Consider the following 137,726-nt stretch of genomic DNA (forward strand, 5'->3'; position numbering starts at 1 on the left):
GGGGCTCATTATTCTGTATGGAGGACTATGTGGTGCCCATAATACTGTATGGAGCAATATATGGAGCTCATTATACTGTATGGGGCAATATATGGGGCTCATTATTCTGTATGGAGCAATATATGGGGCTCATTATTCTGTATGGAGCACTATGTGGTGCCCATAATACTATATGGAGCAATATATGGAGCTCATTATACTGTATGGAGCACTATGTGGTGCCCATAATACTGTATGGAGCAATATATGGGGCTCATTATTCTGTATGGAGGACTATGTGGTGCCCATAATACTGTATGGAGCAATATATGGAGCTCATTATACTGTATGGGGCAATATATGGGGCTCATTATTCTGTATGGAGCAATATATGGGGCTCATTATTCTGTATGGGGCAATATATGGGGCTCATTATTCTGTATGGAGCAATATATGGGGCTCATTATTCTGTATGGAGCAATATATGGGGCTCATTATTCTGTATGGGGCAATATATGGGGCTCATTATTCTGTATGGAGCAATATATGGGACTCATTATTCTGTATGGCGCACTATGTGGTGCCCATAATACTATATGGAGCAATATATGGAGCTCATTATACTGTATGGAGCACTATGTGGTGCCCATAATACTGTATGGAGCAATATATGGGGCTCATTATTCTGTATGGAGCAATATATGGGGCTCATTATTCTGTATGGGGCAATATATGGGGCTCATTATTCTGTATGGAGCAATATATGGGGCTCATTATTCTGTATGGGGCAATATATGGGGCTCATTATTCTGTATGGAGCAATATATGGGGCTCATTATTCTGTATGGCGCACTATGTGGTGCCCATAATACTATATGGAGCAATATATGGAGCTCATTATACTGTATGGAGCACTATGTGGTGCCCATAATACTGTATGGAGCAATATATGGGGCTCATTATTCTGTATGAAGGACTATGTGGTGCCCATAATACTATATGGAGCAATATATGGAGCTCATTATACTGTATGGGGCAATATATGGGGCTCATTATTCTGTATGGAGCAATATATGGGGCTCATTATTCTGTATGGGGCAATATATGGGGCTCATTATTCTGTATGGAGCAATATATGGGGCTCATTATTCTGTATGGAGCAATATATGGGACTCATTATTCTGTATGGAGCAATATATGGGGCTCATTATTCTGTATGGAGCAATATATGGGGCTCATTATTCTGTATGGAGCAATATATGGGGCTCATTATTCTGTATGGGGCAATATATGGGGCTCATTATTCTGTATGGAGCAATATATGGGGCTCATTATTCTGTATGGGGCAATATATGGGGCTCATTATTCTGTATGGAGCAATATATGGGGCTCATTATTCTGTATGGAGCAATATATGGGGCTCATTATTCTGTATGGAGCAATATATGGGGCTCATTATTCTGTATGGAGCAATATATGGGGCTCATTATTCTGTATGGGGCAATATATGGGGCTCATTATTCTGTATGGAGCAATATATGGGGCTCATTATTCTGTATGGAGCAATATATGGGACTCATTATTCTGTATGGAGCAATATATGGGGCTCATTATTCTGTATGGAGCAATATATGGGGCTCATTATTCTGTATGGAGCAATATATGGGGCTCATTATTCTGTATGGAGCAATATATGGGGCTCATTATTCTGTATGGAGCAATATATGGGGCTCATTATTCTGTATGGGGCACTATGTGGTGCCCATAATTCTGTATGGAGGACTATGTGGTGCCCATAATACTGTATGGAGCAATATATGGGGCTCATTATTCTGTATGGAGCACTATGTGGTGCCCATAATACTGTATGGAGCAATATATGGGGCTCATTATTCTGTATGGAGCACTATGTGGTGCCCATAATACTGTATGGAGCAATATATGGGGCTCATTATTGTGTATGGAGCGCTATGTGGTGCCCATAATACTGTATGGAGCAATATATGGGGCTCATTATTCTGTATGGAGGACTATGTGGTGGCCACAATACTGTATGGAGCAATATATGGAGCTCATTATTCTGTATGGAGCACTATGTGATGCCCATAAGGCTATGTTCACACGTTCCTGATTTCCCTCCTTTTTTTCAGGACTAAAAACCGCAGCTCTTGGCAGAAAACGCAGGTCCTTTTTTTTATGCGTTTTTGGTGCGTTTTTTGATGCGTTTTTTAGTGCGTTTTTTAATGCAGTTTTCTATGCAGAGTCTGTGTGTTTTCTAGGAAGTTTTTAGGGTTAAAATGGCTGAAAATACCCTAACCCTACCCCTAACCCTACCACTAACCCTAACCCTACCCCTACCCCTAACCCTAACCCTACCCCTAACCCTACCCCTAACCCTATTCTAACCTTAGTGGAAAAAAAAAAAAATTCTTTATTTTTTTATTGTCCCTACCTATGGGGGTGACAAAGGGGGCGGGGGGTCATTTACTATTTTTTCTATTTTGATCACTGAGATAGATTATATCTCAGTGATCAAAATGCACTTTGGAACGAATCTGCCGGCCGGCAGATTCGGCGGGCGCACTGCGCATGCGCCCGCCATTTTGGAAGATGGCGGCGCCCATGGAGAAGACGGCCGGACGGACACCGGGAGGCCGGGTAAGTATAAGGGGGGGAGATGAGGGCACGGGGGGGGGGGGGGCGTCGGAGCACGGGGGGGTGGCATCGGAGCATGGGGGGGTGGGATTGGGGCATGGGGGGCAGCCACACTGCAGCGGTTCTGCACCACAAACCGCAGAAAACCCGCAGATATTTTTTTCATCTGCGGGTTTTACTGCGGGTTTGACCTCACAATGGAGGTCTATGGGTGCAGAACCGCTGCAGTTCCGCAAAAAGAAGTGACATGGTACTTCTTTTTTACCGCAGCTATTCAGCGCGGCTTTTTTCGGGATTTTCCGCAATGTGGGCACAGCGGTTCCTGTTTTCCATAGGGTACATTGTAATGTACCCTGCATGGAAAGCAGCTGCGGACCCGCAGCGGGAAAATCGCGGCGATTCCGCATTAAAAAAAGGATGGTGTGAACATGGCCTAATACTGTATGGAGCAATATATGGGGCTCATTATTCTGTATGGCGCACTATGTGGTGCCCATAATACTGTATGGAGCAATATATGGAGCTCATTATACTGTATGGAGCACTATGTGGTGCCCATAATACTGTATGGAGCAATATATGGGGCTCATTATTCTGTATGGAGGACTATGTGGTGCCCATAATACTGTATGGAGCAATATATGGAGCTCATTATACTGTATGGGGCAATATATGGGGCTCATTATTCTGTATGGAGCAATATATGGGGCTCATTATTCTGTATGGAGCACTATGTGGTGCCCATAATACTATATGGAGCAATATATGGAGCTCATTATACTGTATGGAGCACTATGTGGTGCCCATAATACTGTATGGAGCAATATATGGGGCTCATTATTCTGTATGGAGGACTATGTGGTGCCCATAATACTGTATGGAGCAATATATGGAGCTCATTATACTGTATGGGGCAATATATGGGGCTCATTATTCTGTATGGAGCAATATATGGGGCTCATTATTCTGTATGGGGCAATATATGGGGCTCATTATTCTGTATGGAGCAATATATGGGGCTCATTATTCTGTATGGAGCAATATATGGGGCTCATTATTCTGTATGGGGCAATATATGGGGCTCATTATTCTGTATGGAGCAATATATGGGACTCATTATTCTGTATGGCGCACTATGTGGTGCCCATAATACTATATGGAGCAATATATGGAGCTCATTATACTGTATGGAGCACTATGTGGTGCCCATAATACTGTATGGAGCAATATATGGGGCTCATTATTCTGTATGGAGCAATATATGGGGCTCATTATTCTGTATGGGGCAATATATGGGGCTCATTATTCTGTATGGAGCAATATATGGGGCTCATTATTCTGTATGGGGCAATATATGGGGCTCATTATTCTGTATGGAGCAATATATGGGGCTCATTATTCTGTATGGCGCACTATGTGGTGCCCATAATACTATATGGAGCAATATATGGAGCTCATTATACTGTATGGAGCACTATGTGGTGCCCATAATACTGTATGGAGCAATATATGGGGCTCATTATTCTGTATGAAGGACTATGTGGTGCCCATAATACTATATGGAGCAATATATGGAGCTCATTATACTGTATGGGGCAATATATGGGGCTCATTATTCTGTATGGAGCAATATATGGGGCTCATTATTCTGTATGGGGCAATATATGGGGCTCATTATTCTGTATGGAGCAATATATGGGGCTCATTATTCTGTATGGAGCAATATATGGGACTCATTATTCTGTATGGAGCAATATATGGGGCTCATTATTCTGTATGGAGCAATATATGGGGCTCATTATTCTGTATGGAGCAATATATGGGGCTCATTATTCTGTATGGGGCAATATATGGGGCTCATTATTCTGTATGGAGCAATATATGGGGCTCATTATTCTGTATGGGGCAATATATGGGGCTCATTATTCTGTATGGAGCAATATATGGGGCTCATTATTCTGTATGGAGCAATATATGGGGCTCATTATTCTGTATGGAGCAATATATGGGGCTCATTATTCTGTATGGAGCAATATATGGGGCTCATTATTCTGTATGGGGCAATATATGGGGCTCATTATTCTGTATGGAGCAATATATGGGGCTCATTATTCTGTATGGAGCAATATATGGGACTCATTATTCTGTATGGAGCAATATATGGGGCTCATTATTCTGTATGGAGCAATATATGGGGCTCATTATTCTGTATGGAGCAATATATGGGGCTCATTATTCTGTATGGAGCAATATATGGGGCTCATTATTCTGTATGGAGCAATATATGGGGCTCATTATTCTGTATGGGGCAATATATGGGGCTCATTATTCTGTATGGAGCAATATATGGGGCTCATTATTCTGTATGGAGCAATATATGGGGCTCATTATTCTGTATGGAGCAATATATGGGGCTCATTATTCTGTATGGAGCAATATATGGGGCTCATTATTCTGTATGGAGCAATATATGGGGCTCATTATTCTGTATGGAGCAATATATGGGGCTCATTATTCTGTATGGAGCAATATATGGGGCTCATTATTCTGTATGGAGCAATATATGGGGCTCATTATTCTGTATGGGGCAATATATGGGGCTCATTATTCTGTATGGAGCAATATATGGGGCTCATTATTCTGTATGGAGCAATATATGGGGCTCATTATTCTGTATGGAGCAATATATGGGGCTCATTATTCTGTATGGGGCAATATATGGGGCTCATTATTCTGTATGGAGCAATATATGGGGCTCATTATTCTGTATGGAGCAATATATGGGGCTCATTATTCTGTATGGAGCAATATATGGGGCTCATTATTCTGTATGGAGCAATATATGGGGCTCATTATTCTGTATGGAGCAATATATGGGGCTCATTATTCTGTATGGAGCAATATATGGAGCTCATTATTCTGTATGGGGCAATATATGGAGCTCATTATTCTGTATGGGGCAATATATGGGGCTCATTATTCTGTATGGGGCAATATATGGGGCTCATTATTCTGTATGGGGCAATATATGGAGCTCATTATTCTGTATGGAGCAATATATGGAGCTCATTATTCTGTATGGGGCAATATATGGGGCTCATTATTCTGTATGGAGCAATATATGGGGCTCATTATTCTGTATGGAGCAATATATGGAGCTCATTATTCTGTATGGAGCAATATATGGGGCTCATTATTCTGTATGGAGCAATATATGGGGCTCATTATTCTGTATGGAGCAATATATGGGGCTCATTATTCTGTATGGAGCAATATATGGGGCTCATTATTCTGTATGGAGCAATATATGGGGCTCATTATTCTGTATGGAGCAATATATGGGGCTCATTATTCTGTATGGAGCAATATATGGGGCTCATTATTCTGTATGGGGCAATATATGGAGCTCATTATTCTGTATGGAGCAATATATGGAGCTCATTATTCTGTATGGGGCAATATATGGGGCTCATTATTCTGTATGGAGCAATATATGGGGCTCATTATTCTGTATGGAGCAATATATGGGGCTCATTATTCTGTATGGAGCAATATATGGAGCTCATTATTCTGTATGGAGCAATATATGGAGCTCATTAATCTGTATGGGGCAATATATGGGGCTCATTATTCTGTATGGAGCAATATATGGGGCTCATTATTCTGTATGGAGCAATATATGGGGCTCATTATTCTGTATGGAGCAATATATGGGGCTCATTATTCTGTATGGAGCAATATATGGGGCTCATTATTCTGTATGGAGCAATATATGGGGCTCATTATACTGTATGGAGCAATATATGGGGCTCATAATTCTGTATGGAGCAATATATGGGGCTCATTATACTGTATGGAGCAATATATGGGGCTCATAATTCTGTATGGAGCAATATATGGGGCTCATTATTCTGTATGGAGGACTATACTGTCCAGTTTCTGAGCTATTGTAGAATGTACAATACATATCACTGATGTAATGTAAGAAGTGAAATCTTTGGCATTGTACTATATATTTCTCTGCTGTATCTGTGCATCATGAATTGTGCTATGCGGTAAAGGGCCCACTGAGACTTTGTTTGCTCGGGGCCCATGAAAACCTGGAGCCATGATACCCACTACAGATAATACTATTTCATTTGTGATGTTTTTATATTAATTTCTGTCGATATTTTTACAACCATTCTTTCTAACGCTTTTTTTTGTTGTATTTCCCTAATTAAATGTAAACACTATATAAATAAAATAATAAGTCTTATTTATCACATTGGCCTTTGTTGCCCATAGCAACCAATCAGAGCACGGCGTTTACTTCTACGCTGCAATTTTTTCCAATGAAAGCTAGTCTCTGATTGGTGTTGCTATGGGCAACAAAGACAATTTCGATATACAGATCCCGAGAAGGACCAGAAACAGAGAGAAGCCACAGTGTGTGAAGTCAGGTAATGAGTAGGTTAATCTCTTTACACTCTCATGACCTTTCTCTCTCCACACGCTGCTCACACCCCCTCCGCCGACATCAGCTGACTATACTGAGTGGGCGTGGGGGAAGACAGGCTCGGAGGCTCGGCTTTCGCCTCTTCTGATTGGTGGCTTTTAGTGACGTCAAGGCGTCACTCTGAGAACCACGCCTACGTGGTGACGCAGGCGTTTTGTTTGCGTAGAAGCGAGAGAGAGAGAGAAAAAAGACGAAGAAGAAGAGTCCGTATCAGACCGGTGAGAGGAGCAGAGCGTGAGAACTACGTACCGGCGACGTATTGCGTCAGCAGCGGCGCGGCCTAGCTCCGGCACACGGCGTTTCCGTCCAGCTGCAGCGACTTCCTCCCCGGGCTTTGTGTCTCCTGAGTGGATTATTACCGTCTCGCAGCTTCTTGTCCAGGCCTCAGTGTCCGCCCGCAGCACCCGGCGTCTGACGCAGCTCCGGAGGCCTCCTTGCCCCGGCTGGCATGGAGGGAATAGTTGTGAACGACAAGAAGAGGTGAGAGCTGCGTGCGCCGCCGCCAGGGGGCGCTCCACAGGGGGCAGTCTATAGAGCCGGGGCCCTTGAAGTGTCCTTGTATACTGTGCAGTGATCTCTGTACCTGGGGGCCCCACAAAGGCTCCTGAGCTGGGGGTCCTGCTGCCTCTGGGACTCCGTAGTCCCAATTTAACCCTTCCCTCATTAAGTTGGCTGACTTAAAGGGGTTGTCCAACTCTGGGGGCTATTGATTTATTTTCCATAAATACACGTATTTGGGGCTAAAAATCATTTATCGCATTAGGTTTCACTAAAAATGTTGCACCGTTTGCTACGGCCTCTATTCATCACCACCATTTCTCCAGTTTTCCAGAGCCTTTTTAGAGGCTTTTTGTATTTGCTGCTTATTCTGTACATGTTTTGCACCACTTAAAGGGAACCTGTCACCCCGTTTTTTGAGATTGAGCTATAAATACTGTTAAATAGGGCCTGCGCTGTGTGTTCCTATAGTGTATGTAGTGTACCCCGATTCCCCATGTATGCTGAGAAATAACTTACCAAAGTCGCCGTTTTCGCCTGTCAATCAGGCTGGTCAGGTCGGGAGGGCGTGGTGACATCGCTGGTTCTTCCTCAGCTTTACGTTGGTGGCGTAGTGGCGTAGTGGTGAACAAGCAGCGCGCGATCTGCGCTGTCATCCCTTGCATCGGTGGGGGCGGCCATCTTCCTGGGGCCGCGCGTGCGCAGATCGAGTGCTCTGCTGCACGGGGCTTCAGGAAAATGGCCGCGGGATGCCGCGCGTGCGCATTAGAGATCGCGGCGGCCATTTTCCCAAAGCCGAGATGCAAACTCGGCTTTGGGAAAATGGCCGCCGCGATCTCTAATACGCACGCGCGGCATCCCGCGGCCATTTTCCTGAAGCCCCGTGCAGCAGAGCACTCGATCTGCGCACGCGCGGCCCCAGGAAGATGGCCGCCCCCACCGATGCAAGGGATGACAGCGCAGATCGCGCGCTGTGTCTTCACCACTACGCCACCAACGTAAAGCTGAGGAAGAACCACCGATGTCACCACGCCCTCCCGACCTGACCAGCCTGATTGACAGGCGAAAACGGCGACTTTGGTAAGTTATTTCTCAGCATTCATGGGGAATCGGGGTACACTACATACACTATAGGAACACACAGCGCAGGCCCTATTTAACAGTATTTATAGCTCAATCTCAAAAAACGGGGTGACAGGTTCCCTTTAAGCTTTTTGCCTGTGGATAAATATATATTTTTATTATTTTTCCTCCAGCTTTTCTTTCCCAGATGTTTCAGGTAGACTTCATAAAGTGTGATAACACACTAGGCCTAGGTATGGCAGAATATGGCGCATAAAGACTGAATCCCTAAAAAAAGATCTTAATGAAACTCGGAAGATAACCTTGTTATACTAATATGAACTTATTCCAATAAGAAAAAACGGAGCTTAAAACTGTTCTGTTTCCAAAAAAGTAACCCCCTACATTCATGTATAGCAACTTTATGTCAAATAAATACATAAGTAAATAAATTGGTTACTCTGCTTCAAATACAGTGAAGTGGAAAGGAAAACTAAATTAAGAAAATGAAACTGTAAAAAAAATCTAAAATAGGTATAGATGAATACAACTAAAATATCTACCGTAGGCATACATTGATATGCCACACAGGGTTTTAGTATGCACCCTTTTACCAACTGTTGCATATTTTTTTTTTTTTTTTTTATGTGCATATTGCTCGAGTCCTCCCCCCGAATGTTTTTTTTTTTTGAAGAATTATTTATTTATATAGCACCATTGATTCCATGGTGCTGTACACTAGAAGGGGTTACATACAAATTACAGTAAGCAAACTAACAATGGCAGACTGGTACAGAGGGAAGAGGACCCTGCCCTTGCGGGCTCATTTTACTGCAATTTTTTTTTTTTTTTTTTAATAAGACAAATACGGTATGTGTCTTTTGTACTGGTTTTTAGTGCTGGGCACAAAAATGGTTTAAAAGAAAAAAAAATTGATCCGCAGTCTCCATTTTTGACGAATGTGCCACAAAAAAGTCAGCTAATGCCACAAAAAGTCAGCAAATGCCATATGCCACAAGAGAAAAAATGGGATGGGAAATATATACTAGATGGTGGCCCAATTCTAACGCATTAGGTATTCTAGAATACGTATGTATATAGCGGCCACATAGTATATAGCAGAGGCCACGTAGTATATAACACAGGGCACGTAGTATATCACACAGCCCACCGAGTATATAACACTGCCCATGTTATATACTGCGTTAATACAGGCCACACAGTATATAGCAGTGGCCACGCAGGATATAACACAGCCCAAACAGTATATAACACTGCCCACAAACTATATAACACAACCCACGCAGTATATAGCAGCCACGTAGTATATAGCACAGCCCACGCAGTATATCACACAGCCCACGGAGTATATAACACAGCCCATGTTATATACTGAGTTAATACAGGCCACGCAGTATATAACACAGCCCACATACTATATAACACAACCCACGCAGTATATAGTAGCCACGCAGTATATAACAGAGGGCACGTAGTATATTGCACAGCCCACGGAGTATATAACACTGCCTATGTAGTATATAGCAGCCACGCGGTATCTAACACAGCCGACGTAGTATACAGCAGTGTGGGCACCATATCCCTGTAAAAAAAAAAAAAAGTTATATACTCACCTCCTGGGATCCAGCGAAACTCTGGCGATGCACGCGTGGCTGCCGCCATCTTCCGTTCCCAGGATGCATTGTGAAATTGCCCAGATGACTTAGCGGTCTTGCGAGACCGCTAAGTCTTCTGGGTAATTTCGCAATGCATCTCTGGGAGCGGAAGATGGCGGAGGCCGCGAGCGCATTGTCGGATGACGGAAGGTGAGAATAGCAGTTTTTTTTTTTTTTTTCATTATTTTTAACATTACATCTTTTTACTATTGATGCTGCATAGGCAGCATCAATAGTAAAAAAAAAAGTTGGGGACACACAGGGTTAATAGCAGCGGTAACGGAGTGCGGTGCCCGTTACCGCTGGCATTAACCCTGTGTGAGCGGTGACTGGAGGGGATTACGGAGCGGGCGCCGGGCACTGACTGTAGGTGAGGGACTAATCGGACTGTGTCCGTCGCTGAATGGTCGCGGCAGCCACGACAGGCAGCTGGCGAGACCAATCAGCGCCACACGATTTCCGTTACGGAAGTTGCAGACAGAAAGACGGAAGTACCCCTTAGACAATTAGATAGATAATTTTTTTTTTTTAAAGACATAACTGGGAACCAGTCAGTGAGCTCTTTTTGCATCCAGCATGTGTACTATAGGCTATAGAAGGAAAACAATACAACATTTGCAACAAAACTGAAATTAAAAAATAATTTTAGCCCAAAATATTTGCATTTAAGTAACAAAAAAATGTATAATTTGGCAATAATGTTTATGAATGGCTGGTAAGCTGATGCAATGGTAGCGTAATAATAGTGATGGTGTTTGGGGGGCCGCGAAATGTATTAAGATGACACTTTATGTCATGACACTTTGACCAGCTTAGAGATGCCCTTAATCTGGTAGACTGGGACAATATCCTCAGAAATGAGAATACAGATAATAAATGGGAAATGTTTAAGAACATCCTAAATAGGCAGTGTAAGCGGTTTATACCTTGTGGGAATAAAAGGACTAGAAATAGGAAAAACCCAATGTGGCTAAACAAAGAAGTAAGACAGGCAATTAACAGTAAAAAGAAAGCATTTGCACTACTAAAGCAGGATGGCACCATTGAAGCTCTAAAAAACTATAGGGAGAAAAATACTTTATCTAAAAAACTAATTAAAGCTGCCAAAAAGGAATCAGAGAAGCACATTGCTAAGGAGAGTAAAACTAATCCCAAACTGTTCTTCAACTATATCAATAGTAAAAGAATAAAAACTGAAAATGTAGGCCCCTTAAAAAATAGTGAGGAAAGAATGGTTGTAGATGACGAGGAAAAAGCTAACATATTAAACACCTTCTTCTCCACGGTATTCACGGTGGAAAATGAAATGCTAGATGAAATCCCAAGAAACAATGAAAACCCTATATTAAGGGTCACCAATCTAACCCAAGAAGAGGTGCGAAACCGGCTAAATAAGATCAAAATAGATAAATCTCCGGGTCCGGATGGCATACACCCACGAGTACTAAGAGAACTAAGTAATGTAATAGATAAACCATTATTTCTTATTTTTAGGGACTCTATAGCGACAGGGTCTGTTCCGCAGGATTGGCGCATAGCAAATGTGGTGCCAATATTCAAAAAGGGCTCTAAAAGTGAACCTGGAAATTATAGGCCAGTAAGTGTAACCTCTATTGTTGGTAAAATATTTGAAGGGTTTCTGAGGGATGTTATTCTGGATTATCTCAATGAGAATAACTGTTTAACTCCATATCAGCATGGGTTTATGAGAAATCGCTCCTGTCAAACCAATCTAATCAGTTTTTATGAAGAGGTAAGCTATAGGCTGGACCACGGTGAGTCATTGGACGTGGTATATCTCAATTTTTCCAAAGCGTTTGATACCGTGCCGCACAAGAGGTTGGTACACAAAATGAGAATGCTTGGTCTGGGGGAAAATGTGTGTAAATGGGTTAGTAACTGGCTTAGTGATAGAAAGCAGAGGGTGGTTATAAATGCTATAGTCTCTAACTGGGTCGCTGTGACCAGTGGGGTACCTCAGGGGTCAGTATTGGGACCTGTTCTCTTCAACATATTCATTAATGATCTGGTAGAAGGTTTACACAGTAAAATATCGATATTTGCAGATGATACAAAACTATGTAAAGCAGTTAATACAAGAGAAGATAGTATTCTGCTACAGATGGATCTGGATAAGTTGGAAACTTGGGCTGAAAGGTGGCAGATGAGGTTTAACAATGATAAATGTAAGGTTATACACATGGGAAGAAGGAATCAATATCACCATTACACACTGAACGGGAAACCACTGGGTAAATCTGACAGGGAGAAGGACTTGGGGATCCTAGTTAACGATAAACTTACCTGGAGCAGCCAGTGCCAGGCAGCAGCTGCCAAGGCAAACAGGATCATAGGGTGCATTAAAAGAGGTCTGGATACACATGATGAGAGCATTATACTGCCTCTGTACAAATCCCTAGTTAGACCGCACATGGAGTACTGTGTCCAGTTTTGGGCACCGGTGCTCAGGAAGGATATAATGGAACTAGAGAGAGTACAAAGGAGGGCAACAAAATTAATAAAGGGGATGGGAGAACTACAATACCCAGATAGATTAGCGAAATTAGGATTATTTAGTCTAGAAAAAAGACGACTGAGGGGCGATCTAATAACCATGTATAAGTAAATAAGGGGACAATACAAATATCTCGCTGAGGATCTGTTTATACCAAGGAAGGTGACGGGCACAAGGGGGCATTCTTTGCGTCTGGAGGAGAGAAGGTTTTTCCACCAACATAGAAGAGGATTCTTTACAGTTAGGGCAGTGAGAATCTGGAATTGCTTGCCTGAGGAGGTGGTGATGGCGAACTCAGTCGAGGGGTTCAAGAGAGGCCTGGATGTCTTCCTGGAGCAGAACAATATTGTATCATACAATTAGGTTCTGTAGAAGGACGTAGATCTGGGGATTTATTATGATGGAATATAGGCTGAACTGGATGGACAAATGTCTTTTTTCGGCCTTACTAACTATGTTACTATGTTATGTGAACTGTCTTGTCTTCTGGCGTAGTTTTCCTTAGGGCCGCCGCTCACACTTGTGTATGAAAAATTGGTCCTATTCTCATACAGGGGAGTGGGACAATTTTTTCCTCACTTGTCATCCTTTTGCTGTCTGTATACAATCCATTTTTTAATCAGCTGTTAATGTTTTCAGGACCATTTGCGGTTTCTTCCTATGATACAGAACTGTACTGTTTTCATTAAAATAGGATGCGATTTTTATTTTTCCTCGCACTGTCCAATTTTGGAGTGCAATTATAGGATGCTGTGATGTAGTACGGTAATTTTTGTGCTCACGCAAAATACAGCAGAGAGACAGAGATGCTCAGATCTGCACTGCTTCAGCGAATAACATTGCTCTGAGTGCAATCTGATTCCTTTTTTTTTTTTCCTTGCATTGCACTCGGCTGACTTTAAATTTAGCGCTTTCATGGTTGATTGTGTTGGGGGCAGTGTCAAAGGTCGCAGTACTGACGTATAGCAAGTGGCAGTAGTCCTGTATATGGCGGGCATACACCGTAATGTTGTCTGAACCTGAAATAAGTGAGATTGACCACCTGATGTGTATGGCAGTGTTGTGACTCCTTTTGGCAGATGTATTGGGGTGGGGGGGAAGGGGGTGAAGAGAAGGATTGGGCATGTTGGGTTTGCTGTAGGCCCCATATTCTGTAATTGCTGCTCCTGGTAGCTAACCACATCTCTCTGGTGTCATACATGCCAGCGATTAGCTGCAGCAGTCATATGTTTATTATGTTTATAGTTGATTTCACCTCTGCAGCAAAGTAAACAAAGATAGGCATGGAGCTCCCCAGCGCTTTGGGGTGTCTAAAGTTGAGATCATGGCTATTTTTTTTTTTTTTTTTAATGGCTACATTTCTTGCAGTTCGAGGACTTAACTTTAAAATCCATGCAACCTATTTTAAGGCCCATCAGTCCGATCTCCCTTTTTTACATTAGTGCTCCAGATGCTAAATGTCTCTGTAATGTCCTTTTATAGATCTGATCTGCGAAAGTTAAGGTACCGTCACACTAGACGGTATCGCTAGCGATCCGTGACGTTGCAGCGTCCTCGCTAGCGATATCGTCCAGTGTGACAGGCAGCAGCGATCAGGCCCCTGCTGTGCTGTCGCTGGTCGGGGAAGAAAGTCCAGAACTTTGTTTCGTCGCTGGACTCCCCGTAGACATCGCTGAATCGGCGTGTGTGACACCGATTCAGCGATGTCTTCACTGGTAACCAGGGTGAACATCGGGTTACTAAGCGCAGGGCCGCGCTTAGTAACCCGATGTTTACCCTGGTTACCATCGTTAAAGTAAAAAAAACAACCGCTACATACTTACCTACCGCTGTCTGTCCTTGGCACTCTGCTTCTCTGGTCTGGCTGTGAGCACAGCGGCCGGAAAGCACAGCGGTGACGTCACCGCTCTGCTTTCCGGCTGCCCGGCGCTCACAGCCAGACCAGAGAAGCAGAGTGCCAAGGACAGACAGCGGTAGGTAAGTATGTAGCGGTTGTTTTTTTTACTTTAACGATGGTAACCAGGGTAAACATCGGGTTACTAAGCGCGGCCCTGCGCTTAGTAACCCGATGTTTACCCTGGTTACCCGGGGACCTCTGGATCGTTGGTCGCTGGAGAGCTGTCTGTGTGACAGCTCTCCAGCGACCAAACAGCGACGCTGCAGCGATCCGGATCGTTGTCGGTATCGCTGCAGCGTCGCTTAGTGTGATGGTACCTTAAGAGGTCTTGTGGTGGTGTAATCTTCAGATGTCATGCTGGAGATTGCTTTATGATTGATTGCAGTTTTCCCAGGGCAAATAAACACACTGTGCATTTATTGTTCACACCCCTGGGGGTCATTCCTGCTTTGTACCCCCTCCTCCTCTACACCCAGCCAGTCCATGCTCAGGAAAGACTGTACAGGGTGGGTGAGGTTGTGAGTTTATAGTCTCCTTTCCTGTGCATTGTGGTGTTGGTGGATTCACAGTTTGAGATGGGACCTCGTAGACCCCTGCAATAACGGGCTGTAACTGAAATCAGCAGTATACTGTGCAAAGTGTATCTGGTGTGAACATGGGCAAATTTCACAGGAGGCCAGTTAGGTCATGAGTTTGTTTTTGATTCTGGGAGGAATTCTAAGGCTATGTGCACACGTAGAATGGTCCTTTGCGGATTTTTCTCCAGCGGATTTGATAAATCTGCAGGGCAAAAACACTGCGTTTTTCTTGTGGATTTACCATGTTTTTTGTGCGGATTCTACTGCGGTTTTACACCTGCGGTTTGCTATTATGGAGCAGGTGTAAAACCGCTGCGGATTCCGACAGACAGTGCGTTAATGTAGCACAACGTGGGCAGCGGATGCAGTTTTACAACCCACCCGCTGCCAAAAACACAACGCATCCGTGTGGCCATACGTCGCAATGCGTCGCTAATGCAAGTCTATGGAGAAAAACTGCATCCTGCGGGCAACTTTGCAGGATGCGTTTTTTCTCCAAAACGACGCATTGCGACGTCCGTCACACGGCGCTAGTGTGAAAGTAGCCTAAGACCCCCTGGGAAATCTCCTGGAGGACATAAAAGCTAAATGCAAATGTTGCTTTTCTTTGGATTTGAACCCTGGGCCCCAGTTAACCCTTTGGGAAAATCTGTAAAATGAACTTCTAGCTAGCATTAGTCTCCGAACTGCAGCCCTCCAGCGGTTGTGCAACTATAACTCCCAGCATGGCTCTCCAAAGCATTTTGAAAACCCCCGCCTACTTGCGTTACAGCAGTCGTTTCCTAATAGTTTTTGGATACCACTTCTTGCAGGAAATGCTTGTTACTTCTCCTTTATACTGAAGGATATTCTTATCTCAGCATTGACCTTGGTGCCGGTCTCTCCTGCAGCGTCTGCTGAGGCTTCGGGCCTACTTGTTTTCATGATTGCCAAAGGCGTCTGTTCGCTGTAAACATTATTTCCGGCAGCTTTTCTTCCTACAGAATAATCAGTCCACAGCCTGGTGCGACATGCTGGGATTTCATCCTGACGTACACATGCAGATATAGGCTGTGTGCGGACATATTGTCTTTTCAGTGATACAGGCAGCATCTGTGGAGCCACTCCAGGGCCGTGTGATCATGTCAAAGTATGGATTGGGGGCTAGGTTCCTAGAAAGGTGCTCATTGTTGTATAACCCCGCTGTCCTGTAGTGGTCTTCAGCCCACCCTCACAACTATTGCAAAACTACCACTCCTTGCATTTCCTGACATTCGGAGACTCTGAACAAGAAATCTGTCATTTTGGGTGTCATAAACCTTTTTTGCCTTCAGTGCTGCAGCTGAATAATCAGGAAACCCGGTGCATGAGGTTAGCTACTTCTGATATTGTTTTTGCTTTCCAAGAGATCTGTAGGGGATAATAAGCTGCTCAGGGTAATGAAGGAAAACTAAGCAACCTGTAACTAATGGGCCTATAAACAGCAGCGCAATGGACCATGTGCTTCATGTTCACTGGAAAAATACTGCGCGATTTTGTCATTTTATATTCCTGGTATTGTGCACTGCAAAATAAAGTCTTAAAAGGAAGAACCAGCGTCACCAATATCCATGGGATTTCTCTGGTATTGCAAGTGAGTTCATCAGAATAGTTCTGCCTACCGAAACCATTGACGCCTCTTGGTAGGGAATATCTTGGAGTTAAAATAGAGAAAATGAACTTTATTTCCTCATGTAAATTGGCTCACAAATGCCAATTGTGCCGTCATCAAGCTCGGGGAATGTTCTGGGGTCTGGTCACTAAACCCCACCCTTTTGATTTTTTTACTGACCAATCCTTCTCCTTTTGCAACATTAAAATCCTGCAGATGGCCCTTTCCTTGATTTTCAGAGTTGTTCCACCCCTTTAACACACCTCATTTTGGAGCAAAAATCCTGAGCTGTTCTGGAAAGTAAATTTCTCTGGTTACACCCCTTATCCCCTCTCGGCATCATATTATGGCTAATGCACTTGCACTAGCCACTTTTTGCTTTGTAATCTGAGAACAGCATGATATAGCGGAAATGACCTGGATTACAGTGAAATGTCAGTTATTAGGCTGGCTGATGCAGTTTTCATAGAACCCTGTCCTCTCTTCTACAGATCTAGCAGAGCTCGGAATGTTGAGCCCTGTATAACCCCGCCCATACCCCTGATTGGCAGCTTCCTGCATACATTGTCAACAAGCTGCCAACCAGTGGGGGCAGGGTTCCATAGATTAGCAGGACTATTGTGCACACAAGACCTAGTCTGGCAGTAATAATCTCCTTCTGATAAACCCCGATTGTATAGAAACTGCACACAGCTTAATAAGTGACACATCCACTGAATCAGGCTCTCTAGTCCTACATTACACTGCTCTCAGACTAAAAAGCAAAATCCTGCTGACAGATTGTCTAAGTAGTTGCTTTTGTTTGGTGTTTCCCATTGAAGTCTGTGGGAGTTGCAGGTTTTGGAATAGGGGTGAATTATGAGCTCCACATTTTACATCCCTTATACTATGTACATGAGACAGTCATCCACTGCTCAGTCCTTAGGTATTTTGCCTCCCCTTTGTCTACAAAGACGTTTTCGGATTTGAGTCCAGGATTTGGTTTCACATCCACTTAGATGTTTGCAGTCAAATTCCAGCACTTAGTGTCTGATAATGAAATTGTCAGAAACCTTACACAGTCTCTGATGGACGAGCCCTGGCCTCTGACTTGTTCAGACCGGTGCACTTGCCCATGGCTATTTCTGGCTTTTCGGACAACTTTTGCATTTGCTTGGTTAACAGCGGGCATCCCAGCCCTTGTAGGGGTTTGCCACCTAGCCTTAAATGTGACGGTGAAGGAGCTGTGGGCAGGTGTGCCAGCAGGGTGATGATCCATTTAGGATTAGGCATGGTAGCCTCATTAGTTTTGACCCAGTTATTCCTATGAAATGGTTATCTGATTGGATTGGAGCAGATGCCAAGGTCTCGTGACTTGAGCGCCTCTGGTGATGTTTCTTTCGGAAATTCATGCAGATTGGTGAGAAGATACTAATATATGACAAGACAAATCTGCAGCATCACATGCTGCACTACATGTTGCTTTTATTGTAGGAGGAAGAGTCTCTACACTGTTACTTATTTGTTGCTGTTACAAAGATTGACAGATCCAATTATGTGAATTTTTGATGCCAAGTTAAGTCCTCAATACACATTAGAAAGCTTTTGGCCAAGTGATTGTTGGGTTGATGGCCGTCTCCCTCGGCTCCTCGATGTTCTTTGTGAAAGAGCTGCTACTGGGCTCCTGTGGCAGAGGCTTGTCTCCAGTGAGGACAGAAGTATCACCACCCCTTCTCTGCCTCCTAGCCTCATCTGCTGGGAGGACCCCCTACACATTAGAGAGTGGACGATAACTGCAGGTTGGTCTGTGTATGGAGCCCTCTCTAAGATCTCTCGTACACAGGATTGGCTGGACTAAACATGCCGGCTAATTCACTTGTGATATTAGAGGTCACAAGATTGAGGTGCCACGCATCTCGGAAGGATGTTTGGTGGGCCCAATGCATTATGTCTTTTTTTTTTTTTTTTGCGCTAAATTCATCAAAATCGCACACATTGTTCATGAAATTTGCATATAAATAAAAGTTTTTTTTTTTGTTTTTTTTTACCTGCAGTGTAACTTTTTAACGGAATAAGTCCTATATTCCATTGTCACAGAATTTGCACCAAAATTCCAGTATATATAAAATCCCTCATTTGCCTTCCCGATATATTGCCCTTGGTGGCAAACTAGGGGAAAAGAAGCCAGGCAAAGGCATAAATCGACGTAAAAAAGGCATAAAAAAACTAAAAAGGGTACAAATGCAATTATTTCTTGGCCCCAGCGCGACTTCATTGCCTTTATTCACCTCACTTGGTGATACGCTTTTTAAAAAATTTTTTATTGGTAAATATTTGCCAATCAGCAGTCGTCCGATAGTTTCTTTAGATCGGCACTACAGATGAGCTTTACATGAGTAGTGAGCATAGGATGCCATTGTTCTCGGCAGCACAGGTCCTGTTCACGGAGAATGATGCTCTGCTGTGACCTATGATCTTTTGCACAAAACAAAAGCTCATTTTACCCAACAAATGAGTTTTACTTGTTTGTCAGGTGTCTGGCAGCCTGTTTACATTGCATGTTTATCATAAAAGGAGCGTTCCTAGGAATGCTCGTTCACAATAATTGTGCAATGCAGATTTAAGAATCCCAGCACAATACACTGCAGGCATTCGACTGTTTCAGACATGGAACCGATGTATGAGTTATACATGCCCGTGGGCGCATCCTTGCTCTCCATACACTGGTACACTCATCTTGACAAGGGCATCCTGGCTAAAACGCGCGAGAGGGTGGTGCGCACTGACATCCACTCCAGTCCTTTATATTCAAGCAGTTAAGCCATCTAATAATCATCAAATTATCCTTAGCAGGTTAGGTCTTTGTAAACACATTATACAGACCTCATTAGGTCACATAGGATAGTGCAATGTCTATATAACTACAGTGTTCATACTATACATAATACACATAGATACATACATATACATAGATATTATCTCTGCCAGTGCGCCCTGTTTTCTGTATGTGCATGTTTTATCCTTCCCCTCTCTCCTTGTACTTGACTATGTCTAATAAACTTTTGTACCATAACATTGGGATATTTGATCATTTGATTTTTGGGGTTCTTTATGATTCTTTGCTTAAATGGCACCATCATATTCCCTTCAGCGCTTTACAAACATCAGCACTGTCCCCATTGGGGCTCACAATCTACATTTCCCATCAGCATGTCTTTTGGGTATTGGATGGAACCCACGTAATCATGGGGAGGACATAGACTCCTTGCAGATGTTGTCATTGGCGGGATTTGAACCCAGAATCGCAATGCTGCAAGGCCACACTAACCACTGAGCTACAGAAATGACTGATGACTGACCATGCACCAAGCCTTATGAAGGGCCAATAACTGATTGTACTAGTCGATCTGTGCTAGTTATTGGGCCAAAATTGCACCATCTAATTTTCACTTTCTATTTAGAAGGGTATGATCCCACCTTGTTAATCAACAGTAAAGTTTGTCCCTAGTAAAGCCAAGCTCTTAGTTGAACCTGTCACCAGGACACCAATTTTTGCAGCCCCTGTCTAAGTGTATGGAGCAGTATGTGCTAATTGGCACTAAATGTCCTACTGTAGCGCTGATTTGGCATATAAGCTCCTGCGAATAAACATTTGCTGGCCCTATAGATGCCCCCACCTGTGACACCTTTTCACAACAAAGTAATTCTTCTTGGAGCAAATGCTTCTTTCTAGGTGATGAAAAAGGTCATAGTATCACATGAAATCGGGGGGGGGGGGGGGGGGGAATTGGGGTACTGAAATGGCCTGTTGTGGTGTTCTGCTGGATATGAGTGATAAGTAATGGTGCATGAGTGATGCAATGCTTTTAGTATATGGCTGCATCCTGCACGCTGTGTCCTCTGCCTTGTGGAAGATTTTTAAGGGCTCATTCACATAACCTGCATTTTCTCGTCCATCCCACGCCTACAGTTTCCAAGCCCGACCACCGTTCTGATGATGACGTGAACGAGCTGCATCGTATGCATATATGATCTTATTGGTTTACATCAGGAGACCCTCAAGCAGGCTTACAAAGTACCACCACTATACAGCCGTGTAGATAAGACCTTTGGCTGGAGCATTGCATCCATAGGTAGCATAGTCATGGTCGCATAGGTCCTGACGATGAGAAAGTGGAAAAGATAAAAAGCAATAGAATAAAATATATAGGGAAAATGGATGACGCAAAAACCTTTATTTGCTTATGGCATGTGGGACCTCCATCTCTGACTCTGCCCCCCCTTCCCCCCGGGGGCTGCACAGTGGTGACTTTGTGCACAGGGAGAAGTTTGGCTGAACCAGTTCTCTCTAGTTTTGCATTTGGAGCCAGTGAGTTTCCCCAGCGAATGCCTGTGCATGAGTAAGCGGAGTGTTACATTGTGTTCCCCTAATCACACCTTCCCTGTGTACTTTGTATTTTGCCTTTTAACCTAGATTTGTAGCTGCAGCTCTCTGCTAATGAACAGCAGATGATGCCTCATAAAGAGAGCGCTTCGATCTGGAGAGCGGCCAGCAAGCCTCATTCTGCGGGAGCCGCTCCACATTGTAAGCGATCCAGGAGGCTCCGAGTGTTTGGGAATTTCACTTTTTGTGTGTCGCGAGCATCTCGGAGCTGATGTAAGCGCAACTGCCAAGTTCATCATATCGCACGACCTTTACGCTGATGACTATTCAGCCTGATCTCATTTACAGATTAAAGGATAAAAGCCCTGGAAACCACAGGTGTCTCACCTCCGCGATCAGCAGTTCATTCCCGGGCACAGGAGCTCTTCTACATTGCGTAGATATGATCGTGCATGAATTTCTGTTCAAAAGAGAAACCCCCCAAAAATTGATATTTTATTTTTAAAACGCCACTTTTCTGTATGGCCCCGGTGGGTATTGCAGTATTCATGTGCTGGAGCTGAGCGGCAATAACGGATACAGCCCATGAACAAGTTGGATGAGAAAAAAAAAAAGCCTTTACTGGGGTTGTTCAGGAATAGTAAAACTTGTAAACAGAACCATCAAGCTGTTTTCTCCTGAATTCTGGTGTGAAATATTGCTGAGTTTCTGTGCAACTCTTAATTGTGCAAATATTTTGAAAACTAGTGTGGAAACGTACATCTTAATTTCAACCAAGTGGCAAAGGACGCAAAAGAAGTGCGCTCCAGGCCCTGAATTGAGGACATTTTAATGCGCCAATCTCCTCAAGAAGGCACATGCCAAGTTACTACAGCGTACTCATCATGACTGGCATGCAAAATGCCAGTCTTCATAATTGACGCCCTAGGGCCCACTTCATTATTGCATTTGAATATTGCTCAATTAGTTGTAGTTTGATTTTTTTTTTTTTTTTTTTTTTCTTCACAAATTCATCAGAGAATGTCTTTTAAAGTTTCTTTAGTTAATTTTTTTTTTCCAGGTCGTCCCTCCTGACAGCACCACCAGTAGGTTGCCCTTCATATCCTTGATGGGGACAGGAACACAGAAGAGGTTAAATAGCCCCTCCCCACTTCAGTGTTTTTCCTGTCCCAATCAGGGACAGACGCAGGAGAGAGTTCTCCAGAAGAGAACAAATTTGCCTGATGCCGGAGTCAGGTTTCGGTAGAGCAGGCGCTCCCGAGGGCGGTCTTTTCCTCTTGGAGGGGGTTCTGGGCCGCAGGAGTCTCATGGAAGGACTCCCCAAATCGCAGGATACCGACAGAGGTTCCTCACGCGACAAGGTAGAGCTGTGTGCTCCCGTTAGCTGCCTCATCCCTTCACAAAGGGGCTCTGAGGCAGCGGCTGCTGCTGCGGTGTTTGGCGCTGTTCCCTCAGGTTCCACAAGCAGCCGGCGGCGACGACGTTCCCCGAACTTCCAGTCCGACGTTCTGTGTCAGAGGGCGCTGGTGACGACTTCCGGGGGGCATGGTCAGACTCCCGAAGTCAGCGGTGCCGGTGGTTTCCGGGTGCACCGAGATACGTCAGCGGACCAGGAGTCCGGGACATGATGGCGCCAGGATCAGGGTCCCAGGCTGGTCAGCGTGCGTTCCAGATGGCGCATGTGCAGTACAGCTGGGGACCTGCAATCAATGTAGATGCCAGCAGCTGAGCTCAGAAGGAGGACGAATCAGATGTCTTGAAGTCCGGTAAGACGGACTATTTAATGACAGACAGCTGACAGCACACCTGACTTGGTAAGATGGAAGGTGTTAGTCGTCCAGACGTCCAGTCCTTAGAGCTGCCCACGGACCATGTGAGTAGACGTGGTGGGGACGTAATTAGCGGGACTTTAGATCTGTAGCTACAGGGCTTTCCTTTACATTTTTAGAACAAGGACATTCCCAAGCGGTCTGCCACTAAGAAAAAGGCTATCAGATGTCCGTTATGTGCTGCCAAGCTCCCAGATGGTTATAACCAGAAGTTATGCGAAGTGTTCATCACTAAACTACTCAAAGACGAACAAGCTTCGTTATTAAATTAACATTAAAACCATGATTATAGACGAAGTGCAGGCTACAGTATCAACATTGGTGCCACCCCAGTCTCCTCACTCTAAGAGGCCCAGATGGGATATGGACTTAAGTTCAGAAGAAGGAGAGGTTTCAGGATATTCTGACCCAGACTCTAGTGAAGGTGGCAATTCCTCTGTTGTATTTCCGGAGGAACGCAAGAGATACCTGTTCTCGTCCGAAAACACGGATGTGCTACTAAAAGCAGTTAGGAGCACTATGAAAATGGAGGACTCCACTGAACCACTATCTGTTCAGGACGAAATGTTCAGGGGCCTGAGAACTTGCAGAAAGAGTATTTCCTGTCAACAACCATATAACTGCGATGATACTGGAGGAATGGGAAGATGTGGGAAAAAAGCTAGTAGTCCCGAGGGACTTCAAGTACAGTCTTCCCTTTGATCCGGAAGAAACTAAAGTCTGGGAATCTGTCCCAAAAAATTGATATTCCGGTAGCTAAAGTCTCAAGGAAAACATCTATTCCTTTTGAAGACTCGTCTGGGCTAAAAGACCCGATGGCTAAAAGGTCAGAAGATCTCTTTTAAAAAAAAAAAAACAGCCTGGGAGTCGTCAACTGCCATTATGAAGACAAACATAGCGGCCACCTCTGTAGCAAGATCCGTGAGCCTCTGGGTAGACGAGCTGGAAGGTCATATTAAAGACAGGACACCCAGGGAAGAAATTCTGAAGTCCCTCTCAGTACTGAAAATTGCAACTGATTTCATGGCAGATGCTTCAGCGGAGTCAGTGCGGTTTGCTGCCAGAAATAACGCCCTGTCAAATGTGGCAAGACTGGCCTTGTGCCTGACATCTTTGATGGGAGATATTCAATCGAAAAACAAACTGTGTTCGATTCCATTCTCAGGATCTCATGTTTTCGGTCCAGTCCTAGATGAGCTGCTCGAGAAAGCATCCGACAAGAAAAAAGGCTTTCCCGAAGAGAAACCAAAGAAGACGCCATTCTTTCGGAGAACTCGCTCCCACCTGAGGCAGGACTACAAAGGGAAAGGGAAGTCCGGCAGATGGAGCTACCCTAAAGGTGGCAGAGGAAGAGGTTCCTTTCGAGACCAATCATCAGGACCCAGCAGACAATGACGCCAACAATATAGGAGGAAGACTACAGTACTTCCTAGAGGGATGGCAGAATATTACTCAGAATCAGTGGATTCTACAGACAGTTGTACAGGGGTACAGGATAGCATTTACTCACCTACCCCCCCCCCCCAAAAGGGTACTGTCTGACACGTACAGAGTCGTCAGCAGTTCATCAAAGGCTGCTAACCCATACAGGAACTCTTAGGCTGTGTGCACACGATGCAGATTTAGTGCAGATCTGCAGCGCTTTTTTTCCCGCTCAGAAACGATGCAGATCTGCACTGTGATTTACAGTACAATGTAAATCAATGTGAAAAAAAAAAAAAGCTGTGCACATGGTGCAGAAAAATCCACGCAGAAACGCTAAGGATTTCAAAGAAGTGCATGTCGCTTCTTTTGTGCAGATCTGCAGCGTTTCTGCACCCCTCCATTAATAGAAATCCGCAGTGGTAAAAACTGCAGAAAATCCGCATCAATTCGCACAAAAAACGCACTAAATCCGCATAAAAACCGCAGCAAATCCGCAGCTGCCAGGAGATGCGGATTTTGTGCAGAAAATTCTGCACCTCCTCTTTTTTTTTTTTTTTTACGTGTGCACATATCCTTAGAGCTGCAAGTCATAGTTCCGGTACCCCATCACCAGTGGTTTCAGGGACATTACTCAAGCCTATTCTCCATAAAGAAACCAAGCGGAGAATATCGTACAATAATAAACTTAAGACCATTAAACCAATGGGTGGCTTACAAACGCTTCAAGATGGAGTCTCTCCGATAAATCATACCTTTAATAAAAAAGAACTCCGTAATGTGCACGCCAGATCTCAAACATGCATACTATCATGTGCCCATCCATCCCTCACACCAAAGATTCCTCAGGTTTGCAGTAAGAAGCCACAAGAAGATACTTCATTTCCAGTTTGTGTCTACCATTCGGTCTCGCCTCTGCCCCAAGAATATTCACAAAACTCATGATGGAGGTCATGGCTCACTTAAGAGAAAAGGAAGTTCTCATCGCTCCATACCTGGATGATCTGTTGCTGTTAGCAGATTTGTCTCATCAGATGGAAGAATCCTTAAAAATGACCATATCACTCCTGAAGCATCTGGGGTGGATAATAAATTCAAAAAAGTCAAGTCTCAAACCAGAAACACAGAAAATATTTCTGGGAGTGCCACTAGATTCCGAACAGGAATACTCCTTCCTACCAAACCAAAAGCAACGGACAATCAAAAAAGAACTTCAAACATTAAGAAAACGCAAATACATTTCCATCAGGAAACACATGAGGATTCTAGTTCTGATGACCTCATGTATTCCCAGCGTACAATGGAGCCAGTTTCACTCCAGAACTCTTCAACGGGAAGTCCTTTCGGTATGGAATGGAAAGAAAAATTAATTAGACAACAAGATGTTGTTACCAGCGAGGTAAAACAGTCCCTCTCATGGTGGGTCAACATAGAAAACCTCCAAAAAGGGAGACCTTGGAGAGTACCTCCATGCGTAAATATAACCACCGATGCAAGCTTAAGAGGCTGGGGAGCTCACATAGAAGGACGTTATCTTCAAGGAACATGGCCCACATCGGTACACAACAGTTCCTCCAATTACAGGGAACTCAGAGCGGTTTGGGAAGCACTAAAAAGGTGCCAGGAGGAGATGCAGGGGTCATCACATCAGAATCTTCTCAGACAACTCGACCACGGTATCCTTTCTTCATCAGGGAGGTCCGACGCTCCGTCGCCTCCAGGGACTAGCAGAATCAATATTCTCTTGACCGGAAGGCACCGTGAAGTCCATCACGGCAGTACATCTAAAAGGTTCAGAGAACCAGATAGCGTACTTTCTCAGCAGAGAAAAGGTGCAACCTTCGGAGTGGTCTCTAAACGGAAAAGTCTTTGTTCAGCTAACCCAGCAATAGGGCACTCCACAAATAGATTTATTCACCTCAAAGCAAAATACAAAGACAAAAGAATTATTTTCATTAAATCCAAGAGACAATCCAACTGGCGTAGACGCCTTGGCTCAACACTGGGACATGGAACTTGCGTATGCATTCCCTCCACTCACTTTAATTCCAAAAGTTCTGAGGAAGATTCAGGAAAGTCTGGCATTGGTAATCCTTATAGTGCCATATTGGCCCAAGAGGAGCTGGGTTTCCCCTGCTGAGGTGGATGGCATTGGAAGAACCAGTTCTACTACTGCTAAGGTGGGACCTTCTGACGCAAGGACCGCTGGTCCATCAAAATCTAGACATGCTACAACTTTCAGCATGGATCTTGAAAAAGAGATCCGAAGATCAAAAGGACTATCGGATTTGGTTATCTCAACCATGCAAAAAAGCAGGAAGCCAGTGACCTCGGCTATATACCTAAAAATTTGGAAGAATTTTTGCACATTGAGCAAAACTCCAATATCCGTTTTCCAAGAACCAGATATTCCTCAGATCTTAAATTTCCTTCAAACAGGCTTCGATATGGGTGTGAGGCCTAGTACGCTAAAGGTAGAAATTTCCGCTTTAAGCTCCTTTTATGATTATCCACTAGCCGATCACCCCTGGGTAGTAAGGTTCATCAAAGCTACGCAACGTATCAGACCAACAATACGTAGTTCAGTACCCCCCTGGAACCTCAGCTTGGTACTAAACGAATTACGTAAAGCTCCATACGAACCTCTAGATCAGGCAGACCTACTGTAAAATCTGTAACGTTCAAAACTATCTTCCTCGTCGCAGTAATGTCAGCAAGGCGAATAGGCAAGATCCAAGCCCTGTCCATATCGGACCCATACTTAAAAATACAGGAAGATTGTATTATCTTAAAATTGGATCCTATGTTTCTCCCTAAAGTAGTGACTGACTTTCACAGAAACCAGGAAATTATATTACCTACGTTCTGCCAGAACTACAACAATGACAAAGAACGTTCTCTCCATTCTTTGGATGTTAGAAGGACAGTAATACCATACTTAAAGCTTACAGATGGCTGGAAAATTGACTCAAACCTCTTTAGGCCATGTGCACACGCTGCGGATTCAGTTGCGGAATTTTCCGCAGCGGATTTGATTAAATCCACAGTGCAAAAAGTACTGCGGATTTATCGCGGTTTTTTTGTGTGGTTTCCACTGCGGTTTTAGACACCTGCGGATTTTTAATATGGAGCAGGTGCCAAACCGCTGCGGATTCCGCACAAAGAATTGACATGCTGCGGATAATAAACCGCAGCGTTTCGGCACGTTTTTTTCCGCAGCATGTGCACAGCGGTTTTTGTTTTCCATAGGTTAACATTGTACTGTACACCGCATGGAAAACTGCTGCGGATCCGCAGTGTCAAAACCGCTGCAGATCCGCAGCAAAAACCGCAACGTGTGCACATACCCTTATCCTTGATGTCTGGGAAGAATAGAGGCAAAAAAGCCTCAAAGGCTACTCTAGCCAGATGGATTAAATCCACCATTTGTGCTGCGTATATTTCAGCCGGTGAATCTCCTCCAGAAAATCTAAAGGCTCACTCACTGAGAGCAATCTCTGCTTCATGGGCAGAGAGTGCAGGTGCATCCATGGACCAAATCTGTCGGGCGGCAACGTGGTCTAATTCAAATACCTTTTGCAAACACTACAAGCTAGACATGCTGTCAAATCAACAGACGGTCTTTGGGAGGAAAGTCCTCCAAGCTGTAATCCCACCCTAAATAGGAGTTATTTGGTATTTCTCCTGGTGGTGCTGTCAGGAGGGACGTCCTGGAAAGTAGGAATTAGTCCTACCGGTAATGGGATTTCCAGGAGTCCATCATGACAGCACCCATTATTTACCCTCCCTTGAATTCCTGTCTGATGTGTGATATGAACATGTATAGCGAGGAAGTTCAATAAAATTGTGTTGCATCCATCCTGGTGTGGTACTTTGTAAAATCACTGAGGGGTGGAGGTGGGGAGGGGCTATTTAACCTCTTCTGTGTTCCTGTCCCTATCAAAGATATGAAGGGCAACCTCCTGGTGGTGCTGTCATGATGGACTCTAATGGAAATACCATTACCGGTAGGACTAAAGGCCCCTTCACATTAAGTGACGCTGCAGCGATACCGACAACGATCCGGATCGCTGCAGCGTCGCTGTTTGGTCGCTGGAGAGCTGTCACACAGACCGCTCTCCAGCGACCAACGATGCCGGTAACCAGGGTAAACATCGGGTAACTAAGCGCAGGGCCGCGCTTAGTAACCCGATGTTTACCCTGGATACCATGCTAAAAGTAAAAAAAAACAAACACTACATACTTACCTACCACTGTCTGTCCTCCAGCGCTGCGCTCTGCTTCTCTGCTCTCCTCCTGTACTGGCTGTGAGCCGGAAAGCAGAGCGGTGACGTCACCGCTCTGCTTTCCGGCTCACAGCCAGTACAGGAGGAGTGCAGAGCACAGCGCTGGAGGACGGACAGCGTTAGGTAAGTATCTAGTGTTTGTTTTTTTTTACTTTTAGCATGGTATCCAGGGTAAACATCGGGTTACTAAGCGCGGCCCTGCGCTTAGTTACCCGATGTTTACCCTGGTTACCAGTGAAGACATCGCTGGATCGGTGTCACACACGCCGATCCAGCGATGTCAGCAGGAGTCCAGCGACGAAATAAAGTTCTGGACTTTATTCAGCGACCAACGATCTCCCAGCAGGGGCCTGATCGTTGGTCGCTGTCACACAGAACGATTTCATTAACGATATCGTTGCTACGTCACAAATAGCAACGATATCGTTAACAATATCGTTATGTGTGAAGGTACCTTAATTCCTAGTTTTTTTTACATCAATGTACATTCTCCAACGTGTTTATTTCACTTTTTTTTCTTTTTTTTTTTGCTTTTGGGCAACGTACGACTTTAGACATGCAAAAATGGTTTAAGGCCATTTTTTTTACTTTGCACAAAATTCATGAACCACTTGCACCCACTTAAAGAATTTGGCGCAATAAATAACACAAGATTAGCAAAGATGAAGATGTTATACTGGGGCCTAGTTTTAATTCCAAAAGCTGAGTATAGTTTTGCAGCTGCAGTACTCAACATAGCACATGGACAGGTTTGGCGCAGTTTCCAGAAATAAGCAGCCATGTTTTTCTAACCCCAGATAGCCCCTCACGTTATGTTAAAAGCAATAAAAAAACTAAACAAACCTCCATCTTGTACACCTACAGTTATCACCTGCTCATAAAGGTGAAACATGTCATCAGGAATGGTCATGGTGTCTTGTAACATGAAGCGCGTTGCTGTCGAAGGCAGCATGAAATCTGAGCTCGGATGTGCAGCATGGACTCCTGCATTATAAGTTTACTGTCACAAACTTTTATTGTGCTTGTGTATTTTATTAGCTTTTTATAGTTGACCCCGATGTAGGTCGTGACTTTGTAGGTTCTAGTCGAAACCTCCATAGTGTCTGTGCCACTGTCTATAAATGTAGCACCGTATTCTTGGTGACAACGACTCGTTCTCTACAATTCTTCATTCTTTATGAGCAAAAACAAAATTCTGCTCATTGCAAAGTTTTCTCTTTGATTTTATTTTACTTCTAAACCTTAAAGGAAAATCCAGAAGACAGGATTACCCAGGGCTGCACTGTCTATGGCCAATTATCCAGCAAATGTGACTGTGTTCACAAGGCCTAATACTTGTATTCTGCTTCTAGTTCTTCACATGGACATTGCCAGCTATAGACTGACTCGGACCCCATTTATTTGTATTGAAGCATTTTTTGATCAGGTCATAAAACATTATCACTATTACAACATTCATATAGCACATAATATTTATCCAGGTTGGGAATATAATTGTTAAAAGCTCCCCCTGTAAGTCAAAAAAGGTTAAGCTATACTACAGTGAAGTACTCCCATCTACTTTAAAACCACCAAAGACTGTTGGAGTAGCCACAAAGCACCAATTAACTGGTATAAAATACTTTTTTTATATTAATATATGAAAACGAGCACTCTGTAAATAATGGCCCAATAAGGGGGAAACCATAATGGAGAGACATCAGTAGCTAATAGTATACATAGATGAAGCATGAACCACATAATGCTCGGTGTATGCAATAATGCAGAGTGAGCACCAAAAAATCTTTTGGGATTGTGCAACCCCTGTAGATTTTTCACCTGAGTATCCATATCCTTGTATATAACAGAGGGTGATGTGAGAATTGGTGCCAAATGCATTGCCTGCCCCATAACAAAAGGGATTGAGGGACCCTACATGCTGCCCCGACGCAGGTTTCACATAGTTGCTTTGTCAAGGGTAAGTATATAAATCATTATGTAGTGAAGGGGAGGAGGAAAGTTGTTATCACCTATTGCGATTGTTTTCTGCTATATAGAAGAGTGATCAGTCATTGTACAGGAGGAGGAGGTGAGCTGTGACATCTATTGTGAATGGTGGATCCTGTGTTATCTACTATGTATACAGGTGTTATCAGTCATTATATAAGATGAGCTGTGACATTACCTATTGTGAATGGCGGGTCCTGTGTTATCTACTGTATTTGGTTATGTCATTGTAATCTTGTCTGTAATGATAATGAAACTGCTGAAAAGTTCTCTACAGAAAAGGAAGTCATTCATGCACACCTGATTTAAACAGCTCAAATCTGTCAATTACGGCTTATCCACATGAGATAATATACAGTACAGTGCAAAATTTGGACACAAGTTCTCATTTAAAGATTTTTTTGTATTTTCATGACTATGAAAACAGTACATTCACACTGAAGGCATCAAAACTATGAATTAACACATGTTGAATTATATACTTAATTTCAGGTGTTTCACACTTTTTTTTTTTATGTCTTATATTCTAGGTTCTTCAAAGTAGCCACCTTTTTGATTTGATGACTGCTTTGCACACTCTTGGCATTCTCTTGATGAGCTTCAAGAGGTAGTCACGGGAATAGTTTTCACTTCACAGGTGTGCCCTGTCAGATTTAATAAGTGGGATTTCTTGCTTGAGGCCAGTCTCACACGTCCAGATAATTCCGGTACCGGAATTATCTGTGTCCGTGTGCCCGTGCGTTTATGTGGCATATCAGTGTGGCACACGTGTGCCGCCCGTGTGCCGACTGGGTACCACACGGAGCGTGCAGGAGACAGCGCTAGAGATAAGCGCTGTCCCCTGCATCTGGTGCTGAAGCCGCGATTCATATCTTCTTTCCAGCAGCGTTTGCTGGAGAGAAGATATGAATAATCCTTTTTTGTTGTTTTTCTCGTGTTTAAAATAAAGATGAGGTGGAGCCGCATATTCATGACTGTAATCGGCGGCCCCACGTGACCGCATACAGGAGAAGCTGCGGCGAGGACAGGACACTGCGAGGGAGCCGGGTGAGTATTTTATTAACAGCAGGCGGGCGCACATGGAGTGGGAGGGGGGTGGGGACAGGAATCTTTATTTTAAACACGAGAAAAAAAAAAAAAAGGATTATTCATATCTTCTCTCCAGCGAACGCTGCTGGAAAGAAGATATGAATCGCGGCTTTAGCACCATGTGGGGGGGGGGGGGGGGCAGTGCTTACTGTAGCGCTGTCTCCTGCACGGCACATGGTACATGTTTTACACTGACCCATTGACTTTAATGGGTCCGTGTAATCTGTGCGCTCCCACGAACACTGACATGTCTCTGTGTTTTGCACACGGACACACGGTCCGTGAAAACACGCTGACATGTGCAGAAACACATTTGATTTCAATGTGTCTATGTGAGTCAGTGTCTCCGGTACGTGAGGAAACTGTCACCTCACGTATCGGAGCCACTGACGTGTGAAACCGGCCTTATAAATGGGGTTGGGACCATCAGTTGTGTTGTGCAGACGTCTGGTGAATACACAGCTGATAGTCCTACTGAATAGACTGTTAGAATTTGTATTATGGCAAGGAAAAAGCAGCTAAGTAAAGAAAAACGAGTGGCCATCATTACTTTAAGAAATGAAGGTCAGTCAGTCCGAAAAATTGGGCAAACTTTGAAAGTGTCCCCAAGTGCAGTGCCAAAAACCATCAAGTGCTACAAAGAAACAGGCTCACATAAGGACCGCCCCAGGAAAGGAAGACCTGGAGTCACCTCTGCTTCTGAGGATAAGTTTATCCGAGTCACCAGCCTCAGAAATCGCAGGTTAACAGCAGCTCAGATTAGAGACCTGGTCAATGCCACACAGAGTTCTAGCAGCAGACACATCTCTACAATAACTGTTAAGAGGAGACTTTGTGCAGCAGTCTTTCATGGTAAAATAGCTGCTAGGAAACCACTGCTAAGGACAGGCAACAAGAAGAGACTTGTTTGGGCTAATGTTGTTTATCTGATCACTACATTTATTGTGTCCTGTTGTCTCAACTGAGTTAGATTGATTGCTAACAAGCTTTAACCCCAAAAAAAAAAAAAAAAAAAGAGATCTAAGGGCTAGCCTTCTATAAATGTAGATTTAGCTTGGGGATGCATTCGTGCAGGGGTGCATTCGTGCACTGTTATTCGTGTATTTTTTTATTCAAAGTACTTTTTTTTCTAAGTACTCGGCAGTTATAACATGGCAGTTAGACAGGGCAGGAGACAGGTAAGACAATCTAAATCTAATCCATATTCACTTGAAACAGCACAAATACTCACCATATCTATTTGTATCATCTATATTCTGGCTGCTGCATTCACTCACATTCACCGCCCTCGCATTAACTCTCTACACTCCATCCATATCGGCCCCTCTGTCCTTGCCTCTCCTATGTATAGCACTCATGCTCTATTCACATTGCTTAACAGCACAGATCCATTCAGTCCCACCATCCAACACAAGAGACGCTCTCACAAATCACTTAACCATCTGCTCACTCTTTCGATCCTCCTTCTCCTAGTCGCTGGAGACATATCTCCAAACCCCGGCCCCCCATGTTATAGCCAGTCAAACCTCCCAATTGCTACACCCAGAAACCCCTCTAACCTTATTAATATTGCCTGCATGCCTGCTGTCTCTTTCAATTGGGCCCTTTGGAATTCTCGCTCTGTGTGTAATAAACTCTCCTTCATTCATGATTTCTTCCTTTCTAATTCTCTTAATCTCCTGGCTCTTACTGAAACCTGGATCCAGCAGTCAGACACCACTGCTGCTGCTGCTCTTTCATATGGTGGACTACACTTTTCTCATACCCTAAGATCAGACAACAGAGCAGGTGGAGGCGTTGGCCTGCTCCTTTCACCCAAATGTACTTTCCAAGTTATCCCCCAAGTACCCTCACTTGTCTTCCCTTCCTTTGAGGTCCATGTGGTCAGACTCTACGTCCCCTTCTCCATGCGAGTGGCGGTGGTGTATCGTCCTCCCGGCCCCTCTCATCAGTTCCTGGATCACTTTGCCACCTGGCTTCCACACTTTCTCTCCTGTGACACCCCCACCCTTATCATGGGTGATTTCAACATACCCATTGCCTCTCCCCTCTCCCCATCTGCTTCTCACCTTTTATCTCTATCCTCCTCTTTTGGCCTCTCGCAGCATACTAACTCTCCAACACATGAAGATGGAAACTCCCTTGACTTGGTCTTCTCCCGACTTTGCTCAGTGGATGATTTCACAAACTCCCCTCTCCCGCTCTCTGACCACAACCTTCTTTCATTCTCTATCAAGAACTGCCATCCTGCTCAGGTCACCCCCACTTTCCACACTTATAGAAACATACAGGCCATTAACACCCAGAAACTTCTGAAGAACTTGCAGTCCTCATTGGCCCCTATCTCCTCCATCTCATGTCCTGATTCTGCATTGAAGCATTACAATGAAACCCTGCTAAGTGCTCTGGATGAAGCTGCTCCTCCTATACATAAAACAACTCGGCACAGACGGCAACAACCGTGGCACACGCTGCAAACACGTTTCCTGCAGCGGTGCTCCAGGTGCGCAGAACGTCTGTGGAGAAAATCTAATCTACCCGAAGATTTCATCCATTATAAGTTCATGCTAAAGACATACAATTCTGCCCTCCACCTCTCCAAACAAACCTACTTCAACACCCTCATCACCTCCCTGTCCAATAACCCTAAACGTCTCTTTGACACGTTCCAGTCCCTACTCAACCCAAGAGAGCAGGCCCCAACCACGGATCTCCGTGCTGACGATCTGGCCAATTACTTCAAAGAAAAAATTGACCACATTCGACAGGAAATCATCTCCCAATCTCTTCATACCATGCACTGTCCTCCCTCCCCCACTGCATCTAGTTCACTCTCTGACTTTGAAGCAGTTACAGAAGAAGAAGTAAGCAGGCTCCTTGCATCTTCTCGCCCGACCACTTGCACCAGTGACCCCATTCCATCACATCTCCTCCAGTCCCTTTCCCCGGCTGTCACCTCTCACCTAACAAAAATATTCAACTTTTCCCTCACTTCCGGTATTTTTCCCTCCTCATTTAAGCATGCCATCATACATCCATTACTTAAAAAACCATCCCTCGATCAAAACTGTGCCGCTAATTATAGACCTGTCTCTAATCTTCCCTTCAGCTCTAAACTCCTCGAACGCCTGGTCCACTCCTGTCTTACCCGCTATCTCTCAGATAACTCTCTTCTCGACCCTCTTCAATCTGGCTTCCGCTCTTTACACTCTACTGAAACTGCCCTCACTAAAGTCTCTAATGACCTACTAACAGCTAAATCTAATGGTCACTACTCCATGCTAATTCTCTTGGATCTCTCTGCAGCATTCGACACTATGGATCATCAGCTCCTCCTCACTATGCTCCGCTCCATCGGCCTCAAGGACACCGTTCTCTCCTGGTTCTCCTCCTATCTCTCTGACCGATCCTTCACTGTATGTTTTGCTGGTTCCTCCTCCTCTCACCTTCCCCTTACTGTTGGGGTTCCTCAAGGATCAGTCCTAGGCCCCCTACTCTTCTCGTTGTATACTGCCCCTATTGGACAAACAATCAGTAGATTTGGTTTCCAGTACCATCTCTATGCTGACGACACCCAATTATACACTTCTTCTCCTGATATCACACCGACCTTTTTAGAAAACACCAGTGATTGTCTTACCGCTGTCTCTAACATCATGTCCTCCCTCTATCTGAAACTAAACCTGTCAAAAACTGAACTCCTCGTGTTCTCTCCCTCTACTAACCTACCTTTGCCTGACATTGCCATCTCCGTATGCGGTTCCACCATTACTCCAAAGCAACATGCCCGCTGCCTTGGGGTCATCCTTGATTCTGACCTTTCATTCACCCCCTACATCCGATCACTGGCTCGCTCTTCTTACCTGCATCTCAAAAACATTTCTAGAATTCGCCCTTTTCTTACTTTCGACTCTGCAAAAACTCTGACTGTTTCACTTATTCATTCTCGTCTGGACTATTGTAACTCTCTACTAATCGGCCTCCCTCTTGCAAAACTCTCCCCGCTCCAATCTGTCCTGAATGCTGCAGCCAGGATCATATTCCTCACCAACCGTTACACCGATGCCTCTACCCTGTGCCAGTCATTACACTGGCTACCCATCCACTCCAGAATCCAGTACAAAACTACTACCCTCATCCACAAAGCACTCCATGGCTCAGCACCACCCTACATCTCCTCCCTGGTATCAGTCTACCACCCTACCCGTGCCCTCCGCTCCGCTAATGACCTCAGGTTAGCATCCTCAATTATCAGAACCTCCCACTCCCGTCTCCAAGACTTTACACGTGCTGCGCCGATTCTTTGGAATGCACTACCTAGGTTAATACGATTAATCCCCAATCCCCACAGTTTTAAGCGTGCCCTAAAAACTCATTTGTTCAGACTGGCCTACCGCCTCAATGCATTAACCTAACGATCCCTGTGTGGCCGATTTATAATAAAAAAAAAAAAAGGTTCCTCGCAACATGTTCTCATACACTTTATGCAGTATTAGCCCTCTGTGTCTGTACTGCTACATACTTAGGCAGGTAACTGGTTCATGCAGCTTTACATGAACACCTGAGCCTTACACTATAGCTGGTCCGAATAACTAAAGCAATTGTTACCATCCACCTCTCGTGTCTCCCCTTTTCCCCATAGTTTGTAAGCTTGCGAGCAGGGCCCTCACTCCTCTTGGTATCTATTTTGAACTGTGATTTCTGTTATGCTGTAATGTCTATTGTCTGTACAAGTCCCCTCTATAATTTGTAAAGCGCTGCGGAATATGTTGGCGCTATATAAATAAAAATTATTATTATTATAAAGAACCCAAGGAATGGACATTAGACCAGTGGAAATCTGTGCTTTGGTCTGATGGGTCCAAATTTGAGATATTTGGTTCCAACCACTGTGTCTTTGTGCGACGCAGAAAAGGTGAACAGATGGACTCTACATGCCTGGTTCCCACCGTGAAGCATGGAGGAGGAGGTGTGATGGTGTGGGGGTGCTTTTCTGGTGACACTGTTGGGGATTTATTCAAAATTGAAGGCATACTGAACTAGCATGGCTACCACAGCATCTTGCAGCGGCATGCTATTCCATCCGGTTTGCATTTAGTTGGACCATCATTTATTTTTCAACAGGGCAATGACCCCAAACACACCTCCAGGCTGTGTAAGGGCTATTTGACCAAGAAGGAGAGTGATGGGGTGCTACGCCAGATGACCTGGCCTCCACAGTCACCAGACCTGAACCCAATCGAGATGGTTTGGGGTGAGTGGACCGCAGAGTGAAGGCAAAAGGGCCAACAAGTGCTAAGCATCTCTGGGAACTTCTTCAAGATTGTTGGAAGACCATTCCCGGTGACTACCTCTTGAAGCTCATCAAGAGAATGCCAAGAGTGTGCAAAGCAGTCCTCAAAGCAAAAGGTGGCCACTTTGAAGAACCTAGAATATAAGACATATTTTCAGTTGTTTCACACTTTTTTGTTAAGTATATAATTCCACATGTGTTAATTCACAGTTTTGATGCTTCCAGTGTGAATTTACAATTTTCATAGTCATGAAAATACAGAAAACTCTTAAAATGAGAGGGTGTGTCCAAACTTTTGGTCTGTACTGTGTGTATGTATGTATGTATGTATATATATATATATATATATATATATATATATATATATATATATATATATATATATATATATATATATATATATATATATATATATATATATATAATTTCATTTATTCCCAAAAGTATTGACACCCCTGCAATTCTGTCAGATAATACTATAATACTCAGTTTCTTCCTGAAAATGATTGCAAACACAAATTCTTTGGTATTATTATCTTCATTTATTTTGTCTTAAATGAAAAAACACAAAAGAGAATAAAGCAAAACATTGATCATTTCACACAAAACTCCAAAAATGGGCCAGACAAAAGTATTGGCACCCTCAGCCTAATACTTGGTTGCACAACCTTTAGCCAAAATAACTGCGACCAACCTCTTCCGGTAACCATCAGTGAGTTTCTTACAATGCTCTGCTGGAATTTTAGACCATTCTTCTTTGGCAAACTGCTCCAGGTCCCTGATATTTGAAGGGTGCCTTATCCAAACTGCCATTTTTAGATCTCTCCACAGGTGTTCTATGGGATTCAGGTCTGGACTCATTGCTGGCCACCTTAGAAGTCTCCAGTGCTTTCTCTCAAACCTTTTTCTAGTGCTTTTTGAAGTGTGTTTTGGGTCATTGTCCTGCTGGAAGACCCATGACCTCTGAGGGAGACCCAACTTTCTCACACTGGGCCCTACATTATGCTGCAGAATTTGTTGGTAGTCTTCAGACTTCATATGCCATGCACACGGTCAAACAGTCCAGTGCCAGAGGCAGCAAAGCAACCCCAAAACATCAGGGAACCTCCGCCATGTTTGACTGTAGGGACCGTGTTCTTTTCTTTGAATGCCTTTTTTTTCTCCTGTAAACTCTATGTTGATTCCTTTGCCCAGAAAGCTCCACTTTTGTCTCATCTGACCAGAGAACATTCTTCCAAAACGTTTTAGGCTTTTTCAGGTAAGTTTTGGCAAACTCCAGCCTGGCTTTTTTATGTCTCGGGGTAAGAAGTGGGGTCTTCCTGGGTCTCCTATCATACAGTCCCTTTTCATTCAGACGCCGACGGATAGTACGGGTTGACACTTTGTACCCTCGGACTGCAGGGCAGCTTGAACTTGTTTGGATGTTAGTTGAGGTTCTTTATCCAACATCCGCACAATCTTGCCTTGAAACCTCTTGTCAATTTTTCTTTTCCATCCACATCTAGGGAGGTTAGCCACAGTGCCATGGGCTTTAAACTTCTTGATGACACTGCACACGGTAGACACAGGAACATTCAGGTCTTTGGAGATGGACTTGTAACCTTGAGATTGCTCATGCTTCCTCACAATTTGGTTTCTCAAGTCCTCAGACAGTTATTTGGTCTTCTTTCTTTTCTCCATTCTCAATGTGGTACACACAAGGACACAGGACAGAGGTTGAGTCAACTTTAATCCATGTCAACTGGCTGCAAGTTTGATTTAGTTATTGCCAACACCTGTTAGGTGCCACAGGTAAGTTACAGGTGCTGTTAATTACACAAACTAGAGAAGCATCACATGATTTTTCGAACAGTGCCAATACGTTTGTCCACCCCCTTCTTTATGTTTGGTGTGGAATTATATCCAATTTGGCTTTAGGACAATTCTTTTTGTGTTTTTTTTTTCATTTAAGATAAATTAAATGAAGATAATACCAAATAATTTGGGTTTGCAATCATTTTCAGGAAGAAAATGAGTATTATCTGACAGAATTGCATGGGTGTCAATACTTTTGGCCATGACTGTATATATCTATATATATATAATTGTCTAAGGGTTTTTCCGTCTGTCTGTCTGTCCTGGAAATCCCGCATCTCTGATTGGTCAAGGCCGCCAGGCCTCGACCAATCAGCGATGGGCACAGCATGGCGACGATGATGTCATAAAGGTTGCCTCGACCAATCAGCGACGGGCACAGTCTGCCGCGAATTCTGGAATCATTGTCCATATACAATGGGGACATGCATATTCTAGAATACCCGATGCGTTAGAATCGGGCCACAATCTAGTCTACTATATAATTGTCTAAAGGTCACTTCCGTCTTTCTGTCTGTCCTTCTTTCTGTCATGGATATTCATTGGTCGCGGCCTCTGTCTGTCATGGAATCCAAGTCGCTGATTAGTCTCGCCAGCTACCTGTCATGGCTGCCGCGACCAATCAGCGACTGCCACAGTCCGATTAGTCCCTCCCTACTCCCCTGCAGTCAGCGCCAGCTCCATACTCCCTGCAGTCACCGCTCACACAGGGTTAATGCCAGCGGTAACGGACCGCGTTATGCCGCGGGTAACGCACTCCGTTACGCCGCTATTAACCCTGTGTGACCAAGTTTTTACTATTGATGCTGCCTGTGCAGCGTCAATAGTAAAAGGATCTAATGTTAAAAATAATTTAAAAAAAAATAAAAAATCATTATATACTCACCTTCTGCTGCCTTTCCGGCTCCTCGCGACGCTCCGGTGACCGCTCCATGCAAGCGGCAGGTTCCGGTGGCAAGGATGGTATGCGACAAGGACCTGCCATGACGTCACGGTCATGTGACTGCGACCTCATCACAGGTCCTGCGCGAGAAGGACCTGCCATGACGTCACGGTCATGTGACCGTGACATCATCACGGGTCCTGCGCTACCAACCCTAGGATCGGAAGCTGCCGAGTGCACCGCACACAGGCGACATGACTACAAGGGATCCCTCGGAAGGTGAGTATATGTTTATTTTTTTAACCTGTGACATACGTCGCTGTGCAATATACTACGTGGCTCTGTGCAATATACTACGTGGCTCTGTGCAATATACTACGTGGCTCTGTGCGATATACTACGTGGCTCTGTGCGATATACTACGTGGCTCTGCGCTGTATACTACGTGGCTCTGCGCTGTATACTACGTGGCTCTGCGCTGTATACTACGTGGCTCTGCGCTGTATACTACGTGGCTCTGCGCTGTATACTACGTGGCTCTGCGCTGTATACTACGTGGCTCTGCGCTGTATACTACGTGGCTCTGCGCTGTATACTACGTGGCTCTGCGCTGTATACTACGTGGCTCTGCGCTGTATACTACGTGGCTCTGCGCTGTATACTACGTGGCTCTGCGCTGTATACTACGTGGCTCTGCGCTGTATACTACGTGGCTCTGCGCTGTATACTACGTGGCTCTGCGCTGTATACTACGTGGCTCTGCGCTGTATACTACGTCGCTCTGCGCTGTATACTGCGTGACTGGGCAGTATACTATGTGGGCTGGGCAATATACTATGTGGGCTGGGCAATATACTATGTGGGCTGGGCAATATACGATACGATACACTTTATTGATCCCGTGGGAAATTATGGTATCACAGCAGCACAACTTAAATCATAAAAATCATAAAAGAATTACATAGTTGACATGACAGTGGAGTTGACAGAAGAACATTATACATTATACATTAGAATAGGACATACACAACGAGTGAACTGAAATGTAGAGAAATAAGTAGACATTCACCTTGGTGGTTTAACCCTAATGTTATTGTTGTACATTCCCATGGCAGTTGGCACAAACGATTTCCTATATTTTTCCTTCTTACACCTCAGAAGTATTAGCCGGTTACTGAAGGTGCCCTTCTGTCTCATGAATAGCTCATATAGTGGATGTGCATTATTGTTCATAATTGCCATACACTTTCTCAGAGTTCTTCTCTCCACTACCTCCCCAAAAGAGTCCAGATTGCAGCCCACAGCAGAACTTGCCGTCTTAATAATCTTATTCAGCTTATTAGCATCAGAGGCCCGCACACTACTACCCCAGCACGTGATTGCAAAAAAGATGGCACTTGCCACCACAGACTGGTAGAACATTTCTAACATTTTGCTACACACATTAAAAGACCTCAGTTTCCTTAGGAAATACAATCTGCTCATCCCCTTCTTGTAGACAAACTCTGAGTGGCATCTCCAGTCCAGTTTGCTATCCAAATGGACCCCCAAATATTTGTAACTCTCCACCTGCTCTACCTCCTGACCAGCAATAGTGATCGGTAAGCATTCCATCTTTATCCTGCTATAGTTGGCCACCAACTCCTTAGTTTTCTTAACATTTAGTTGTAGATAGTTACCATTGCACCAATCCACGAAATTCGACACCACCCTTCTGTATTCCTCATCCCCCTGATCTCCCCTAATGCATCCCACAACAACAGAGTCATCCGAAAATTTTTGAAGGTGGCAAAGTTCAGATTTATACTGAAAGTCTGAAGTATACAGTGTGAATAGAAAGGGCGCAAGCACCGTTCCCTGGGGGGCACCTACACTGCTCAGTAATCTGCTTGACACCACTGCTCCCATCTGTACAAACTGTGGCCGATCTGATAGTTAGTCAGTTATCCAATTTCTCATCCCCTCTTCAACCTTCATATCGGTCATCTTTTTGTGTAGTAAAAGTGGCTGCAGGGAGTTAAATGCACTCGAGAAATCGAAGAACATCGCTCGCACCGTGGTTCCGTCAGTCTCCAGAAATGAATGTACCCTATGTAACAGAGAAAGGATAGCATCATCCACCCCCAATCTGTCAGTAAGCAAACTGAAGGGGATCGATAAAAGCATTGACCCTTGGTCTTAAGTGAGCAAGCACTAATCTTTCCAAGGCCTTCATAGCGTGAGATGTTAAGGCTACAGGACGATAGTCATTTAGGGTTGCAGGAGAAGAAGTCTTGGGTACCGGCACCAGACAGGATGTTTTCCATAACACAGGTACCCTCTGTGTTTGTAGACTTCCATTAAATAGGGGTGTAAAGATCGTACACAGCTGGTCTGCACAAACTTTAAGGACACGTGAGCTGAGACCATCAGGTCCTGGAGCTTTACCAATGTTAAGTGACTTAAACTGCCTCCTCACATCATTTTCGGATACTCTACATTTAGTCTGCTCATCCTCCAATATTGATGTTGCAGAATTTGCACCCAGTTCCCATCCACTATCAGTTGGCAGTGCACATGTACTACTAAACCTGTTGAAATACTCGTTCATCTCATTAGCCTTGTCCATTGTTCCTCGATCATTTTCAGGCCTCAGCTTAAGCCCAGTCAGTAATTTCATTCCTGACCAAACCTCTCTGGTATTATTGTGGGACAGTTTCTTTTCATGTTTAATTATATACTATGTGGGCTGGGCAATATACTATGTGGGCTGGGCAATATACTATGTGGGCTGGGCAATATACTATGTGGACATGCATATTCTAGAATACCCGATGCATTAGAATCAGGCCACCATCTAGTATATATATAATTGTCTAAGGGGTACTTCCGTCTGTCTGCAACTTCCGTAACGGAAATCCCTCATCGCTGATTGGTCGCGGCAGCCATGACAGGCAGCTGGCGAGACAAATCAGCGACGGGCACAGTCCGATTAGTCCCTCCCTACTCCCGGCAGTCATTGCCCGCTCCATACGCCCCTCCGGTCACGGTTCACACAGGGTTAATGCCAGCGGTGACGGACCGCGTTATACCGCAGGTAACGCACTCCGCTAACGCTGCTATTAACCCTGTGTGTCCCCAACTTTTTACTATTGCCGCTGCCTATGCAGCATCAAGAGTAAAAATATGTAATGTTAAAAATAAAAAAACAAAAAACCTGCTATACTCACCCTCCGTAGTCTGCTGACTAATGAATTTCGATTGGAATCTTCCTAAAGGCATTCTTCAGCTTGTACAAGTCCTTCCTGCTAGTGCTCCATTCAGACATGGTCTTTGTGTCCCGTGGATAGAACATGTAGGTACCTATTATTATAATCTATGGGGTTGCTCACTGAATGCAAAAAACATAAACGGCACTGATTTCCCTGGGTGTATGTGATGTGTCTGAATGTGTGGAGAGTGAAGCAGCTGCAGAGATTGCATGACCTAATAATGTCAGGTGATCCCCGGGAGATCCAGTGTCAACGGCATCAGAGGTGAGTATGTGTTAGTATTTTACAGGGGGGGGGGGGGGGACGTAAGATCAGGTAGTGGACAACCTCTTTAAAGTTCAAATGCAAAAGATAGGAGAAGCTTTTGCAGTTTTTGTCCATACATGAAATATATTGGTGAGACATGGATCCAAAACCATCCAATACCATTTTTTTCATACATGAATACTGTCTGAGGCCTAAGCGCTCCTTCGGACTTGCCTGTTTTTGATCCGAGCCACAGATCACTCATCCTTTAAAATCAATTGTTTCTTGGGGATAAGCACAGACCGCACACGGTGGCTAAAGCAACGACGCCAGCAATGTTTTACATGGAGCTAATAACCAGTGAGAACGATAAGTGAGTCGCCGTTACGTCACTGGATCGCTCCTGCATCGTTCTGGAGTTGCTGTGTTTGACGTCTCTACAGCGACCTAAACAGCGACGCTGCAGCGATCGGCTCGTTGTCTATATCGCTGCAGCGTCGCTGAGTGTGATGGTACCTTATGCTGAGCCGCGCGCATAAAGCCATGTAATATCTATAACTAGAAAATATAACTAAAAATATAAAGCTTTCCGGGGATACTATTATATTATATTAAGTCACGTGCAGTCTTTACTTAAGGCTTCCTTACCACCTTCCTTCGTTTTGATGAGTTTTTACGCTACATTTTTTTGAAAAAAAAAAAAAAAATGCAAGTACCCCTATTTAACTTAATGGGTGCAGAAAATCTGCAACATCAAAACTCACTAAAAGCTTATTGTGTGAACGCAGCCTAATTGGTAGAAGAAGCTTAAAAATTGCATTTACAGTTAGGTCCATATATATTTGGACAGAGACAACATTTTTCTAATTTTGGTTATATATATATTACGACAATGAATTTTAAACAAAACAATTCAGATGCAGTTGAAGTTCAGACGTTCAGCTTTCATTTGAGGGTATCCACATTAAAATTAGATGAAGGGTTTAGAAGTTTCAGCTCCTTAACATGTGCCACCCTGTTTTTAAAGGGACTCTGTCACCTGAATTTGGCGGGACTGGTTTTGGGTCATATGGGCGGAGTTTTTGGGTGTTTGATTCACCCTTTCCTTACCCGCTGGCTGCAATATTGGATTGAAGTTCATTCTCTGTCCTCCATAGTACACGCCTGTGCAAGGCAAGATTTCCTCGTGCAGGCATGTACTACGGAGGACAGAGAATGAACTTCAATCCAATATTGCAGCCAGCATGCAGCCAGCGGGTAAGGAAAGGGTGAATCAAACACCCAAAAACTCCGCCCATATGACCCAAAACCAGTCCCGCCAAATTCAGATGACAGGTTCCCTTTAAAGGGACCAAAAGTAATTGGACAATTGATTCCTAGGTTATTTCATGGACACGTGTGGGCAATCCCTTCGTTATTTCATTCTCAATTAAGCAGATAAAAGGCCTGGAGTTGATTTGAGGTGTGGTGCTTGCATTTGGAAGGTTTTGCTGTGAAGTAAACATGCGGTCAAAGGAGCTCTCCATGCAGGTGAAACAAGCCATCCTTAAGCTGCGAAAACAGAAAAAAACCCATCCGAGAAATTGCTACAATATTAGGAGTGGCAAAATCTACAGTTTGGTACATCCTGAGAAAGAAAGAAAGCACTGGTGAACTCATCAATGCAAAAAAGACCTGGGCGCCCACGGAAGACAACAGTGGTGGATGATCGCAGAATAATCTCCATGGTGAAGAGAAACCCCTTCACAACAGCCAACCAAGTGAACAACACTCTCCAGGAGGTCGGCGTATCAATATCCAAATCTACCATAAAGAGAAGACTGCATGAAAGTAAATACAGAGGGTTCACTGCACGGTGCAAGCCACTCATAAGCATCAAGAATAAAAAGGCTAGACTGGACTTTGCTAAAAAAACATCTAAAAAAGCCAGCACAGTTCTGGAAGAACATTCTTTGGACAAATGAAACCAAGATCAACCTCTACCAGAATGATGGAAAGAGAAAAGTATGGCGAAGGCGTGGTACAGCTCATGATCCAAAGCATACCACATCATCTGTAAAACACGGCGGAGGCAGTGTGATGGCTTGGGCATGCATGGCTGCCAGTGGCACTGGGTCACTAGTGATTATTGATGATGTGACACAGGACCGAAGCAGCTGAATGAATTCTGAGGTATTCAGAGCCATAATGTGTGCTCAGATCCAGCCAAATGAAGCCAAACTGATTGGTCGTCGTTTCATACTACAGATGGACAATGACCCAAAACATAAAGCCAAAGCAACCCAGGAGTTTATTAAAGCAAAGAAGTGGAATATTCTGAAATGGCCAAGTCAGTCACCTAATCTCAACCCAATTGAGCATGCATTTCACATGTTAAAGACTAAACTTCAGACAGAAAGGCCCACAAACAAACAGCAACTGAAAACCACCGCAGTGAAGGCCTGGCAGAGCATCAAAAAGGAGGAAACACAGCGTCTGGTGATGTCCTTGTGTTCAAGATTTCAGGCAGTCATTGCCAACAAAGGGTTTTCAACCAAGTACTAGAAATCAACATTTTATTTAAAATTATTGAATCTGTCCAATTACTTTTGGTCCCTTTAAAACAGGGTGGCACATGTTAAGGAGCTGAAACTCCTAAACCCTTCATTCAATTTTAATGTGGATACCCTCAAATGAAAGCTGAAAGTCTGAACTTCAACTGCATCTGAATTGTTTTGTTTAAAATTCATTGTGGTGATGTCTATAACCAAAATTAGAAAAATGTTGTCTCTGTCCAAATATATATGGACCTAACTGTATTTATTTTTTTTTTTTGCATACAAGAAAAATGAGTCCAATACCGATAGCAAAAATGTACAGATAAGTGGATGAACATTTAGATCCAGCACACTAGTTTTTTTTCCCATGTATGAAAAAAATAAATGGATAGTCTAGAGCGAGAGATGCTTCTTGTAAATGTTCACCAAGAGATGAGGGTCTGAACAGGGGACCCCCCATATATTCTCTCCCGACTCCTTCACGCGGTGTAGAATCCTCTCCATTCATTTAGTGAATCGCCGGCTCTGACACCTTACACCCATCCTGCCTCCAGTGTTACTGGTTTGTCCTGATTCTGGTACTGGGAGAAGGAAACTTGTCTGTACAGCTCCAACAAAAAGAGCTACGTGAATCTGTGCGCATCTGCGAGACATTAATACTCCCCTGCTGCCTGTCACCATGACTAATTCGTTTTAGTGATTATAGATTACTTGGCTAGGTGGTTGTAAATAGACTGCGGTGCTCCAGCTGTGGGGGGGACTACAACTTCCAGTGAACTCTGACCACTGCATTTCACATTATATCAATATGCTCAGGAAGCCAGATATAACTTCTTTTCACTGGACAACCCCTAGTGGTAACTTGATAGCTGGGACTGGCACCGATCAGTCAAATGACAGTCTTAGGGTATGTTCACACGTTCCTGATTTCCATCCTTTTTTTTTCAGGACTGAAACCGCAGCTCTTGGCAGAAAACGCAGGTCCTTTTTTTGGTCCTTTTTTTGTGCTTTTTTGGTGCGTTTTTTGATGCGTTTTTTGATCCTTTTTTTTATGCAGTTTTCTATGCAGAGTCTGTGTGTTTTCTAGGAAGTTTTTTTAGGGTTAAAATGGCTGAAAATACCCTAACCCTAACCCTACCCCTAACCCTAACCCTATTCTAACCTTAGTGGGAAAAAAAAAAAAAATTCTTAATTTTTTTATTGTCCCTACCTATGGGGGTGACAAAGGGGGGGGGGGGTCATTTACTATTTTTTTATTTTGATCACTGAGAGGTTATATCTCAGTGATCAAAATGCAGTTTGGAACGAATCTGCCGCCCGGCAGATTCGGCGGGCGCACTGCGCATGCGCCCGCCATTTTGCAAGATGGCGGCGCCCAGGGAGAAGACGGCCGGACGGACACCGGGAGGCCGGGTAAGTATAAGGGGGGGAGATTAGGGCACGGGGGGGGGGGGGGCATCGGAGCATGGGGGTGTGGGATCGGGGCAGCCACACTCCGCCCACGCACTTCCGCCCGCTTCCCCGCACTTCCTGCTGCAGCGGTTCGGCACCACAAACCGCAATAAAACCCGCAGATATATTTTTGATCTGCGGGTTTTACTGCGGGTTTGACCTCACAATGGAGGTCTATGGGTGCAGAACCGCTGCGGCTCCGAAAAAAGAAGTGACATGGTACTTCTTTTTTACCGCGGCTATTCAGCGCGGCTTTTTTTCCCGATTCCCGCATCATGTGCACAGTGGTTCCTGTTTTCCATAGGGTACAGTGTACTGTACCCTGCATGGAAAACAGCTGCGGAACCGCAGCGGCAAAAACGCTGCGGTTCCGCAGAAAAAAACGCACTGTGTGAACATGGCCTTAAGGAGTCTGTCTGGATGGACCGTAGTGCTCTAGAGAAAGCCTCATCTCCTTTATTTCTTGCCAGGCACAGCGCCGTACTTTTGAAAGTGGCAGTGCCTGGTATTGCAGCTCAGTCCCAATAACTTTAATAGGACTGAGCTGCTGTACCAGATACAACCACTACAAAATGTATGATGCGGTTACTGGTAAAAAAAAAAATGATGTAGACTCCTCTCCTTGGAGCACCAATTAAAGGCAAACTATTAGACTTGGTACACACAAGGGAATCGTCAGTTTTCTAGGTATATTCAGCATTGTCTGTGCCGAGAGAATGGATTTCCTCTCCAGGCCTTGGGTGTGATCTGGTTTCCTTGTGTCTATGTAGTGCAAAGGTCCCTGGTTCACACATCAGACTCCAACATACACATCATGGCCGTATTACTGCTTGGGGGCCCCCTGTATGCTTCGACCGGGCTGGTGTCCATGTACTAGTTATTGGAAAGGCCTCTGTAACGTGTCCCCTCCTGAAAAACTGCTGTCTATTTGAATCTGCACATACACTGCTTGTTTTTTTTTTTTTTGTTCTATGTAGATTTTTATTAATGCAGTAGTATAAATTATTGATTTCTTAACTTTAAATGGGTTGTCCACCACCACACCTCTAGGGCCTTTTTCTTTTTTTTAAATGCATTCATTGAAACTGCATTTCATTAAAAATGTTGCACTGTTTGGCTTGTACAGGCTTTTTGTTTCCCTGCACACTGACCTTTTGAAGTGGTTATAATTTATCTAGAAGGAGATCATAAAAAGGATTTTTATCGGAGAAAAAAATGTGTTTAGGTATTGCCCATAATTGGGAGCCATGCTGTACACACAGATCATTAACAAGCAGCAGCATGCCCTCTAATGCCGCGTGCAGGAACTGCACGAGTGTATATGGTGTCGCAGCAGTCGTCTCACGCCGTGATGATGATGGACTGGTTACTCATTTACCATGTGGTTACATAACCTATAAACATGGCCTATATCAGCAGACTTCTTTATCTACCTGTACTCCGTATATGAGGGCATGGTCTTTCAGATTAGCAGTTGTAGCCAAGGTCTGACGCGTAAACTTTTTTTTTCGTGTGTTTGGTTCTCAAGTTTTTTTGTTTGTTTTTTTGTGATCTAGCAACATTATTTTTTTTCTATGGCTATGTGCCCACGCTGCAGATTCGTGTGGATTTTTCCGCACCGTTTTTAAAAAATCCACAGGTAAAACACACTGCATTTTACCTGCGGATTTACCACAGTTTTCCGGGGTTTTTTTTTGTGCGGAATTCACCTGTGGTTTTACACCTGCAGATTCCTATTGAGGAACAGGTGTAAAACGCTGTGGAATCCGCACAAAGAATTGACATGCTGCGGAAAATACAATGCAGTGTTTCCGTGCGGTATTTTCCCCACCATGGGCACAGCGGATTTGGTTTTCCATAGGTTTACATGGTACTGTAAACCTGATGGGAAAACTGCAGGCAAATCCCCCCTGTGTGCACATAGCCTTAGGTGCCATTAAGGCTACTTTCACACATCGGGTTTTTTGCATCAGGCACAATCCGGCGAATGCTGGAAAAAATGGATCCGGCGCAGATTGTGAAAAACTGATGCGACGGATCTGGGGTTTTTTCGACGGATCCAACTAGCATATCCAGATAATTGGATAAAAAAATTTGGATCATGCTCAGTTTAAAAAAAGTGAGTCTGGCGCCGGAATCCGTCATTTTCCTGATCCGGCACCCTATGGCTCCTATAGGCTTCCATTCTAGCAAACGTTCTAGCCGGAGACAAAAAAACGCTGCTATGGACAGTTTTTCCAGAAACCGGAAACTGCAGATTTGCTGGATCCGGACGAAACGTAAGGTAATCTGGTGCAATCCGGCACTAATACAAGTCTATGGGAAAAAAAACGAATCCGGTGGCAACATTCGCCAGGTACGTTTTTTTGAAAATTAGCCGGATTGAGCCGGAGCTGGATTTTGCCCTGCAGACTTGTTGTGATCCTACAGCCCAAGAAATGGCGCCACTCCTGTCTGTGGGCTGTCTTTGGTTTTGCAGCTAGATAAATGAATGCACCTGAGCTGCATTCAAGGAACAACCTGTGGTAAGGAGGAGGCTACTGTGGAAATGCCAGGCCGCCCATGATTTTCCTTTTTAGCAAAAATCTGCTGCGGTGAGCAGGTGTTTAGGGCGGTCGGCTGCTTTCTGGAAGAGACGATTTCTAATGTGACATGCCCTGTAAAATAATCATGGTGTCTTATGGTGATGTAAGGTCTCGAAACATGGAGAGTTTAGCCATAAAACTCTTGCTAAAATGCACCCCTGTAACAGCCATTTGGGGTAGTGGCTTAGTGTCGCTGCTGCCATCTGCATTTGGAGGACGGCCTGTTATCATGTGACATAGAAGTGTTATTCCGGTGTAGGGTATTCTTGTCTGGAGAATGCTCCGGGGACGACTTGTACTTACAGATAGCTGTGATGTTGGTCTTTCGACGCCTTTTTTGGCACATTTCACGTGTCTGTGTTTTTTCTTTTTTTGTAAACCAGTTTTTGATCAGTCACCGATCACTCACCCATGCAATGGTGCTAAAGGTAACCTGTCACCAGGTTTGTCCCATGTGAGATATGGCCACCACCTTTCAGCCATTATATACCGCATTCTAATGTGCTGTATATATACCCCAATCCGGCATGCAACAAAAGAAAGACCCCTTTTATTATAATCACCTGCGGGGTGATCGTGTCTTATGGGTGTCACAGGTCTTGGTTTGGCAACTCCCTTCTTGCGATGCCGTCCTCCTTCTTGCTTCAGTGGATGACGCATCCTACGTCATCCGCAGTGTTCTCCTACGTCGCGCTCCAGCGCAGGTGAACTTCGCTGCCCTGACCAGGGCGCAGCAGGGTACTGTAGTGCGCATCTGCTGGGGCTTTTAGACCTTTCCTGGTGCCTGTACACTGCAGTACTTTACTCAGCCCTCATGAAGGCAGAGAAGTACGCCTGCACAGGGGGGCGATGCCGGGGAACTCTGTGGATGATGTAGGGACACGCCATACACATGAAGCGAGAAGGTGGATGGCATTGAAAGGATAAAGGAGGCGATGGACCGCCCCGCAGGTGAGAATAATAGGTGTTTGTTTTGTTGCAGGCCTGATAGGTGGCATATACAGTTAGGTCCATATATATTTGGACAGAGACAACATTTTCCTAATTTTGGTTATAGACATTACAACAATAAATTTTAAACAAAATAATTCAGATGCAGTTGAAGTTCAGACTTTCAGCTTTCATTTGAGGGTATCCACGTTAAAATTGGATGAAGGGTTTAGGAGTTTCAGCTCCTTAACATGTGCCACCCTGTTTTTAAAGGGACCAAAAGTAATTGGACAATTGATTCCAAGGCTATTTCATGGACAGGTGTGGGCAATCCCTTCATAATGTCATTCTGAATTAAGCAGATAAAAAGTCAGGATTTGATTTGAGGTGTGGTGCTTGCATTTGGAAGGTTTTGCTGTGAAGTAAACATGCAGTCAAAGGAGCTCTCCATGCAGGTGAAAAAAGCCATCCTTAAGCTGCGAAAACAGAAAAAACCCATCCGAGAAATTGCTACAATATTAGGAGTGGCAAAATCTACAGTTTGGTACATCCTGAGAAAGAAAGAAAGCACTGGTGAACTCATCAATGCAAAAAGACCTGGGCGCCCACGGAAGACAACAGTGGTGGATGATCACAGAATAATCTCCATGGTGAAGAGAAACCCCTTCACTACAGCCAACCAAGTGACCAACACTCTCCAGGAGGTCGGCGTATAAATATCCAAATCTACCATAAAGAGAAGACTGCATGAAAGTAAATACAGAAGGTTCACTGCACAGTGCAAGCCATTCATAAGCATCGAGAATAAAAAGGCTAGACTGGACTTTGCTAAAAAAAAACATCTAAAAAAGCCAGCACAGTTCTGGAAGAACATTCTTTGGATAGATGAAACCAAGATCAACTTCTACCAGAATGATGGAAAGAGAAAAGTATGGCAAAGGCGTGGTACAGCTCATGATCCAAAGCATACCACATCATCTGTAAAACACGGCGGAGGCAGTGTGATGGCGCGGGCATGCATGGCTGCCAGTGGCACTGGGTCACTAGCGTTTATTGATGATGTGACACAGGACAGAAGCAGCTGAATGAATTCTGAGGTATTCAGAGCCATACTGTGTGCTCAGATCCAGCCAAATGCAGCCAAACTGATTGGTCGTCGTTTCATACTACAGATGGACAATGACCCAAAACATAAAGTCAAATCAACCCAGGAGTTTGTTAAAGCAAAGAAGTGGAATATTCTTGAATGGCCAAGTCAGTCACCTGATGTCAACTCATTTGAGCCTGCATTTCACTTGTTAAAGACAGAAAGGCCACAAACAAACAGAAACTGTAAACCACCGCAGTGAAGGCCTGGCAGAGCATCAAAAAGGAGGAAACACAGCGTCTGGTGATGTCCATGAGTTCAAGACTTCAGGCAGTCATTGCCAACAAAGGGTTTTCAACCAAGTACTAAAAATGAACATTTTATTTAAAATTATTAAATCTGTCCAATTACTTTTGATCCCTTTAAAAACAGGGTGGCACATGTTAAGGAGCTGAAACTCCAAAACCCTTCATTCAATTTTAATGTGGATACCCTCAAATGAAAGCTGAAAGTCTGAACTTCAACTGCATCTGAATTGTTTTGTTTAAAATTCATTGTGGTAATGTCTATAACCAAAATTAGAAAAATTTTGTCTCTGTCCAAATATATATGGACCTAACTGTATACAGCATGTTAGAATGCTGTATATGAGGGCTGAAGGGTGGTGGTCTTATCTCACATGGGACAAACCTGGTGACAGGTTACCTTTACCATTCCCATGTTTTGTATGGTAAGACATGTTTCTGCATTAATCAGAGGCAGTACATGGCGGCACAATGAGCGCCTATGGTATCACAATAAAAGGCCACACTGACTGCTGTTGATCTATATAAAGGGTTTACCGTGTGTATAAGGCCTGATGGGGCAGATTTTCTAGACTGAGAGACCAGAAGGTCCTGCGGAGTGCCTGCTACAAACCGACCTATCTGCAAAATCGTGCCATCATTCACCGCCGTATATTTAGCCACACAGTCTATTCCCGGTGTTTGCAGACCTAAAGCTTTCCTGTCGGGGCATTGCTGGGAGTCATAGTTCTTCATTAGCAGTTGGAGCCTGCCGCTGTAGATTATATAATCTGGAGTTGGGCATAAAGCCAACAATGCTTTTCTGATTCTTGAGAAAGGGACCATTGTCCAACCATATACTCGGTTGGATATTTCAGCAATGAGGTCTGATAGAATTATTGATTGATCTTGCAACATCCCACCACTACAACCAGTCTGGCTCCATCATCACATATGTCCTTGAAGAAGACCCTTGAATAGGTTGAAATGTCGGACGATATCTGCTGTACTTGCTGCCGGATCAAATAAACACTGTATAATTCAAGTCAGATTTATTGCTCTCATATGTCTGTGCTGCTGTGGACTATGGCCATGATCGTCCACTAGTCCCAGCTTAATATGGGGCCAGGCAGAACACGCCGATTACCCCTCCCCTGTGATGAGTGCCAGCTGTACCTTGGTACAATAACCTTATCCTGTGCATTGTCCTGTAGACTCATTGTACTCATGGGACATTTCACTGTCCATTAGAAGAGCTGTGAATACCTGACACATGCGGGTTTCTGCTCCACCACTTTTCTGTCTTTCAGTAGTGATTATAATCTATATCAATCTGATTGTACTGCTACTTGTCTGACAAAGTTCTGTGTAATAGAAGAAATGTGTGGTTAACATTTCCAGAAAGACTAACGTCAGTCATTCAAGGGATCCTGTGACATGACAGCCGCAGCCCAATCTGTGACCACCGTGGTATAGAGAAGGAGCTGAGCAGAATCATGTATGGGTTACTGGGGAAAGGATTCGGTATTACTTGTATTATAATTAGTGATGAGCGAATATACTCGTTACTCGAGATTTCTCGAGCACGCTCGGGTGTCCTCCGAGTATTTGTTAGTGCTCGGAGATTTACTTTACATCTCCGCAGATGAATTATTTTCATCTGTTAGCCAGCATAAGTACATGTGTGGGTTGCCTGGTTGCTAGGGAATCCCCACATGTAATCAAGCTGGCTAGTAGCTGTAAATGATCCAGCTGCGGCAAAAAAAAAAGCTAAATCTCCGAGCACTAAAAAATTCTCAGAGGTCACCCGAGCGTGCTCAGGATATCTTGAGTAACGAGTATATTCGCTCATCACTAATTATAATCATTGAAATCCCTGGTGTTTTTAGTTTGAGTTCAATAGGCATCCTACTAGTGATTGACAGCTATCTCTGCCTGCACTGTCAGTGAATAAAATTTCAAGTTTTACTGAAACTTTCTCCATCTCTATCAATCAGGGCATGTGGAGCTGATCAATCACATCCGGCCTGCAGAACAGGTACCATTTGTAATTTGGGAGGATCCCTTTAACTCCTATAATGGGTATATGATTGGGTATGCAAAATACAATGTGTCCATGGCAAATGCATAGTCCCGAATAATGGCACCAGAGGCAGTGCTGGCTGCATGATTCCCTGGCCACATGATGGTACATAATGACATGCATACGCCATCTGCCTCCATTCAAGCCTGTGACACCATCGAATACTGCAGCGTAAGCGCATGTGCAGCCACTGTGTGTAACTCCTGCTGGTTGTAACCTCATGGCCAGAAGAGCACATAGATCACAAGCCCTTGTTTTGGCGATTGCCCAGCGATGCCTATCTAGTGGGACCCTTTTAAGCTCCTTGGTGGCTTTTCTTGATTTGAAGCATTTGCCACTAATGGCCCGGTGTGCTGGCAATTGGCATCTTCTCACCTATTCATTACAGGTCCTTCTTCTGTTCCTAGTAGATCAGCTCTACGTACACTTCAAGGAATAACAAAGAGGGCTCACGTAGCGTTAGTAGAGCAGGTGGCTGCCCGTTGTAAGTTTATGTTGTGGTGCTTAGATGAACCTGCTTCCATGCTGGGAGTTGTAGTATGGCAACAGCTGGAGAATTATGGCTTGTGTCTCCTGCTGCTACAGGTCACAGCCCCCTTGGCAGAGCTCAGTAATTTTAGGGCACTGATTATACTTACACTAGATGGTGGCCCGATTCTAATGCATCGGGTATTCTAGAATATGCATGGCCACGTAGTATATTGCCCAGCCACGCAGTATATTGCGTAGTATATTGCCCAGCCACGCAGTATATTGTGTAGTATATTGCGTGGTATATTGCCCAGCCACGTGGTATATTACGTGGCATATTGCCCAGCCACGTGGTATATTGCCCAGCCACGTGGTATATTGCCCAGTCACGTAGTATGCACCATATCCCTGTTAATTCTATTTTTTAAAATAAAAAATACTTACATACTCGCCTTCCGGAGCCCCCGGATCGAAGCGGCCGGTTACCGATGCTCCTCGCGCACTCCGGTCTGAAGAGTGCATTGCGGTCTCGCGAGACCGCACGTCATCATCTCGCGAGACCGCAATGCATGGAGCGGTCACCGGGGCATTGCGAGGATCATCGGTAACCGGCCGCTTTGATCCGGGGGCCAACGGAGGGTGAGTATTTAACTATTTTATTTTTTTAATTATTTTTAACATTAGGTCTTTTTACTATTCATGCTGCATAGGATAAAAAGTTGGTCACACAGGGTTAATAGCAGCGTTAACCGAGTGCGTTACACTGCGGCATAACAAGGTCCATTAGCGCTGCCATTAACCCTGTGTGAGCGCTGACTGACTGGAGGGGAGTACAGAGCTGGCACTGACTGCGGGGAGGAAGGAGCGGCCATTTTTCTGCCGGACTGTGGCCGTCGCTGATTGGTCGCTGCAGCCATGAAAGGCAGCTGGCAAGACCAATCAGCGACTTGCATTCCATGACACAGACGCCGCGACCAATGAATATCCGTGACAGACAGACGGAAGTGACCCTTAGACAATTATATAGTAGATGGTTGTGTAATGGAATTGCAGTAACGGCGCCACCTAATGGTGAGTTTTCAGGAAAACATTAGTAATTCATGAAGTGTTCTAAAATCTTTTGTAATTTTGTGAAGTTGTCCGGGACGCAGAAGAGTGGCTGCCTGTAATGTGCCCGCCCTCCCGCATCTGCTCTTCATAAGTGCACATCTGTATGTGTCTTATCTGTAACCAGTCGGAGCCTGCCCCCTGAGTAGTGCCGGCAGAACAGCGCGTGGCCTCTGCAACGGCATACAACGAGAGGAAATTCTAGGAAGCCAAACAATGCCGCAGACGGAGGGAGGGCAGGATGTCGGCCGCCACAATTTTGAGTTTCTCCTCTTACATAAGTTCCTGTGATTTCTTAGTGTGAAATATCAGTGACTTGAAAGAAAATTATATTCGGATGGGTATTATTGGGAAATGATGGCGGGTTTATTTATTTATTTTCTGAAAACAAGTTAAAATTGGCAGCAGTCTGGCAAAATGTCCTGTACATAGAGGGCTGATATGGTATGGGCCGCCATCAGTGAGACGTGTCAGACAGCAGGGTCCCATCGGAGATGATGGGGGTTCGCAGTTTACATCCTCATAGACCAAACCTGGCTGAGCATGCATGTGTATGGGCGGGACATAGAAAAAGCATGACTGAGCGTGCATGTGTATGGGGAGACCGAGGACCTGGCTGAGCGTGCATGTATATGGGGAGACAGAGGACCTGGCTGAGCATGCATGTATATGGGGAGACAGAGGACCTGGCTGAGCATGCATGTATATGGGGAGACAGAGGACCTGGCTGAGCGTGCATGTGTATGGGTGAGGCATAGAAAGGACCTGGCTGAGTGTGCATGTGTATGGGGAGACAGAGGACCTGGCTGAGCGTGCATGTATATGGGGAGACAGAGGACCTGGCTGAGCGTGCATGTATATGGGGAGACAGAGGACCTGGCTGAGCGTGCATGTATATGGGGAGACAGAGGACCTGGCTGAGCATGCATGTATATGGGGAGATAGAGGACCTGGCTGAGCGTGCATGTGTATGGGGAGACCGAGGACCTGGCTGAGCGTGCATGTGTATGGGGAGACAGAGGACCTGGCTGAGCGTGCATGTATATGGGGAGACAGAGGACCTGGCTGAGCATGCATGTATATGGGGAGACAGAGGACCTGGCTGAGCGTGCATGTATATGGGGAGACAGAGGACCTGGCTGAGCGTGCATGTATATGGGGAGACAGAGGACCTGGCTGAGCGTGCATGTGTATGGGGAGACCGAGGACCTGGCTGAGCGTGCATGTGGAGACAGAGGACCTGGGTGAGCGTGTATGGGTGAGGCATAGAAAGGACCTGGCTGAGTGTGCATGTGTATGGGGAGACAGAGGACCTGGCTGAGCGTGCATGTATATGGGGAGACAGAGGACCTGGGTCAGCGTGCATGGGTGAGGCATAGAAAGGACCTGGCTGAATGTGCATGTGTATGGGGAGACAGAGGACCTGGCTGAGTGTGTATGTGTAAGGGGAGACAGAGGACCTGGCTGAGCGTGCATGTATATGGGGAGACCGAGGACCTGGCTGAGCGTGCATGTATATGGGGAGACCGAGGACCTGGCTGAGCGTGCATGTATATGGGGAGACAGAGGACCTGGCTGAGCGTGCATGTATATGGGGAGACAGAGGACCTGGCTGAGCGTGCATGTATATGGGGAGACCGAGGACCTGGCTGAGCATGCATGTGTATGGGGAGACAGAGGACCTGGGTGAGCATGCATGTGTATGGGTGAGGCATAGAAAGGACCTGGCTGAGTGTGCATGGGGAGACAGAGGACCTGGCTGAGCGTGCATGTATATGGGGAGACAGAGGACCTGGCTGAGCGTGCATGTGTATGGGGAGACAGAGGACCTGGCTGAGCGTGCAAGTATATAGGTGAGACAGAAAGCACATGGCTGAGTATGCATGTGTATGGGTGAGACAAAGCACATGGCTGAGCGTGCATGTGTATGGGGAGACAGGGGACCTGGCTGAGCTGCATGTGTATGGGTGAGACAGAAAGCACATGGCTGAGCGTGCATGTGTATGGGTGAGACAGAAAGCACATGGCTGAGCGTGCATGTGTATGGGTGAGACAGAAAGCACATGGCTGAGTGTGCATGTGTATGGGTGAGACAGAAAGCACATGGCTGAGCGTGCATGTGTATGGAGGAGAAAACTAAACACATAGGCAATCAAGCCAGAAAAAAACAACCATATAGTCTAGAAGTATAAAAGTAGAAAAATTCTTTATTTAAACAAAATATGTAACAGGTAAGAAGAGAGGTGCACCACAAATGTGCAGATACTGTAAAACCCCGCAACTGTGGCAGGAGTGCAAAGAACCAGGGAACCACCAATCACATCAATAATAATGATTGCATTGCCTTTAGGTTATTCATCTGATAACATTGCCTCCATGAGTTACATGTTTTACTTATGGGCAGTTATAGTCACTATTTATAGATTTTTTCCCCCTGATTAATTTGTATAATGGGGACGGGTAAATGTGCCTTGCCTGCATTATTATTGATGTGATTGGTGGTTCCCTGGTTCTTTGCACTCCTGCCACAGTTGCGGGGTTTTACAGTATCTGCACATTTGTGGTGCACCTCTCTTCTTACCTGTTACATATTTTGTTTAAAGAGTTTTTGTACTTTTATACTTCTAGACTATATGGTCGTTTTTTCTGGCTTGATTGCCTATGTGTTTCGTGTCATTGTTTCAGGGACCGGTCTGACCTATTTGTCCAATACCTCTCTGATCAGCAGTGAAGAAATAGTATTATTCTCATATATTATATCTTGTTGAACTATTGGTCATCCTGATCGCTTCCGTGAGTTTTCTCATTTATGTGTATGTAGGAGGCATAGAAAGGACATGGCTGAGTGTGCATGTGTATGGGGGGTAACATGGTGGCTGACTGACCATGATCTGAAGGATCTTGGCTGCTTTACAAGTGCACAATCCCATTACAGTGGTTTTGCAATTATATTGGATTATCCCCTTCCATAACTGATGTCTGAGGATTTGACCCCTAGGACTCCCCGTGATTCTGAGAATGACTATCCCATAGTGCTCTGCTCCACCTCCGCTCCATTCAGACTTGGGATCACTGGGCGTCCATCGGGCATACCTTCAGCCATCAGTGTGGATAGGGAATGACTTGCCCTCCGGGAACAACCCCTTTTAAGTCCTGTTGGTTCAGATGGACATCAGGGTAGACATGTAACAATTCCTGGTGAATGGTAGTACACTAGTTACGGTATATCTGCATGGTGTGACTACATACCTAACACATCAAATCTAATTGCAGGATCAGTTCAGAGCGTCGGAAGGAGAAATCCAGAGATGCGGCCAGATGTCGGCGGGGTAAGGAGGCAGAGGTCTTCTATGAGTTGTCCCACCAGCTGCCACTGCCGCACAATGTCAGCTCCCACCTGGATAAAGCCTCCATAATGCGGCTCACCATCAGTTACCTGCGTGTCCGACGCCTCCTTGATGCAGGTGAGCACTAATGATGGGGACCTGGCACCAACTCTAGTTAGTCTACTGCACTTTCATTGTAAAAGCCATGGACACATAAAACAGAACTGAACAGAAAATGCACCTGTGAATGTGAACACGGCCTTATTTCGATGACACACAGCAACTTTTATAAGGGGGTCTTGTTATGTTGGTAACACTTCTCGTCACATCCTCGTAGAGAACAGCTGGGGCCCAGCATCTTGTACATGGGGAAAGATGGTTGCTGGCTAAGCGATCGCACAGACAATTGTTATCTAATGTGTATGGGGCTTTACTGGCCAATATGGTTCTGAAATAGCTGAAATTGTAGCATTTGGGGGGAGATACTCAATCACGTGTAGTAACAAAGCGTTGTTTTCCCCAGGGAACACGGATGAGGAATCTGAACTGGAGAAACAACTCAACTGCTTTTATCTGAAGGCCTTGGAAGGATTCGTTCTGGTCCTGACAGAAGAAGGAGACATGATTTACCTGTCCGAAAACGTCAACAAGTGCATGGGGCTCACACAGGTACGGAGGGGCTCACACAGGTCCTTAGGGGCTCTCCTCCCTCCTGATTGTGATCTATACTTACATTATCCTTTGCCTGGCTTGTATTGTGGAGAGATGGATCAAGGTACAGGCAGTGTATTGATAGCAGTACAGAGTAATTCAGGAGGACGGTATCCTTCAGACCATATATATCCACCATGTAAGACTGTGTTCACTTGTGATAAAAATAATCAGTTTGGATTCCTTCCCTTATCATGTAATACCTTCTAATATTACCATGTTGTAATGGGTGAAATCCACTCATCGTGACGGATTTAAAAATATCCACAGCGCAGATAAGTTTTCTCGGGGAGATTATCTGCAGCGGAGGATGAAATCTCACTCTTTTTGCTGCTGCTGTAATGTGCTGCAGTTGTTCCTATACCCAAATCTAAAGAAGGAGAATCTGCAGCAAATCCCCCCACTGTGTGAACACGCCCTTAGCGTGCAGGTTGATGTTCCTGCGGTTTAGCGGCTGTGATTTGTAGACGCGTAGGAGTCAGTCCCATGCGTTGCCCACGGGGGATTGTTATGAGGCAGTCTATTGTATGGAGACTGATGAGATAATATGATGACACTTCCATAAGTCTTCATGGTGTCGGACATACAGCAGGCTGCTTTGCGTGGCATTACTGCTGCACCGTCTAGTGATGTGTCCTGAACACACTGCTTTGTTGCTATAGTTCAGCAGATAATGATGCTTAATAAGGACTGTGGTCTTGTAAACTGTACAGTTCATGCAGTCATTGTTTTTTTTTTTTTATCTTTTTTCCCCAGTTTGAGCTCACTGGGCACAGTGTATTTGACTTCACGCACCCATGTGACCATGAAGAGCTTAGGGAAATGCTGACCCTAAGGAATGGTGAGTGCCAAAAAGAAATGAATTGGGACAGTGGTCTGAAAGCAGATCCTGATGGGACCCCGATACATAGTGGTGCTTGGGCAGACAGAAGTGTCCACATTTGCCAGTTTTCTTGGTGCTTCATCCCATTTAAGACTGCATATGGAGACTGGAGGAGGCGAGTTGGGGGGGTGGCGGCACTGGAGGAGGTGAGTGGGAAGGGAGGTCGGCACTGGAGGAGGCGAGTGGGGGGGGCGGTGGCACTGGAGGAGGTGAGTGGGAAGGGATTGCGGCACTGGAGGTGAGTGGGGGGGGCGGCGCTGGAGGCGGCGAGTGGGGAGGAGGCGGCGAGTGGGGGGGCGATGGCACTGGAGGAGGTGAGTGGGAAGGAATTGCAGCACTGGGGGAGGGGAGTGGGAAGGGAGGGCGGCACTGGAGGAGGCGAGTGGGGGGCGGCGGCACTGGAGGAGGCGAGTGGGGGGCGGCGGCACTGGAGGAGGCGAGTGGGGGGCGGCGGCACTGGAGGAGGCGAGTGGGGGCGGCGGCACTGGAGGAGGCGAGTGGGGGGCGGTGGCACTGGAGGCAGCAAGTGGGGGGCAGCGGCGCTGGAGGCGGAGAGTGGGGGGGCGATGGCACTGGAGGAGGCGAAGTGGGGGCGGTGGCACTGGAGGAGGTGAGTGGGAAGGGATTGCGGCACTGGAGGTGAGTGGGGGGGGGCGGCGCTGGAGGCGGCGAGTGGGGAGGAGGCGGCGAGTGGGGGGGCGATGGCACTGGAGGAGGTGAGTGGGAAGGAATTGCAGCACTGGGGGAGGGGAGTGGGAAGGGAGGGCGGCACTGGAGGAGGCGAGTGGGGGGCGGCGGCACTGGAGGAGGCGAGTGGGGGGCGGCGGCACTGGAGGAGGCGAGTGGGGGCGGCGGCACTGGAGGAGGCGAGTGGGGGGCGGTGGCACTGGAGGCAGCGAGTGGGGGGCAGCGGCGCTGGAGGCGGAGAGTGGGGGGGCGATGGCACTGGAGGAGGCGAAGTGGGGGCGGCGGCACTGGAGGAGGCGAAGTGGGGGCGGCAGCGCTGGAGGAGGCGAGTGGGGGGGCGGTGGCGCTGGAGGAGGAGAGTGGCTGGGTGGTAGCTGTGCTAAAGGAGGCTGGAGGAGGGGAGAGTTTATGTACTGAATCTTAAAAGGATAAGGGACTAATAAGTGTGTCCAGGAGGCAATGCACCTGCAGCAGCTCACACACTGCATATATCTGTACCCGGATTATGTAAAGAAATAAAAACGGATTTGTGCTTTTGCAAGGCTAGTGGTACGGCACAATAGCGTTCATTTTGGTGCTGTCACCAATGTGTTCGTCTAAAGTTGGAAACACGCAACAGTAGCTGCCAGCAAAGTTGTTGACTCCCCCTTACACGAGTTCATGCCTTCTCAATAGGGAGTGAAGAGTAGGCCTCTCACCGTAACACCTGAAAATGAAAGGATCAGGCGTTCAACTTCCAAGTTGCGAGAACAACCCCATATGCAGGTGCTTCTCACAAAGTTAGAGTATTATCAAAAAGTTAATTTATTTCAGTTCTTCAATATAAAAAGTGAAACTCATATATTATATAGAGCCATTACAAACAGAGTGATATATTTCAAGTGTTTATTTCTGTTAATGTTGATGATTATGGCTTACAGCCAATGAAGACCATAAAATCATTATCTCAGTAAATTAGAATACTTTATAATACCAGCTTGAAAAATGATTTTAAAATCTGAAATGTTGACCTACTGAAATGTATGTTCAGTAAATGCACTCAATACTTGGTCGGGACTCCTTTTGCATCAATTACTGCATCAGTGCGGCGTAGCATGGAGGCGATCAGCCTGTGGCTGTGATCAAGGCTGCATTTATCCTGGTTGCTTGTGCACCTTTTTCTACCACACTTTTTCTTTCCACTCAACTTTCCATTAATATGCTTGGATACAGCACTCTGCGAATATCCAGCCTCTTTAGAAATGACTTTTTGTGGCTTACCCTCGTTGTGGAGTGTGTCAATGACTGCCTTCTGGACATCTGTCAAGTCAGCAGTCTTCCCCATGATTGTGGAGACTACTGAAACAGAATAACGGATCTTTTTAAACCCTTAGGAAGCCTTTGCAGGTGATTTTTGTTAATTATTGTAATTTACAGAGATAAAGACGTTTGGGTTTTCTTGACTCCATAATCATTAACCGAAATAAACACTTGAAATACATCACTCTATTTGTAATGACTCTATCTAACATGAGTTTCACTTTTTGCATGAAGAACTGAAATAAATTCACTTTTTGATGATGATCTCATTTTGTGAGAAGCACCTGTACATCAGGTGGTCTGGGGGAGTTGGCGGACTTTAATGTGTATAGGAGCCTCCAGACTCTAACTTTTCTAACTTAAGACCTTATTAGCATATATAAAAACTTCCCATAAGACTACACAGCCAGGTGGCATAAGAATCAGAAGTCTTCTTTCATCCATGACCAACTCTGAGCAAGAAGTATTTTAGGCTTTCGAGCGAGGCCAAAAAATGGGAGGAGAATGTTTAATTCCTCGGGGCCCATATTGTTACATCAGACTTGCTAAAGGCTGCAGATTGTGGGAGAATGAGCTCAGGAGCTTCCCATCAACTTATCGTGTGTCTGCCTCGATCCACCATTGATTTGAATACGTTTTAGGGGCTGCCCGAGGTTGGGACAGAAGCAGGAAGCCAATTGGTGGCAGGTGAAAATACACACGCACGCACACACTTGCAGATATTGATAGCCTATCCCAAGGATCCCCTCTAACTAATAATGTTCCTTCTTGTAGGACCAGCTAAAAAAGGAAAGGAACAGATCACAGAGCGGAGCTTCTTCCTGAGAATGAAGTGTACGCTGACCAGCCGGGGAAGAACGGTCAATATAAAGTCTGCCACATGGAAGGTGAGATGACGAGAACAGCAACCACATAAGACTTTTGTGACAAAAATGGGATAGGATGGAAAAGTAGATTGGGATCAGTCAAATTTAAGGCCTTTTTCTGACGTGCCTCCCCCCTTCTCCCTTCAATCTATGGATTCTTCAACGTACGAGTGATTTGATCCATGTAAATGGCATCATAGAAATTGTGTTTTATCGGATGTTTGAATGAGACCTTAAAGTGCTGACCTTAGGACATATTAAAGACAGGTTTTTCATTAATATCATCTAATGTAAATAAAAATTTCAAATTTTTATATATTTCATTTCAGGTCCTTCACTGCACTGGGCACATGCAGGTCTACAACTCCTGCAACAACCAGAACCATTGTGGCTACAAAAAGCCGCCCATGACTTGCATGGTGCTAATCTGCGAGCCGATTCCTCACCCATCAAACATTGAGTTTCCATTGGACAGCAAGACCTTCCTCAGCCGCCACAGCCTGGACATGAAGTTCTCATACTGTGACGAGAGGTAGAGACCCAGGCTGCCATCTGGTGGCCAAGAACAGCACCTGCACGTCTATTTTCATGCCCCCTAGGAACAGACAGCCCTTTTTGCACTGTGCAGGGAGCAGGTTAAAAAATAAATATATGAACTACATAGTCAATCTGGTGTTTTAGCGAGACAGGTTATTGTAGAATACGAAGTACTGGAATCATTTGTGCCATCACCTTTTCTATTTTCACATTTATTGTAATGTAATTACTCTTTCTTTACACTAGGGTAACAGAATTGGTTGGGTATGACCCAGAAGAGCTTCTTGGACGGTCTGTGTATGAGTATTACCATGCACTGGACTCTGACCACCTGACAAAAGCACATCATGATAGTAAGTTACCTCCCCTTCCCCCCAAAAAGTCTTAATTTAGGAATCACACTGTTTTGTGCTTTACTTATTCAGAATTTGTTTCATGGCCTTGCACATTGGAGCAGAATCTGAACTGTTATATTTAGACCTAATACGTAAAGGGTTTTTTTGGTTTCAGAAAAACGTTCCTCGACTGCAGTGTTTAACGCCTTTCTGATATCAGACGTAATATTCTGTCCACGTGACCTGGGTATATCTGACCAGGGAGGGATTAGTATGTCCTTGCGATCATCCGTGCACTCGGGTGGTGTGCGGGCGATCGCCGCCGTGTCAGTTGAATCTGACAGCGGACACCCGGCACTAAGTCTCAGGGGTAGTCACGCACTGCTCCCGGCACTTTAACCCCCAAAATGCTTAGATCGAATGAGATCGCAGCATTTCAGGAGCTGGCAGAGGGCTGACAGCCCCTCTGCCTTTTTGGATCAGAGACCCCGTGGCGTGATTCCAGGTCCCGATCGTTGCCATGGAGACCCGATCTTGTCATGAGCTCATCAGAGCTAGGAAACTTGCTGATTATGCGCAGTGCATGATCAGCAACTTTGTCAGTGCAGCGCTGACAGTTTCTATAGCATGGGGATGCTGCTGCATTCCCATGCTGTAGAAGCGATCAGCCTGCAAAAGATTATAGCCCCAAAGTGGGACAAAGTAAAAAAAAAAAAAAAGGAATTTTATTAAAAATTGTAAAAAAAAAAAATCAAGATTTTGTATCTATAAATATTTGAATGGAAAAAAAAAATAAACAATAAAAGTACACATATTTGGTATTACAGTGTCCGTAACGACCCGACGTATAAAACTGTCCCACTAGTTAACCCCTTTAGTGAACACCATGAAAAAATAAATTAAAAACCAGGCAAAAAACAATGCGAATATAAATAAATATTGTACTGCTGAAAACATCATCTTGTCCCGCAAAAAACAAACCGCAATACAGCTCCATCAGCGGAAAAATAAAAAAGTTATTACTCTCAGAATAAAGCGATGCAAAAATAATAATTTTGTCTATAAAAGTTTTTGTGTGAAAGCGCCAAAACATAAAAAAAAAAAAAAAAAATGAGGTAATCGCTGTAATCGTAGTGAACTGAAGAATAAAACTGCCTTATCAATTTTACCACACATGGAGCGGCATAACAGCCCCCTGCAAAAAAAACAAAATTCCTGAATTGCTGTTTTGTTCATTTTGCATACCAAAAATCGAAATCGATCAAAAAATGTCATGTGTCCAAAAAATGGTACCAATAAAAACATCAACTGCAAAAAACAAGACCTCACATGACTCTGTGGGCTAAAATACGGAAAAAATAAAACTGTCAAAATGTGGTGATGCAAAAACTAGTTTTCGGAATAAAAAGCGTCTTTTAGTGTGTGGCGGCAGCCAAACATAAAAACCCGATATAAATCTGGTATCGCTGTAATCGCACCGACCCCAAGAATGAAGTCACCTAATCACTTATACTGCATGAGGAATGGCATAAAAAATAAAACCAATTCTTCACATGATGTTGATTATTTACATTCTACCTCCCAAAGATCGCAGTAAGGCTCAGTGCATATTTATCCTACTCTCTGCGTTGAGCTCTTGCATTGGGGTTTGTGTAAATCTCTGAAATACATGATTAAGATGGAACTTCTGGTGGAAGATTCCCTATAATGAGGCAGATGGAGGCACTGTGGACGCCGTCTGACCTGTGATCCGGCGGTGTCCTTCTTTCTAGGATTGCATAAAAGTGACGTCGGCCACAGTTTTGTGCACTTCTGAAAAGGACACCGCTAAACAAAAGCCAGTCCAGAGTAACTCTGCTGCCTCATTATAGTAAATGGATCCCTCAGAGTTTTCATCTGAATCACGTCACTCAGATTTAGATGGAAACCACAAAGTTAAGTGGTCAGCGTAGAGCGCCGGATAAATGTCATCCCAAACGTTATGTAAAATGTTCCCAATAAAAGTTTCGTCTCAATCCACAAAAAAGCAAGTCCCCACTCAGGTCCGTTATCTGTTAATGGAAATATAGGAGGCTTCCATGTTACTGGTAGCACAAAGGCTCTTGAAAAGCGAAATGGCTCCTCACTCGCCAAAAGAAATTCAACAAATTCTCCGTTCTCAATTCAAATGCCCCCTCCCTTCTGAGCCCCACAGTGTACCTAAAGCACATATTGCATCTGCGTTTGGCATTTCTGAAGCGATGAGAGCCCACCTAACTTACAGGTGCGTATCTCCAGAACAATCAGCTGAGCATAACGTACTGGTCACTACAGCGGCAGTTTGCATTTTTCAATCAGCTACATCCACTGTTGCTTGTTTCTGGAAAACACCCATGGAGTCAAAATTGTCTCTACACCTGTATATAAATTCCCCAAGGGGTATAGTTTCCAAAATGGGATCACTTGAGGGGTGGATTCTGCTCTTCTAGCAATTAGGGTCTCTGTATATGGAGTCCGCAAACTGTTCTAGGAAAATCTGCGCTCCAGGAGGCAAATAGCGCTTCGTTCCTCCCGAGTCTCTCCGTAAGGCTAAGTAGTAGTGTACAGCCACATATAGGGTATTGCCACGTTCAGTAGAAATTGTGAGACAAATTTTGGTGCTGTTTTTACCTACGTCTTGTGTGAAAATGTAAAATCTGAGGCTAAAACTATATTTTGGTGGTAAAAATGCAGTTTTTTTTTTCTTCACTGCCCAATGGTATAAAATTCTGTGACACACCCGTGGTGCCAATATGATCACTGCTCCCCTAGATGAATTCATTGAGAGGTGTAGTTTGTAAAATTGGGTCACTTATGGGGAGCTCTGCTGCTCGGGCACCTCATGGGCTCTCCCAGTGGGTCATGGCACCTGTAAACCGTAAAATGTGGCGCTCATTGACTTCTGAGCTTTCACTGTGCCTGAATCAAATTTCCTATTAGCCCTTAGAAAAATTAATAATTTGGGGCTAAACCAACATTTTAGTTGTAGAAATGTAACTTACTCTTTCTTCACCGCTCAGTGGTATAAAACTCTGTGAGGCACATGTGGAGTCAATATGATCACTAAACCCCAAGATAAATTCATTGGGGAGTGTAGTTTGTAAAATGATCTCACATACAGGGGTTTCTGTTGTTCTGGCACCTTAGGGGCTCTGCCAATGTGACATGGAACTCTCAAACCATCCATATCAGCAAAATCTGAACTCCAATATGACACATCTTCCCTTCTGAGCTTTGCACTGTGCCTCAAATGTAGTATTCCCCCGCATATGGGGTATCTGGGTACTCAGGAGAAATTACACAACAAACTGTATGGTGCAATTTATCCTGTTACCCTTATGAAAATGCAAAAATTGGGGCCAAAATAATATTTTTGTGGAGAAAATTATTATTTTATTTATTTAATTTTCAAGGCTCAATGTTACTAACTTCTGTGAAGCACCTGGGGGTTCAAGGTGGTCACCGCGCATCAAAATACTATCCTTGAGGGATCTAGTTTCCAAGATGTAGTCACTTGTGTGTGGGGGTTTTCCACTATTTAGACACATCAGGGGTCTCCAAATGGGATATGACGTCTGCCAGTTGTTCCAGCAAATTTTGCATGTAAAAAGTCAAATGGCGCTCCTTCCCTTCTGAGCCCTGCTGTGTGGCCAAACAGTGGTTTTCTCCCTCATATAGGGTATCTGCATGCTCAGGAAAAAAATATACCCCAAAATTTGTTGTGTAGTTTCTCCTGTTACCCTTGTCAAAATAAGTTGTGTTTTTTTTTTTGTTTTTTTTAATTCCTGTGAATCACCAAAAGGGTTAATAAACTTCTTGAATGTGGTTTTGAGCACCTTGAGGGGTGCAGCTTTTAGAATGGTGTCACTTTTGGGTATTTTCTGTCATATTGACCTCTCAAAGCAACTTCAAATGTGATGTGGTCCCTTTTAAGAAAAAAAAAAAGTTTTGTAAATTTTGCTTGAAAAATCGCTGGTCAACTTTTAACCCTTATAACTTCCTAACAGAAAAAAAAATAGGTTCCAAAATTGTGCTGATGAATTAAGGGCATGGAAATGAAAATTTGTAAATTTGCGACATTTTACAAATTTTTGCCAAATTTCCATTTTTTTTAAATTTTTTTTTTATCAAACTCCGGTCATACCGAAGAAATTTTTACCACTATCATTAAGTACAAAATGTCAAAAGAAAAGTCTCAATCACCGAAATCAGTTGAAGCGTTCCAGAGTTGTTACTTCATAAATATGACACTGGTCAGAATTGTAAAAATTGTCCCGGTCATTACCGTGCAAACCACCTTCGGGGATAAAGGGGTTAAAATAAGTAATAATGAAAAAAAAAAAAAAAAGAACAATCTGGTTACTCCTCCTCCACAGGTCCAAGGCACAGTCTTAGCTGCTGCTTTGGTATCTGTTATTGTCTGCAGCGCTGATGACAGGTTGATGGCGCTGCAGCTAATAACTGAGCTAAATGGCTCCGAACTGCTTGTGACATCCAGTTGGCAGAGCCACTCAGTACACTGATTGGCTGCAGTGCTGCAGACGTTAACATGCCAGCAGTAGTGGCAGAGACTCAGTGCAAACATATAGTGCTAACAAAGGTGCAAAGTGCATACGTACAACATGGAGACACATAAAAATATGAGTATATAACCGCAATGAAAGATATCTTACAGTATGCAAGATAGCACACCAATATATTATGCAGACACAGGCTAGAGACTATGAATCCGTATATCTCTAGATCTCACGTCTCTATTACCACAACTGTTATACTATGGCAGGATACCGTACCAGCAGGCTGTGTTCAATGTCACCACTACGCCTTTAAATAACTGCTGTTGCAGTATACAGGTATCTCTACCCAGCGGTATATACCTCTTTCTCATGCTCTGCAGACCTAAATGACCCTGTAGTCATCCAACTGCCCTCCGTTACCAATATATTGGGGCAAAGACATTTATAGAGTCACATACGTAATATCAAAACCAGTGATACTCATCTGTCTTCTGTTGGACATGCTTAAAGGACCAGGTGCAGTATTGAATATTAGTAGCCCATGTGATCAGTCATTCAAATTCGAACCACATTATTCCTTATGGGCTCTTGTTCTTGTACAGTGCTTCCCAACGCGTTTCGTATATATCATACTCATCAGGGGATCATGTCACATATACAGATCATGCGTGAGCATAGAGCTATGGCGGACCCACCGCCATCTCCTTTTATATGTGGCTGCACGGCGTCCTTTCCTCTCTGATTTCCGGACGCCGGGCACCTCACTTCCGGTGTAACCGACGACTCAGCACCCTGGAACAGAAGAGAACGCAGACTTCGTTCCGGATATTCTGACGTCGGCGCATCTTGCCGTAACGTCATATCCGGTGGGCGGGCCTACCAAATGTCACGCCCACAGAGCGGTGCCTGCTAGCGCTTAGCGCTTTTGTAGGTGCATAGAGCCGAGGAACATCATCTCTCTGACCTCCTCTGCACCCCTACATCTTCAAGGGGGAAAAAACACAAGTCCCCCAGAGCCTTTTATAAGAAGTGTACATACAGGCTTACCTTACCAAAATACGCTAATGACACCCCATGGTATGTGGTATACAGGACCTCGGATAGCAGTATGTTTTTTTTTTTTTTTTTTTTTCTGGGTGTAACATACTGCTATCCGAGGTCCTGTATACCACATACCATGGGGTGTCATTAGCGTATTTTGGTAAGGTAAGCCTGTATGTACACTTCTTATAAAAGGCTCTGGGGGACTTGTGTTTTTTCCCCCTTGAAGATGTAGGGGTGCAGAGGAGGTCAGAGAGATGATGTTCCTCGGCTCTATGCACCTACAAAAGCGCTAAGCGCTAGCAGGCACCGCTCTGTGGGCGTGACATTTGGTAGGCCCGCCCACCGGATATGACGTTACGGCAAGATGCGCCGACGTCAGAATATCCGGAACGAAGTCTGCGTTCTCTTCTGTTCCAGGGTGCTGAGTCGTCGGTTACACCGGAAGTGAGGTGCCCGGCGTCCGGAAATCAGAGAGGAAAGGACGCCGTGCAGCCACATATAAAAGGAGATGGCGGTGGGTCCGCTATAGCTCTATGCTCACGCATGATCTGTATATGTGACATGATCCCCTGATGAGTATGATATATACGAAACGCGTTGGGAAGCACTGTACAAGAACAAGAGCCCATAAGGAATAATGTGGTTCGAATTTGAATGACTGATCACATGGGCTACTAATATTCAATACTGCACCTGGTCCTTTAAGCATGTCCAACAGAAGACAGATGAGTATCACTGGTTTTGATATTACGTATGTGACTCTATAAATGTCTTTGCCCCAATATATTGGTAACGGAGGGCAGTTGGATGACTACAGGGTCATTTAGGTCTGCAGAGCATGAGAAAGAGGTATATACCGCTGGGTAGAGATACCTGTATACTGCAACAGCAGTTATTTAAAGGCGTAGTGGTGACATTGAACACAGCCTGCTGGTACGGTATCCTGCCATAGTATAACAGTTGTGGTAATAAAGACGTGAGATCTAGAGATATACGGATTCATAGTCTCTAGCCTGTGTCTGCATAAGATATTGGTGTGCTATCTTGCATACTGTAAGATATCTTTCATTGCGGTTATATACTCATATTTTTATGTGTCTCCATGTTGTACGTATGCACTTTGCACCTTTGTTAGCACTATATGTTTGCACTTTTTTTAAAGATATATAATTAATAAAAGTTATTTTTTATTTAATATAAGAACCCGCTTTTTCAGTATATCCTATTTTTGGTTCTTCTTGTATACTTGAGCCTAGCTTATTTCTGTCAGAGACTCAGTGCCAGACCTGGGGAGGGTGAGTGAGGCAGAGTAAACAAACTACAGGACTGATGTTTTCTGAAACTTGGAAGCCCCTATAAGAACACATGAGGGCTTACATAGTAAATGTTTTATACCTCTACCGTTTTTGTTGCCCATACTAAATTGAGACTTGTGTTCTGCTCTTCATTTAGTGTTCACCAAGGGACAAGTGACCACTGGGCAGTACAGAATGCTGGCCAAGAAAGGGGGCTTTGTGTGGGTGGAAACACAAGCCACCGTTATCTACAACACGAAGAACTCCCAACCTCAGTGCATTGTGTGCGTCAACTACGTCTTGAGGTGAGTGCCAGCCGGGCCGTTGTCATCTCAGGGGTCATGTGTAGTCACATAATGACCAGACATAGCAGAGCTCATCTTGTCCCCATGATACCATAATGGATCGGGATTATTCCTGGACCTACAGGTAAATTTACCCATCGCACAAAGGTAATGGCTGATGACCAACTCAGCCCTGCTACGTGAAGAAAAGAGTTGTCGGCCATATACTCGTTCAGCCGACATCATCCACCCCGATTCCCCCATAAACGTGTCATTCTGTGCCAAGCTCCTCTAGGAGCCATATATCTACAGCAGTCACAAGGTAGTCAGGCATATTGAAATATAGTATTTCATCTGCAATAAACTCCACGTGATTCACGACCTCTTTACCTCTCGTAATCTTTTCTTTCTGGGCATCACCGAAACATGGCTGACACCCTCTGACACAGCCTCCCCTGCTGCACTATGTTACGGAGGCCTCCACTTCACCCACACTCCTCGCCCTGGCAACAAACATGGTGGAGGAGTGGGCCTTCTCCTTTCTTCCAACTGTACCTTTAACCCAATCCCACCTCTACCCTCCCTTATCCTCCCCTCTTTTGAAGTCCACTCTGTCCGCATCTACTCCCCCTACAACTTCCAAATGGCAATCATATACCGACCTCCGGGCCCCACCACTGCCTTTATTGACCAATTCTCTACCTGGCTCCTTCACTTTCTCTCTGCTGAGATTCCCACCATTATCATGGGTGACTTCAACATCCCCATTGACACCCACCAGTCAGCAGCCTCCAAACTCCTGTCCCTTACTTCATCCTTTGGACTTACTCAGTGGTCCTCCTCAGCCACCCACACAGACGGACACACATTAGACCTGGTCTTCACCCGTTTATGCTCCTTATCTAACGTCACAACCTCCCCTCTCCCTCTATCTGACCACCATCTACTCACTTTCTCATCACTGTCCTCCTCACCTGTCACCCATGTCCAGCACCATGCACACCCACGCAGGAACCTCGCACACCTACACACCAACACACTCTCTGACTCTATCCTACCACTGTCCTCTATATCCTCACTCCACTACACACACTGCCACTGCTTTCTACAATGCCACTCTTGCATCAGCTATTGACACGGTCGCCCCTGTCATGCATAGCAGAGTGTGACAAACCAATAGACAACCCTGACACAATAACATCACTAAAAAGCTTCGGCAAGTATCCAGAATTGCAGAATGGCGTTGGAAGAAAACGCATTCACAAGATGATTTCACTGCACTCAAACAAGCAACACTGGCATTCAAATCAGCTCTCACGTCTGCTAAACAGACCTACTTCACAACCCTCGTATATTCCTTATCCCACAACCCCAAACAGTTGTTCAACACTTTTAACTCCCTCCTCTGCCCACCACTGCCCCCTCCAAGATCCTTAATCGTTGCCGAGGACTTTGCCACGCACTTCAAAAATAAGATAGACCAAACAAGGCAAGTCTTTGTTGTCCAACCTCCACAACCCCTTTGTATGCCAGACCAATGCCCAAACCCCATAACTTCACTCTCCAAAATCTCTGAAGGGGACCTTGCTCATCTTCTCTCCAAATCACACCTCACCACTTGTGCACTTGACCCCATCCCACCTCCTCCCCAACCTCACCACCACACTAATCCCATACCTAACCCATCTCTTCAACCTTTCACTAACTTCTGGTACCTTCCCTTCTGCCTTCAAGCATGCCACAATCACACCTATCCTCAAAAAGCCATCCCTTGACCCAAGCGCTATGTCCAGCTATCGCCCCATATGTTTGCTCCTATTTGCTTCCAAACACCTTGAGCAGCACGTCCATGCTGAACTTTCCTCTCACTTTGCATCTAACTCTCTCTTCGACAACCTACAATCTGGCTTCCGTCCCCACCATTCCACTGAGACTGCCCTGACCAAAATTACGAACGACTTACTTACAGCCAAAGCTAACAGACAATTCTCTATACTCCTCCTCCTAGACCTGTTCTCTGCCTTCGACACAGTAGACCACTGCCTCCTACTACAGATCCTCTCTTCTTTTGGTGTCAAAGACGTTGCCCTATCTTGGATCTCCTCATACCTTGCCAACCGCACATTTAGCGTTTCCTACTCCCATACTACCTCTTCATCTCGCCCCCTCTCTGCTGGTGTCCCTCAAGGCTCTGTCCTAGGACCCTTACTCTTCTCAATCTATACACTCGGCCTGGGGCAACTCATAAGGTCCTATGGCTTCCAGTACCATCTATATGCCGATGACACTCAGATCTACCTCTCTGGCCCCTTCTCATGTACAGCACCATGGAATTAATGGTGCTATATAAATAATAATAATAATATAGTATGCCTGATCCTGGTTACCACCTACATCTGCCAACAGGCAATCAGGATACCCCCTTGCACATTAGATCGTCACCTGCTGGTGCTTAAACTCCTCTTACATTTTTTTTTTTTTTACTTTTTTTGGATGACCTAATGGCTCATGTGTTGGCCTGCTTAAAGGGGATCTCCAGAAAAACGTGGACTATGAATGGGTCTGGTGCCTGTGAGCATGTGCAGCAGGAAGCTTCGCTGCTGTGTCCTGCAAGTAGTTGGTATAGATTGTATCCAAGACACAGTGGTGGAGCTTCCTGCTGCACATGCTCACAAGCATCTGTATCTGTAACATTTTTTTTTCTATCCCTGGAGAATCCCTTTAAGTGCTGTATATCTTTGGCAGACTGCTGTGTTTGGGGTGAAAAGAATCACTGCTGATGTTTCTAGTTTCTTCATCTTTATGCCTTTTTCATTGCATCTATTTTTTTTAACCAGTGCCATTGTAGAGAAAGACCTCATACTATCCATCGGCCAGACAGAGTCGGCTCTAGTGCCGCCGGAGTCTGCTGACACGAAGATGTCCACCATCTTCTCTGACCTGCATAAAGATGATGAAATCTCCAACAGTTTGTTTGATGAACTGAAGAAGGAACCAGAATCCCTGACTGTTCTTGCTCCGGATGCTGGGGATGAGATCATTGCACTGGACTTCACTTCTAGTGGTGGGTGTTCAGTGCTCTGCACAGTGGTGATGGGGTCCTCCTCATCAGGCTATTGTGTGTGTTTGGTGCTCTGTACAGTGGTCCTCATCAGGTCTTGTGCGTGTTTGGTGCTGTTTACACTGTGTGTGCAGAATTATTAGACAAGTTGTATTTTAGAGTATTATTTTTATTTTTGATAAACCACTATGTTCTCAATCAACCCAAAAGACTCATAAATATCAAAGCTTAATATTTTTGGAAGTTGGGGTGTTTTTTTTTTTTTTTTTAGATTTGGCTATCTTAGGAGGATATCTGTTTGTGCAGGTAACTATTACTGTGCAGAATTATTAGGCAACTTAATAAAAACCAAATATATTCCCATCTCACTTGTTTATTTTCATCAGGTAAACCAATATCACTGCACAAAATTTAGCAATAAACATTGCTGACACGCAAAAACAAAAAAAATTAGTGACCAATATAGCCACCTTTATGATAACACTCACCAGCCTTCCATCCATAGATTCTGTCAGTTGCTTGATCTGTTTACGACCAACATTGCGTGCAGCAGCCACCACAGCCTCCCAGACACTGTTCCGAGAGGTGGACTGTTTTCCCTCCCTGTAGATCTCACATTTTATGAGGGACCACAGGTTCTCTATGGGGTTCAGATCAGGTGAACAAGGGGGCCATGTCATTATTTTTTTCTTCTTTGAGACCTTTACTGGCCAGCCACGCTGTGGAGTAGTTGGAGGCATGTGATGGAGCATTGTCCTGCATGAAAATCATGTTTTTCTTGAACGATACTGACTTCTTCCTGTACCACTGCTTGAAGAAGTTGTCTTCCAGAAACTGGCAGTAGGTCTGAGAGTTGAGCTTCACTCCATCCTCAACCCGAAAAGGTCCCACAAGTTCATCTTTGATGATACCAGCCCATACCAGTATCCCACCTCCACCTTGCTGGAGTCGGAGTGGAGCTCCCTGCCCTTTTTTTTTAATCAGATACATTTTTATTAAGGAAAACAATTATAACATATGACATCAAGCTATCATTCACATATAATCCTATATTTTATGAACAAAACTCCCCCTCCCTTCGAGACCCCCTTAGTGCCTTCCTCATTTCCCATCTGATATTCCTTCCCAAGCCAAATACAATTGTATAGTATGAACATCATCTATAACATTATGCATCCTCCGCACAAATCTAATTCCATTCTATCCATGGCTGCCATATCTTTTGAAATGCATCGAGTTTATTTCTCTTAGTATATATACTTTTTTCCAATAATATTATATGATCCGCCTGCGTAAGAAAGTCTCGTCTAGTCGGAGCCTCTTCTCTAATCCAGAACCGAGCTATCAATTTCCTTGCTATGAATAACAATCAAGCAATCGCCAGTTTAACCATAGATACCGCTGCTATTTCTTCCACATAACCTAATATACAGACCAAAGGGTCTCTGGGAATTACACACCTATATTTCAATTCAATCCGATTCAATACAACTGTCCAGAAGGCGGACAATCTAGGGCAATGCCACAGCATGTGTAACATGTCAAGCTCTCTGCCCTTTACTGATCCAGCCTCTGGCCCATCAAGAGTCACTCTCATTTCATCAGTCCATAAAACCTTTGAAAAGTCAGTCTAAAGATGTTTCTTGGCCCAGTCTTGACGTTTTATCTTATGTTTCTTGTTCAAAGGTGGCCGTTTTTCAGCCTTCATTACCTTGGCCATATCCCTTAGTATCGCACACCTTGTGCTTTTTGTGACTCCAGTAACGTTGCAGCTCTGAAATATGGCAAAACTGGTGGCAAATGGCATCTTGGCAGCTTCACGCTTGATTTTCCTCAATTCATGGGCAGTTATTTTGCGCCTTTTTTGCCCAACACGCTTCTTGCGGCCCTGTTGGCTATTTGCCATGAAATGCTTGATTGTTCGGTGATCACGCTTCAAAAGTTTGGCAATTTAAAGACTGCTGCATCCCTCTGCAAGACATCTCACAATTTTGGACTTTTCAGAGCCCGTCAAATAAGTTGCCTAATAATTAAGCACACCTTATATAGGGTTTTGATGTCATTCGACAACACCCCTCCTCATTACAGAGATGCACATCACCTGATTTACTTAATTGGTAGTTGTCTCTCAAGCCTGAACAGCTTGGAGTAGGACAACATGTATAAAAAGTATCATGTGATGAAAATACAACTTGCCTAATAATTCTGCACACAGTGTAGTGGTGATCTGGTGTCCTCATCATTAGGCTCTTGTGGTTGTTTGGTGCTCTGCACCTTGGTGATGGGGTCCTCATCATCAGGCTCTTGTGGGTGTTTAGTGCTCTGCACGGTGGTGATGGGGTCCTCCTCATCGGGCTCTTGTGGGTGTTTGGTGCTCTGCATGGTGGTGATGGGGTCCTCCTCATCGGGCTCTTGTGGGTGTTTGGTGCTCTGCATGGTGGTGAAGGGGTCCTCCTTATCGGGCTATTGTGGGTGTTTGGTGCTCTGCACGGTGGTGATGGGGTCTTCATCATCGGGCTCTTGTGGGTGTTTGGTGCTCGGCACAGTGGTGATGGTGTCCTCATTGGGGTCTTGTGGGTATTCTCTCTCTTTTATAAAGTCTAATAATTTTGTGTATTTTTGTCACTAGATTCTGAGCAGCAGTTTGAGGTTCCTTTGTATAACGACGTCATGCTCCACCCGACCAGTAAGCCACCAGAGAGCATGCTGGTGTCTCCCATCCCAGCTCCCGAGAAGCCAAAGCCTCTGCGCAGCAATGCTGACCCGGCACTAAATAGAGAGGTGGTGATAAAGATGGAATCGAGCCCGGAACAGCTGGAGCTGGTGGCATTCACCATGCCGCAACTCTCCAAACCATCCAGCCCGTCGGACCTCAGCAGCCAGAGCTCCACAGAGGTGCGCACACAACTCATATGTAGCAAGGGAACCTTAGTGTTTACTTGGATAATGCGGTCAGATGAGCCAAGATCTGTGTAAAGGGAAAGGCCCAATCTGCCCAGACCTCTGGCTCCTGTACCCCACCCTCCTTTACTGCACCATTCTTCTGTGTTCTTGCAAGGCCAGTGTCTGTAGCAAGAAGACATGAGACATGGAAGGAGGTAAGAGGGTTGTCTAGCAGAAAACAAAATAATGTGCAAAGAGCTCAAATTGTTGAAAAAATTTAAGTAGGACATGCTCCCATTCCAAAGCTTACAGGGGTCCCACTTGGTGCCTGCTCCTGGGGGTCACATCCACAACAAATTGCAGTAGCAGTTACTGTCAGGAACAATGGAAATTGTCATGTTTTCAGGATTTCTTTAGTGTCGCAGGTGATGCTATCATTATCAAGGCATCAGAAATTGTCATAAGTTCTCTCACCTGCGCAATACTAGGGAGATCCTGAAAACATGACGTATTGGGGTCCATGAGCATGGAGTTTTGGAGACAATGATCTAAATGGTAACTGTGGGGGGTTGGGCGAGTATTGGCCTTCAATCTCTTTTAGGCTGTGTGCACACGTTGCGGTTTTTCGCGGTTTTTCCGCAGCTTTTCCCTATAAAAACACTATAAAACCGCAAAAAAAAAAAGCATACAATAAGCATCCCATCATTTAAAATGATTTCCGCATGTTTTGTGCACATGATGCGTTTTTTTCCGAGGAAAAAAACGCATCGCGGTAAAAACCGCAGCATGTTCATTAATTTTGCGGGGTTTTTTTGCGGATTTCCCACTACAAAATGCATTGGGAAGTGTGCGGAAAAAAAGCACGTCAAAACCGCGGCAAAACAGCAAGCAGATTTCTTGTGGATTTCTTGCAGAAAATGTCCGGTTTTTCTCAGGAATTTTCTGCGAGAAATCCTGAACGTGTGCACATAGCCTTACACTAGTCTGAGCGCTTCGTTGAATATGTTTTTATTCTTCTGCTCCACCACATGTTGGCAGAATGAGACTGCAATAACAAATGAAAAGAAATACCCCGTGGGCAGCCTGTAACCATGACAACACAAATCTGAAAGGGTTCTGTACACAAAAAAAATAGGATATTGTATATCAAGATTATTTACCAAGTTTCATTGTGTTTGTTTTTTTAAATAGTAAGTTATACCCTATGCCACTGATCAGTACCTCCCACCCACACAATAAGGTGGCTCTGGACCCAGGGAACCAGACAACGCCTGGAGCACAAGTGTGCACACCCGAACTCTGCTCCATTCCCCATCTGTGGGATTGTGCTGTAGTCAGCAGACTTATAGGTAACACATTGCATTAAGATCCAGAATTTGCATGCCCAGTTCCAGAGCTTGTTCTGAGGATCACAGGGGCTCTCGGCAGTCGTACCCCAAGCAAGCAATATATTTTATCTGTTGTCCAATGGCATTTTGGGTACAACCCTTTAAGAATTTCACAACAATGAAAATAAGAGTCCATAATAGAGAAAAAGTATGCCCTGGAGTGTGACATGCTAGCTCTCATCAAGTCTTGGATAGGATTCACCTTTCGGATTTTGACATCTAGTTTGTCCTTCCTGCAGCCCGGTTCCCCCGCAGAGTACTGCTTTGATGTGGACAGTGAAATCTCAAGGGCGTTCAAGATGGATTTGGTGGAGAAACTTTTTGCAATAGACACAGAATCGAAGACCCCATTCTCCACACAGGTATGTGTATTATCTTTGTTTTCCCAGCACAATTGTATTAGAAGAGGAAGGAAGATTTTACAAGCGAGTCATGTGGAGCAGGAATCCAAAACTTCCAGCTGTTGCGAAACTACAACTCCTAACATGGCCTGACAGCAGGGAATGGTGGAAGTCTGTATCATAGTTTCCAGACATTGTAAAATTCAAGGAGAATTCAATTCCACTGGAATAAATTTGATAAAGTTTTTGTTTTTCAAGATGGATTTTTTTTTTCTGTAATTCGCTCCAAACAAATTCAGCTTAGTAGTGGCCTGCTTCGGCCACCAGTTTGCTGAACTGTAGATGGCCAGGCAAACTGTTAAACCCGCACACGTTCACCTATTCCACATCCCAGCGTTCGGTTCTCTGACTCCTGTTCCTCCATCACGCGAACCCTCTTTGGCCACTTCACTCCAGGCCAGGACTTCCAAACAAGATTAGGCCTCTAAGTGATGTCTGAGGAATAGACCTTCCGGAAGCCAAGGCTTGGAATGAGGTGGCCAAAAAGGATCCTGCACGGTGGGGGAGAAGAGGCGCGGACGATGGGCTACAAGGAATGCAGGACAAGTGAGATGAGGATTTTTATTTATTTTATTTTTTAACATTTTTATTTTATTTTTTGGTTGCATCCATCCTTCTCTGGGATTGGCTTTAAAAATCAAGTTTCCCTGTAAAATCCGCTTGTCTTGCCAAATTCAAATCTCCGCAGATCCGCTTATCTCGAAAATACAATATCCATTGTGTGTAAGGTCGCGGAGCCCGGCTGTAAATGTGATGGTGTTCAGGGTAATGATTCCCACTTATTGAATATAAACACCGACCATGTTCTTCCTTTTATACAGGAAACCGATTTAGACCTGGAAATGTTAGCTCCTTACATCCCAATGGATGATGACTTCCAGCTGAGAAGCTTTGATCAACTTTCTGCCTTGGAGAGTGATTCTGCGCCCCCTCAGCCTTTAGGACACATGACCAATCTGTTCCAGCCGACCATCACACCCATCACCACTGATTTAAAACCAATCACCACCGAAGCGATGAGTGACCCCAAGACCATCATTGTCCACTCCCCCGTCCAGGTGATGAAAGAGGTGCACAGTGCCCCATCCTCGCCATATAGTGCTAGCCGCAGTCGCACAAGTTCTCCTGTAAGAACAGACAAGACGTCAGAAAACACAGACCGCTCCCGCCCAGGAACTCCAAATATACAAAGTCCTTTAAGTAAAAGGTAATTACTCTAAATTTGCAGCTTAGTGAGTAACAGTGGCCCCTGTGGTCTGCCGAATTCAGCAGGACTGGCCAACCAGCTGATGTTCTTTACATATTTGGCAAATGATGATGGGGGGCCAGCAGGTTGTATCTCAGCATGTTTGAACTTCTGCTGACAGATTTCTCTTGCATTTCCCAGATCTACAGTCATGGATGAGGACGTCAGTCCAAAGATGATAGCGTTACATAATGCCCAGCGAAAACGGAAAATCGTAAATGATGGTTCGTTATTTCAGGCAGTGGGAATTGTAAGTTTTTCTTCCAGTTGATTAGTAATGCCTGCACTGTAGACATCTTGCATTGGATATATGAGCAGCCGATCGTTTCTTACAATTTTTTTTTTTCTTTTTTTCCCCAAATTCAGGGGACTTTATTTCAAACCACTGTCGACCCAGGGCCGAACTCGCCACTGTGGAAACGTGTTAAAGGGGCTGACCTCGAACGCCCGACTGGAGCCGAGCAGAGAACAATTATCTTATTGTCCACAGGTATGTTCTCCCCTCATCATCACAGCTTATCATTGTAGGGGATATCCTATGTCCACACTGGATACTAAGTCTGGATGTCAGGGCAGTAAATCCACAGCTTATTATGGTAAGTAGCAAAATGGATGAGATTTCACCAAATCTCATTCACTAGTTACATAAAAGAATCTGTGCAGAAGTTGACCCCTGGTGCAGATTTCGCCTTTTGCAATTCATAGAGTAAAATTTGCAACAGAATCCCTGACAAATCTGCTTGTAACTTTTGCAGATTTTTGGTGTGCATTTGTTTTTTTTTGTTTTTTTCTCAATTTATACCCTTTGCCTGCTCAGCCAAAACTACTATCTCTTTATTATACTATGGATCAGTTCCTCACAGCTTGTTGCAAGGAGCAGCTCTGTAATTGGGCACATAGGAGACTCCTTTCTTAGTTCTAAGGGCTCATTCAGACGTCTGTCCAAATCGGTCTGAGATCAGACTCCAACACAGAGTGGCCACGGGTTTCTCAAACTAGAGCGTGAAAACTTCATAGAAATATATGGTCGGGAGAGTCGAGGGCAGACTGCATTGGTGGTCCGTGCTCAGACTGATTGGCCCGACGTCTAAAATAAAAAAGAGAAGAAGTGGATGACAAGGTGTCCTGGGCAGTGATGGATTCCCTCTTCCTTACTACTGCACTGCAGATATAAATAATTGGATTTGTAGATGGCAACCCTTGTGATGACATCATGGCCAGCCATATTGGCTATCATACATGTTTCCCAGAAGCCCTATACGGTCAATTAAGAATGGCCATACACACGAGATAGCTGTCTGCCGAATTTACGTTTATCTGACACTTCTCTCCTGACTGCCCCATATATCTGGACTGAGTTTTTTTTTCTACGGTGGGAGAAAGCCATTGCCAGATAACCCTGGCAGTGACTTATCTCCCCTGCAAACAAAAGGATCATCCTCTAAAATGCCAAGTGCCCAGTGATGTTGGGGAGAGTCAGGAGGTCTCCATACACGCTAATCAGCCATTAGAGAATACTTTTATTTTGGGAAAAAGTTTTGCTTTACCTGTGAACTTCTTTCTTTGCAGACATGGCCAGTCGTTTACTTGGGCAGTCATTGGATGGCACCGGACTTCCCCAGTTGACCAGTTACGACTGTGAAGTGAATGCCCCCATCCAAGGAAACAGGAACCTGCTGCAGGGAGAAGAATTATTAAGAGCTCTCGATCAAGCTAACTAATCCTCGCTTCCCCACTTCTGGACACTTGTGAACCTTTCTCCACCCAAAGCAGTGTATTTATATTTTCTAGATCTGATTTATTAGAAGCCTGTCTACAATCCCGCACCATCGCCGCTCTAATCGGCCGTCTTTTCTATTTTTTATTCTTTAACAGAAGGAATCTTTTACAGCTCCATTTATACCAATCCACGTACTACATCATAATCAATATTAAGTCAGTAGTGCACCTTTTTGGTCATTTTTTTTTTTTTTTTTTTTTTATGCTGAAAGGATAGAAAAAAATTGCAAAAAAAAAATATACCGACTCCTCAGCAGTTCCTTTCTTATTCCATTAGTTTCTCTCTCTCTCTCTCTCTCTCTCTCTCTCTCTGTGTCTTCGTGTCGTCTCTTACGTTATCATACACAGGAAAACAATGCTTTGCCAGCGGTGCATTGTAGTCACAATCGCACAATCTCTATATTTTCTTAAGAAAACAAAAAATAAAGATACCAGCAGGTTCTTCATGCAATATATATTATGCATTTTTAAAAGTTTTAGTTTATATATTTTATTTTTTTTGTTGTTGGATTCTTTTTAGTTTCTATTGTCTATAAAAAGAAAAAAAAATCACGTTAAGGCCTGACGTCGTTCCCATTGTTCCCGCATGTTGCAACGTAAACTCAACGTATTGGAACGCAGCGGCCGCAGCAGAGAATACAGAAAAAAAAAGCAAAGAAATATGATCACCACAAGTTTTTATTTATTTTTTTTTCTTTGAAAAATTGGTAGATTTATATAGTTAAAAAAAAAAAAACAATTTCTTGTGGTAAGACGCTGTTAATGGAAGATGGTATGAACCCACTCTGGATAAAAGATATTTCTGCTTGTAATGTGTAAAGACTCAATGGCAATTTTTTTATAACCTTATGAAATGTTGCCTGCCCGCTCGTGGTTTAGAAATTTCAAGCTCGCGTAAATAAAAAAAAAAAAATTAAAACGTGAAACAAAGCGAAAAATATAAAGAATCGTGTTTCGCTAGCAAAACTGCATCGAACAGGAACTTTTTTTTTATTTAACATCCTCTGAATTATACATGAAGTTCAGTTAGTAAAAAAAAAAATTAGAAACTTTCATTTTTTTTATTTTTTTTTAGAGGGTTGTTGTAGGTGTAACATCTGCTCAGTGTGATTGTATGTTGCAGACTGTGCAAAATTGTATTTTTTATTTTATTTTTTTGTTTCCATTGATCTTTTTTTTTTTTTTTTTTTTTTGCTGTTTGTGGTTGGATCTAACACTAAATGTATTGTTTTATGACATCAATAAACATGATACGTGGACCAGGCCACACATGCTTGTATCTGTCTTCTGTCAATTAAGGGTGGGAGTCTGTGAGTGGAAGAATTTTATTATCTGGTGCTCTGATTTGGGTGACGCCGGCCAATCTACATCATTTAAAGAGTTCTGCTGTCATAAGAGTTACACTCCTCAACATTAAAATAGTATCATCAAAGAGAAGTCGCGGAATGATGGAAAACACAGGATGGACAGATGTGTTACTGATCTGCAAAGGGGGTCGCCTGAGGAATGTTCTGCACTGAATGTACTTGGGCAAATCATCAAGATCCGCAGCTGGCAGCTTCTTTGTGTTAGATCAGTTGCTGAACGGATGGCATGGTAGTGTGAGGCTGCCGTCACACTAGCAGTATTTGGTCAGTATTTTACATCCGTATTTGTAAGCCAAAACCAGGAGTGGGTGATAAATGCAGAAGTGGTACATATGTTTCTATTATACTTTTCCTCTATTTGTTCCACTCCTGGTTTTGGTTTACAAATACTGATGTAAAATACTGACCAAATACTGCTAGTGTGACGGCAGCCTGATAGAGATGAGAGAGAAGTAGTGATGAGCGAATACATTCGGCAGTGTTCGTTATTCGCACGAATAGTACAGTATTTGGGTTATTTGTTACTGGGCGAGTTATTAGCTATTCCCCTTCGGTATATGTGGGTGACCCACCCAGCATGTTTGGCGAGTGCAATGCAAGTGTCAAGCGTTTTTTTTTTTATTTACAATTTTTTTATTTCTCTATCGCCTTTCATTGGGGGACACAGGAACCATGGGTGTATGCTGCTGCCACTAGGAGGCTGACACTATGCAAATAAAAAAGTTAGCTCCTCCTCTGCAGTGTACACCCTACCGACAGGAAGTAGGATATTCAGTTTAGCTCAGTGTCAGTAGGAGGTGGACACGGGTCTTTCATTAGACCCTTATCTACCTCAATGTGCGTCGTTTCTTTTCAGGCGGTGTGGCTGTGGACTCCACAGCTCTAAGAGCGTCCGGCCTTTCGGCCCAGATGAGCCACTCTATAATTCAGGCTGGGAAGCCTTCGTCTTCTTGCAGGATTTACTATCCTACCTGGAGGGCATACTTTCGTTGATGCGAGTCCAACCGCTTTTCTCCTATGTCCTTTTTCCCTGCCTTCCATTTGGTTTTCCCTCAGGCAGGACTGGATTCGGGCTTCGCTCTCAGTTCCCTAAAGGGCCAGGTTTCTGCGCTCTTCTTCCCTTTTAAGAAGGCGTTATCTTCTCAGCCACAGGTTACGACCTTCCTTCAAGGAGTAGCCCACACTGTCCCTCCGTACAGGGCCTCTGTGGATTCATGGGATTTAAAGGTTGTGTTGGTTGTTCTTAGGGGTTCCCCCTTTGAGCCTCTCAGGGAGTTTTCCCTGTCAGTTCTATCTCGGAAGGTGGCCTTTCTCAGGTGCATCTCTTCGATCCGCCGTGTTTTCGAGGTGGCGGCCATTTCTTGCCGACCTCCTTTCTTGATTCTCCACCAGGACAGGGTGGTCCCAGGCCTCTGCCTTCTTTCCTTCCTTCCTTCTTTTCTTGGGGTGGTTTTCATCTTTCCACCTCAACGAGGACATCGTTCTACCTTTCCTTTGTCCAGCTCCGACTCATCCTCTGGAGTGATCGTTGAACAGGCTGGGCCTCGTCAGGGCAGTGAGGATCTCCCTGGCTAGCACAGCCGCTTTCCGAAAGATGGATTCTCTTTTCGCCATCCCTGATGGCGTGCGTAGAGGCCTGCCGGTTTCCAAGGCGACTATTGCTCACTCTGTCAGAACGGCAACTTTCGAAGCTTACCGGGTCAAGAACAAGAGTGCCTCCTCCTGAGATAAAGCTCACTCTACCCGGGCAGTCGGCGCTTCCAGTGCGGTACGTCACGGGGCTTTTGCCGACGGCTTTGCAAAGCGGCAACCTGGTCTTCCATCCACACGTTTCGCCGAACTACGGCGGACTCCAGCCTGGGCAGAGGATCCTGCAGGCAGCAGTGGTGAGTCCTCGGACCTGATGGAAGTCTGTTTTTCCCACCCCAGGGACTGCTTTGGGACGTCCCATGGTTCCTGTGTCCCCCAATGAAAGGCGATAGAGAAAACAGGATTTTTGGTTGCTTACCGTAAAATCTGTTTCTCGGAGCCTTCATTGGGGGACACAGCACCCTCCCAAGTTAACAGCTCTGTTTACTGTATACGTTTGAGTTCTTTGAACACTCTGAGTGTTTGAAACTGTTAATCTATGGAGCGCCGTGGAATTTGTTGGCGCTATATAAAGTTTATTATTATTATATTCTTTCTCTTTTACATGTTGCTTCTCCTACTGCTTTCTCACTAACTGAATATCCTACTTCCTGTCGGTAGGGTGTACACTGCAGAGGAGGAGCTAACTTTTTTATTTGCATAGTGTCAGCCTCCTAGTGGCAGCAGCATACACCCATGGTTCCTGTGTCCCCCAATGAAGGCTCCGAGAAACAGATTTTACGGTAAGCAACCAAAAATCCTGGTTTTTTTTTTTATTTTACACCTAGCATCCAATTTACATTCCATTGCAATGTGATTTTAACATGAACTTTTACATAGAGCAATTCGCTGTCATTTACACAATGTTGTCAAAGGAAATATTCTTTAAAACAAAAAATGATATACCCGTATTTTTCGCTTTGTAAGACGCTCTGGATTATAAGACGCACCCCAAATTTTGAGGAGAAAAATAGGAAAAAAACTTTTTTTAATAAATTGGTGGGGCGTCTTATAATCCATGCGTCTTATTACTCACCAGGAGTTGTGGCTGCAGCGGATCAGGGTCCCAGGGTCGGTGCTGGAGGCAGGAGTGGAGCATTGCTGCAGGCTGGGATAAGGGGGTCTGCAGGGGGGCTCCTGTGCTGCAGGCTGGTATGAGGGTGTCTGCAGGGGGGCTCCTGTGCTGCAGGGCTGTCTCCGGGGCTGCAGGGCTGTCTCGGGGGCTGCAGGGCTGTCTCCAGGGCTGCGGGGGGCTCTGGCGACATTTTGTGAAAGACCAGAGCCCCCTGGCAGTTCGTCCATGCGTTCTTGTATGACTGACTCCGGGAAAATGGCCGCCGGAATCTCGAGAGATGAGATCTCAGCGCTGAAATCTCATCTCCCGAGATTCCGGCGGCCATTTTCCCGAAGTCAGTCATACAGGAACGCATAGACGAACTGCCGGGGGGCTCTGGTCTTTCACAAAATGTCGCCAGAGCCCCCCGCAGCATCGGAGTTTTCAGGATCTCCCGGGACAGCAGCGGACAACCGCGGTGGCGGGCAGCAGCGGACACCCCCTCATCCCAGCCTGTAACGGTAAGCGGTATATCCGCTTTGTAAGACGCACCCCCATTTCCCCCCCAAATTTGGGGGAAATAAAGTGCGTCTTGAAAAGCAGAAAATACGGTATATCAATTCATCTGCTGCGTACAGTAAAATCACAACGTGACCGGTTAAAAAAGACAGAATAGATATATACACATAGAGTAGATGGATACATAGATGTCAGTGACATATATAATTACAATATGTGTGTAGAGAAAAAGCCGACAATTGAGCAGCCGCGTAGGGTAAAATCGCAGCAGGAGCCGCCAGCAATAGAAGGGATGGATTACATACAGTATTTACACACAGTATAGATAGATATACAGATGTCAGTGACAAATACAATTAGTATTTTCTCACGATACTCGCTGATGTCAGATAGCTGAAGTGAATTCATTGGCTGTGAACTCGCTGGACCTGTCTGATGGCACCATGAGCAGGAGAACTTTCTCACGCTTGTGCCCACAGACAGGGAATAGGAGTGCTCAGTGTCTTTGATGACAGGCTGTATGGTTGCATCATGCAGCCTGCCATCTAGATGTAGCAGAGCTAGACAAATGGATTATCATCTCTGCAGAAAGATGCCACCCCTCACCATTACTGACCCACTGCCAAACCGGTCATGCTGAAGGATGTTGCAGGCAGCAGATCGCTCTCCACGGTGTATCCAGACTCTGTAAATCATTCAGCTGCCATGATGGAAACTAAATCTCCGAGCACTAACAAATACTCGGAGATCCCCCGAGCGCACTCGAGAAAACCCGAGCAACGAGTATACTCACTCATCACTAGTATTTAATTAATAAAAGATTATTTTTAATATTTTATTTTGCATTATATACATGTAATTATGAAGGAAAAAATGCCTTAAAGGGAACCTGTCACCCCCAAAATGGAAGGTGAGCTAAGCCCACCAGCATCAGGGGCTTATCTACAGCATTCTGTAATGCTGTAGATAAGCCCCCAATGTATCCTGAAAGATGAGAAAAAGAGGCTATATTGCACTCACCTGAGCGGGCGGTCCGATCCGATGGGCATCCCGGTCCGGGGCCTCCCATCTTATTACGATGACGTCCTCTTCTTGTCTTCATGCTGCGGCTCCGGCAGGGCAGACAAAGTACGCCTGCGCTGGAGCTGCAGCTTGAAGACAAGAAGAGGACGTCATCCTATGAAGGTGGGAGGCCCCGGACCGGACAGCAGCGGGACCACCCCTGGGTGAATATAATATAACCTCTTTTTCTTATCTTTCAGGATACATCGGGGGCTTATCTACAGCATTACAGAATGATGCCGGTGGGCTTAGCTGAACTTCCATTTTGGAGTGACCGGTTCCCTTTAACATTATTCCAAAATACCATATGTGAACAGGAAGGCATGCAGGCATCTTCACCCTGCTGTACCCATGTAGTTTTAGCTCTTTCCCATCCCTTTCAGCTTTTTTTTTCCTCATGCCCCCACACCTGTTTGTTGGGTCCAGCAGAAAAATATTTGGAGTCCCCTTTGACTCATTGGATTCATTATTCGGTACAAATACATGTATATTAGAAAGTATTCGTGCTGATTTCCCAAATCCGAATATTTCAGTATTCGCTCATCACTAGAGAGATCTAGGGTGGGGCAGAACTGTGAAGTGCTTTGTGGGTGAGAGAGATGTTTGTATTGTATTATGTAGCAGATGGGTAACCAGTGCAATGACTGGCACAGGCTGGAGACATTAGTAAAGTGGCTGTATAGAAATACGACCTTGGCTGCTGTACTCGGGACAGATTGGAGAGGAGAAATTTTAGCAAACAAGACCAATCAGTAGAGATTTGCAGTAGTCCAGACGAGAATGAATAAGAGCAACAGTAAGAGTTTTTGCAGTTTCTAAGGTGAGAAAAGTTTGGATTCCGGAGATGTTTTTAAGATGCAGGTGACCTGAGCGAGTGATCGGATATTGAAAATAAAGCGAAGTTCTGTGTCAAATATGTCCCCAAGTTTGCGCTTGGGAATCCTTCAATATGACTGCAATATCAGGTTTAGCTGGGATAGTAGAGGGGAAACACTGGAAGTTTAGTTTTGGAGGGATTCAGTTTCAGAGGGAGTGGCCATGATGTTATCTCTTTCACACATCTGTATAAAACTGGTACGGGGAAAAAAAAAAAAAAAAGTACTCGTGTCATCAGTGGTTTTCCGGTAAAGAAAAATGACAAAGCTTCTCCTTATACTTTGCAATGTTAAATACTGATGGCATATGGATCTCACACAGGCTGTACTCTGATGTCATCCGTGTGCTGCACGTGTTTTATACAGACCCATAGACTTCTATTGACCCTTGTCATCTGTGCGGCTGGAAAAACTGGACAAGTTTCCCTCTGCTATACTTGGGCACTCGATTCATGTGAGCGGCCCATAGGTTACACTGGGTACAGGTGTCATTCTTTTGATCTGGTGGCACAAAGGCACAACTATGATGCAGGCTACCGACCAGTTTTAGGATGTGATCACCATGGGCTTGGTTTGTAGGTATACCCCACTAACGCGTGTCCCCCAGCACGGGGCCGTATCCCCTACTAACGCATTTCACGCAGCCCGGGGCCGCATCCCCCACTAACGCGTGTCACGCAGCACGGGGCCGCATCCCCCACTAACGCGTGTCACGCAGCACGGGGCTGTATCCCCCACTAACGTGTGTTCAGCAGCACAGGGCCGTATACCCCACTAACGCGTGTCCTGCAGCGCGGGGCCGTATTTTAGCAAACCGATCATAGCCATCTCTGATCCGGCTTCCAAATACAGATTGAATTGAAATCAGCACAAGTGTTTTAACCCATTATGTGAATTCTTTTCAGGGTCAAAGTTGCACATTTCAGATGCAAAATGCATTGTGCTAGATTTAACTTGACCAATTGCAACATTTTGTGCGCGCATTGTTTGCACCTATGCATGTCAAGCATTGTATTGCATTCAATCTGAAATCTATCAATCAATCAATCAATCTCTACTGGTTGCAACCGGTGTGTGAAGATGTGGACACGTATTTGGCCTTTGTTACAGTGTTGCAAATGTATCGTCTGCAAAGTTAGACCCCTTGCTATCAGTACTTAGTGTTTTAATTTAGGTAACCCATAAGTAGTTCGGCCATACATACCACGTTTGTGACAGCATGATTTCTTTTGTAAAACATTGTCTCCCTCTTGAGGACCACTGACTTTTAAATTTGGTGTATATGTATTTAAAGAAAGGAAACATTGTCTCAGGCAGCGTATTCAAGATCAGCACAATCTCCACCTGTGTGAGTATTCTAATGCTTTCTGGCAACCTGGTGCGCTGCCTGCATTAGATAGAATCTGCGTGCGGAACCCTCACGTGTCACAATGGGCCCTTGGCCATGGTCCGGAACCCTCACATGTCACAATGGGCCCTTGGCCATGGTCCGGAACCCTCACGTGTCATAATGGGCCCTTGGCCGTGGTCCAGAACGCTCACGTGTCACAATGGGCCCTTGGCCATGGTCCGGAACCCTCACGTGTCAAATGGGCCCTTGGCCATGGTCCGGAACCCTCACGTGTCATAATGGGCACTTGGCCTATAAAAAGCAGTGCGGTGGCAGTCCTCTTCAGTCTGCTGCTGGAACAGCGGCGGGCAGCATGGTGATAGGTAGGCAGCAGGGTCTATACCCGGCATCAGGAGAGCTAAGGGAAGACAGCTGCTCGCTAGTTTGTTTTTTGAATTTCCCTCTCGCGCACCTCCTCCTGGCACTCAGTAAGTAGTGCACATTGGAACAAAGAAGGGGGAGGGTTACAATAGGTGGGGTTATGCAGATTAAAAACGAGTGACTCACAGGCTTGAACAAACAGCAGATCTGTAATTGTGAAGGCGTCCGGTTTGCTAAAATGTCCTCCTCAGGGCAATCTTTTGCTCCATCTCCCCAAAGGGTATCAGTGTTAGGCCTTGGTGCGGCACAAGTGCAAAACGATTTCTGGTTATTGCTTCTCGGCCTTCTGGCTGCGATCTTGTGTCGCGGTCAGAGGGTGCGAGTATTTCCTGGCAGCGTGCTGCTAATTTTCTTCTGCGGTATTCGTATCGGCAGTGAAGACTAAAGATGTTTATAAAGAATACGATTCGTGTGGTCGTGGAAAGTGGTGCCAATAGCAACGTGGTGTTCGTGGTTCGTGGCCTGCTGGAGGGAAAGGCTGGAGCTCATCGGACTGATATTTTCAGTGTGAACGAGTTTCACAACCAAGGTATATACGATGTTACCTTTGTGAGTGAGCCTTTCTGTCTAACTGTTTGAGTCGGTCAGAAACCATGATGGTGACCCATGCCTGGAGGGACTGCGAGTGGAGCCTCTGTTTGGCTCATGGAAAACGTAGTGACGGTTATTGTGTATAATCCTTACACAGAAGTAAGTCTGCTGGAGCAGTTCCTGGCTCGGTACTGCAAATATGTGAAAGGTGGAGAGAAACAGAGAAATTGTTTGTGCATTTTCAATTGCAAATATGTGTTTCGTGTGAAACTGAGGAAAGACCCAAGTTGCTTGGGAGGTTTCACCCATCCCCTGGCAAATTTTTTAGTGGCGGGTCATAGGGGCTTTCTGTCGTATGCAGGGCAGCCTCTATACTGCAGGAAGTGTTTCCAATTTGGGCACTTACAAAACACGTGTGAGAAGGGCACGGTTTGTCGTAATTGTAAGCAAGAGGACCATCCGGCTGCTCAGTGTCCGATGCCACGTGAATGTGACCAGTGTGGTAATACAGGGCACCTGTATAAGGACTGTCTATATGGTGGGCCGTGGAGGCTAACTAGAGAGGAGGAGAGGCGAGAGGAGGAAGAAACGTGAGGAGCAGAGGCAGGAGGAGGAGGTCAAGAAACGGGAGGAGGAGAGGAAGCGGGAGGAAAGCAAGGCTTCTGCGCAGCAAAGCGCTGAGGTAATTCCGCCCTCTATGATTGAGAGATGGCGGGATAGACGGCAGGAGGTCTAGGTGGCTGAAAGGAGGAGCAGGAGGACAAATTATTCTGGAGAGCCGTAAAGCAGGAAGAGCGTGCTATGGTTAATAAAAATTTTAAAAAAAGGAGGCCCCAGTTACCAAAGCAGAGGAGATGGGCTTATTGATGGACTTTGATATTTCTGAGGTGGAGGAGATGGCTGAGTCTTTGATTCCTGAGTCTGACCCAAGAAACATTGGTGTTTTCTCCTCAGAAGAGGAGCCTGGAGGTCGAAAGTGTCCCAGGGAGGGTGGTGTCCAAATCCGTGACTTTGAGGTTCCTGAAGGAGGAGTGCCCCAGAGGAAGGTTGGGCAGAAGAAGACACGTGTGGAGGAGTGTATGGAGGTCAGCGGCTCTGAAAGCTGCTCAGCGCAGATGGTGGAGGAGGACAGTGGCGATACTGTTTAGTTATGTGCTATTGTTTCAGTAGCTAGGTGTTTTTGTATATAGCATTTGCCTTTAAAAGTATTTTTGTTTTTTTATGTTTTTTATGTAAGTTGTGTAATGTCCTGTTTGTAGGTTGTTGTTTTTTTAGTTTTTTTTTAGTATTTTTGTTTCTGTGTATGTTATGGGTTTTGCAATCATCACAAAATGTGAGGGTTTTTAAAAACAGGTTGCGGTGGGCGGCCATTTTGGATTTTTTTGCAACCCAAAATGCAGGATTTTTTTGTTTGCAGGAGTGTGGGATTGTGGATGATGTGAAGGGGAGTGAATGGCCTAATGGTGCGTCTGTGTGTTCAGGGAGTGCCTGTAATAATAATGATGGTGTGGGTTTTTTGGTGAAGGGAAATGATGTGAGTTTGTGTGACTATATGGTGATTGAGGTTGGGAGGTGTGTGTTGGCAAATTTTGAGTTTAGAAATGTTCGCTTTTGTGTTATTAATGTATATGCGCCTGTGGAAAAACAGGAGCGTAAAGTTTTATTTGAAAAAATTAAGTTTTTTATTCCAGGAAGAGTACCTGTTGTGATAGTGTCGCATCATGTTCTCATACACTTTATGCAGTTAACCCCTTACCGGCATCGGACGTACTATACCGTCCGATGCCGGCTCCCCTGCTTTGATGCAGGGCTCCGCGGTGAGCCCGCACCAAAGCCGGGACATGTCAGCTGTTTTGAACAGCTGACATGTGCCCGTAATAGGCGCGGGCAGAATCGCGATCTGCCCGCACCTATTAACTAGTTAAATGCCGCTGTCAAACGCAGACAGCGGCATTTAACTACCGCTTCCGGCCGGGCGGCCGGAAATGACGTCATCGCCGACCCCCGTCACATGTCCGGGGGTCGGCGATGCGTCTCCATTGTAGCCATAGAGGTCCTTGAGACCTCTATGGTTACTGATTGCCCGTCGCTGTGAGCGCCACCCTGTGGTCGGCGCTCACAGCACACGTGCAATTCTGCTACATAGCAGCGATCAGCAGATCGCTGCTATGTAGCAGAGCCGATCGGCTTGTGCCTGCTTCTAGCCTCTCATGGAGGCTATTGAAGCATGGCAAAAGTTAAAAAAAAAAGTTTAAAAAAATGTGAAAAAAATAAAAAAAACATAAAAGTTTAAATCACCCCCCTTTCGCCCCAATCAAAATAAATCAATAAAAAAAATATCAAATCTACGCATATTTGGTATCGCCGCGCTCAGAATTGCCCGATCTATCAAATAAAAAAAAGTATTAACCTGATCGCTAAACAGCGTAGCGGGAAAAAAACTCGAAACGCCAGAATTACGTTTTTTTGGTCGCCGCGACATTGCATTAAAATGCAATAACGGGCGATCAAAAGAACGTATCTGCACCGAAATGCTATCATTAAAAACTTCATCTCGGCACGCAAAAAATAAGCCCTCAACCGACCCCAGATCACGAAAAATGGAGACGCTACGAGTATCGGAAAATGGCGCAATTTTTTTTTTTTTTTTTTAGCAAAGTTTGGAATTTTTTTTCACCACTTAGATAAAAAATAACCTAGTCATGTTTGGTGTCTATGAACTCGTAATGACCTGGAGAATCATAATGGCAGGTCATTTTTAGCATTTAGTGAACCTAGCAAAAAAGCCAAACAAAAAACCAATGTGGGATTGCACTTTTTTTGCAATTTCACCGCACTTGGAATTTTTTTCCCGTTTTCTAGTACACGACATGTTAAAACCAATGATGTCGTTCAAAAGTACAACTCGTCCCGCAAAAAATAAGCCCTCACATGGCCAAATTGACGGAAAAATAAAAAAGTTATGGCTCTGGGAAGGAGGGGAGCGAAAAACGAACACGGAAAAACGAAAAATCCCCTGGTCATGAAGGGGTTAATAGCCTTCTGTGTCTGTACTGCTACATACTTAGGCAGTTAACTGGTTCATGCAGCTTTACATGAACACCTGAGCCTTAAGGTACCGTCACACAGTGGCATTTTGATCGCTACGACGGCACGATTTGTGACGTTCCAGCGATATATCCGTGACGTTCCAGCGATCTCGCTGTGTCTGACATGCTCCTGCGATCAGGGACCCCGCTGAGAATCATACGTCGTAGCAGATCGTTTGAAACTTTCTTTCGTCGTCTAGTGTCCCGCTGTGGCGGCATGATCGCATGGTGTAACAAAGGTGTGCACGATATTGTATACGATGTGCGCATAGTAACCAACGGCTTCTACATCGTACACACGTCATGAAATTATCGCTCCAGCGTCGTACATTGCAAAGTGTGACAGCAGTCTATGACGCTGGAGCGATATTGTTACGATGCTGGAGCGTCACGGATCGTGCCGTCGTAGCGATCAAAATGCCACTGTGTGACGGTACCCTAAAGGTACCTTCACACATAACGATATTGTTAACGATATCGTTGCTATTTGTGACGTAGCAACGATATCGTTAATGAAATCGTTATGTGTGACAGCGACCAACGATCAGGCCCCTGCTGGGAGATCGTTGGTCGCTGAACAAAGTCCAGAACTTTATTTCGTCGCTGGACTCCCTGGAGACATCGCTGGATCGGCGTGTGTGACACCGATCCAGCGATGTCTTCACTGGTAACCAGGGTAAACATCGGGTAACTAAGCGCAGGGCCGCGCTTAGTAACCCGATGTTTACCCTGGTTACCATGCTAAAAGTAAAAAAAAACAAACACTACATACTTACCTACCGCTGTCTGTCCTCCAGCGCTGTGCTCTGCACTCCTCCTGTACTGGCTGTGAGCCGGAAAGCAGAGCGGTGACGTCACCGCTCTGCTTTCCGGCTCCCAGACAGTACAGGAGGAGAGCAGAGAAGCAGAGCGCAGCGCTGGAGGACAGACGGCTGTAGGTAAGTATCTAGTGTTTGTTTTTTTTTACTTTTAGCATGGTAACCAGGGTAAACATCGGGTTACTAAGTGCGGCCCTGCGCTTAGTTACCCGATGTTTACCCTGGTTACCGGCATCGTTGGTCGCTGGAGAGCGGTCTGTGTGACAGCTCTCCAGCGACCAAACAGCGACGCTGCAGCGATTCGGATCGTTGTCGGTATCGCTGCAGCGTCGCTAAATGTGAAGGGGCCTTTACACTATAGCTGGTCCGAATAACTAAAGCAATTGTTACCATCCACAACTCGTGTCTCCCCTTTTCCTCATAGTTTGTAAGCTTGCGAGCAGGGCCCTCACTCCTCTTGGTATCTAATTTGAACTGTGATTTCTATTATGCTGTAATGTCTATTGTCTGTACAAGTCCCCTCTATAATTTGTAAAGCGCTGCGGAATATGTTGGCGCTATATAAATAAAATTATTATTATAGTGGGTGATATGAACTGTGATGTGGGAAGTATGAACGTGGATGTGTCAGGGAAAGTGTTAATGGATATGGTGAGTGATTTTGGTTTAAAGGATATGCAGCGTGCATGCAAGATAACTCCGTTGTTAACCCCTTTCTGCCATTGGACGTACTATTCCGTCCATGTGGGGTGGGCCTTAATTCCCACGGACGAAATAGCGGACCGCCCCCAGCACATTAACCCCCGGCACACCGCGATCAAACATGATCGCGGTGTGCCGGCGGTACAGGGAAGCATCGCGCAAGGAGGGGGCTCCCTGCGTGCTTCCCTGAGACCCCCGCAGCAACGCGATGTGATCGCGTTGCTGTGAGGGTCTCTTACCTCCCATCCCTGCACAAGGCCGGATCCAAAATGGCCGCGGCATCCGGGTCGTGCAGGGAGGGAGATGGCTTACCAAATGCCTGCTCAGAGCAGGCGCTTGGTAAGCCTGCAGTGCTCTAAGTCAGATCGCTGATCTGACAGAGTGCTGTGCAAACTGTCAGATCAGCGATCTGTGATGTCCCCCCGGGACAAAGTAAAAAAGTAAAAAAAAAAATTTTCCACATGTGTAAAAATAAAAAATTCCTAAATAATGAAAAAAAAAATCTATATATTATTCCCATAAATACATTTCTTTATCTAAATAAAAAAAAAAACAATAAAAGTACACATAGTATCGCAGCGTCCGTAACGACCCAACCTATAAAACTGTCCCACTAGTTAACCCCTTCAGTAAACACTGTAAGAAAAAAAAGAGGCAAAAAAACAACGCTTTATTATCATACCACCGAACAAAAAGTGGAATAACACGCGATCAGAAAGACAGATATAAATAAACATAGTACCGCTGAAAACGTCATATTGTTCCGCAAAAAACGAGCCACCATACACCATCATCAGCAAAAAAATAAAAAAGTTATAGTCCTAAGAATAAAGCGATGCAAAAATAATTATTTTTTCTATAAAAGTTTTTATCGTATAAAAGCGCCAAAACATAAAAAAATTATATAAATGAGGTATCACTGTAAACGTACTGACCCGAAGAATAAAACTGCTTTATCAATTTTACCAAACGCAGAACGGTATAAACGCCTCCCCCAAAAGAAATTCATGAATAGCTGGTTTTTGGTCATTCTGCCTCACAAAAATCAGAATAAAAAACGATCAAAAAATGTCACGTGCCCGAAAATCTTACCAATAAAAAAGACAACTCGTCCCACAAAAAACAAGACCTCACATGACTCTGTGGACTCAAGTATGGAAAAATTATAGCTCTCAAAATGTGGTAATGCAAAAAATATTTTTTGCAATAAAAAGTGTCTTTCAGTGTGTGACGGCTGCCAATCATAAAAATCCGCTGAAAAAACCCACTATAAAAGTAAATCAAACCCCCCCCTTCATCACCCCCTTAGTTAGGGAAAAATTAAAAAATGTATTTATTTCCATTTTCACGTTAGGGCTAGGGTTAGAGTTAAAGCTAGGGTTAGGGCTAAGGCTACAGTTAGGGTTAGGGCTGAAGTTAGGGTTGGGGCTGAAGTTAGGGTTTGGATTACATTTACGGTTGGGATTAGGGTTAGGGGTGTGTCTGGGTTAGAGGTGTGGTTAGGGTTACCATTGGGATTAGGGTTAGGGGTGTGTTTGGATTAGGGTTTCAGCTATAATTGGGGGGTTTCCACTGTTTAGGCACATCAGGGGCTCTCCAAATGCAACATGGCGTCCGATCTCAATGCCAGCCAATTCTGCGTTGAATAAGTAAAACAGTGCTCCTTCCCTTCCGAGCTCTCCTGTGTGCCCAAACAGGGGTTTACCCCAACATATGGGGTATCAGCGTACTCAGGACAAATTGGACAACAACTTTTGGGGTCCAATTTCTCCTGTTACCCTTGGGAAAATACAAAACTGGGGGCTAAAAAATATTTTTTGTTGGGAAAAAAGATTTTTTATTTTCACGGCTCTGCGTTACAAACTGTACTGAAACACTTGGGGACTCAAAGTTCTCACAACACATCTAGATAAGTTCCTTGGGGGGTCTAGTTTCCAATATGGGGTCACTTGTGGGGGGTTTCTACTGTTTAGGTACATTAGGGGCTCTGCAAAGGCAATGTGATGCCTGCAGACCATTCCATCTAAGTCTGCATTACAAATGGCACTCCTTCCCTTCCAAGCCCTCCCATGCGCCCAAACGGTGGTTCCCCCCACATATGGGGTATCAGCGTACTTAGGACAAACTGGACAACAACATTTGGGGTCCAATTTCTCCTGTTACCCTTGGGAAAATACAAAACTGCGGGCTAAAAAAAAATTGGGGAAATTTTTTTATTTTATTTTTACGGCTCTGCGTTATAAGCTGTAGTGAAACACTTGGGGGCTCAAAGTTCTCACCACACATTTAGATAAGTTCCTTAGGGGGTCTACTTTCCAAAATGGTATCACTTGTGGGGGGTTTCAATGTTTAGGCACATCAGTGGCTCTCCAAACGCAACATGGCGTCCCATCTCAATTCCAGTCAATTTTGCATTGAAGAGTCAAACGGCGCTCCTTCGCTTCCGAGCTCTGTCATGCGCCCAAACAGTGGTTTACCCCCACATATGGGGTATCGGTGTACTCAGGACAAATTGTACAACAACTTTTGAGGTCCATTTTCTCCTGTTACCCTTGGTAAAATAAAACAAATTGGAGCTGAAGTAAATTTTTTGTGAAAAAAAGTTAAATGTTCATTTTTATTTAAACATTCCAAAAATTCCTGTGAAACACCTGAAGGGTTAATAAACTTCTTGAATGTAGTTTTGAGCACCTTGAGGGGTGCAGTTTTTAGAATGGTGTCACACTTGGGTATTTTCTATCATATAGACCCCTCAAAATGACTTCAAATGAGATGTGGTCCCTAAAAAAAAATGGTGCTGTAAAAATGGGAAATTGCTGGTCAACTTTTAACCCTTAACTCCCTAACAAAAAAAAAATTTGGTTCCAAAATTGTGCTGATGTAATGTAGACATGTGGGAAATGTTTCTTATTAAGTATTTTGTGTGACATATCTCTGTGATTTAATTGCATAAAAATTCAAAGTTGGAAAATTGCAAAATTTTCAAAATTTTTGCCAAATTTCTGTTTTTTTCACAAATAAACGCAGGTAATATCAAAGAAATTTTACCACTATCATGAAGTACAATATGTCACGAGAAAACAATGTCAGAATCACTGGAATCCGTTGAAGCATTCCAGAGTTATAACCTCATAAAGGGACAGTGGTCAGAATTGTAAAAATTGGCCTGGTCATTAACGTGCAATTAACGTGGGGGTAAAGGGGTTAAATATGTATTTTCTGATAGTGGGAGGGTGGCGTCTAGATTGGACTATTGTTTTGTTTCAAAAAATCTGATTCCTGTTAGTTATGCACAGGAGAGTGTGTTTTTTTCCGATCATGTGTGTATGAAGTGTGAATTGGATTTGCATGTTAATGAAATGGCTGGGAAAGGTGTGGCAGTTGAATGTGAGTTCGCTTGAAGGAGGGGGTGTGAGAGGAGTATGAAAGACATTATGCAGAATGGTGTGGGTGCAGGAGTGATTTCAGAAATGTCTGTGAATGGTGGGATTGGGTTAAATGGAAAACTAAGAGTATTTTAAAAAACGGTACACAAGTGTTGCGGCTGCAAAGAGAGAAAGGTTTGTTTTTTTAAATGCAAGACTGAGTGTGTTGTATAAGTTGAGGGCGGGAGGGATGGATGTGAGTGAAGATTTAGTGAAAGTGAAAGAAGTGAATGATTTTTTGTTAGAAAGAGGGAGGACTATTGTGTACAGGGCCAAAATAGAGAATTTGGAGAAGAATGAGAAGTGTTCGCGTTTTTTCTTTAAAAAAAAGTTTTTGGGAAGAGACAGAGTATGAGTGTTTTGAATGGGATGGATGGAAATGAAGTGAGTGGTGCGGACTTGTGTGAGGAAGTGGAAAAGTTTTATGATTTGTATGCTGTGAAATGGAGGGATGGAGGTTTGGAGAGTGAGGTGCTGAGTGTTTTGGAAAATAGTTTGAATAGGATAGAAAGGGAAAGTTTGATGGGTGATGTGACGGGTGAAGAAGTATGGAAGGTGGTGTGTAGTATGGTGTTGAATAAAACACCGGAGGAGGATGGTCTACCGGTGGAATTTTATCGTGGGATGTGATTGGGAAGGATTTTGTGGATGTATCTAAGTATATGTGGGCGGATGCAGCGTGCAGGGGTGGTTGTGTTATTGCCAAAAAAAGGTGATTTGAAAAATCTAAAAAATTGGAGGCCGATCACATTGCTAAATTGTGATTATAAGATTTATGCAAAGCTTTTGGCTAACAGGATGCATTTCCCTTCTGAGTTTGTTGAGAGAGTGAGAAGTTTGTATAAGAACATTTATAGTTGTGTATTGTTGAATGGAAATGTGGTGAGGAGAGTAAATGTATTTTCGGGTGTTCGGCAGGGGTGCCCTTTGTCCCCTATCGTATTTATTTGTGCAATTGAGCCTTTGTTATGTCTGTTAAGAAAAGATAAGGTGATTCGGAGTGTGCAAGTTCCGGGTGGGGGGAGAGAGTGGAAGATGAGTGGCTATATGGATGATGTGTGTGTGCTGTGTGATTCAGAGTGTTCGGTACGGCGTGTGAAGTTGTTGGTTTCTATTTTTTGTGGAGCATCTGCTTTTAAAGTGAATTGGGAGAAGAGTGAGTGTAAGAATTTTGGGGGGAGGAATTTGAGCGATGATGCTGGAGTGAATGTGGTGAGTGGATCGATAAAGATTTTGGGTGTGAATTTTTCAGAGAAATTGGATGGAGAGGAAAGCTGGGTGGATGTGAGAGAGAGAGAGTGGAGCGTAATTAAAGTTTTTGAGTTTGAGGGATCTTACGTTTTTTGGTAAAATTTTAGTTATTAAGAGTGTTGTGTTACCTATTTTTTTGTATGTTGCAATGGTTTTTCCACCAAGCTACATGTGTATTAGAAGATTAAATAGGGTTTTGTTTGTCTTTTTTGGTGTTCATGTATGGAGCGTGCAAGGAGAGAGATTGTTATGAAGAGTTTGGATAAGGAGGGACTGGGTTTCCCAAATTTGAATGTATTTTTTGGCGTGAATATTATGGTGTTTGTACTAGGTGTGATTAGGATGGATGGGAAGTATGCATGTATGTGCAGGTTTTTGTTTGGAAATTTCTTGTTTCGTTTTTAAATGGCGTGAAAGGGATCTTAGGAGCCCAGTGGCTTTTGAGGTCCCTGTGTGGTACGTGTGGGTGTACACATTTTTAGCGAAGTATGAACTGTGTGATGTGGATGTGAGATTGTTAGAAAAGAAGAAAGCTGTATATAAGATGATTGAGTGTAGAGAGATGGAATGTGACATTATTGTTGGACGAGCTCACAGGCTGTCCTTGCCAGATCTTAAATTGGTAAGATGGAATGATGTGCAGAAAGTATGGAAGAAGGTATGTGTGAATGGTATGACAAATAGGCAGAGTGAGATTGTATGGCAGTCATTGCATGGGCTGTTGCCGGTGAGGGAGTTTCTGAAAAAACGGGGTTTAGTGAGGAGTGAGAAGTGTCCGAGGAGTGGATGTGTTGGGAGTGAGAGTGTGGTGCATTTGTTTTGGAATTGTCAGTATGCTAGAAGTGTGATAGCAGGTATGGGTCGTTTGTGTAAGGAGCTGTGTGAAGTGAATCTGTTGTCTTTTGAGCTTTTTATGTTTGGATTGGGTATGTGTGGGGAAAAGGAGAGAGTACAGTCATAGACAAAAATTTTGAGAATGAGACAAATATTAATTTTTCCAAAGACTACTGCTTCATTTTTTCTAATGGCAATTTGCATATACTCCTGAATGTCAGAGTGATCAGCTTAACAGCAATTACAGTACTTGCAAAGTCAATATTTGCCCAGAAAATGAACTTTAACCCCCAAAACACATTTCAACATCATTGCAGTCCTGCCTTAAAAGGAGCAGCTAACATCATTTTAGTGATTGATCGCCAGCCATGTCCTCTTCAACACCCACACCCGTGTTAATGGATCAATCAGTCATGATTAAGTAAGAATGACATCACTGGACACTTTAAAAGGAGGCTGGTGCTTGGTATCATTGTTTCTCTTCAGTTAACCATGGTTATCTCTAAAGAAACATGTGCAGCCATCATTGCACTGCACAAAAATGGCCTAACAGGGAAGAGTATCGCAGCTACAAAGATTGCACCTCAGTCAACAATCTATAGCATTATCAACAACTTCAAGGAGAGAGCTTCCATTGCTGTCAAAAAGGCTCCAGGGCGCCCAAGAAAGACCTGCAAGCACCAGGACCATATGTGAGGCGGAGACTCTTTGAGCAAGGCCTGGTTTCAAGGAGGGCAGCAAAGAAGCCACTTCTCTCCAGAAAAAACATCAAGGACCGACTGATATTCTGCAAAAGGTACAGGGAGTGGACTGCTGAGGACTGGGGCAAAGTCATTTTCTCTGATGAATCCCCTTTTCGATTGTTTGGGACATCGGGAAAACAGCTTATTCGGAGAAGAAGAGGTGAGCGCTACCACCAGTCTTGTCTCATGCCAACTGTAAAGCATCCTGAAACCATTCGTGTGTGGGGTTGCTTCTCAGCCAAGGGAATCGGCTCACTCACAATCTTGCCTAAAAACACAGCCATGAATAAAGAATGGTACCAGAATGTCCTCCAAGAGCAACTTCTCCCAACCGTCCAAGAGCAGTTTGGCGCCCAACAATGCCTTTTCCAGCATGATGGAGCACCTTGCCATAAAGCAAAGGTGATAACTAAATGGCTCATGGAACAAAACATAGAGATTTTGGGTCCATGGCCTGGAAACTCCCCAGATCTTAATCCCATTGAGAACTTGTGGTCAATCATCAAGAGACGGGTGGACAAACAAAAAACAACAAATTCTGGCAAAATGCAAGCATTGATTATGCAAGAATGGACTGCTATCAGTCAGGATTTGGTCCAGAAGTTGATTGAGAGCATGCCAGGGAGAATTGCAGAGGTCTTGAGAAGAAGGGTCAACACTGCAAATATTGACTTGCTGCATTAACTCATTCTAACTGTCCATATAACCTATTGGTACTCATAATATGATTGCAATTATATTTCTGTATGTGATATAAACATCAGACAAACACTAATAAAAACCAGAGGGCAGCAGATCATGTGAAAATATAATTTTGGTGTCATTCTCAAAAATTTTGGCCATGACTGTATTGTGGTTGATGATGGCATGTATAAAAGAGGTATTGTGGGATGTGAGGAATATGTATGTGTTTAAAAGGAAGGATATTGAGGTTAAAAATTGTATAAAAATTATTTTGGGAACATTGTATTTTTGCTTTGTGTGTGATCAGAGGAGGAGAGGGGAGGTGGATGCAGAGGGAATTTGGAAGACTAAAAAGTGGAAACATTTTGTTAATGTATCTTGAGGTGTTTTTTGGTTGTTAGTTAAAAAATGTATTTGTGTTTTCCAATGATGATGGGAATAGCGGTTGCATTGAGTATGTGGCACGTTGTTTTGGGAGTTGAGTTCCTTATAGTTTTGGTTACCTGACTGTGGAACTTCCCATCTGAGGGAAAAAGAAAAAAAAAATCTGTGTCAGTCCTCGGGGCGGCACAAGTACAAAACCATTTCTGGTTATCGCCTTTTGGCTATGATCGATCGTCGGCGCCGCCACCCAAGATCAATTGTAGTATCTGTTCTTATCAGTTTAATATCTGATACGTCTCCTAATTGGAGACCACATAGTAAATGGATTTTTACAACAGGGAGATGGAAAAAGAGCTTGCTCTGTCCACTCCACACATTGACCCCTTATTGCGGTATCTCTGGGAACAGTGCACTCCTTCTCTGATCCGGCTTCCAAATACAGATTGAATTGAAATCAGCACAAGCTGTGTTTTAACCCATTATGTAAATTCTTTTCAGGGTCAAAGTTGCACATTTCAGATGCCAAATGCATTTTGCTAGATTTAACTTGACCAATTGCAACATTTTGCGCGCGCATTGTTTGCACCTATGCATGTCAAGCATTGTATTGCATTCAATCTGAAATCAATCAATCAATCTCTCTTTACTGGTTGCAACCGGTGTGAAGATGTGGACACGTATTTGGCCTTTGTTACAGTGTTGCACATGTATCGTCTGCAAAATTAGGCCCCTTGCTATCAGTACTTAGCTTTAATTTAAGTAACCCATAAGTAGTTCTGCCATACATACCACGTTTGTGACAGCATGATTTCTTTTGTAAAACATTGTCTCCCTCTTGGGGATCACTGACTTTTAAATTTGGTGTATATGTATTTAAAGAAAGGAAACATTGTCTCTGTGCTGATCTTGAATACGCTGCCTATCTCCACCTGTGTGAGTATTCTAATGCTTTCTTGCAGCCAGGTGCGCTGCCTGCATTAGATAGAATCTGCGAGCGGAACCCTCACGTGTCACAATGGGCCCTTGGCCATGGTCCGGAACCCTCACGTATCACAATGGGCCCTTGGCCATGGTCCCGAACCCTCACGTGTCACAGTGGGCTTGGAACCCTCACGTGTCACAATGGGCCCTTGGCCTATAAAAAGCAGTGCGGTGGCAGTCCTCTTCAGTCTGCTGCTGGAACAGCGGCGGGCAGCATGGTGATAGGTAGGCAGCAGGGTCTATACCCGACATCAGGAGAGCTAAGAGAAGACAGCTGCTCGCTTGTTTGTTTTTTGAATTTCCCTCTCGCACACCTCCTCCTGGCACTCAGTAAGTAGTGCACATTGGAACAAAGAGGGGGGAGGGTTACAATAGGTGGGGTTATGCAGATTAAAAACGAGTGGCTCGCAGCTTGAACAAACAGCAGATCTGTCATTGTGAAGGCGTTCGGTTTGCTAAAATGTCCTCCTCAGGGCAATCTTTTGCTCCATCTCCCCAAAGGGTATCAGTGTTAGGCCTTGGTGTGGCACAAGTGCAAAACGATTTCTGGTTATTGCTTCTTGGCCTTCTGGCTAGGATGAAGGATCAGTTTCAGGCCTCGGGGCGGCACAAGTTCAAAACCATTTCTGGTTATTGCCTTTTGGCTATGATCGATCGCCGCCCAAGATCAATTGTAGTATCTGTTCTTATCAGTTTAATATCCGATACGTCTCCTAATTGGAGACCACATAGTAAATGGATTTTTACAACAGGGAGATGGAAAAAGAGCTTGCTTTGTCCACTCCACGCATTGACCCCTTATTGCGGTATCTCCGGGAACAGTGCACTCCTTCTCTAACCCGGCTTCCAAATACAGATTGAATTGAAATCAGCACACGATGTGTTTTAACCCATTATATGAATTCTTTTCAGGGTCAAAGTTGCACATTTCAGATGCCAAATGCATTTTGCTAGCTTTAACTTGACCAATTGCAACATGTGCGTGCATTGTTTGCACCTATGCATGTCAAGTATTGTATTGCATTCAATCTGAAATCTATCAATCAATCTCTCTTTACTGGTTGCAACCGGTGTGTGAAGATGTGGACACGTATTTGACCTTTGTTACAGTGTTGCAAATGTATCGTCTGCAAAGTTAGGCCCCTTGCTATCAGTACTTAGTGTTTTAATTTAAGTAACCCATAAGTAGTTCGGCCATACATACCACGTTTGTGACAGCATGATTTCTTTTGTAAAACATTGTCTCCCTCTTGGGGACCACTGACTTTTAAATTTGGTGTATATGTATTTAAAGAAAGGAAAAATTGTCTCTGTGCTGATCTTGAATACGCTGCCTATCTCCACCTGTGTGAGTATTCTAATGCTTTCTGGCAACCTGGTGCACTGCCTGCATTAGATAGAATCTGCGCGCGGAACCCTCACGTGTCACAGTGGGCCCTTGGCCACGGTCCGGAACCCTCACGTGTCACAATGGGTCCTTGGCCATGGTCCGGAACCCTCACGTGTCACAATTGGCTTGGAACCCTCACGTGTCACAATGGGCCCTTGGCCTATAAAAAGCAGTGCGGTGGCAGTCCTCTTCAGTCTGCTGCTGGAACAGCGGCGGGCAGCATGGTGATAGGTAGGCAGCGGGGTCTATACCCGACATCAGGAGAGCTAAGGGAAGACAGCTGCTTGCTTGTTTGTTTTTTGAATTTCCCTCTCGCACACCTCCTGGCACTCAGTAGTGCACATTGGAACAAAGAGGGGGGAGGGTTACAATAGGTGGGGTTATGCAGATTAAAAACGAGTGGCTCGCAGCTTGAACAAACAGCAGATCTGTCATTGTGAAGGCGTCCGGTTTGCTAAAATGTCCTCCTCAGGGCAATCTTTTGCTCCATCTCCCCAAAGGGTATCAGTGTTAGGCCTTGGTGCGGCACAAGTGCAAAAGATTTCTGGTTATTGCTTATGGCCTTCTGGCTAGGATGAAAGATCAGTGTCAGGCCTCAGGGCGGCACAAGTACAAAACTATTTCTGGTTATCGCCTTTTGGCTATGATCGATCGATCGATCGCCCCCCAAGATCAATTGTAGTATCTGTTCTTATCAGTTTAATATCTGATACGTCTCCTAATTGGAGACCATATAGTACATGGATTTTTAGAACAGGGAGATGGAAAAAGAGCTTGCTGTATCCACTCCACGCATTGACCCGTTATTGCGGTATCTCTGGGAACAGTGCACTCCTTTTGGTTTAATAATTTAAGTAACCCATAAGTAGTTCTGCCATACATACCACGTTTGTGACAGCATGATTTATTTTGTAAAACATTGTCTCCCTCTTGTGGACCACTGACTTTTACATTTGGTGTATATTTATTTAAAGAAAGGAAAAATTGTCTCTGTGCTGATCTTGAATACGCTGCCTATCTCCACCTGTGTGAGTATTCTAATGCTTTCTGGCAACCAGGTGCGCTGCCTGCATTAGATAGAATCTGCGCGCGGAACCCTCATGTGTCACAATGGGCCCTTGGCCATGGTCCGGAACCCTCACGTGTCACAATGGGCCCTTGGCCATGGCCCAGAACCCTCACGTGTCACAATGGGCCCTTGGCCATGGTCCAGAACCCTCACGTGCCACAATGGGCCCTTGGCCTATAAAAAGCAGTGCGGTGGCAGTCCTCTTCAGTCTGTTGCTGGAACAGCAGCGGGCAGCATGGTGATAGGTAGGCAGCAGGGTCTATACCCGGCATCAGGAGAGCTAAGGGAAGACAGCTGCTCGCTTGTTTGTTTTTTGAATTTCCCTCTCGCACACCTACTGGCACTCAGTAAGTAGCGCACATTGGAACAAAGAGGGGGGAGAGTTACAATAGGTGGGGTTATGCAGATTAAAAACGAGTGGCTCACAGCTTGAACAAACAGCAGATCTGTCATTGTGAATGCATCCGGTTTGCTAAAATGTCCTCCTCAGGGAAATCTTTTGCTCCATCTCCCCAAAGGGTATCAGTGTTAGGCCTTGGTGCGGCACAAGTGCAAAACGATTTCTGGTTATTGCTTTTCGGCCTTCTGGCTAGGATCAAGTGTAGTGATGTAGTGTCTGGGGTATCCGGTTCATCGGCCTTGGGGGATTGTCCTCACTTAACGGTGGGGACTTCACCCCCTTGCTGCTATAGGCGTCCGGCTTAGTCCCCAGACAACGAGAGGCGATCACCCTTGTCACTACATCTGTAGTTGGCAACTGTTCCAACACATAGCTGTTGGGCCAACATTGGAGATATGGAGTTCTGGAGGAAGAGAAGTTGCCTGCGTTTCTTTCAGAAGCCAGGCATGGAGGACGTGTTGTTGGATGAAAAGCGGATTATGGGGTTTTTTTGTGGATTTCGGAGCAATTTGGAAAGAAGATATTTTGTGTATGCAAGAAGCAAGATACAGAAGAAGCTTTGAAATGACTTTAAAGTCTGAAGGTAAATGTTTGGATTTCTTTAAGTGGTGGAATGGAGAAAACTCTGGAGATATTGGTCTGATGGTGTCATGTATGGGAAAACCAAGAAGTGTTATTGTATGTATGGAGGACCCTTTTCTAGACACTGAAGAGGTGTTGAGTTATTTGAAGACAAAGTATGTGGAGGCAAAGTTTCAGAAATTTTTTTTCAATACTATTGGTGTATGGAATGGGAAAATACTTTTTTGGTATGGACAAAGGAAGATGAGGAGTTGTTGGTAGGAAAAATCATGATAAACGGGAAGTTTGGGTTTTGTTATGTGGAAAGAGAGAAGAAAACTTTAGAAGTGAATCTTGAACATTTTGAGAAGATGGAAGGAGTTTTTGAAGTTTTGAAAAAGAAAGAAGATGAAGAAATCGAGAGAAGGGAATGTATGGAGGAGCTTAAGGAGAGATTTATAATGGATAAAGATGAAGACAAAGTTAGAAAGGTTGAAAGTGCGGAGAAAAGAGTTAATAAAAAATGGAAACGGAAAATAATTCGAAAGGAGAAAAGGGAGACTGTGTGTACAGAGAAGGAAAAGAAAATGGAAAAAATGGAGTTTCAGGAAGAGGAGAGCTTGGAAGAAATTAAAAATGAGCTTTTTGGGTATTGGGAGGAGGGAATACAAAAGGAAAAAAAAGAGACTGAGTAAAGAGAAGGGAAAGGAAATGGGAAAAAATGGTGATTCAGGAAGATATAATAATTTGGCCGTATTTAGTGTCAGAATCAGAACTATAGAGATTTTGTTTTGTTATTTGAGGAGTACAAATAGGATAGTTTGTTTTTGTTTATAAAGATACTCTATAGGGATATTGTGTTTTGGATTATGTATATGATGTGATTTGTATTTTATTTTTAACAGAAGTGGTTTCAAAATGATGATGTCGAACTCATGTTTAAGTCGTTTAATACGATTAATTTTATTTTTGGAGTTTTAATACTGATGAAACCGGATCTAGCGGTTGCTGCCTTGATCTTGGCCTGAGGTGTCTGGGGTACCCGGCTTGTTGGCCTTGGGGGATTGTTCTCTCTTAGTGGAGGAAGCTTCACCTCCTTGCTGCTATCGGCAGGTCGGCTTAGTCCCCGGACAACGAGAGGTGATTACCTACCTGAAACTTCGGTGTTGAAGGGTCATTTTGAGGAGGAGTGGAGACTTTTCGTGAGGAAAATGGCTGCAACTTCACAGGATAAAGAATCGGAGGATGTGCCTGGGTTTGCTAAAGTGCAGAATTCCATTCAGCTGCATGTGCAAGAGAACTTTCGTGTTCAGAAGGATTACCAGTATGTGATGTGTGAGATTCTGCTGGATCCTTTCAAGGTAAAGACAGAAGGTGTGTTGGCGATTATGGATTATCCTAAGAGAGGAGTTTATGACATTGTTTTTTTGGATAGAGTTTTATTTGAAAAATATTTAAGAAGAATGGTTGCAATTCAGGATAAAAGGATGGAGTGAGTGAGGGTCATACCTCATTTTCCTCCTAAAGAGAAATGGGTAATTATTAAAATGTACTCTCCTTTAATAGAAGATGAGGATATCATTACTTTTTTGAAGTTTTATTGTACTTCTGTAGTGCCAAAAGGGAAGATTTTCAATTAATTTGGTTTCTGGACTTCTAAGTGGAAGTTTTGGGTTCATTTTAATGAGGATCATCAGGGAAGACTTGTGCTTCCACCAGCTAGGTTTAAATTGGGTAATGTAAATGGAGACTTTTTTTCAGTGGTATGCCTAAATTTTGTCGAATTTGTGGAAGATATGGTCATGAAAAAGAAGATTGTGTAGGTGGTGTATGTGGTTTTTGTAAAGGAGAAGATCATGAGTCAAAGGATTGTAAATATTCAGAGGTGTAATTTGTGTCAAGATAGTACAAATGTGTTTAAGAATTGCCCAAGTAGGCAGAAAAATCAGAAAGAGATGGAAGAAAAAGTGGCTAATGGTTCTAAGGAAAAAGAGAAGAAAAGTGAAGGAAAAGTGTTGGTGGTGGAAAGAAAGGTGAAAGTAAGAAGACAAAAGGTAGAGGAAAACAAGAAGGAAGAGTCTGAAGTTAAAACAGGAATTTTAGTGGATTGGGGAAGTGGAAAAGGAAAAGCAAGAAGAAAGGCCCATAAAGGACAAAAATTATTATCAGCAAATTTTTCACATGTTGACTATGGAGAAACGTATGCATTTTTTGGTGGAAAATGTTAAAAAAGAAATACGCAAGGATAGAATTAGTTTTCTTAGGAAATATAGAATACCAAAACATATATGTGAACGTGTGAATAGAGTTTTTGAGGGTGAGGATATTCCTGGGGCTTTGGAATGGCTTGGGGTTCATGCTTACGATAATGGTTTTAGGTATTATATCTGAGTATTATGTTAATGTATTTTTGAGGAGTTTTTTTGGTTTGTTAAATAAAAGTTTTTTTTATGTGTGTTTCCGATGATGATGGCAATAGCTGTTGCACTAAGTGTGTGGACACGCTGTTTGGGAGTTGAGTTCCTTATAGTTTTGGTTACCTGACTGTGGAACTTCCCATCAGAGGGAAAAAAAAATAAAAATTCAGTGTCAGGCCTCGGGGTGGCACAAATACAAAACTATCTCTGGTTATCGCCTTTTGGCTATGATCAATCGCCGCCCAAGATCAGCTGTAGTATCTGTTCTTATCAGTTTAACCCCTTTACCCCCAAGGGTGGTTTGTACGTTATGGACCGGGCCAATTTTTACAATTCTGACCACTGTCCCTTTATGAGGTTATAACTCTGGAATGCTTCAACGGATCCCGGTGATTCTGACATTGTTTTCTCGAGACATATTGTACTTTATGATAGTGGTAAAATTTCTTTGATATTACCTGCGTTTATTTGTGAAAAAAAACGGAAATTTGGCAAAAATTTTGAAAAAATTTCGCAATTTTCCAACTTTGAATTTTTATGCAATTAAATCACAGAGATATGTCACACAAAATACTTAATAAGTAACATTTCCCACATGTCTACTTTACATCAGCACAATTTTGGAATCAAAAATTTTTTTGTTAGGGAGTTATAAGGGTTAAAAGTTGACCAGCAATTTCTCATTTTTACAACACCATTTTTTTTTTTTAGGGACCACATCTCATTTGAAGTCATTTTGAGGGGTCTATATGATAGAAAATACCCAAGTGTGACACCATTCTAAAAACTGCACCCCTCAAGGTGCTCAAAACTACATTCAAGAAGTTTATTAACCCTTCAGGTGTTTCACAGGAATTTTTGGAATGTTTAAATAAAAATGAACATTTAACTTTTTTTCACAAAAAATTTACTTCAGCTCCAATTTGTTTTATTTTACCAAGGGTAACAGGAGAAAATGGACCCGAAACGTTGTTGTACAATTTGTCCTGAGTACGCTGATACCCCGTATGTGGGGGTAAACCACTGTTTGGGCGCATGGGAGAGCTCGGAAGGGAAGGAGCGCCGTTTGACTTTTCAATGCAAAATTGACAGGAATTGAGATGGGACGCCATGTTGCGTTTGGAGAGCCACTGATGTGCCTAAACATTGAAACCCCCCACAAGTGACACCATTTTGGAAAGTAGACCCACTAAGGAACTTATCTAGATGTGTGGTGAGCACTTTGACCCACCAAGGGCTTTACAGAAGTTTATAATACAGAGCCGTAAAAATAAAACAAACATTTTTTCCCACAAAAATTATTTTTTAGCCCCCAGTTTTGTATTTTCCCAAGGGTAACAGGAGAAATTGGACCCCAAAAGTTGTTGTCAAATTTGTCCTGAGTACGCTGATACCCCATATGTGGGGGGGAACCACCGTTTGGGCACATGAGAGGGCTCGGAAGGGAAGGAGCGCCATTTGGAATGCAGACTTAGATGGAATGGTCTGCAGGCGTCACATTGCGTTTGCAGAGCCACTAATGTACCTAAACAGTAGAAACCCCCCACAAGTGACACCATTTTGGAAAGTAGACCCCCTAAGGAACTCATCTAGATATGATGTGAGAGCTTTGAACCCCCAAGTGTTTCACTACAGTTTATATCGCAGAGCCGTGAAAATAAAAAATCCTTTTTTTTTCCCACAAAAATTATTTTTTAGCCCCCAGTTTTGTATTTTCTCAAGGGTAACAGGAGAAATTGGACCCCAAAAGTTGTTGTCCAATTTGTCCTGAGTACGCTGATACCCCATATGTTGGGGTAAACCCCTGTTTGGGCGCATGGGAGGGCTCAGAAGGGAAGGAGCACTGTTTTACTTTTTCAACGCAGAATTGGCTGGAATTGAGATGGGACGCCATGTCGCGTTTGGAGAGCCCCTGATGTGCCTAAACAGTGGAAACCCCCAATTATAACTGAAACCCTAATCCAAACACACCCCTAACCCTAATCCCAACGGTAACCCTAACCACACCTCTAACCCAGACACACCCCTAACCCTAATCCCAACCCTATTCCTAACCGTAAATGTAATCCAAACCCTAACCCTAACTTTAGCCCCAACCGTAACTGTAGCCTTAACCCTAGCCCTAAGCCTAGCCCTAACCCTAATGGGAGAATGGAAATAAATACATTTTTTAAATTTTTTAATTTTTCCCTAACTAAGGGGGTGATGAAGGGGGGGTTGATTTACTTTTATAGCGGGTTTTTTAGCGGATTTTTATGATTGGCAGCCGTCACACACTAAAAGACGCTTTTTATTGCAAAAAATATTTTTTTGCGTTACCACATTTTGAGAGCTATAATTTTTCTATATTTGAGTCCACAGAGTCAAGTGAGGTCTTGTTTTTTGCGGGACGAGTTGACGTTTTTATTGGTAACATTTTCGGGCACGTGACATTTTTTGATCGCTTTTTATTCCGATTTTTGTGAGGCAGAATGACCAAAAACCAGCTATTCATGAATTTCTTTTGGGTGAGGCGTTTATACCGTTCGGAAAAATGGATAAAGCAGTTTTATTCTTCGGGTCAGTACGATTACAGCGATACCTCATTTATATCATTTTTTTATGTTTTGGCGCTTTTATACGATAAAAACTATTTTATAGAAAAAATAATTATTTTTGCATCGCTTTATTCTGAGGACTATAACTTTTTTATTTTTTTGCTGATGATGCTGTATGGCAGCTCGTTTTTTGCGAGACAAGATGATGCTTTCAGTGGTACCATGGTTATTTATATCTGTCTTTTTGATCGCGTGTTATTCCACTTTTTGTTCGGCGGTATGATAATAAAGCGTTGTTTTTTGCCTCGTTTTTTTTTTTTCTTACGGTGTTTACTGAAGGGGTTAACTAGTGATATAGTTTTATAGGTGGGGTCGTTACGGACGCGGCGATACTAAATATGTGTACTTTTATTGTTTTTTTTTTATTTAGATAAAGAAATGAATTTATGGGAATAATATAGATTTTTTTTTCATTATTTAAAAAAAATTTGTTTGATTTTTTTTTTTACACATGTGGAATTTTTTTTGCTACTTTTTTATTTTGTCCCAGGTGGGGACATCACAGATCGGTGATAATAATCTTTAATAATAATCTTTATTTTTATATAGCGCTAACATATTTCTCAGCGCTTTACATTTTTGCACACATTATCATCGCTGTCCCTGATGGGGCTCACAATCTAGAATCCCTATCAGTATGTCTTTGGAATGTGGGAGGAAACCCACGCAAACACAGAGAGAACATACAAACTCTTTGCAGATGTTGTCCTGGGTGGGATTAGAACCCAGGACCCCAGCGCTGCAAGGCTGTTGTGCTAACCACTGCGCCACCCCGTGCTGCCCATAGATCTGACAGTGTGCACAGCACTCTGTCAGATCACCGATCTGACTTGCAGCACTGCAGGCTTCACAGTGCCTGCTCTGAGCAGGCTCTGTGAAGCCACCTCCCTCCCTGCAGGACCCGGATGCCGCGGCCATCTTGGATCCGAGTCTGGAGCAGGGAGGGAGGTGAGGAAACCCTCGCAGCAACGCGATCACATCGCGTTGCTGCGGGGGTCTCAGGGAAGCCCGCAGGGAGCCCCCTCCCTGCGCGATGCTTCCCTGTACCGCCGGCACACCGCGATCATGTTTGATCGCAGTGTGCCGGGGGTTAATGTGCCGGGGGTGGTCCGTGACCGCTCCTGGCACATAGTGCCGGATGTCAGCTGCGATAGGCAGCTGACACCCGGCCGCGATCGGCCGCGCTCCCCCCGAGAGAGCGGCCGATCGCTCTGGAGATACTATTCCGTCCTTGGGAAGTAGGGCCCACCCCACATGGACGGAATAGTACGTCCTTTGGCAGAAAGGGGTTAATATCTGATACGTCTCCTAATTGGAGACCATATAATACATGGATTTTTACAACAGGGAGATGGAAAAAGAGCTTGCTCTGTCCACTCCACACATTGACCCCTTATTGCGGTATCTCTGGGAACAGTGCACTCCTTCTCTGATCCGGCTTCCAAATACAGATTGAATTGAAATCAGCACACGCTGTGTTTTAAGCCATTATGTGAATTCTTTTCAGGGTCAAAGTTGCACATTTCAGATGCCAAATGCATTTTGCTCGATTTAACTTGACCAATTGCAACATTTTGTGCGCGCATTGTTTGCACCTATGCATGTCAAGCATTGTATTGCATTCAATCTGAAATCAATCTATCAATCAATCAATCAATCTCTCTTTACTGGTTGCAACCGGTGTGTGAAGATGTGGACATGTATTTGGCCTTTGTTACAGTGTTGCAAATACATCGTCTGCAAAGTTAGGCCCCTTGCTATCAGTACTTAGTGTTTTAATTTAAGTAACCCATAAGTAGTTCGGCCATACACTCCACGTTTGTGACAGCATGATTTCTTTTGTAAAACATTGTCTCCCTCTTGGGGATCACTGACTTTTACATTTGGTGTATATGTATTTAAAGAAAGGAAACATTGTCTCTGTGCTGATCTTGAATACGCTGCCTATCTCCACTTGTGTGAGTATTCTAATGCTTTCTGGCAACCTGGTGCACTGCCTGCATTAGATAGAATCTGCGCGTGGAACCCTCACGTGTCACAATGGGCCCTTGGCCATGGTCTGGAACCCTTATGTGTGACAATGGGCAGGAACCCTCACGTGTCACAATGGGCCCTTGGCCTATAAAAAGCAGTGCGGTGGCAGTCCTCTTCAGTCTGCTGCTGGAACAGCGGCGGGCAGAATGGTGATAGGTAGGCAGCAGGGTCTATACCCGGCATCAGGAGAGCTAAGGAAAGACAGCTGCTCGCTTGTTTGGTTTTTGAATTTCCCTCTTGCACACCTCCTCCTGGCACTCAGTAAGTAGTGCACATTGGAACAAAGAGGGGGGAGGGTTACAATAGGTGGGGTTATGCAGATTAAAAACGAGTGGCTCGCAGCTTGAACAAACAGCAGGTCTGTCATTATGAAGGCGTCCGGTTTGCTAAAATGTCCTCCTCAGGGCAATCTTTTGCTCCATTTCCCCAAAGGGTATCAGTGTTAGGCCTTGGTGCGGCACAAGTGCAAAACGATTTCTGGTTATTGCTTCTCGGCCTTCTGGCTGCGATCTTGTGTCGCAGTCAGTGGGTGCGAGTATTTCCTGGCAGCGTGCTGCTAATTTTCTTCTGTGGTTTTCGTATCGGCAGTAAAGACTGAAGATGTTTATCAAGAATACTATTTGTGTGGTTGTGGAAGTTGGTGCCAATAACAATGTGGTGTACGTGGTTCGTGACCTGCTGGAGGGAAAGGCTGGAGCTCATTGCACTGATATTTTCAGTGTGAATGAATTTCACAACCAAGGTATATACAATGTTACCTTTGTGAGTGAGCCTTTCTGTCTAACTGTTTTTGAGTGGTTCAGAAACCATGATGGTGACCCATGCCTGGAGGGACTGCAAGAGGAACCTCTGTTTGGCTCATGGAAAACGTAGTGACGGTTATCGTGTATAATCCTTACACAGAAGTAAGTCTGCTGGAGCAGTTCCTGGCTCGGTACTGCAAATATGTGAAAGGTGGAGAGAAACAGAGAAATTGTTTGGGCATTTTCAATTGCAAATATGTGTTTCGTGTGAAACTGAGGAAAGACCCAAGTTGCTTGGGAGGTTTCACCCATCCCCTGGCAAATTTTTTAGTGGTGGGTCATAGGGGCTTTCTATCGTATGCAGGGCATCCTCTATACTGCAGGAAGTGTTTCCAATTTGGGCACTTACAGAACACGTGTGAGAAGGGCACGGTTTGTCGTAACTGTAAGCAAGAGGACCATCCGGCTGCTCAGTGTCCGATGCCACGTGAATGTGACCAGTGTGGTAATACAGGGCACCTGTATAAGGACTGTCCGTATGGTGGGCCGAGGAGGCCAACTAGAGAGGAGGAGAGGCGGGAGAAGGAAGAAAAGAAACGTGAGGAGGAGCGGAGGCAGGAGGGGGAAAAAAAGAGAGAGAAGAAGAAGCGGGAGGAAAGCAAGGCTTCTGCGCAACAAAGCGCTGAGGTATTCCGCCCTCTATGGTTGAGAGACGGCGGGATAGACGGCAGGAGGATAAGGAAGCTGAGAGGAGGAGGGAGCAGCAGGAGGACAAGGAATTCTGGAGAGCCACAAAGCGTGAAGAGTGTGCAATGGTTAATAAAAAAAAAAAAAAAAAGGAGGCCCCAGTTACCAAAGCAGAGGAGATGGGCTTATTGATGGACTTTGATATTTCTGAGGTGGAGGAGATGGCTGAGTCTTTGATTTCTGATTCTGACCCAAGAAACATTGGTGTTTTTTCCTCACAAGAGGAGCCTGGAGGTCGAAGTGTCCCAGGGAGGGTGATGGGGAAATCCGTGACTTTGAGGTTCCTGAAGGAGGAGTGCCCCAGAGGAAGGTTGGGCAGAAGAAGACGTGTCTGGAGGAGTGTATGGAGGTCAGCGGCTCTGAAAGCTGTTCGGCGCAGATGGTGGAGGAGGACAGTAGCGATACTGTTTAGTTATGTGCTATTATTTCAGTAGCTAGGTGTTTTTGTATATAGCATTTGCCTTTAAAAATGGTTTTTGTTTTTTTAGGTTTTTCATGTAAGTTGTATAACGTCCTGTTTGTAGGTTGCTTTTTTTTAGTATTTTTGTTTGTTATGGGTTTTGTAATCATATCACAAAATGTGAGGGTCTTTAAAGGGACACTGTCACCTGAATTTGGAGGGAACAATCTTCAGCCATGGAGGCGGGGTTTTGGGGTGTTTGATTCACCCTTTCCTTACCCGCTGGCTGCATGCTGGCTGCAATATTGGATTGAAGTTCATTCTCTGTCCTCCATAGTACACGCCTGCACAAGGTAATCTTGCCTTGTGCAGGCGTGTACTACGGAGGACAGAGAATGAACTTCAATCCAATATTGCAGCCAGCATGCAGCCTCCTCTTGTGCAGGCGTGTACTACGGAGGACAGAGAATGAACTTCAATCCAATATTGCAGCCAGCATGCAGCCAGCGGGTAAGGAAAGGGTGAATCAAACACCCCAAAACCCCGCCTCCATGGCTGAAGATTGTTCCCTCCAAATTCATGTGACAGTGTCCCTTTAAAAATAGGTTGCGGTGGGCGGCCATTTTGGATTTTTTTGCAACTCAAAATGCAAGAATTTTTTGTTTGCAGGAGTGTGGGATTGTGGATGGTGTGAAGGGGAGTGAATGTCCTCATGGTGCGTCTGTGTGGTCAGGGATTGCCTGTAATAAAAATGATGTTGTGGGTTTTTTGGTGAAGGGAAATTATGTGAGTTTGTGTGACTATATGGTGATTGAGGTTGGGAGGTGTGTGTTGGCAAATTTTGAGTTTAGAAATGTTCGCTTTTGTGTTATTAATGTGTATGCGCCTGTGGAAAAACAGGAGCGTAAAGTTTTATTTGAAAAAATTAAGTTTTTTATTCCAGGAAGAGTGCCTGTTGTGATTGTGGGAGGTATGAACTGTGATGTGGGAAGTGTGAATGTGGATGTGTCAGGGAAAGTGTTAATGGATATGGTGAATGATTTTGGTTTAAAGGATATGCAGCTTGCATGCAAGATAACTCCGTTGTTAAATACGTATTTTCTGATAGTGGTAGGGTGGCGTCTAGATTGGACTATTGTTTTGTTTCAAAAAATCTGGTTCCTGTTAGTTATGCACAGGAGAGGGTGTTTTTTTCCGATCATGTGTGTATGAAGTGTGAATTGGATCTGCATGTTAATGAGGTGGCTGGGAAAGGTGTGTGGAAGCTGAATGTGAGTTTGCTGGAAGGAGGGGGGTGAGAGAGGAGTATGAAAGACATTATGCAGAGTGGTGTGGGTGCAGGAGTGATTTCAGAAGTGTGTGTGTGAATGGTGGGATTGGGTTTAATAGAAAACCAAGAGGTTTTTTTTTAAACTCGGGTACAAGTGTGTGGCTGCAAAGAGAGAAAGATTTGTTTTTATAAATGCAAGACTGAGTGTGTTGTATAAATGGAGGGCGGGAGGGATGGATGTGAGTGAAGATTTGGTGATAGTAAAAAAAGAGGTGAATGATTTTTTGTTAGAAAGAGGAGGAGTATTGTGTGCAGGGCCAAAATAGAGAATTTGGAGAAGAATGAGAAGTGTTCTTGTTTTTTCTTTACAAAAATTTTTTGGGAAGAGACAGAGTATGTGTTTTGAATGAGATGGATGGAAATGAAGTGAGTGGTGCGGACTTGTGTGAGGAAGTGGCAAAGTTTTATGATTGGTATGCTGTGAAATGGAGGGATGAACGCTTGGAGAGTGAGGTGCTGAGTGTTTTGGAAAATAGTTTGAATAGGATAGAAAGGGAAAGTTTGATGGGTCATGCGACGGGTGAAGAAGTATGGAAGGTGGTGTGTAGCATGGCATTGAATAAAACACCGGGGAGGATGGTTTACCGGTGGAATTTTATTGTGGGATGTGATCGGGAAGGATTTTGTGGATGTATGTAAGTATATGTGGGCGAATGCAGAGGTGGCAAATGGTATGCGTGCAGGGGTGGTTGTGTTATTGCCAAAAAAAGGTGATTTGAAAAATCTAAAAAATTGGAGGCCGATCACATTGCTAAATTGTGATTATAAGATTTATGCAAAACTTTTGGCTAACAGGATGCGTGGCGTGGTTTGGAGTGTGGTAGGCGAGGAGCAATGTTGTGCGGTGCCTGGAAGATGAATACATGGAAGTTTGTGTATGTTGAGAGATTGTTTATGGGACTGCATGAATCGTAAGAAGGGGGTGTATGTGTTGAGTTTTGATTTTGAGAAGGCGTATGCTAGATTGGCGCATGGTTTTTTGTTTAGTGTGTTGGTGAAGATGGGTTTTCTTTCTTTGTTTGTTGAGAGAGTGAGAAGCTTGTATAAAGGTACCTTCACACATAACGATATTGTTAACGATATCGTTGCTATTTGTGACGTAGCAACGATATCGTTAACGATATCATTATGTGTGACAGCGACCAACGATCAGGCCCCTGCTGGGAGATCGTTGGTCGCTGAATAAAGTCCAGAACTTTATTTCGTCGCTGGACTCCCTGGAGACATCGCTGGATCGGCTTGTGTGACACCGATCCAGCGATGTCTTCACTGGTAACCAGGGTAAACATCGGGTAACTAAGCGCAGGGCCGCGCTTAGTAACCCAATGTTTACCCTGGTTACCATGCTAAAAGTAAAAAAAAAAAAACACTAGATACTTACCTACCGCTGTCTGTCCTCCAGCGCTGTGCTCTGCACTCCTCCTGTACTGTCTGTGAGCCGGAAAGCAGAGCGGTGACGTCACCGCTCTGCTTTCCGGCTCACAGCCAGTACAGGAGGAGAGCAGAGAAGCAGAGCACAGCGCTGGAGGACAGACAGCGGTAGGTAAGTATCTAGTGTTTGTTTTTTGTATAAATCATTTTTATTGGTCACAGCAATAAAAAAAACAAAGGCAAACGTTACAAACTGGTAAATCTGTGCAATGATAGGCAGTAATTTTAAGTCGAACAAGAGGAGCATAGTTACAGCATTTATGTCTTATGATTTAACTTTTCTGATCAGCAATGCTCCTGGCTATCCCGAAATCATGAGCTGATAACAATAAAAAACAGCCGGGATAGATGGTACCAATTGTTAGATTTCTTTGTGGATATTCAAAATACAATATGTATAATCGAACTAGTTATGAGGAGGACAAACATAGAAAGTAAGGAAGGGGATAGAAAAGAGGGTGGGAAGAAGAAAAGAAGGATGGATGAGGGTGTGGGGAATTCAGGGAAGGAGTGTGGCTGCCCCCGCATCCCAGCGGACAGGACGCACGCCGAGGAACGGCCTGGAAGCATACGAGAATAGGCTATAAAGTGCGTCGGGTTCTGGAAACCCAGAGATCTAGTTCAGGAGTTTAGTGTTTGTTATTTTTTACTTTTAGCATGGTAACCAGGGTAAACATCGGGTTACTAAGCGCGGCCCTGCGCTTAGTTACGCGATGTTTACCCTGGTTACCGGCATCGTTGGTCGCTGGAGAGCGGTCTGTGTGACAGCTCTCCAGCGACCAAACAGCGACGCTGCAGCGATCCGGATCGTTGTCGGTATCGCTGCAGCGTCGCTTAGTGTGAAGGGGCCTTAAGAACATTTACAGTTGTGTGTTGTTGAATGGAAAGGTGGGGAGGAGAGTAAATGTATTTTCCGGTGTTCGGCAGAGGTGCCCTTTGTCCCCTATTGTTTTTATTTGCGCAATTGAGCCTTTGTTATGTCTGTTAAGAAAAGATAAGGTGGTTCTAGGTGTGCAAGTACCGGGTGGGGGGGGGGGGAGAGAGTGGAAGATGAGTGGCTATATGGATGATGTGTGTGTGCTGTGTGATTCAGAGTGTTCGGTACGGCGTGTGAAGTTGTTGGTTTCTATTTTTTGTGGCGCATCTGCTTTTAAAGTGAATTGGGAGAAGAGTGAGTGTAAGGCCGGCGTCACACTTGCGAGTTTTACGGACGTATGAGCGCATTAAATACGTCCGTAAAACACGCATTACACACCGCCCAATTATTCTCTATGCCCCAGCTCCTATCTGCCGTATTTTACTGATCTGTATTATACGGTTTTCTACGGCCGTAGAAAATCGCAGCATGCTGCGTTTGTCATCGTATTGCGCAAAAAAATCGCCAATGCAAGTCTATGGGGGCCCGAAAAATACGGATTACACACGGACCAGCAGTGTGACTTGCGAGAAATACGCAGCGGTGTTAGCGAGAAAAGCCGGCAATTCAGCGCGGTGTACAGTAAAATCACACTGACAGCTTACAGTAGAATAGGTAGAATTAATGTGTACACATAGAATAGGTATATATATATATATATGTCATTGAGACACATATATGTATATATATTAATATTTCATCCAGCGCTAGATAGCTTAAAAGCCGGTAATTCAATTGCCGGCTTTTGCTATCTCCTTCCTAAACCCGACATGATATGAGACATGGTTTACATACAGTAAACCATGTCATATCCCCCTTTTTTTTGCATATTCCACACTACTAATGTTAGTAGTGTGTATGTGCAAAATTTGGCCGTTCTAGCTATTAAATTAAAGGGTTAAATGGCGGAAAAAATTGGCGTGGGCTCCCGCGCAATTTTCTCCACCAGAGTAGTAAAGCCAGTGACTGAGGGCAGATCTTAATAGCCTGGAGAGGGTCCACGGTTATTGGCCCCCCCTGGCTAAAAACACCTGCCCCCAGCCACCCCAGAAAAGGCACATCTGGAAGATGCGCCTATTCTGGCACTTGGCCACTCTCTTCCGATTCCCGTGTGGCGGTGGGATATGGGGTAATGAAGGGTTAATGCCACCTTGCTATTGTAAGGTGACATTAAGCCAGATTAATAATGGAGAGGCGTCAATTATGACACCTATCTGTTGTGAATTCTGCTCCTGGGCTCCCTCCGGTGGTTGTAAGTGGCACTTTTGTGAGTTCTGCTCTTGGGCTCCCTCTTGTGGTTTCAAGTGGTATGGCTGCTCCTTGGAGTTAGCTGTGGTCAGCTGCCTCCACTTATCATCTCCTCTCTCGCCTATTTAAGCCTGGCTGTTCCTTCAGCTAGTGCCACTTGTAAATTGTTCCTGGTTGGATTCACATCTCTTTGGAGTTCCCTGTTATCCTGACCAGTTCTGCAAAGCTAAGTTTTTGCTTACTTTTTCTGTCCATAGTTTGTGGTCTTATCCATTCGGTGCTTTCTTTGTTTGTCCAGCATTATCAGTTTGAAGTATTTTCTGTCTTGCTGGAAGCTCTGAGAAGCAGAGTTACCCTCCACACCTTTAGTCAGGTGTGGAGATTTTTTGTAAACTCTGCGTGGATTTTTGTAGTGTTTTATACTGACCGCACAGTATTCCATCCTGTCCTATCTATCAAGCTAGACTGGCCTCCTGTGCTCATCCTGGTTTCATTCTGTGTATGTCTTTTTCCTCTCCACTCATAGTCATTATTTGTGGGGGGCTAATCTGTCCTTTGGGGATTTTCTCTGAGGCAAGATAGTTTTCCTGCTACTGTCTTCAGGGGTAGTTAGCTCTTAGGCTGTGACGAGATGCCTAGGGAGAGTTAGGAGCATTCCACGGCTGCTTCTAGTGTTGTGTTGAGCTTCGGGTCTGCGGTCAGTACAGTTACCACTTCCCTCAGAGCTCGTTCCATGTTGCTCCTAGACCACCGCATCATAACACCTATCCATTATTAATCCAATTGTATGAAAGAGTTAAAAAAACACACACACATTATTAAAAAGTAATTTAATGAAATACACACCATTTCTTGTAATATTTTATTGTACGCTCAATCCACTCGCTGAAGACCCTCGCTCTGTGACAAAGAAAAAATAATAAACCAACAATATACATACCTTCCGAGGATCTGTAACGTCCCACGTTGTAGATCCATCTGAAGGGGTTAATTTTTTTTTACAGCCAGGAGCTCTGCTATAATGCAGCTATGCTCCTGGCTGTAAAACCCCAGCGAATGAATGGAAACTAGGTCAATGACCTGTAGTTACCTTCATTCGCGGTGAGGCGCCCTCTGCTGGATGTCCTTCGAGCGTGGGAACAATTCAGAAAAGTTCCCAGGCTCGAGTTCATATGAGGACATCCAGCAGAGGGCCCCTCACCGCGAATAAAGGTAACTACAGGTCATTGACCTAGTTTCCATTCATTCGCTGGGGTTTTACAGCCAGGAGCATAGCTGCATTATAGCAGAGCTCCTGGATGTAAAAAAAATTAACCCCTTCAGATGGATCTACAACGTGGGACGTTACAGATCCTCGGAAGGTATGTATGTTGTTGGTTTATTATTTTTTCTTTGTCACAGAGCGAGGGTCTTCAGCAAGTGGATTGAGCGTGCAATAAAATATTACAACAAACGGTGTGTTTATTTCATTAAATTACTTTTTAATAATGTGTGTTTTTTTTTAACTCTTTCATACAATTGGCTTAATAATGGATAGGTGTCATAATTTACGCCTCTCCATTATTAATCTGGCTTAATTTCACCTTACAATAGCAAGGTGGCATTAACCCTTCATTACCCCATATCCCACTGCTACACGGGAATGGGAAGAGAGTGGCCAAGTGCCAGAATAGGCGTATCTTCCAGATGTGCCTTTTCTGGGGTGGCTGGGGGCAGGTGTTTTTAGCCAGGGGGGGCCAATAACCGTGGACCCTCTCCAGGCTATTAATATCTGCCCTCAGTCACTGGCTTTACTACTCTGGCGGAGAAAATTGCGCGGGAGCCCACGCCAATTTTTTCCGCCATTTAACCCTTTAATAGCTAGAATGGCCAAATTTTGCACATACACACTACTAACATTAGTAGTGTGGAATATGCAAAAAAAAGGGGGATATGACATGGTTTACTGTATGTAAACCATGTCTCAAATCATGTCGGGTTTTTGAAGGAGGTAGCAAAAGCCGGCAATTGAATTACCGGCTTTTAAGCTATCTCGCACTGGATGAAATATTAATATATATATATATATATATATATATATATATATATATAATGTTTTTATTATTTTTTTACACATGGATCCCTTGTATAGCCGTATGTCAGTTTTGCAAGCCTGCGAGAAAATCTCGCAGTACGGATGCCATACGGATTACATACAAAGGATGCCATGCGCAAAATACGCTGACACACCCTGCCTACGGAGGAGCTACGGACCACTATTTTGGGGACTTTTCAGCGTATTACGGCCATAAAATACGGACCGTATTGTCTTACGCTGAGTGTGATGCCGGCCTAAGAGTTTTGGGGGGAGGAGTCTGAGCGATGATGCTGGAGTGAATGTGGTGAGTGGATCGATAAAGGTTTTGGGGGTGAAATTTCAGAGAAATTGGATGGAGAGGAAAGCTGGGTGGATGTGAGAGAGTGGAGCGTAAGTTAAATTTTTGGAGTTTGAGGGATCTTACGTTTTTTGGTAAAATTTTAGTTATTAAGAGTGTTGTTACCTTTTATTTTTGTATGTTGCGATGGTTTTTCCACCAAGCTACAAGTGTATTAGAAGATTAAATAGGGTTTTGTTTGTCTTTTTTTTGGGCTCATGTATGGAGCGTGCAAGGAGAGAGATTGTTATGAAGAGTTTGGATAAGGAGGGACTGGGTTTCCCAAATTTGAATGTATTTTTTGGCGTGAATATCATGGTGTCTGTACTAGGTGTGATTAGGATGGATGGGAAGTATGCATGTATGTGCAGGTTTTTGTTTGGAAATTTCTTGTTTCGTTTGAAATGGCGTGAAAGAGATCTTAGGAGCCCAGTGGCTTTTGACGTTCCTGTGTGGTATGTGTGGGTGTACAACTTTTTAGTGAAGTATGAACTGTGTGATGTGGATGTAAGATTGTTAGAAAAGAAGAAAGCTGTATATAAGATGATTGAGTGTAGAGAGGTGGAATGTGACATTCTTGTTGAGTAACATTGTTGGTTACATTGAGTATGTGGCACGCTGTTTTGGGAGTTGAGTTCCGTATAGTTTTGGTTGCCTGACTGTGGAACTTCCCATCTGAGGGAAAAAAAAAAAAATCAGTGTCAGGCCTCGGGGCGGCACAAGTACAAAACTATTTCTGGTTATCACCTTTTGGCTATGATCGATTGATCGCCGCCCAAGATCAATTGTAGTATCTGTTCTTATCAGTTTAATATCCGATACGTCTCCTAATTGGAGACCACATAGTAAATGGATTTTTTCAACAGGGAGATGGAAAAAGAGCTTGCTCTGTCCACTCCACGCATTGATCCCTTATTGCGGTATCTCCGGGAACAGTGCACTCCTTCTCTGATCCGGCTTCCAAATACAGATTGAATTGAAATCAGCACACGATGTGTTTTAACCCATTATGTGAATTCTTTTCAGGGTCAAAGTTGCACATTTCAGATGCCAAATGCATTTTGCTAGATTTATCCCCTTAATGTCAGCCAATACGTCTTTTAACTGACCTGAGATATAAGAGAATAGCCTCCCCATACAGGTGACTATCCAGTAGCTTTCGGCTGTCCACTATAGCTGACAACTTGCTGCATCAGCCACGATCAGTGTTTGCACCGTCCAACTCTGTTTAACCCCTTAGATGCTGCTGTCAATAGTGACTACATCATTATAAATGGTTAATAGAGTGTGGGGGCTTCCTATTTAACCAAATTGGTGTCCCCAGATCTTGATTTTGTGGTCCTGATGTTTGCCATGGCAATTCATGACCAAATAGCGGCCTTAGGCTATATTCACACTTTGCGGATTTTGCTGCGGATCCGCAGCGGATTTGACCGCTGCGGATCTGCAGCAGTTTCCCATGAGTTTACAGTACAATGTAAACCTATGGGAAACAAAAAACGCAGTGCACATGCTGCGGAAAAAACCACGCGGAAACGCTGCGGTTTACATTCCGCAGCATGTCACTTCTTTTCTGCGGATTTTCACCTGCTCCAATAGGAAACTGCAGATGAAAATCCGCAGAAGAAACCGCAGTAAAAACCGCGATAAATCCGCAGTAAAAACCGCGACGGGTTTTCACTGCGGATTTTGGAATTCCACTGCGGAAAAATCCGCAGTGGAATCTGCAAAGTGTGCACATAGCCTTAGAGTCTGATTGCTGTAGTAATCTGTTCAGAAGTTAGATACATTTAGGTGGTAAAAATGCACATTTTCATTTCTGTCATACCACTTTGCATTAATTCCTGTAAAGCACCTGAAGGGTTAATAAACTACCTGACTGCAGTTTTCAATATGTCTGGGGGTGCTGTTTTTAAAATAGTATCACGTTTGGGGGTTTCCCAATATATGAGACCCCTAAAGTCACTTCAAACATGGATAGGTCCCTAAAAAAATAAATTTTGTAAATTTCCTTGAAAAAATGGAAAATTGCTGCTACATTTTTAATCCTAACATTTTACAAATGGTGCTGATGTAAAGGAGACATGTGGGAAATGTTATTTATTAATGGTTTGCTGTGGTATGGCCATCTGGATTAAAGGGATAATCATTCAAAGTTTGAAAATTGCTAATTTTTTAACATTTTTCTCAAATTTTTTATTTTTTTTATAAATAAACACAAAACCTATCAACCTAAATTTACCATTATCATAAAGTATAATGTGTCACGAAAAAACAGTCTCAAAATCACTGGGATTTGTTGAAGCTTTGCAGAGTTATTACCACATAAAGTGACACTGGTCAGATTTTAAAAATTTGGCTCAGTCACTAAGGGGTTAACTTGACCAATTGTAACATTTTGTGCGCGCATTGTTTGTACCTATGCGTATCCCCCACTAACACGTGTCCCGCAGCACAGGCACATATCTCCCACTAACGCGCATCCCGCAGCACGGGGCCCGTATCCCCCACTAACGCGTGTCCCGCAGCACAGGGCCGTATCCCCTACTAATGCGTGTCCCACAGCACGGGGCCGTATCCCCCACTAACGCGTGTCCCGCAGCACGGGGCCCGTATCCCCCACTAACGCGTGTCCCGCAGCACAGGGCCGTATCCCCTACTAATGCGTGTCCCGCAGCACGGGGCCCGTATCCCCCACTAACGCGTGTCCCTCAGCACGGGGCCGCATCCCTCACTAACGCGTGTCCAGCAGCACAGGCCCGTATACCCCACTTACGCGTGTCCAGCAGCACAGGCCCGCATCCCCCACTAACGCGTGTCCCGCAGCACGGGGCCGTATCCCCCACTAGCGCGTGTCCAGCAGCACAGGCCCGCATCCCCCACTAACGCGTGTCCCGCAGCACGAGGCCGTATCCCCCACTAGCGCGTGTCCAGCAGCACGGGGCTGTATCCCCCACTAACGCCGTGTCCAGCAGCAGGGGGCCGTATCCCCCACTAGCGCGTGTTCAGCAGCACGGGGCTGTATCCCCCACTAACGCCGTGTCCAGCAGCACGGGGCCGTATCCCCCACTAGCGCGTGTCCAGCAGCACAGGCCCGCATCCCCCACTAACGCGTGTCCCGCAGCACGAGGCTGTATCCCCCACTAGCGCGTGTCCAGCAGCACGGGGCTGTATCCCCCACTAACGCCGTGTCCAGCAGCAGGGGGCCGTATCCCCCACTAGCGCGTGTTCAGCAGCACGGGGCTGTATCCCCCACTAACGCCGTGTCCAGCAGCACGGGGCCGTATCCCCCACTAGCGCGTGTCCAGCAGCATGGGGCTGTATCCCCCACTAACACCGTGTCCAGCAGCACGGGGCCGTATCCCCCACTATCGCGTGTCCAGCAGCATGGGGCTGTATCCCCCACTAGCGCGTGTCCAGCAGCACGGGGCCGTATCCCCCACTAGCGCGTGTCCAGCAGCATGGGGCTGTATCCCCCACTAGCGCGTGTCACGCAGCACGGGGCCGTATCCCCCACTAACGCATGTCCCGCAGCACAGGCACATATCTCCCACTAACGCGCATCCCGCAGCACGGGGCCCATATCCCCCACTAACGCGTGTCCCGCAGCACAGGGCCGTATCCCCTACTAATGCGTGTCCCACAGCATGGGGCCGTATCCCCCACTAACGCGTGTCCCGCAGCACGGGGCCCGTATCCCCTACTAATACGTGTCCCACAGCACGGGGCCCGTATCCCCCACTAACGCGTGTCCCTCAGCACGGGGCCGTATCCCTCACTAACGCGTGTCCAGCAGCACAGGCCCGTATACCCAACTTACGCGTGTCCAGCAGCACGAGGCCGTATCCTCCACTAGCGCGTGTCCAGCAGCACAGGGCCGTATCCCCCACTAGCGCGTGTCCAGCAGCACAGGGCCGCATCCCCCACTAACGTGTGTCCAGCAGCACGGGGCTGTATCCCCCACTAACGCCGTGTCCTGCAGCACGGGGCCGTATCCCCCACTAACGCTTGTCCTGTAGCATGGGGCCGTATCCCCCACTAGCGCGTGTCCAGCTGCACAGGCCGTATCCCCCACTAGCGCGTGTCCAGCAGCACGGGGCCGTATCCCCCACTAGCGCGTGTCCAGCAGCACGGGGCCGTATCCCCCACTAGCGCGTATCCAGCAGCACGGGGCCGTATCCCCCACTAGCGCGTGTCCAGCAGCACGGGGCCGTATCCCCCACTAGCGCGTGTCCAGCAGCACGGGGCCGTATCCCCCACTAGCGCGTGTCCAGCAGCACGGGGCCGTATCCCCCACTAGCGCGTGTCCAGCAGCACGGGGCTGTATCCCCCACTAACGCCGTGTCCTGCAGCACGGGGCCGTATCCCCCACTAACGCCGTGTCCTGCAGCACGGGGCCGTATCCCCCACTAACGCGTGTCCTGCAGCACGGGGCCGTATCCCCCACTAGCGCGTGTCCAGCAGCACGGGGCTGTATCCCCCACTAACGCCGTGTCCTGCAGCACGGGGCCGTATACCCCACTAACGCTTATCCTCTAGCATGGGGCCGTATCCCCCACTAGCGCGTGTCCAGCAGCACAGGCTGTATTCCTCACACGCGCGTGTCCAGCAGCACGGGGCCGTATCCCCCACTAGCGCGTGTCCAGCAGCACGGGGCCGTATCCCCCACTAGCGCGTGTCCAGCAGCACGGGGCTGTATCCCCCACTAGCGCGTGTCCAGCAGCACGGGGCCGTATCCCCCACTAGCGCGTGTCCAGCAGCACAGGCCGTATCCCCCACTAGCGCGTGTCCAGCAGCACGGGGCTGTATCCCCCACTAACGCCGTGTCCTGCAGCACGGGGCCGTATCCCCCACTAGCCAGTGTCCAGCAGCACGGGGCTGTATCCCCCACTAACGCCGTGTCCTGCAGCACGGGGCCGTATCCCCCACTAACGCGTGTCCTGCAGCACGGGGCCGTATCCCCCACTAGCCAGTGTCCAGCAGCACGGGGCTGTATCCCCCACTAACGCCGTGTCCTGCAGCACGGGGCCGTATCCCCCACTAACGCTTGTCCTGTAGCATGGGGCCGTATCCCCCACTAGCGCGTGTCCAGCTGCACAGGCCGTATCCCCCACTAGCGCGTGTCCAGCAGCACGGGGCCGTATCCCCCACTAACGCGTGTCCTGTAGCATGGGGCCGTATCCCCCACTAGCCAGTGTCCAGCAGCACGGGGCTGTATCCCCCACTAACGCCGTGTCCTGCAGCACGGGGCCGTATCCCCCAGTAACGCGTGTCCTGCAGCACGGGGCCGTATCCCCCACTAGCCAGTGTCCAGCAGCACGGGGCTGTATCCCCCACTAACGCCGTGTCCAGCAGCACGGGGCCGTATCCCCCACTAACGCTTGTCCTGTAGCATGGGGCCGTATCCCCCACTAGCGCGTGTCCAGCTGCACAGGCCGTATCCCCCACTAACACGTGTCCAGCAGCACGGGGCCGTATCCCCCACTAACGCGTGTCCTGCAGCACGGGGCCGTATCCCCCACTAACACGTGTCCAGCAGCACGGGGCCGTATCCCCCACTAACGCTTGTCCTGTAGCACGGGGCCGTATCCCCCACTAGCCAGTGTCCAGCAGCACAGGGCTGTATCCCGCACTAGCGCGTGTCCAGCAGCACGGGGCCGTATCCCCCACTAACGCTTGTCCTGTAGCATGGGGCCGTATCCCCCACTAGCCAGTGTCCAGCTGCACAGGCCGTATCCCCCACTAGCCAGTGTCCAGCAGCACGGGGCTGTATCCCCCACTAGCGCGTGTCCTGCAGCACAGGGCCGTATCCCCCACTAGCCAGTGTCCTGCAGCACAGGGCCGTATCCCCCACTAGCCAGTGTCCTGCAGCACAGGGCCGTATCCCCCACTAGCCAGTGTCCTGCAGCACAGGGCCGTATCCCCCACTAACGCGTGTCCTGTAGCACGGGGCCGTATCCCCCACTAGCCAGTGTCCAGCAGCACGGGGCCGTATCCCCCACTAGCGCGTGTCCTGCAGCACAGGGCCGTATCCTCCACTAGCGCGTGTCCAGCAGCACAGGGCCGCATCCCCCACTAACGTGTGTCCAGCAGCACGGGGCTGTATCCCCCACTAACGCCGTGTCCTGCAGCACGGGGCCGTATCACCCACTAACGCTTGTCCTGTAGCATGGGGCCGTATCCCCCACTAGCGCGTGTCCAGCTGCACAGGCCGTATCCCCCACTAGCGCGTGTCCAGCAGCACGGGGCCGTATCCCCCACTAGCGCGTGTCCAGCAGCACGGGGCCGTATCCCCCACTAGCGCGTGTCCAGCAGCACGGGGCCGTATCCCCCACTAGCGCGTGTCCAGCAGCACGGGGCCGTATCCCCCACTAGCGCGTGTCCAGCAGCACGGGGCCGTATCCCCCACTAGCGCGTGTCCAGCAGCACGGGGCCGTATCCCCCACTAGCGCGTGTCCAGCAGCACGGGGCCGTATCCCCCACTAACGCCGTGTCCTGCAGCACGGGGCCGTATCCCCCACTAACGCGTGTCCTGCAGCACGGGGCCGTATCCCCCACTAGCGCGTGTCCAGCAGCACGGGGCTGTATCCCCCACTAACGCCGTGTCCTGCAGCACGGGGCCGTATCCCCCACTAACGCTTATCCTCTAGCATGGGGCCGTATCCCCCACTAGCGCGTGTCCAGCAGCACAGGCTGTATTCCCCACACGCGCGTGTCCAGCAGCACGGGGCCGTATCCCCCACACGCGCGTGTCCAGCAGCACGGGGCCGTATCCCCCACTAGCGCGTGTCCAGCAGCACGGGGCTGTATCCCCCACTAGCGCGTGTCCAGCAGCACGGGGCCGTATCCCCCACTAGCGCGTGTCCAGCAGCACAGGCCGTATCCCCCACTAGCGCGTGTCCAGCAGCACGGGGCTGTATCCCCCACTAACGCCGTGTCCTGCAGCACGGGGCCGTATCCCCCACTAACGCGTGTCCTGTAGCATGGGGCCGTATCCCCCACTAGCCAGTGTCCAGCAGCACGGGGCTGTATCCCCCACTAACGCCGTGTCCTGCAGCACGGGGCCGTATCCCCCACTAACGCGTGTCCTGCAGCACGGGGCCGTATCCCCCACTAGCCAGTGTCCAGCAGCACGGGGCCGTATCCCCCACTAACGCCGTGTCCTGCAGCACGGGGCCGTATCCCCCACTAACGCTTGTCCTGTAGCATGGGGCCGTATCCCCCACTAGCGCGTGTCCAGCTGCACAGGCCGTATCCCCCACTAGCGCGTGTCCAGCAGCACGGGGCCGTATCCCCCACTAACGCGTGTCCTGTAGCATGGGGCCGTATCCCCCACTAGCCAGTGTCCAGCAGCACGGGGCTGTATCCCCCACTAACGCCGTGTCCTGCAGCACGGGGCCGTATCCCCCAGTAACGCGTGTCCTGCAGCACGGGGCCGTATCCCCCACTAGCCAGTGTCCAGCAGCACGGGGCTGTATCCCCCACTAACGCCGTGTCCTGCAGCACGGGGCCGTATCCCCCACTAACGCTTGTCCTGTAGCATGGGGCCGTATCCCCCACTAGCGCGTGTCCAGCTGCACAGGCCGTATCCCCCACTAGCGCGTGTCCAGCAGCACGGGGCCGTATCCCCCACTAACGCTTGTCCTGTAGCATGGGGCCGTATCCCCCACTAGCGCGTGTCCAGCTGCACAGGCCGTATCCCCCACTAACACGTGTCCAGCAGCACGGGGCCGTATCCCCCACTAACGCGTGTCCTGCAGCACGGGGCCGTATCCCCCACTAACACGTGTCCAGCAGCACGGGGCCGTATCCCCCACTAACGCTTGTCCTGTAGCACGGGGCCGTATCCCCCACTAGCCAGTGTCCAGCAGCACAGGGCTGTATCCCCCACTAGCGCGTGTCCAGCAGCACGGGGCCGTATCCCCCACTAACGCTTGTCCTGTAGCATGGGGCCGTATCCCCCACTAGCCAGTGTCCAGCTGCACAGGCCGTATCCCCCACTAACACGTGTCCAGCAACACGGGGCCGTATCCCCCACTAACGCGTGTCCTGCAGCACGGGGCCGTATCCCCCACTAACACGTGTCCAGCAGCACGGGGCCGTATCCCCCACTAACGCTTGTCCTGTAGCACGGGGCCGTATCCCCCACTAGCCAGTGTCCAGCAGCACAGGCCGTATCCCCCACTAGCGCGTGTCCAGCAGCACGGGGCTGTATCCCCCACTAGCCAGTGTCCTGCAGCACAGGGCCGTATCCCCCACTAGCCAGTGTCCAGCAGCACGGGGCTGTATCCCCCACTAGCGCGTGTCCTGCAGCACAGGGCCGTATCCCCCACTAGCCAGTGTCCAGCAGCACGGGGCCGTATCCCCCACTAGCCAGTGTCCTGCAGCACAGGGCCGTATCCCCCACTAGCCAGTGTCCTGCAGCACAGGGCCGTATCCCCCACTAACGCGTGTCCTGTAGCACGGGGCCGTATCCCCCACTAGCCAGTGTCCTGCAGCACAGGGCCGTATCCCCCACTAGCGCGTGTCCTGCAGCACGGGGCCGTATCCCCCACTAACGCTTGTCCTGTAGCACGGGGCCGTATCCCCCACTAGCCAGTGTCCTGCAGCACGGGGCCGTATCCCCCACTAGCCAGTGTCCTGCAGCACAGGGCCGTATCCTCCACTAGCGCGTGTCCAGCAGCACGGGGCCGTATCCCCCACTAGCCAGTGTCCAGCAGCACGGGGCCGTATCCCCCACTAGCCAGTGTCCAGCAGCACGGGGCCGTATCCCCCACTAGCCAGTGTCCAGCAGCACGGGGCCGTATCCCCCACTAGCCAGTGTCCAGCAGCACGGGGCTGTATCCCCCACTAGCGCGTGTCCTGCAGCACAGGGCCGTATCCCCCACTAGCCAGTGTCCTGCAGCACGGGGCCGTATCCCCCACTAACGCTTGTCCTGTAGCACGGGGCCGTATCCCCCACTAGCCAGTGTCCTGCAGCACAGGGCCGTATCCCCCACTAGCCAGTGTCCTGTAGCACGGGGCCGTATCCCCCACTAGCCAGTGTCCTGCAGCACAGGCCGTATCCCCCACTAACGCTTGTCCTGTAGCACGGGGCCGTATCCCCCACTAGCCAGTGTCCTGCAGCACAGGGCCGTATCCCCCACTAGCCAGTGTCCTACAGCACAGGGCCGTATCCCCCACTAACGCGTGTCCTGTAGCACGGGGCCGTATCCCCCACTAGCCAGTGTCCTGCAGCACAGGGCCGTATCCCCCACTAGCCAGTGTCCTGCAGCACGGGGCCGTATCCCCCACTAACGCTTGTCCTGTAGCACGGGGCCGTATCCCCCACTAGCCAGTGTCCTGCAGCACAGGGCCGTATCCCCCACTAGCCAGTGTCCTGCAGCACGGGGCCGTATCCCCCACTAGCCAGTGTCCTGCAGCACGGGGCCGTATCCCCCACTAGCCAGTGTCCTGCAGCACAGGGCCGTATCCCCCACTAGCCAGTGTCCTGCAGCACAGGGCCGTATCCCCCACTAACGCGTGTCCTGTAGCACGGGGCCGTATCCCCCACTAGCCAGTGTCCTGCAGCACAGGGCCGTATCCCCCACTAACGCTTGTCCTGTAGCACGGGGCCGTATCCCCCACTAGCCAGTGTCCTGCAGCACGGGGCCGTATCCCCCACTAGCCAGTGTCCTGCAGCACGGGGCCGTATCCCCCACTAGCCAGTGTCCTGCAGCACAGGGCCGTATCCTCCACTAGCGCGTGTCCAGCAGCACGGGGCCGTATCCCCCACTAGCCAGTGTCCAGCAGCACGGGGCCGTATCCCCCACTAGCCAGTGTCCAGCAGCACGGGGCCGTATCCCCCACTAGCCAGTGTCCAGCAGCACGGGGCCGTATCCCCCACTAGCGCGTGTCCAGCAGCACGGGGCTGTATCCCCCACTAGCGCGTGTCCTGCAGCACAGGGCCGTATCCCCCACTAGCCAGTGTCCTGCAGCACGGGGCCGTATCCCCCACTAACGCTTGTCCTGTAGCACGGGGCCGTATCCCCCACTAGCCAGTGTCCTGCAGCACAGGGCCGTATCCCCCACTAGCCAGTGTCCTGCAGCACGGGGCCGTATCCCCCACTAGCCAGTGTCCTGCAGCACAGGGCCGTATCCCCCACTAGCCAGTGTCCTGCAGCACAGGGCCGTATCCCCCACTAACGCGTGTCCTGTAGCACGGGGCCGTATCCCCCACTAGCCAGTGTCCTGCAGCACAGGGCCGTATCCCCCACTAGCCAGTGTCCTGCAGCACGGGGCCGTATCCCCCACTAACGCTTGTCCTGTAGCACGGGGCCGTATCCCCCACTAGCCAGTGTCCTGCAGCACAGGGCCGTATCCCCCACTAGCCAGTGTCCTGCAGCACGGGGCCGTATCCCCCACTAGCCAGTGTCCTGCAGCACAGGGCCGTATCCCCCACTAGCCAGTGTCCTGCAGCACGGGGCCGTATCCCCCACTAACGCGTGTCCTGTAGCACGGGGCCGTATCCCCCACTAGCCAGTGTCCTGCAGCACAGGGCCGTATCCCCCACTAGCCAGTGTCCTGCAGCACGGGGCCGTATCCCCCACTAACGCTTGTCCTGTAGCACGGGGCCGTATCCCCCACTAGCCAGTGTCCTGCAGCACAGGGCCGTATCCCCCACTAGCCAGTGTCCTGCAGCACGGGGCCGTATCCCCCACTAGCCAGTGTCCTGCAGCACAGGGCCGTATCCCCCACTAGCCAGTGTCCTGCAGCACAGGGCCGTATCCCCCACTAGCCAGTGTCCTGCAGCACAGGGCCGTATCCTCCACTAGCCAGTGTCCAGCAGCACGGGGCCGTATCCCCCACTAGCCAGTGTCCAGCAGCACGGGGCTGTATCCCCCACTAGCGCGTGTCCTGCAGTATGGGGCCGTATCCCCCACTAGCCAGTGTCCAGCAGCACAGGCCGTATCCCCCACTAGCCAGTGTCCTGCAGCACAGGGCCGTATCCTCCACTAGCCAGTGTCCAGCAGCACGGGGCCGTATCCCCCACTAGCCAGTGTCCAGCAGCACGGGGCTGTATCCCCCACTAGCGCGTGTCCTGCAGCACGGGGCCGTATCCCCCACTAGCCAGTGTCCTGCAGCACAGGCCGTATCCCCCACTAGCCAGTGTCCTGCAGCACGGGGCCGTATCCCCCACTAGCCAGTGTCCAGCAGCACAGGCCGTATCCCCCACTAGCCAGTGTCCAGCAGCACGGGGCTGTATCCCCCACTAGCGCGTGTCCTGCAGCACAGGCCGTATCCCCCACTAGCCAGTGTCCAGCAGCACGGGGCTGTATCCCCCACTAGCCAGTGTCCTGCAGCACGGGGCTGTATCCCCCACTAGCCAGTGTCCTGCAGCACGGGGCCGTATCCCCCACTAGCCAGTGTCCTGCAGCACAGGCCGTATCCCCCACTAGCGCGTGTCCAGCAGCACGGGGCCGTATCCCCCACTAGCCAGTGTCCAGCAGCACAGGCCGTATCCCCCACTAGCCAGTGTCCTGCAGCACAGGCCGTATCCCCCACTAGCCAGTGTCCAGCAGCACGGGGCCGTATCCCCCACTAGCCAGTGTCCTGCAGCACGGGGCTGTATCCCCCACTAGCCAGCGTCCAGCAGCACGGGGCTGTATCCCCCACTAGCCAGTGTCCAGCAGCACAGGCCGTATCCCCCACTAGCCAGTGTCCTGCAGCACAGGCCGTATCCCCCACTAGCCAGTGTCCAGCAGCACGGGGCCGTATCCCCCACTAGCCAGTGTCCAGCAGCACAGGCCGTATCCCCCACTAGCCAGTGTCCTGCAGCACGGGGCCGTATCCCCCACTAGCCAGTGTCCTGCAGCACAGGGCCGTATCCCCCACTAGCCAGTGTCCTGCAGCACGGGGCCGTATCCCCCACTAACGCTTGTCCTGTAGCACGGGGCCGTATCCCCCACTAGCCAGTGTCCTGCAGCACAGGGCCGTATCCCCCACTAGCCAGTGTCCTGCAGCACGGGGCCGTATCCCCCACTAGCCAGTGTCCTGCAGCACGGGGCCGTATCCCCCACTAGCCAGTGTCCTGCAGCACAGGGCCGTATCCCCCACTAGCCAGTGTCCTGCAGCACAGGGCCGTATCCCCCACTAACGCGTGTCCTGTAGCACGGGGCCGTATCCCCCACTAGCCAGTGTCCTGCAGCACAGGGCCGTATCCCCCACTAACGCTTGTCCTGTAGCACGGGGCCGTATCCCCCACTAGCCAGTGTCCTGCAGCACGGGGCCGTATCCCCCACTAGCCAGTGTCCTGCAGCACGGGGCCGTATCCCCCACTAGCCAGTGTCCTGCAGCACAGGGCCGTATCCTCCACTAGCGCGTGTCCAGCAGCACGGGGCCGTATCCCCCACTAGCCAGTGTCCAGCAGCACGGGGCCGTATCCCCCACTAGCCAGTGTCCAGCAGCACGGGGCCGTATCCCCCACTAGCCAGTGTCCAGCAGCACGGGGCCGTATCCCCCACTAGCCAGTGTCCAGCAGCACGGGGCTGTATCCCCCACTAGCGCGTGTCCTGCAGCACAGGGCCGTATCCCCCACTAGCCAGTGTCCTGCAGCACGGGGCCGTATCCCCCACTAACGCTTGTCCTGTAGCACGGGGCCGTATCCCCCACTAGCCAGTGTCCTGCAGCACAGGGCCGTATCCCCCACTAGCCAGTGTCCTGCAGCACGGGGCCGTATCCCCCACTAGCCAGTGTCCTGCAGCACAGGGCCGTATCCCCCACTAGCCAGTGTCCTGCAGCACAGGGCCGTATCCCCCACTAACGCGTGTCCTGTAGCACGGGGCCGTATCCCCCACTAGCCAGTGTCCTGCAGCACAGGGCCGTATCCCCCACTAGCCAGTGTCCTGCAGCACGGGGCCGTATCCCCCACTAACGCTTGTCCTGTAGCACGGGGCCGTATCCCCCACTAGCCAGTGTCCTGCAGCACAGGGCCGTATCCCCCACTAGCCAGTGTCCTGCAGCACGGGGCCGTATCCCCCACTAGCCAGTGTCCTGCAGCACAGGGCCGTATCCCCCACTAGCCAGTGTCCTGCAGCACGGGGCCGTATCCCCCACTAACGCGTGTCCTGTAGCACGGGGCCGTATCCCCCACTAGCCAGTGTCCTGCAGCACAGGGCCGTATCCCCCACTAGCCAGTGTCCTGCAGCACGGGGCCGTATCCCCCACTAACGCTTGTCCTGTAGCACGGGGCCGTATCCCCCACTAGCCAGTGTCCTGCAGCACAGGGCCGTATCCCCCACTAGCCAGTGTCCTGCAGCACGGGGCCGTATCCCCCACTAGCCAGTGTCCTGCAGCACAGGGCCGTATCCCCCACTAGCCAGTGTCCTGCAGCACAGGGCCGTATCCCCCACTAGCCAGTGTCCTGCAGCACAGGGCCGTATCCTCCACTAGCCAGTGTCCAGCAGCACGGGGCCGTATCCCCCACTAGCCAGTGTCCAGCAGCACGGGGCTGTATCCCCCACTAGCGCGTGTCCTGCAGTATGGGGCCGTATCCCCCACTAGCCAGTGTCCAGCAGCACAGGCCGTATCCCCCACTAGCCAGTGTCCTGCAGCACAGGGCCGTATCCTCCACTAGCCAGTGTCCAGCAGCACGGGGCCGTATCCCCCACTAGCCAGTGTCCAGCAGCACGGGGCTGTATCCCCCACTAGCGCGTGTCCTGCAGCACGGGGCCGTATCCCCCACT

General features: G+C 46.0%; 1 protein-coding gene, 1 non-coding gene and 3 pseudogenes across 2 annotated transcripts; all 5 read left to right on the plus strand.

Annotated features, from left to right (window-relative positions):
* Positions 1-7,283: 7,283 nt before the first annotated feature.
* On the plus strand, positions 7,284-83,853 carry HIF1A (hypoxia inducible factor 1 subunit alpha). Its single transcript, XM_069733696.1, has 15 exons — positions 7,284-7,612; positions 59,300-59,490; positions 59,876-60,021; positions 60,820-60,904; positions 63,707-63,819; positions 64,128-64,330; positions 64,582-64,688; positions 71,702-71,849; positions 74,666-74,892; positions 77,519-77,784; positions 79,400-79,522; positions 80,383-80,768; positions 80,949-81,057; positions 81,174-81,297; positions 82,377-83,853. The coding sequence occupies exons 1-15, from the start codon at positions 7,581-7,583 to the stop codon at positions 82,526-82,528; spliced, it is 2,412 nt and encodes an 803-aa protein (XP_069589797.1). The 5' UTR covers positions 7,284-7,580; the 3' UTR covers positions 82,529-83,853.
* A 19,680-nt stretch (positions 83,854-103,533) lies between these two features.
* On the plus strand, positions 103,534-103,742 carry LOC138660433 (U2 spliceosomal RNA; annotated as a pseudogene).
* A 1,195-nt stretch (positions 103,743-104,937) lies between these two features.
* LOC138660434 (U2 spliceosomal RNA) lies at positions 104,938-105,137 on the plus strand. The gene has a single exon (XR_011317841.1). It is a non-coding gene; the product is annotated as a U2 spliceosomal RNA (small nuclear RNA).
* A 1,187-nt stretch (positions 105,138-106,324) lies between these two features.
* Positions 106,325-106,532, plus strand: LOC138660429 (U2 spliceosomal RNA; annotated as a pseudogene).
* An 18,212-nt stretch (positions 106,533-124,744) lies between these two features.
* LOC138660435 (U2 spliceosomal RNA) lies at positions 124,745-124,948 on the plus strand (annotated as a pseudogene).
* Positions 124,949-137,726: the final 12,778 nt, after the last annotated feature.

This window comes from Ranitomeya imitator, chromosome 1, assembly GCF_032444005.1.
Source record: "Ranitomeya imitator isolate aRanImi1 chromosome 1, aRanImi1.pri, whole genome shotgun sequence".
In the NCBI taxonomy this organism is placed as follows: Eukaryota; Metazoa; Chordata; class Amphibia; order Anura; family Dendrobatidae; genus Ranitomeya; species Ranitomeya imitator.

What these genes read in the sequence shown, in the direction of transcription:
- HIF1A (XM_069733696.1), top strand. Translation starts at nt 7,581, where the DNA reads ATGGAGGGAATAGTTGTGAACGACAAGAAGAG. An exon ending in CCGACGCCTCCTTGATGCAG is followed by an intron (nt 59,491 to 59,875) that starts GTGAGCACTAAT and finishes TGTTTTCCCCAG; the next exon opens with GGAACACGGATGAGGAATCT. An exon ending in TTCTCATACTGTGACGAGAG is followed by an intron (nt 64,331 to 64,581) that starts GTAGAGACCCAG and finishes TCTTTACACTAG; the next exon opens with GGTAACAGAATTGGTTGGGT.